Raw genomic sequence first — 142,738 nt, forward strand, 5'->3', positions numbered from 1 at the left:
AGACTGATCACATGATGACGTGAAACTACTTGAATTTAAAAACTGGCAAAGTGATTGAGAACAATGATTTGACACGTTGGAGTCAAACATTTCTTTACAACATTAAAGAGACCAATCGGAAACGGAGACAGACTTTGGACTTTTGATTGGAGGAACTGTTTGGTCCCAGAATGCTCTCTGCCAACTCGTCAGCTGTTTGCTCTCAGCTGGAACACAAAAACAAACAATATGACAAAGTTCACAAATATTGCTGTAAATATGGTAAAAAGTGACGTTAAATTACTCACACCACCTTTTTTAACTGTTAGGAGCTAAATTTGTACACATGGGCTGTCAGTTTAACGCGTTAATTAGATTAATTAATTACACTGCAAATTAACGCGTTATAAAAATTAACGCAATTAATTCTGAGGTTCTGAGTGGCAATTCAATGCGCGAGCCTTTTAAATTTGGCCCATTGAATGACCCGTAGGCTACTTGGCAGTGGCATGTCAAGGTAGCAATTGCACCGAGGAACTTGTCCGTACGTGTTCATCACTTCACAACTGCGTCGGGAGTGAGGCGAGCACATCGTTGCGAGGGTCTTTGAATGACAAGTTTATTTATAAAAAAGAACGAAGACGGGACTATCAACAAGAATGCGGTGATTTGTAGCTTTTGTAAAAAAGAATTCTATCACCGAAGCTGCTCCAGCTTGACTTATCATTTAAACGCTAAACACGTCGGTACAAGTTCCACGGTTAGTTAGTTAACCCTCTGAGACCCATTGTGACGTATTCACTACAAATAATCATGTTTTCTTTAGAGCGTCATAACTCCGTAATGGTTTGCGCTAGAAACATGCGGGGGATTTCCTCTTAAACTTGAGAAACGGGGCTAACCAATGGTACCCTGCTTGTCCATGCGAGCGATTTATTTCTGACAACAAAACGAATGCGTAAAGTTGTAAAGATGTGACTAGATGTCTCCTCATTTCCGCGGCGCATTTCTTCGTTTTGTTTATGTATATCGATCATTATTTTTATCCGCCATCTTGCTAGTGACGTATAGAGTCACGTTTATGCATCGGACATTCTTATTGGCTCCGGTAGCAGCTTTTACAGCCAATCGGAAAGCCTGATTTACGCTTGGCCGTGAGTCGTTGGCTGTGTTCGAAATGCCGTACTAACGTACTGCCTACTACATACTCAACGTGTATGTACTGCATACTGCCTACTAAATGAACGTTTGAGTATGCTGTTACCCTCAGACTGTTCACACTGAAGTATACACATCTCATACTACATTTTTTTTGTTTTTTTTACTTTATTGACATCTCGTCCTCATCTTCTCTCACGTAACCGAATCGATTACGTTAGCGGTTCTAGCTCCCTTTTAATGGAAATTACTTATTAATGATTATTATTACAGTTAATTAAATATTTCTAAATATTTTTGAAGTCAAATTACAACTGTCAAATGTTTTCTACAGTTTAATATATATGCGCGCTCCCACACTTTCCCTCTTTCTTCCTCTTGCCGGAGTATGTGCTTTCATTCGCCATCGATCGCGACTATTAAGCAGCTTTTATCGATCATTAATCGTTCATAGATCGTATTATAGGCCTACCTCTGACCACGGAACACCAGCAGCTTCACTGCGGAGACGACGGAGGAGATCTGCCCGTCGGAGGAGCTACATTATTCACATACATGGAATTTGGATTTCCCTCTGAAGTAATATGACTTATCTGGTTTAAATACGCTCCTTTATTATTTGATTATCAATAGATGTGCATATGCATGCATGAACAAATATAGGCTACATGTAGGTCGATATAAGTGGTTTTAATAATATCATGTATGAGTTTGGTGTGATAAAAATAAACAAGTACAAGCAAGTGGGATATTAGTGAATAATTTATTAGACAAATGTAACCGAGGCGTGGCAAGGAGTTTAACTGAATTGTCGACAACGCCACCTTGATGATGTTCTTAATCAAGGACCACTAAGTGTATTCTTAGCAATAAATGAACAACCGGGTTCCCCAAATGCATAGGTTCGCCAATGAGACGGAGACGTGAATTTCCCTCAAAACAATAATATTTATTTAACAATGCAGGCGGGATAAACAATATAAAACGGGTGTTCTCCACGGAGGTAGATGGCAAGCGGCGACAAACCGCTGACAGGTAGGAAGCTAGTCCGTTAGGCTACTCACCAAGTGTGCACCCCGGCCTATAAAACACACACACACACAAACAGCAACAATAAGAACGGCTCAGAAACGGGTGGTATGATGGCCCCTTAAACTTAGCCCCCTTGTAGCGGGCTGGATGCCCCACTCAGCCCTCCCAGACTCCGGAGGCACCACAAGTTGTTAACAACAAAAATAACACAGGTTAGTGTTTTGAGGGAAATAAAGAAAACAAACCAAAATGAACAAACGTACCAGAAAGGGAAATCAAATGAAAATGACCCAAACAAAGCAGCAGTGGCGAGATCTAGGGGAAGGGATATTGAACAAATGCTTAGCCTCATAAGTAGTCTGAACACTCAAACAACACTTAAAACCTGGCGATATTACGCCTACCTTGAGTCCCCACCGCCGTACCCCTTACCGCTCCTCTCGCCACACGTCACCCTAAATAACAACACTGTTGGTTATTTCAACAGGAAATAATAAAAACAAGAAATGAATCGCAACAAAAGCAAAGATGGTATTATGCATCAGAAAACTAGTGACCTGGTCTCCCCAGCACTGAAACGAGCCCCAATCCGGCACGGCTACCCAGCTTAGCGCTCGGTAGGTGCACAGACTCCTAAATAGCCGCAACCCCACTGCTACCCCGGAAGCAACATTGAAATCCGGGACCGCCCACATTCCCTACGGTGGCCCCCAAAGGGTATAACTTTGACCGGCTACACAAATAATCCATGTTATATATACAGGTTGCAATACGTGTATGATAAGAAGGAATAAGTAGTTTATCAACAAATGAATAGGAAAGCATTCAGAATAAATGTAATATCTGATGTTTTCTGTTACAGGTGCCAGAGGGACGTACTGCAGGTCAATCCTCCTGATGGGCCTCTACTTCGGGAAGGGGATTTAAGGAAGGACTTCTGTCTTTCAAGGCATTCCACGGAGAACCTCGTCCACTGCTTACTAACAAAAACAGATGGGTTCCATGTCCATAGTTCCACGGTGGTGATGGGGGTGACAGTGACGAAGCCGAGCCACTCCAGCAGTCCTGGGACATCCTCAGAGTCTCCAGCAGGCCTGGGACATCCTCAGAGACTCCAGCAGTCCTGGGACATCCTCAGAGGCTCGCAGCTGCAGTGTCTGCTCCAAATGTCCAAATATCTGAATATATATATATGATTGTTGACTCATGTCAGAAAAGTGTTACAGTTCATTGATGATTTCTTGCTGTTCAACAGAACGTTTCAGGTAGACATCTCAGGAGAGCAGGACATCTCCCATCTATATACGCTGGTGTTCAACCTTATATCATTGAGTAGCTAAATATGCAACAGTGGTACTTAAGCCCTGCATATGATAATTATAACATTTAATACCACATTTTTTAAGTGAAGCCTCTCGGAGCAGCATTCCTCCTGCCGGTGAACGTCTCCTCATCGTTCCCTCCACCGGATGAGGCGCTCGGTGTCTGCATCCGTCCCTTTAACGAACGGTGCACCACGTTATTTACCGCCGTTAGTAAATATATAACCACGTTTTCACATAAGCACCATTTCTTAGTTAACGTCGGTAAAAACGGCACATTTGCCACTTTGGTTACACTCGCTAACCTCTGTGGTAAATTACCGTCTGTAGGCTAGCCGGCTGGCAGGACCTTCGATTCGTAACGTTAACGTACAATTCCAACAACAATAAAGTAACGTTCATTATCAATACGATTTAAAAGTCAGCTGGAAACATAAAAATTATGTTACAGTATACTTACATGTGTACGCGGTTTGTGTCGGGCTGTCGCCAGAATCACCGCAATTGTCCGCCATTATCCAAAACTTTTCAGAAGTCAGACGAGCCGCAATGCATTTTGGGGAAGTTGAGTAGATTTAGCAAGGTCCGCTGTATACTCAGAAATTCTTGCCAATGCAGTATACATCCGGGCATTTCTCGCGTACACAAATCCACATACTATTGTATGTGATCGCACTACGTACTCAAATTTACGTCACAATTGAGTACAGGTAGGACGTTAGTATGGCATTTCGAACACAGCCGTTGTTTTTGCCCAAACAGAGACTCCCCTTTTCCACCAACGCGAACCTAGTTCAAGAACCAGGCCAGTGCCCGTGCTGGTTCTCAGTTGGTTCAACTTGCGAACCGTCCGAGAACCTGTTTGCGTTTCCACCGGCTAGAGAGCCCAGAGAGCCACGTCATTACGTCACTGTATACGTCTGAGGTTTCCCCGCAGCGCTAATTTCAAGCATAGCAGACATGTCTCTGGGCAATACAATAACAATAAAATACACAAAATACTAAAAACCTTTTTTTTTTTTAAAGTGTAGAACAGTGTGTGATCAATAGATCGGAGTGTTTGATGTTTAGTCATCTGCAGGTTGGTCCTCCGTTCAATATCGCCGATATCCGACAGCTCTACAAACACAAACCAGAGAACAGCGGTTTAATCACAAATGTGTCCACGTTGCTGTGAAGACAGATGTTAAGTCACGTTGGTAGTTGGTAACATTTAGTGAGCCAACGGCAGTCAGAAAGTGGCATGCTAACGTTGTTGTTAGCAATATCACGCTAGCTGGCTAGCGAGCCGGTCAGCTTACATTACCCGAGGAAGCATAGCCACTAGTTGCTGCTGTTACGGACGTAATCACTAGCTTGGTAAACTAAACAGAAATGTGTCGTTGGTTTGCAACGAGGTGAAACATTTTAAAAGTGAAACTTACCGGGAACAGTAACGTTAGAAAACTCTGCAGCGGCGTATTTTCCCCCGTTGCCTCGAGCGTTATACACATATTTAGGGCAGGGAGAGGAAAGGACCATTGCTGGCAAAAAAAATGCCCATGGACACTACTCAAAAGAATATCCATATTTCATAGACAAAAGCAGCTAGAAGCTTCAAATAACTTCTAGAACAATCCAAACAAGTCTGCTAAACTTTCTCTGTTGAGCTTTTATTTTGTTATAATGGTTTGCAGTGCTTTTTTTAATAAAATGTGTAACATTTAAGGTGCGTTTTTATTTATTTTTAATTTATGGGCTAAAATCCCCTATTATAGTGTATATAAGTATTTATTGAGTGATACACACAGTTAGCTGAGGTTGTGCTGATTCTGGGGATGTGTATAACTTGATGATACTCTAAAAAATGAAAATTTTATAGGAAATACACAAAAGTATGACGAGACGGAAAGTTCTCTATGTGGGTCTCAGAGGGTAGATGTCTGTTGTCAGATCCTCTAACGTTAGCTTGGGGTGAGTTTTTGATTTGAGGAGTTGATACTGTAACCCCAGATCCTCTTTTGGGTTTGATAATTGGTTTGCTGGGATGTGCTTGGCCATTTTCTTTCAAATTTCATTTATGAAACACACTTCAATAATAAAAATGTGGATTTCAAATCTTCTCTTCTTAGTGTATTCAATTGATTAGTCATGCAATACAATTTTGTAATGTCTTAGAATTAGAATTCTTTATTTGGGTACCTTTAGCAGATATGAGATTAAAATGCGATGAATTAGATTATTTTTTTTAATCGCCTGACAGCCCTAGTAATAACCTGTCCATGTAATCTGTGTGTGTGTGTGTGTGTGTGTGTGTGTGTGTGTTTTACAGTTGTGAGAAGCAACTTCAACTCCAGTAAGGCCTGGATTAACTAGGCCTCCTCCATCACCATTGTCAACCATATTTATATATACAATCTGCTTATACAAAAAGAAAGAAAGAAGTATGAGTACATCCCAGACAGTACATCCAGCGTGAAAATGTAATAAATTCCCAATAATGTAATCAGGTATGACATTATCAGTAAAAATGTTATTGCAATATCAGTCCTGATATTGCATTACATTATTGGTGAAGTTATTCGATTATTGGATTTTATCACATTTTCGATTGAGTTAAGTGCAAATTGTCTTACATTTTCAGGCGTTATTACATTTTCAGGAAATTATTACATTATAGGGTGCTACATAGGTTAATTCTGTATTTAATCAAATAAATCACACAAGAGAAACTGACAACCATATCAATTTAATTACAAAATAAATATTTAAATGAAATAAAAAATACTAACACAGTCAAAAATTTTTACTTTGTACATTTTCATAGAGATTTTCTTTGTGAAGTACATGAAAAAAACATACAAAAAAGACATCATTTTACATAGCTACTTCAATTGATCCCTTCCTTTCTGCAGTGTTTCCAAAAGCAGACTAAGGAAGACACCTGTGGTTGTGTGGTGTGGGCTTATGGGAGTCTTCTGTCACCAGGGTGGACACAAGCGGGTGCTGTTTAATGCCACAAAGAACAGAAATGCTTTTATTTCTGTGACCAATCACAGTGAAACAAGAAAACAATCATTCAAATGAGTACTGTTTAAGTGTATTGGATACTGTAGTATTGATCCGCACATTCCTACTAGGCTTGCCATGTCCATTCTGCAGTCTATGACACACTTCCTGGTGTGAATTCAAATTAATGTGATCCAACTGTCCAAAACAATAGAGAAAGATGGATGGATTTCAAAGAACAATATAGATTTTTCTTCTGTGGACATGTCTTCAGTTGCAGTGGCGTGTCCAGACATTTTTGATAGGGGTGGCACCAGTGGGGCACTGACATATGCAGGGGTGGCATGAAGTGTGAGCAGGATCGCCTGCGCAGACATATACACTCACGTATGCACACCCACACCCAGGTGTCGGCATAGCATTAATTTACCATTTTTGTATCCACAACCCATATCTACTTCACTTGCAAGCAAGAACAGACCTACTAGTCACAACATTCAGGAAAAGGCAACATACAAATGTGATTGAAAACTACCATACTTTATTCTAACTTCAACAGTACATACAAAAAAGACAATGCACTTTCTGAAGACTCTGGGCAAAATATGAACTTAACAAAACTGTGCAAAACTTAACATGTGCAACAATAAAGTGCCAACAAAATAAAGTGCTTAATATTCTGACCTCTTTTCATACTGTAATAGTCCCATAATGCACGACATTCTTATATATTGTACAATAGATAATTGTGCATACACATGAATGATATTGATGTTACACGGGTCTAACATAACAATGTTACGCAGTACAGAATAGCTAAATGTTAGCTTTAGCATCGTTGACAGTCAAAACAGTGTTTGCTAATGAGATGAGATGATGACAGCCTTGTGCCAATTACAATAAAAAGAAATAAAACAAGACAGGATAAACGTTTAGCTTATTATCGTTACAGCTTTTAACTACAGGCACAGTAAGTGTAGTGAAATGTAGGTTTCTCACATCTTTCTCGACGACGCTCCAGAAACGTGTTGCTTCCATAGCAGTTTGTTTCACGTGTAGGTTTGCTCAAACTTCTTCTTCTTCGGGACTTTTTTTTGCAGGCTACATACTACTTTAGCGCATCTCTGCTGCCTCTCAGGTTTGAGAAGGAACTGCAACTCTAAACAAGCTTCCAGTTTACATTCAGTGCCGTGAATATTGGGGTGGCACTTGGGGTGGCCAATCAGATTTCAGGGGTGGCCCGTGCCACCCTAGGCCACTCCCTGAACACGCCACTGTTCAGTTGATAGAATTTTCTGGTCAATATGGTTCTTCTTTAAGTGTGAATGGACAGTAAAACCCTTCAAACTCATGGTCACATGGCGCTAGAGCGAGAGAAGTGATTGGTTGTGACTGACAGCAGTCCTAGTCTAATCGTACTTGTATAGTCGAGCAAAAGAAATACTTCAGCGCAGAGCAGTTTCTGCTCCCATGAACACTAGAGGGAGACATTTCATTGTTGCATGTCCACAGCAGCTGCATACTTGGATCGAGGCTTCTTAGACGATATTCGAACAAAATAAAAGATGACAAACTTTTTAAAGGTTGCTTGTCCAAATATATTTAGTTGTATCAATAAATATAGATTTTAAACAAGTGTAACCACCTTTAAATACCAAACAAATGACCAAATTACAAGAACTGATACAGTAATAACTAGTAGAAAAGAGAACGCGTTGGTCTGTTTGGTTCTACATTGCACTGGCTCCCAGGGATGTCCTTTGTGTCAGGTGTGTAACAGCACACACTTCCGGTTAATGCTTGTCATTAAAAATGCTCTGCCCGTCAGTAGGAGGGCACGTCAGCAAAAACAACCCAGTTGTTTGAGTCTCTGGCTGCAGACCCGGAGGATACTCTTGATGCTGTCACTGGGTTGGAAATAAATAGCTTGCCACACTGCAACTGGGTATTGGGTTGCCACTGCAGTTACCTGCTTGGGTTCTGGCAGCTGGATAACACAAGAAAGAATAATGGATCTTTAGAGCTGCTGCTAGTTGGAGGGTGTATGAATATCTATCACGTAAGATTGCGCCATCACCTGTCACATTCTTTCGTCTTTTGCCTCTCCTTTCTCTTCTTTCCTCTTCCTTTTGGTTATTTCGGATGGAATATTATTATTATTTCCCATTATCTAAAAATGGATGCTATACTGTAGCAACTTCTCCATGTTCTTACCTTTCAACCTTCATGATAGGTTCTCTGGCTCTGAGGAACAAATCAATACATTAGAAAGAACATCCAGGTGCAATATCATTTGATAGTCATTGTAAGTATCTGTCAACCCTGTCTCCTAGAAATAACATTTTAGTCCTGCTAATTTGTTTTACCGAATATGTTTTGTGGGAAATGGGTAATTTGGCAGAGACATTTATTTATTATTTCCTCATTATGTTGATGAAACAAAATGTCACTCAGATGGAATTACTTTGCTGTTGTAAATTTGTCGCGTAAAAATATAACTTCTCAGTTCATATTTGCATACTTGAATATTTCATGTCACAAATTATGACTTGTTTTCTTACCTACATTCACATGTCTTATGCTCCACAAATGTCATCTCAACATATTCTTGACCTGGCTCTGATGGCCTGATTTTCAACAGCTGAGGAGTGAAACCAGTTAAGGTTACCAAAAGGAGCCGATACAGTGCGTACAGTAATGGAATCGCTCAGATTTAACGAGGAAATTCATATTGCACGGTGTCCTTGTCTTACCTGCATGGTGACATTTGTGCTGCGGGTGGGGTGGCACTCCAGGTTCTCGTCGCCACAGCAGCCTGCACACCTCACCAGCGGCACACAGGCACATAGAATAAAGGTTTCACAAATCAGAGACTGTGGCCGCGTTCAGACTGCCAGCAGAAATCCGATTTTTAGCCCATCCAGATTGGAACCGGATGACTCTTTTGAAGTCTGAACAGTCCCAAGTCACATGAAATCCGATTTTTGCGAAACGGATCGAAACCACCTCCAGGAGGTAGTTTCAGATCGCATTTGGACAGATGCGTCTCAGTCTGAACAGCTCCAAACACTCAGATCGGATTTGACTGTCCGTGAGGTCACTCTACGCGACGCCAGACCTGACCCAATGCGCCAAACCACCCGCCTGTTTCAAGTTGTGGAGCTACGTTACCGGTATGGAGCAGTCAAAAGAGGCCGAAAACATCAGCTTTAAGGACAATATACTCATGTGAGCTGCCTCCATCTTGTTTGTTGTTTTTCTCGTCGCTATTACATGACGTCACACAATACACGCCTCCGCTCCAACGTCGTTGCTACAGCAACCAGTCAGATGGGTCACTTGATGTGGCCCAGTCTGAACAGAGCCAAATGAGATTTGGACACTTGCTAAAACAGTGTGGACAGTCAGCCCTAAAAATCGGATATGAGAAGGAATCAGATTCGAATCGGATTTGCCTGCAGTCTGAACGCGGCCTGTGTTTTTATGAATCTTCAGGATCTGTACATTAATCCAGTCCAGATATGAGAGGTCTAGGCACACTGGTTTTTGATCTGGACCTGGTCTAATGAGGTCTTGGTATAAAACAAAAACGGCAAAATCTCCCCTTCAGCATTTTCACGAACAAAATAAAAGTTTTACAGATACAATAGTAGGTGTCAGGCAAAGCTGATGTCTTACCTAAAATGTCTAAAAGGTTTTCACATCAAGAAGTGTGACAAAAAAGAGTCAATCAGTGGACAAACAGTCGCACTGCACAATGAGTTAATTTCCCCTTAACTTTCCCCTTAAGTGCCGAAATCGGAGGCTGGCGAACTGGAAGCCAACTTCAGCGTCGTTTTGAGTTCAGGGTATGTAATGGCACAATACAGAATACAAGTAAGGACTGCAATTGAGCTTGAAAAAGTGGAAGGATACAGTCAACTTGTAGCCATAACATACTTGTGCATTATTTATACTCCATACGTTTTTATTTCACAAGTAACTAATTGATCGCTCTACTGTACATCAAGGGCCAGAAAATCGGAAACACCAGTTAGCCTACATATAAATACAAAAGCCCTCCTGTAAATACTTCCCTCCTTAAATATGCATCACCGCAACTTCACTTACACATGTCTAGAAATAGGATATTGACATTCAAGATCAAAATACTTGCTTAAAAGTGTATCCATTCATTGATTTGAGATCGGCGTTTAAGGGGACTGTCAACCCCACACAGCCAGTCTGTTTAGAGCTGCTGTAAGACATGCTTTTTCTGTCACTTTTAAAGATCAAAATACATCAATACTAATAATAAACAGCACAAGCTGTCTGTTTAGAACTTCCTCATGCAGCTAACGTCAATATTGTTGTTTTTCTACGCACGCAAATACGTCAACGCTTGCTGTTAAAGGCGGATAACTTGCTGGTAATTTTCCATACACTGAGGTAACTTTAATTCGTTTAACGACATTGTAGTATGTGGATTGCTAGAGTGGTTGTTGTCTGTATCCACGGTTTCACCGTTTACTGCCCTGCCCCTGCGATGCTAGCCCAGTTAGCTAGGTAACACTAACATTGCCTACCGTCGCTAGCTTGGCAACGAGCTCAATTACGACACTGTCGATACGCTTTTTGGCTAAAAGTATTATTTTGCAAACCTTACCTATATGCCATTTGCTTGGAAACAAACTCCGTTTATAGTGGCATCCAAAATTAGCTGTAGTGTGTTTTTCCTATAGCTGTCCGTTATTCAGTAGGGGCAAGCGCAAATCGTGGCAGCGGCAGCTATCCGTGGCACTCCCGGTGGCACCGCGAGGTGCCACGGCAGCTGTCGCTGTTTGGTGGCATCTTCAGGTGGCATCTTCAGGTGCCACCGACAGCATGTCGGCATTTACCGACATGCCACGGCAACTACAGCTTTTTGAAGCAGCTGCCACAGGATGAAGTGGCTGTGGGATATTTTTTAATAAAAAAAATAATGATGATAAAAATGTAACCGTAAATTCTTGGCACATAAGAATGTAGCATTTTCAGAGCACTAAATATTTATTGAAGAATGCCAAAATCAGGGGGGGGTATAGTCTCCACCCCCCCCCCCCCCCCCCCCCCCCCCCACCCCTTCTGCCACTCACCTTCCACGGCATTTACCGACCGCTACAGCTGTTTGAGGCAGTTGCCACTCACCTGCTGCAGAACGCAGAAATGAATTTACTGTCAGTCAAACTATGTCAAATCTGCCTGTATTTGTCTTCAAGACACTGACACTGCTTTCATATATGAAATATATGTTTCACATGATTAATCTCCAGTGTGTGTGTGTGTGTATGGGGTCAGTTCAGTCTCATTAATAATGAAGGCACAGAGAAGGATTCACAAATGTATTTTCTGATTTATATGACTCTCTTCACACAAAGACTTTTCTTTGTCAGCGTACAGCCTACTTACCACTTTAAATTATGTTTTTATATTTATTTGATTTGCTCCCATAAGAGACATCATAAGAGTTAAAGGGACGAGAGAGAGAGCGACGACATGATTTAAAAGACGGCCGAAGGGCGGATTTGAACCGGGGCCGCTGCAAGAAACTTCGTAACATGGGGCGGTAACTCCACCACTAAGCTATCAGCCAAATGAAAGTGACCATGTAATCAGTCAGATTTTGTAGTGTCCTTATGATGGGGCAGTCATATTATACTACTAATACTATTAATACGACTTCCGCATTCACACAGTCGGCGAGTTTTTGCCAGCTGTCCTTCCTGCATTTGGCAGATGAAACTGTTGCCTTTTGCCTGCATTATATGTTTAACTTCTTCGTATTTCTGTATGATTATGGTTCGCTCCTCGTACGTGAAATACGCCGCTTTGCCGCCGTAGACTGATCCATGTATGTGATTGGTCAAATGCTGCAAACGCCGCCTCTTTCATGTGCATGCGCTCATAGCTGGACAGATAAACCCTGGGTTGAGTTAACGAGTTGATAACCAGCTTTGTGTGACCGCTTATCTCCGATTGCCTTTGTTAGGGTAACTTAAGCTGGATCTATGAAAGATACCCTGGGTATGTTGAACTCGCTTCGTAGTTCAGGCCCCTGGAGAGTCTCAAAAATCCACAAATAAATACAGACCAGTTCACGAACAAATGCAAACAAGTTCACAAATGAAAAGCGTCTTGTAAATTCAAGTTTAACAGTTTGTATATAAATGTAACAACATACAAATACATTTTTGATGAAAATTGCAATTTTTTTTTATTCATATATTTATGGATTTCTATTACATTTATTTAAAACGAAATGTATATGTCAGCAGAAAGTCATTTATATATAAATCACAAATACATTTGTGAATCCTTCTCTGTGCATTCATTATTAATGAGACTGAACTGACCCCATAGTGTGTGTGTGAGAGAGAGAGCGAGAGAGAGAGAGAGAGAGAGAGAGAGAGAAAAAAGATACATCTGACGTTCGTGTTGTTTAATCAGACGTTCCGTTTGTCGTGTAAAACATAACGGAGGACACGAAAAACCCATTCTAATGTTCGTTTTTAATGAATCATTTCACTGTACGACTCCAGTAAACTTGGACCCAAAGTCCTCATTCTCTCCGTGGTCTCTCCGCTTCGCTGTCTGCTTTTCCAGCGCGTCATCCAGCCCGCTGTTCCCCCACAAACACGCAGCAGAGACGGCAGAGACACACGGAGCACTGAGGGGGGGCGAGGCGGCCAAATGTCCGTTCAGAACAAAGTTCATAGTCTGCAGCATGCTCCACGTTATCACAAGTTATTAGTGGTATTATATTCATTACCAAAGCATTGGCTCATTAATTATCAAACTTCCCGGACAATAGAAATGATTAAGAGAGCGAAGCTGGGAAGTGACCATGGCGGTGACTCAGCCATGAAACCTGCAGCCACAGTAACACATTCGTGGAGGCTAGCTAGCTAGCTAATGCTAACTAGCTAAGATAGTGTCGGTCCACCGAGCGAAAAAACAAGTAAGAAGTAAACACAAATATTACGTCCCAGTATGAAAAATAAACCGAAGGATTTTTCTTTAAGCTACTACACCTAATATCAATCGAAAACATCATTTATGATATGTTTTAAACTCACCTCCTGCCGCTGTAGTTAGCTGAGCGGGAAAAAGTCCTCTCTTTGAAGAACCGCATTACGTTGAGTCGCTCCGCCTCGGCCGTTGTCGGGTAAATCAACTGCTTTGTGAACAGAATGTTACCTTCAGTGTCTGAGAAACAGGGTGAAATAATACTTGAACATGGATTATGTGTTGGATGAACTACAGGAGATGCTGGACAGATACAGAAAAGCATGCTGGGTCTAATGTCATCAGTATATTTGGTGGGTAATTGGAGCCACGTTGTTATTTTCCATTCTTTTTGAATGGAGTTCTGCTGGTACAGACACCTGCTACATAAAGACGGCGTGGCTCACCTGTTGGTGTCGGGGCCATTCTTGGCGATGATCATCTTCAGCTTGCCCAGCCCGCCTACGGGCGCTCGGTCGGTGCCGGTGGTGAACTGCAGGAAGAGGCGCTCCTGGTCCTCCCTGAACGAGTGCAACGTCTCCCAGAACTCCCTGCGAGTCATCAAACGGACATCCCAACAGTCTGAGTCTCTGAGGAGCGACTTGTAGACGTTCCGTGTGTTTAACCCATACATGCTGCACCGACAAAAACACGTCCTTACTTGATGATTGGAGAATCTCTGTTGTAACCTCCATTGTACTCCGTGGTTTCTTCCAGGGCGAGGAAGTCCAGGTTCTGTTTTCTTCACCCAACATTCAAAAAAGACATCAATCAGCTACTCCACTTGTGTAACATGAGCTAAACGGCCTGGTGGTCCTGAAGAAGACCTGCTCCAGTAGGCTGCATCAGAGGGAGCCAGTCTTCCTAACGCCATGGCAACAATAAGACCTCCGAGTCCTGTGGACCGTACGGCGAGAGCTCAAGAGGGTTTGTCTCACCTTTCGGTTTTCATTGGTCACTGGAATCTTGTCCCCGTTTTCCCTTCAATCATACATGACTTACGACATCACTTCCTGCTATTCTTCATTCCCATTTCAATACTGCTGCATCACATTTCAACAGAAACCTATGAATGCAATGTGCAAATCACATTTGGCATTCAATAGCTGTTCAATAGATTTACATTACTGAGCTAAATGTGTCCAATGGACGGATCATAAGAAGGCCATCGTCGACACATATGAGGCAAACTACAGTCACAACTTACACACAGAGATAAGATTATCTTTAACTCAACACATGGACTCGTACTAAACCTTTACATACAAGCTGTCGAGGAAAATCCCCAAATAAACCACAACACAAGAAGCTTTCTATGACTAGATTTGCACTAAATCCAACATCCAACAGCTTCCATTTTGGCTCCACGGTTTCTCTTTCCCCCGTGCTTATGGATGACGGATGATCTCTTCACCACGGCCATAGTTGCTTCGTGCTTTCGTCTCTTGCCTCGGCCGACTCCGAGCTCGGTGTCTGGCAGATACGAGAGAAGCGAGGATGAGAGGAGGACAGAAGCCGAGGGGAACAAACTAGAGGGCTGCACGGGCCTGGAAATTAAGCCCGTACCCGGCCCGAGCCCGAGACTCTCAAACCCGACCCGAACCGAGCCCGAATTAATAGATTAAAAACCAGGCCCGACCCGACCCGTTACCCGAAATGTTATTATGCAAAATGCGTCAAGCGGCTCGGAAGTGAGATGCCTCGGTAGAGAGGGAGGGAGGGAGAGAGAGAGAGAGAGAGAGAGAGAGAGAGAGCTGTGTGTGTGTGTGTGTGTGTGTGTGTGTGTGGCGGGCACTCGATCAGGCGTTGACAGGAGGGCGGTCAGTGGTAGCTGTCTAAACTGGCTAGGTCGACCCAAACGCCCGCATCCACCTCGTTCGATGTGCCGCACTAGCGAGGAGGTACCGGTCTTCTTGCTGTCATATTTCAAAATCATGTTACACTCCTTGCACTGAACATTGCCCGTGTATTCGTCAGTTAGACTTACGATCATTTCAAAGTGTTTCCACACACCAGCCTTTCCAGCTTCGTTTATGATTTTTTTAAGCTCTCCTTTAGCTAGTTTTTGTTTTAATTCTTCCATCTTGTCTTCCTCTGATCATCTCCAGCAGTCAGACAGTGCACTTTTACCGCTAGCTTAATTCGCGCCCAAAAATGTTTTGGATTCAAGGCACTCAAATTAAACAAACTATTTATTTATTTCTCATTTAATATTTTATTTCTTTCTTTCTTTTTTTACAACAAAAGACAGACGTGAAAAAAACTAATGTGTAAAAAAAAAAAAAAAACTGTAGTTCGTCCGACCCGACCCGAGCCCGAAGTAATTAATTAAAAACCAGACCCGACCCGGCCCGTTACCCGCTCGGGCTCGGGCTACCCGCGGGCTCGGGTCGGGTAGCCATGCTCTAGAACAAACACAACGAGGAGAACCAACACAGTCATGGAGGTTGCAGAGGAGGAGAGTGGAAAAGAAACCAGGACAGAAGAGCACAAATGGATCTTCTTCCAGGATGAGATGATTGATTCACCGTTCATCTCCTCTGATTGAACAACGGGTGACATCATGCTGACAATTGATTAGAGAATAATGCAAACACTTGGTTGGATTTAGAAGATTCTTGTTGTGTTTGTGAGACTAATCTCTAAGGTTCAATAAAACACATGAATTCAATATTAGTTTGGATCAAAGAGGTCTTTAACTCTACATATTTACTGGCAATGTTTTTGGAACGCCCTCTAGTGGACAAGACGTAACACAACCATGATAATGGCACTGGCAATGGATTTAAAAATGCAAATACTGAACCAAATATGGAAATACATTTGAAGAGGATTAAAGAGACACATTGACAGCTCCACTACATATAGGTGCATTATTTATTAGATGGGATTTTAATACACTTTATATTCACCATCAGTGACAACAAACACAGTGCCTTACTGTTGTGTATCTTTAACTTGTTCCATGTAATGTCAAACATTGGCAAGCAGATGTCACCATATTTAACTGGATCCAAACACTGAACGTTTCTGTCCTGGTAACAATAACTTTATTTGTTTTGGAAACATCAACGCCTGCGGGGCCCCCCCTTCCCCCCTCTATTTATGTAAAATGGTTCAGTCCACTGGATCAGCTGCAGGTAGCGCCGGTGGTGTCACACAGCGCCACAGCGGGCAAAGCGGAGACGGCGGTATGCCTCAAAAATCAGGCAGCCAAAAAAGAAAGGAAAAGAAATTAAGAGAGGAGAAGGAGTTGAAGGGCAGTATTTCCCAAAAAAAGGTGGGTTTGTTAGTTGTGGTGTGGTGTTATGGAATATTAACTTTGTCCCTGTCTGTGGTCTATAAGCTAGCTCACCTTTCTCTGGATTTTTACATTTTACTGCTATATTAGTTAAATAATGAGCCCAGTCAAACATTTATCAAGCTGTTCTTATTCAATAGTTGATCTCCCCTCTGTCAAAATGATGCCTCATTCTGAACAGAGTCAAGTGCACCAGCAGCTGCAGCAGCAGCAGCTGTCTGTCTCTGTAAAATAGCATAAAAAAATGTAGCCGCTGTGTTGGGGGGCCCTGTAAAGATTCTTTTCATGGGGCCCAAAATCCCTAGCGGCACCCCTGCGTGCTGCCACCGGCTTCAGACACCATGTTGTCTTCTCCATATTCAGTCCGGTGAAACGTTGGGGAAAACACTCCGCTACACATTCCGGACAACAAACTACGGCCTGGAGCCACCGTTTCCCGCACGGACGTTTGGCCTCGCCCACTTCCGCCTAGGCTCACCCTGCTGCGCTGTGATTGGCCAGTGGGCCTCCGTGGTGTTTGGGTGGAGTCGTTTAGTTCCACTCCTTTAACGGCTATTTGTGTAGCTAGCTAGCGTCGAAACAAAGGCCCAATCCCGACGTCCCCCCTCACAGACACAAAGGGATAGTTCAGAATTTTGGACATAAGACCTATTTTCCAACTCAGCCGGTGTGTTTGAGATGTCTGGAGACGTTTTCAAGAAATTTCATTAAGTTCTTCTAGTTGCTGAGTTCGCTTGTGCTAGCGCAAGTCAATCGTTCTAGTTAGCATGGCATTAAAAACACTCATACCGACTCCACACTGCACCCGAGGCAAATCCATTGTAACGGCAGACTATCGATGTACATATCTGTGTTGATAGAATGTTTGAAATAAAACCAACCTTGCATTTTTAAGGATTTTTGTCTCAGCAGCAGCAGCAGTGTGTCATACTTCCTAGTAGGCTATGGCAGCGGCGGACTGATATCACCTAGCACTTAAAAGTTAAAGGTTCTATAATAGTTTGTTTACCTGCTGTCATTGCTACAGAGGCAGAGTAGCCTGCAATGCTGGTTTCTTCAATCTTACAGAAATGGCCACTTTTGGAGAATATACTGAAACTTTTGAAAAGTTTTTTCCCACCCAAACCCAACCGTACCTGTACGAGCCTGAATATACAGAGGAAGAATTGCGCGAGAGGGATGCTCAAAGGGCTAAATCGAGGGAAGGGAGGAGAATCATCTTGAGATACCTAGTATCAACTGGATTCATTAAAAGAATGTAGAAGAGGAGGAACGGGAGAAGTAAAGTCCAGCAGATGGCGGTAAATGCAACACTAAGGATGCCGACTGCCACTAAACACCAAAGAAGAAGAAGATGCTCAAAGGGCAGAACGTGAACGAGCGTCTGTGGAGACCGAGATAGCCCCAGCTGGAGCTGAGAACCGGGACCGAACAAACGGAGACTGGTGGTCCCAGGAGGGAATCCCCCGTAACGTGTCTGAGGGTTTACGGTTCTCCGGACGGAGCAGAGGTTCAGGTTCGCGGTGCGTAACTGTGGCTTCGCGTGGCCGTGGGCTGCCCGGTGTTTGAGTGAGCTCCGAGGGCTTTTCAGACAGCCTTGGGGGCTTAAGGGCCGACAAATCGGTGGTGTTCAGGTGTGTATTTACCGGCTGGATTCAGAGCAGCGTCTTAAGGCGGGCCCACACCGGACCGAAAATCGGCGTCTTTGACAGAGTCGGCGTCTGTGACATGAGTCTGCTTGGTGTGGTCGCTCGAATTGGCCCACGTCGGCGTTCATTTCAGCCGATTCAAATGTGTAATCCGCCATTCGAGTTGGTCATTCTTTTACCATTCTGATTGGTGGAGGCTAGCAGCTTGACTAGCGAAGCCCGGAAGTGACGATGGTAAACATACCAGATAACCAGTGGAATCGAAGAAGGTGGTCTAGAGAGGACTGCCTACTTCCGGTTTTCGTGTTTTTTGGCCCACAATACAGATTAGCGCCGCCTGTTGTTTTGGAGACATTACATCTCGGCAAGCGCGGAACGTATGGCGTCGGCTGTAGTTCCGTAGGTGTGAACCGCCCATGTCGTTGTTCGAGTCGGCCATGTTAAGTAGCCCGACTTCATTTACAGACGCGAATCGGGCAGTCGGTCCGGTGTGGACTCACTTTAAAGGCGGGTCCACACCGGAAGAACTGTTTACCATCGTCACTTCCGGGCTTCACTGATTCGCTAGTCAAGCTGCTAGCCTCCACCAATCAGAATGGTAAAAGAATGACCGACTCGAATGGCGGATTATAAATTTGAATCGGCTGAAATGAACGCCGACGTGGGCCGATTCGAGCGACCACACCAAGTAGACTCATGTCACGGACGCCGACTCTCTCAAAGACGCCGATTTTCGGTCCGGTGTGGACTCGCCTTTAGAGTTTTGAGTCCGACGGAGCAAAGTAAAATGCTGCTGCTGAGAAACTAGTCCCTCAAAAAATGGATGATTCATGCGATGCAAGGTTTCAAATATTATTCTATCAACACAGATATGTACATCGATAGTCTGCCGTTACAATTGATTTGCCAAACAATATGACAAAGTTCACAAATATTGCTGTAAATATGGTAAAAAGTGACTTTAAAATACTCACCACTTTTTTACCTGTTAAGAGCTAAATGTGGCAACATGTAGCCGTTCATTTCATAGTGTGTCACATGAAAAAAACAGACAGATACATCACATGATGTAATATATATGTATTTATTTTCATTTGCACAAAGATTCCAGAGGAGCAGTTGTTGGATGTGAGGATTCCTCCATGTTGGACTTCACCACTAAGAGCCCTGTTCCATGTTATTCTTGTACTATGGGGAGCTTTGCTCCGTTCTATTGACTGGAACACTGTTGATGATGTGAGCCTTACCGTTACACTGAGCCTGCTAGCACTGCTAGTTCACTGGACCATAGATTACCATCCGCATGAACACCTGGGTGATTCATGCATCTGGTTTTAAGTCCAAACACTGGGACTACTATCACTGCCACGCACCAGCATTTTCCAAACACAAACAGTCCTTGAGCTCTTGCGTTGACTTCATGATAGAATTGTGAATAAATGGTGAACGGCACGTCGTAGTCTGTCTTCTCTTTAGTCTGTCTTCACAAATCTCAAACAAACACGCTGAACAGATCTCAGGCTCCTCCAACAAAGCTCCTTAAATGTGTCCAAAACTAAATCACAGCACTTCAAAACCACAACGTACCACATGAAATAGTCTAGAAATCAAATATAGGCAGAAAATGGAACATAGAAACATGAAATGAGAGATTTGTGGTCGATTGTAATTCCAAAACAAATATACAAAGTCAAGATTTCAATGTTCTTCTTCAACTGCATCGACCTGCTGCATATGTTTCTTATGTTTATTCAGATTGTTTGCTTAGTTATGACCATGTTTCTCATCAAAATCTGTTCAGTACAAAAATGAGCAAACTCCCTGAGACAGATGCTTAATCATTATTCTATATACAGACTTTTATTTTGAAATTTACCTTGGATTTACTGATCATCCCATGGCCTCATATTTATTAGTTTTTTGGTATTTTTGTTTCATTTCGCTTTTTGCTTTCTCTTCTCATCATATAAAACATCGTCATGAATAAAAAGTCACGATAAACAACAACATTCCTTAAACTAACTCAAATGAGCTCAAAACTTATGAAAAATAGCAAAATCAAGTACAATTGTTATGAAATGAGCAAAATGATTAATAAGAGTAAAATCCTGAAATACAAAATCAAATACTTGTTTATAAAGTACAACATTAAGTCAACACTTTAAGTATAAAATGAAGCAAAATTCTTACGAAATATAAACATTGGTTCATCACAAAAATAAGCTGTTCATTGGGATTCTCATCAGCTAAATGTGTCCTGCTGCCAAAATCAACTCAACAACAACAATGAGCAATGTGAACCACAGGGAGGCGCTGACGTGAAGTTATGACATGTGACTAACGGATGAAGTCGGTGTGAAAACAGTCTCTGGGACCTCCAACAGGACTCTGCAGTCCTGGTGCTGGGAGATTTCAACCAAGTCTCCATGAAGAAACCTGTTACCATAGCAACAACAAGCCTCGCTTCAACAAGGAAGTAAGGCGCCTATGCAGTGAGACAAATGCTGCATTTCAATGTGGCGACAAAGACCAATACAAACTCCTTAAATAGCAACTTCAAAAGGCAGCTCAAACAGCTGAAGCCACTTCTAGAGTCACACCTGAAAACAAGCTCCAAGTCCATGACTTTAAGGGGGTTTGGCAGGGCCAGCACACAATCACTAACTACAAGACCAAGCATCATGTGAGCCCCCCTGTGAGAGGCTGAAGGATTTCTAATAATAATAATAACACATTCAATTTATATCACGCTTTTCTGAACCCAAAGATGCTTTACAGACAAGAGATAAACAGACCATCAGACAAAACAATGAAAGAAAGAAGATGGGTTTGGAGGCGGGACTGGAATATGGTGAGGGACTCAGAATCACCGATGGTTTGGGGAAGGGAGTCCCAGAGCCTGGGAGCTGCCCTGAAGAAGGCTCTGGCCCCGAAGCTGCGGAGGTTGGATTTGTGGATGGAGAGGAGACCGGCTGATGTGGATCTGAGGGCCCGTGAGGGTTGGTAGGAGGGGATGAGCAGTGGTGTAGTGGAGGGTATACGCAGCTATACGGGGTATACCCACCTCTTTTTCTGGCAGTTTGCAGTATACCCGCCTATCAGCCAGAAAGCCATTGGACTATATAGGAGAGTATACACACTTCCTCCTCTGTAACCTCCCATCTACCTAGCAGTACACCCACCTCATCAGCTACCACTACACCACTGGGGATGAGTTCAGGGAGATGAGGGGGGGCCAGATGGTGGAGTGCCTTCTAGGTGAGGACCAGGATTTTGGAGGGGATTTGGAGGTGCTACTCTGCTCCCCGAGCTCCTTCCTGTTCAGTCGGCCCTCCTTCAGCTGCACCAACGCCCAGGTTGTAGTAATCTGGCTCCACATCCTCCCGTCTGCCCGGCTTCTGCCCCCTGCTGGCCTGGAGAGACGTGACGGCACACAGACATGTGACTTCCTGCATTGCTCCTCTCTCCAGGTCAGTGAACACAGACTGAGTCAGTGCTCTCAACAACAGACATGTGTCAGTACCTTACAGCGGAAGTAAAGGCCAACGTTCACCAACAGCAGAAGCAGCGGCACGGTGACCACTCTGATGATGACAGGTCTCAGATCTGATGACCAAACACATGGACAGTCATCACATGACTCATCATGACTCCAACAGCTGCCATTCAACACAAACTAGGGACCTTGTTTGCTGTCACCATTTATAGACCTGGTGTCACTTTGTTCACTAGATCAGGGCTGGATTCCAGAAAGCAGGTTTAGTTAAACTCTGAGTTTGTTAAGCCTGAGAAGAGGGACACTCTGGGTCCTCTGTTCCACAAAGACAGTGAACTTAAACTTCCACCTAATAGATATGGAAGCACATTGATTGGAGCAGCCTGACGTCGGGACACGATGTTCAGAATCAGAATCAGAAAGGAGTTTATTGCCGAGCATGGGCAGACTGGCAATCTGGCATCAGATTAAAACCATATGTCTTAGGCTGCCTGTTTGCACAATATTCTTCTGCTTCATTTTCAGCTGCAGCCACATTCTTTTTGTGTCTGTGGGATTAAACCTAAATCTAAAAGAATATTATTACATTTCACTTCTTTCAGTCATGCTAATCAGGAATTGAACAGTCAGCTTACCTACGACAGTGACAGACAGCAGACGGCTCTCAGAGGAGAAGTTATGAGAAAGAACATGGACGTGATAAACACAGCTGTAGCGTCCCTGGTGGGCGGGCTCTGCAGCAGGAAACAGGAAGTGGGCAGTGTGATTGACAGCTGGCTGGGTGTAGTTGTGTGCTGAGTTGGAGGAGGTGAAGGTGAGCTGGAAGGAGCCTCCTGGGTACTGTGGCTGGACGGAGCAGAAGACGATGAAGGTGGAGCCCCTGAACGACTGAAACCCCTGCTGCTTGGCCTCGGAGACCCCGTCCATGGAGGAGGACACGGAGATGTTTGGCTGCAGCAGCAGGTCTGTAAAGACAGAGAGATGATGAACGGTCACATGAGGCTCGTTGGAGATGAACTGCTCCTCGCCTGGAAAGTAGATGAGATCAGGTGGCAGCAGCAGGAGGCGGAGCCTAAAAGCTGCCGTCAAGTTCAACACTTTCCAGCAGCCTTCATAGACGTCACAGGAAGTCATAGAAACAGTTACATCCTGTTAGATGCTACCTGTAGTTTGTGAACACGTTCAGATTGATATATTTTTTAAGAATTCATTTGGATTTATTCATATTTGTTCATAAATATCTGGAAATGTGTGTATGTTGCATTTTATTCTCTCCTTTCCTCTTTTGATGTCTGCCTCATAAAGCATGATGTAACTACTTGTTTTGATAAGTGCTATAAATAACCTTTATTATTGTTGTTATAATTATGGTTACTATTGTTATTATCAAACACAAAAGATATATTTGAAAACTTTTATTGCACAACATGAGACTTAAAGCCCACGATCTAGCGTTAAATATTAGAATGAGATCAAGATACACTGTGGAAACAGGAAGTGATGTCACAGGTCTGACAGACAGACAGACAGGTGTGTCCTGCCAGGTGAAGCTCAGCAGTCTATGGAGGGTCTGAAGCTTCCAGAAACCAGCCCACTTCTCTACATTCTAGGACGTCCTTGTCCTGGAGAACTTTACAGTTCAGTCCAGTGGAAACCACTGACTGTCACTGGGACAGAGGAAGGAACATACTGGGAACACTGCTGTCATAGATGATGTCATAGATGATGTCACTGAGGGGCTTACCTGAGCAGGTGAGATTCAGGATGAAAGAAGAGGAATCTGATCTGATGGAAAAAAGAATCCTGGAAATTGTGGCTGCACACCCAACTGTGAAAAATATCATCCTGCACATTGGATTTAATGACATTGAAAAACAACAATCAAGAGAGTTGAGAGAGGACTTCAACAAACTCTTTGAAACAGTCAGCTCTGTGAATGCTGAGGTTTTCATCAGTGGCCCTCTGCCCCCGACCGGGAGAGGAGCGGAGACATTCAGTAGACTGTTTTGGCTCAACAAATGGCTCTCAACTGCATCTGTTGCTCGCCGAATGCATTTTATTGACAATTTCCGCTTTTTCTGGGACCGCAGGCATCTTTTTAAGACAAACGGACTTTGCCTAAATAAGCTAGGGGCAAAGCTATTCATCACCAACATGTCTTACTGCCTGTGTCATCCATCTGTCGCCAAGGACAAGACACGAGAGGAACCAACAAAGAGGGAAGACAAAACACAGACTATCAGAAACGTCGAAGAGGGACTGAATGTGGATCCCTACCCCCCCCCCCCCCCCCCCCAAATCCCAATTCAGGTCTTCGTCATTCTCCCTCCCTCCAATAAACCTTTCTGTCCCCCCCTCCCCCTTGGAATTCCAGGAGCTACCCCCACCTACCCCCTGCCCTACTCAGACCCCCTCTCCCAAGACTGCAACTAAGTCACCAAAACCCAAGACCCCCTCTTCCAAGGCTGCAACTAAGTCACTAAAACCCAAGACCCCCTCTTCCAAGGCTGCAACTAAGTCACTAAAACCCAAGACCCCCTCTTCCAAGGCTGCAACTAAGTCACTAAAACCCAAGACCCCCTCTTCCAAGGCTGCAACTAAGTCACTAAAACCCAAGACCCCCTCTTCCAAGACTGCAACTAAGTCACTCAAATCCAGGATCCCCTCTTCCAAGACTCTTCCCGTATGGCCACCTTTTCCCTTATGGCCACCCCCTCCCCACCCTGACAGCAGCCCTGAATATTACTGAGACAGAAAAGGGTTCAGCAGTAGACCGCATTATCAGCTGGACCCAAGGTCGCCTACATCAAAACATGGCACCTTCTGCATTCCTGTTGTGACTACTAAGAGAGTAAACATTGGGAAACTTGTACACACACCTAACCTAAACAATCCCATGCCTGTCAATAACACCATCAGGATGGGTCTGCTAAATGTTAGGTCTCTTAATAACAAATCATTTTAGTCAATGATTTTATTACCACTTCTGAACTTGATTTTATGTTTTTAACTGAAACATGGCTAGAACAAAATAACAGTGCAAGCATTCTGATCAAGACAGCACCCCCCAACTATAATTTTATTGATGTTTGTAGATCTGGGAAAAGAGGTGGAGGGGTTGCTGCTATATTTAAAAATACATTTCAGGGGAAACAGATGTCACTTGGTGTTTTTCCATCATTCGAATATCTTTGTGCTGTGCTGAAATGCTCTCCCAGAGTTCTCCTGTTAATTATTTACAGGCCACCTAAATATTCATCACATTTTTTCGATGATTTTACTGAATTATTGTCTAGCATCTCCACTGATTTCGACTGCCTAGTTATAACCGGTGACTTTAATTTTCATATTGATGATTTGAATGACAAGGGTGCAAAATAACTTTTTAATATTCTAGACACATTTGACCTGTGAAAGAGGCTACTCATTGTAAGGGACACACCCTGGACCTGATTATCACAAAAGGTCTCCATGTTTCTGATGTTTTTGTGACTGATCCTTCATTGTCTGATCACTTCTGTGTTTTTTTAAATATTTTTTTCATTCCTGACACACAAACAGAATCAAATAAGGTCAAAAAGCGGTACATCAATGAACATGCCAATGTACTCTTTAAAAATGCCATCTCCTCGTTACCACCTCTAAACCCATGTCATGCTGATGATCTTGTAAACATCTTTAATTCCAAAATTCTGAAAGTCATAGATGTCATTGCACCTGCTACGGTTAAAACAATTTCTGGTAAGCAAAAGGCACCCTGGAGAAAAGCTGCTGTTGTGACAGCCCAGAGAAGAGAGTGCAGGAAGGCTGAACGAATCTGGCGGAGTACTAAACTTCATATTCACCATGACATCTATAAAGAGAGCCTCCGGGCCTACAATTTAGTCTTAAAAAGTGAGAGAAACATACTTCTCCAATATCATAAACAACAACACTAATAAGGCGAAAACCCTATTTGCAACTGTTGACAGACTGACCAACCCCCCAACACAAATACCAGCTAAACTCCATTCCACGCAGAAATGCAATGAGTTTGCATTCTTTTATACTAATAAAATTGAAGGCATCATATGCGCCATCAATATCTCAAACAAAAAAGTTGGATCACCACCCTGTTCAGGCAAAAGTAACACAGCAATCATGGCAAGCTTTAATGCCATAGACTCTAAAACTCTAGTGGAAACAGTGACAAACCTAAAATCATCCACCTGCTGCCTTGATGCTTTACCTCCCAACTTTTTTAAGAATGTTTTTGACTGCCTATCAATAGTCGTATTGCAAATAGTTAATAACTCCATTCAATCAGGCAATTTCCCAAAGGCCTTCAAAAAACTGCAGTCATTAAACCTCTTCTAAAAAAGCGGAGCCTAGATGCCTCTATTATCAACAACCACAGACCAATTTCAAATCTACCCTTCATGAGTAAAATAATTGAGAAAGTTGTCCTCCAACAACTTAATCACTTCCTGGCTTCAACTGGCTGCCACAACAACTTCCAGTCAGGATTTCAACCTTTTCATAGCACCGAGACGGCCCTTATTAAAGTTGTAAATGACATCCGTCTTAACACAGACTCTGGCAAAACTTCAATAGTAATGCTATTAGACCTCAGTGCTGCATTTGACACTGTCGACCACTCAATACTCTTGGACAGGTTGGAAAACTGGGTGGGGCTCTCAGGCACAGTCTTAAGCTGGTTCAAGTCATATCTACAAGATAGGAACTATTTTGTTTCCATTGGCGACTTTGTATCAGAACCTACCAATGTAACGTGTGGAGTCCCCCAAGGTTCAATCTTGGGGCCGACTTTATTCAACATCTACATGCTCCCACTAGGACAAATCATGCAAAATAATAACATTGACCACCATTGCTATGCCGATGACACCCAAATCTATGTAGCACTATCGCCCCATAGATCTTCTGTGCCAGTGCATTGAGCAAGTCAAAGACTGGATGTGCCAAAACTTCCTACAACTAAATGAGGACAAAACTGAGATAATTGTTTTTGGTGCTAAAAAAGAAAGGTTTAAAGTAATTCAACACCTTCACTCTCTGTTCCTGAAAACCTCAAACAAAGCCAGAAATCTTGGGGTTATTATGGATTCTGATTTACATTTCGACAGTCACGTTAAATCAGTAACAAAATCAGCCTACTATCACCTAAAAAATGTAGCAAGACTTAGAGGGCTCATGTCAGCTCAAGACTTAGAAAAACTTGTACATGCCTTTATTACTAGTAGGCTAGACTACCGTAATGGTCTCCTTGCAGGAGTTCTTACAAAGACCGAAAAATGTGAGCACATTACACCAATTCTAAAATCCTTACATTGGCTCCCTGTATGTCAGAGGATTGATTTCAAAATCCTCCTGCTCACATATAAATCACTACATGGTCTAGGACCGAAGTATATCACTGATATGCTCCCACTACATAAGCCTTCTAGACCACTAAGATCTTCTGAGACCAGTGCTTGAATTGGGCCGGTACTCACCAGTACGCAGTACCGGGACTTCTGATTTTTACCCATCTGCGTACCGTTACTTCTTACAGCGTACCGCCACCTCATGACGCATCTAGGTACGCATATTGTAGTTCTTTTATCATGTTGTCGATACCTACACCTATACCTATAATAAGCTATGCAGTTGATGAATCTGTCTTCATTTTAGATCGACAAGATTCAGTTTAAAAGATTTTCGAGAGCAAGAGGGAGGCTGCGGCGCACTGTCTCTCCACACTTGCCGTCAGTCGAATGCATTTCAGGGCATACCGTAAATCCTCTAATATAGCCTCAGCCAAAATCTTCGCGACGCGAACCTGACAATCTATTATCATAATCTATTTATGTACAGGGAGCAGAAATGGAAAAATAAAACCGATCACCCTCTCTGGATGGAGAGGACTAGACAGAGGAATTCAAGAGTGAGTATCTATGTTGTGATATCTTTATTCCAAAACACACACACTCTCTCTCTCTCTCTCTCTCTGGGATTAGGGCAAGCAAGTTGAGAGACACAGCAAACAAGCAAGCAGAAAGCAAGTAGCTACAATAAAACCACACATAGTTGCCATCTCACTGTACATTGTATCCATTTAGATAAACAATATTTTCCTGTACAAAAATATGAACAAAATCAATTTGAAGATACGGATTGAAGTTTTTATTTATTTATTATTTTTATCAACTAGTATATGGTTTATCTAAGCAACTAGTATAGGGTTTATCTAGGTAAACCAGGCAAAAACACATGGTATCCACTACGGAAAACCTCGGTTCAGGACTTCGGTTCAGAAACTCATTCTATCTTCCCGAACCTCGGTTCATCCCCGCCCCGACCGCACACGTGTGTCAGGTCACTCAGGTTAGTTTCATTTCTGCAAGATGGCTAATAAACCTGAGCTAGCGGATCCCCCGTGTTTACACAGCTTCTTCTTTGTTGGTGTTTAATAGCAGTCCGCGTATACCTGGCTGTTTCCGTGACGCGAGTTTCACGCGAGAGTATGAAAAGGTTTCGCTTAATTTTTTTTTTCATGAATGCTTATATTATCAGGTCGACAAGCATTTATAAAAAATCGGTGAAACTTTTTCATACGCTGGCGTGAAACTCGCGTCACAGAAACAGCTGGGTAAACGCCGACTGCCATTAAACAACAACGAAGAAGAAGCTGTGTAAACACGGTGCCGTCTACGCAAACAGCGTAGCTTTAGCAGTAGAAGCTATCAGGCAAGTGTTCTTTTTAAAGGAACTCCTGATGTACTTACAAACTTTAAAATGCCTCGTTTTGTGAGTACAGACCCTATGTGTACTACTGCAGAAGTTTGGTAACATTCCATGCATTATTAGGGACATTTACAAGATATACTGTAAGTAAGTGCTGCTGTAACGAAATAAACAAACAAATAAATAAATAAATAAAGTACCATAGCGCTATTACGAAGCCGTTCGGCTGATCGCCCTATCTTGACCACTGCTGACCATCGCTAAAAATGCTTCCGAGGGGGTGTTTGGCTGGAGGTCTTGGTGGAATTTACCTAGGGTCCATTTCACTCCGGACCTACACTTTAAGAGAAGTGCTTTTTATTTATTTTTGTTATACCTCAGACTGGTGTAGGAAGTTTTTCATTTTTACTTTATTTAGACAATGTAGACTGGTCTTAAGACAAATGTTTATTTTTTGTGATTAAAAGAAGTGTTTTAAAAAAAAAAGTTTTTGTTGTGGACTTGTTTAAAGAGAAGTGTTATACTTGTTAATATAACTAATGTTCATGTTCTTGATATATCCTTTAATAAAATCCAGACATTTTTTCTGGAAGTTTTCCAAAAGGTTTTTCAGTATGTTTTTAAAAACCGAGGTTTGAACCGAACCGTGAGTCAAAAACCGAAGTCGAACCGAATCGTGGTTTTGGTGAACCGTTACACCCCTAGTATCCATGAGAGCCACAAGCGCGTGTGCTGTGCAGTTGCTGCTGATTTAGAGTACTGGCACCTTTTTTATTCCAATTCAAGCACTGTCTGAGACCAATCTGTTAGTGATTCCCAGAGTAAACAACAATCACGGGAGAGCATCATTTAGTTACTATGCAACAAATGGCTGGAATAAACTTCCTGAAGATGTTAGACTTGCCCCAACTCTGACCACTTTTAAAACTAGACTGAAAAGTTTTATGTTCACCATAGCTTTCTGCTAAATCTTTTAATGTCTGCACTGTTTTTAATTATTGCAAATATGTTTTTATTCTCCTTTCTTTCTGTAATGCATTTTTAAATTTGCCTTTATTTTCTTTTAATTCTTCTATTTTTTTTTCTTCACTTTGTTGTATGATGTGAAGCACTTTGAGTCTGCCTTGTGTATGAAATGTGCTATACAAATAAAGTCGCCTTGCCTTGCTGTAAATTGTGTCAGTTCGAAAAATGTGAGTGCAGGTACTTTTCTTTGAAATGAAGAGAGGCAGAAAGCCTGGCCCCAAGACAATTAATTAATTAATTAAAAAGCCCCAAAATATGCCTTCAGACAGGACTGGTTGAAGCAATTTCCCTGGCTGATGTATGATGAAGAAAGGGACTCAATGCACTGCATTTATTGTCGGGAGTGCGGTCAGAATATGGCCGGTAATAGTGCGTCTCTACGAAGGACTGCGTTACTGTCTACTGCAGCATTTTGCATAAAGGGAGGCCGGTCAACATGTTAATTGGACATGTCGGGTGGAGCATGGACACGCACAGTGTTTGAAGGCCCACATTACAGCATGAGAGATCATGAATAGGAAATTGTATGGTAGCCTATTCCTAATATTATTATTAAAAATGAATAGCCTAAGTAAAAATATAAATATATATAATATATATAAAGTAGGCTAGGCTAAGGTCACATAAACAGTTTTCCATTTGCAATCTATAGGCTAGTGACCTGTATGATCTGTTTATTCTTGAGGAATTTATGCTTCATGTAGTGATATGCATCAGTGTGCAGATTGGCTGGAGAAAACGGGTGCTCTGGGTGCTGATGGTGCTGCAGTTAACCTAGGCCATCAGGGGGTGTCATTATGTAAAAGGAGAGCGATGAAAAGGTGACCGTTTGGCATTAAAGGCGACGATGAAAAATGTGGGTGCACCTAAATTTTGTGCTGGTGCACCTAAAAAAAAAAGTTAGGCGCACCAGTGCAACCAATGCATGGAGTTAGTCTGGAGCCCTGTAAGGAGGTGTTCAGGGTGAAGGACTCCACGTGGGGGTGGAGATACTGACGAGCCACCGACTGAGCTGCTCAGAGTTGTGGCCACTTTTGGTGCCTGCTATGGTGGCAACCAAAGAACCTGCTGGTGGAAACCAGCGGCTCAGAAAGCTGTGGAGCTGAAGAAGGAGTCCTTTCAGGCTGCTTGGTGGTCGGCCCAGAGGACTCCTGAAGCAGCACACGTGGAGGTTTCTCTCATACAGATATCTGGGTGCATTCAGCAGATATGTTGAATATGTTGAATTACCAACAGCTGACAGCTTTCTAGATAAGTAAGAATGAAGAAAGTAAAACAACCACATTGCATGCATCTTTGTCATGACGTCATCGCTTCTAGAGCTCCGTCCATATCTTTGTTTCATTTCACGGAGCGCTGCCGTGCCGTTATTTCTGCGTGCGCTGCTGTCGCTGTTTCTGTGGCGAGATTTCCTAGTGTTAAAAACACGTTTCTAAAAAAACATATACTCATTTCATTACATACATGTTTACATTCCAATAGTACTGATTTGTTTACTATTCAAATTATATTCGGTTCCCGAAGTTCGTTCCAACAGCCCTAAAACATTATAGTAGTTTTAATTATAATATCAAGCGCAGTGTTAGTTCTGGCAGGCCATGACGTCAAGCTCTAAATCAGCAGTAACAGCGTAGCTGTCAAAACCGAGGAGATCAGCTGACGGCTCAGCTGACTCCCCGTGCTCACTTCCTATTGGGAAATTGCATTCAGAGCGCACTATTTAAACTGCTCTAGCCTGACCTCCCACGTTGCTTACTCTGCCGGCGTTGTCAAGACGAGCTCCCGTTGGAAGAGAATTCGCTATTCGCGTTCGTACTCACCCTGCTGCTCCTGATGTCGTCGCTCTCCATCCATGATGAAGACCCGCGGCAAAATGACGGTATGGAGCCCCAGCAAAACCCCGAAACAGAGGAAGCCGACGAATCTACGACGATGAGAGGGCTCCATCTCTCCGTCGAAGCTCTCGCCAAGCAGGCAACGATAACGCCACAGATGTCCCATTGCTCGATGACTGGCCGATTCCAAGCCGCTGGAGTTTCTGTTTGCCAACGATGTTACCGCTCCGGTCGGACCGTCACACCAGGAACTGTTAGCTTTATTTTAAATTTCGCTGGGTCTCAACCTCCACCCGCCGATCAGCTCCTGTCTCCGCTCCTCGGAAAGCTTCAGCAAACGCAAACACAGCTCCCGGAACTCAGCATTTGCTCCGACTCCAGCTGCTGCCCCACCGGCCAAAAGAGCTAGAGCCCCGACTTCAGCAGTCGCCTCTGCAGCTCCGGCAAATGACGCCATCATGGCAGCGCTGTCTTCCACCCAGTCATCCATTTCCAGCATGAATTCCAGGATCCAAAGCTTAGAGGCCGCTACCGCTTCACCTTCCAGCACTTCTTCTTCTTCTGCTTCTTCTTCTGTGGATTTTTTTGGCAGCCGGCATCCAATGTGTTGCATTGCTGCCACCTTCAGGTTAATTACGCCATACCCTCAAACTCTTTCCATCAGACCAGTGTCTGATAAATATTTTAACAAACACCACCTTCCCCTCCCACTCGATCCCAAGTTTAATATGCCTTTAACCGACAAATCTTCCAGTCACAACTCTCTCATTTTCTCCAGTAACTCCTTCTTTTCACTGCTGTATTTCCTACATTAAATCAGAGCATGTGGCACTGTCTCAGGTCTCTCTTGACATTCTTCACACAGTCCATTTTGATGTTTTTCCAGCTCTTCTCTCCAGGCCGCCGTGTTTACATCCCGGGAACCTGCCGCTTCCTCCTCGACGCCGAAGACGTCACTCCGACACCCCCCGACGGCGTCTCTATCCCGCGCAGAACTCTGGGAAGTGCAGTCCCAACCTCCACCGGCGTCCCATTCTACCCTTCCGCTGCTGCCATCTCTGGCAACCTGAGAAGCCAGATCCCCGCAGTCGCAGGTAATGATGTCAATCTAGTCAAATCCTGCTGCGCTCTGATTTCAGTAGGTGATTTCGACCCGATGTACCTAACGCATTGTATGTGGGTTGAAGCGATGCATGATGGCTAGAATTTGTTTTTGCTTAGCAGCCGACTACAAATACGTCACAGGGTCACAACCATATCACGTGACCTAAAACATCACGGTAACAGTTTTCAAGAGCCGCTTCTCGCAGCGCTACGCAACGGTTTTTATTGGTTAAAAGTTCAATGACGTGTATTCAGGTCCGCACTCGGCGGCCACCTTGTGGTGAAATGCTTTGCCTTCATTTCGGTTGCTAATCTCATGGCTTGATTATGTGAGGTCCGGTTAATTCAAACATAGGATGATAATACAAATACACTGAAGAAGAAAGAAGAAGAAGAAAAAAAAAAACACACACATGTCGCCTTGCGTGTGCGTGTTCATGTGTGTGTATATATGTGTATATATAGCCTATATAGCCTATCGCTTGAGTCACGTTGACTCTGCTGTCAGACTTGACGGCGTTCGGCTACATTTTCTTTAGAGCCCGCCCCCTCAGACACCTGCAGCTCTCGTCGGCGTGATAAGTCAAGTCAAGCCAAGACCATCCTGAACAAGCCTAATAATAAGCGTGTGGTAGATTGTGGTGATGTGGTCGTGATGTTAAAAGATAGCCTAATGATCCTAGACCTGGAAAGACTCTGACACTAGCAGGATTCTCCGTTGTATGGCGTATACAGAGATGTAATCTGCAAAGTCTATCCATCCCGTCCAGCCGAACTGGATCTTTCCATCATTGCCGATCTTGCCATGTCATATGGGGGAACTCTGTTCTATGAATACCACAAATCATTCTCTGCCAGGGCTGCCATGTTCATTCAGAGGTTAACCAAAGACTGGACTGGTCTGTGGTCGACCTGGCTCTAATCAGCAGGCACTGCACTGGCCGCTAAGCTTTCTTGCGCCATTCGCAGTTCTTTCTCACACCATGCAAGCTGTGTCCCAAACCCGTGGCTATAGCCTAGTCCATCCGCCGGCAGGCCCAAAAGCCGATGAGGATAAGGTGACATCTTTTGGACTCCAATGTTCCAAATCCATAAAAAACGTATGCAACTGTAACTATATTCATGCTTGCAGCTATTGCGTGGACAGGCATCCAAAATCAGTGAGTCCCAGACAAACTCGCCTCGTGAGGAAGGAAAAGAGATAATAAAACATCCGTTAAATAATTGTAAGCTGCAAAAAAAAAAAAAAAATGAAGCAGCTGATACTTTATCAACAAAGGGTGCTCCCCATACCATTAATCAACAGATTTATAAGACGCCTTACTTGGGCATTCTTGCTGGGGATCTTCATCATCTAGCAGCTCACATTGCAGGCCGCATGTGCTTTTTGGTTCACTGTTTTGAGTCCCGCAAATGCAGCCGTCCTCCATCAAAGGCCTCCTCGCAGGTGTCCAGTTCCACCTGTGCTGCTCGGATCCATCCGCCAACAGCTTGCTAGAGAATCCATCCATTAAGCTATCGGATCAATGAGGCCGATCCAGCATTCCGATCCAGCCATTTCATTTTTATTCACATCCTACGCAGCTATACAGTGACAGCGATCTAGTCGCTTCAATTCTGTTTGCTATGCTGGTTATGTCATCACGCAGAGTACGCTGGCAGCCAGTGATGAGTACACAGAGCAACACGGAGCAAGCACTGGTTCATTAAGCCTTTGTCCGTCGGGTTTCAGGCAGCTACTACATTAAATATTACATTTTAAAATATCTGTTTACAGTGCACTTTACATGGTACAAGTGTTATTTATTTCTTTTTGCTGCTAATGTACACTTTATTCGTTAATAAATAATATTAAGTACATTTATATCTGTGGCAATGCCACATGATCGAAACTGGATTGGTGCATCTCTAGTCTCTAAGGTGTGGAGAATTCACCACACGCTCACGATCTTCAACCCCTCCCAAGACCTCACCATAGGCCATGTAACTCTCCACAGTCATTACCTTTGTGTTCCTGAAACATTCCAAAACTGATAGAGACAGAAGCAGAATATCTGTTCCCAAACTAACTCAGATTTTTGTCCATTGTCTTCCATGGCCCGCTATCTGGGAGCCGTGCTCCAGCCAGCCCACAGGAGCCGCTGCTCATCACGGAGGGAGGAGAACCCCTGTCACGAGCCTGGTTCACCTCTTGCCTCCGCCTCCTCTGCAAATTCTGCGGCCTCCCTCCACAACGCTGCATGGCTCATTCGTTCCACTTTGGGGCAGCAACTACAGCAGCAATGTGTCCAACCTAAAAGCCATGGGCACATGGTCCTCACCTGCTTATGAACGTTATCTGCGCCATCCTAGATGCTCAAGCCATGAGCCGAATATTGGAAGTACATAAGTATAATCAAAATATTATTATTCACCAAGCTGAGGGGTAACTGATCGGCCTATCTCCTATTTAAATAGGCTACATTTATTTTTAACTCAGATAGCCTCCTGACATCTCTTGTAGGGGTGTAACGGTTCACCAAAACCACGATTCGGTTCGACTTCGGTTTTTGAATCACGGTTCGGTTCAAACCTCGGTTTTTAAAAACATACCGAAAAACCTTTTGGAAAACTTCCAGAAAAAATGTCTGGATTTTATTAAAGGATATATCAAGAACATGAACATTAGTTATATTAACAAGTTTAACACTTCTCTTTAAACAAGTCCACAACAAAAACTTTTTTTTTTTAAACACTTCTATTAATCTCTTAAGGAATACAAAAAATAAACATTTGTCTTAAGACCAGTCTACATTGTCTAAATAAAGTAAAAATGAAAAACTTCTTACACCAGTCTGAGGTATAACAAAAATAAATAAAAAGCACTTCTCTTAAAGTGTCGGTCCGGAGTGAAATGGACCCTCGGTAATTTCCACCAAGACCTCCAGCCAAACACCCCCTCGGAAGCATTTTTAACGATGGTCAACAGTGGTCAAGATAGGACGATCAGCCGAACGGCTTCGTAATAGCGCTATGGTACTTACAGAATATCGCGTAAATGTCCCCACTAATAATGCATGGAATGTTACCAAACGTCTGCAGTAGTACACATAGGGTCTGTACTCACAAAACGAGGCATTTTAAAGTTTGTAAGTACACCAGGAGTTTATTTAAAAAGAACACTTGCCTGATAGCTTCTACTGCTAAAGCTACGCTGTTTGCGGAGACGGCACCGTGTTTACACAGCTTTTTCTTCGTTGGTGTTTCATGGCAGTCGGCGTTTACCCAGCGTAAACACCAACGAAGAAGAAGCTGTGTAAACACGGGGGATCCGCTAGCTCAGGTTTATTAGCCATCTTGCAGAAATGAAACTAACCTGAGTGACCTGCCACACGTGTGTGGTCGGGGCGGGGATGAACCGAGGTTCGGGAAGATAGAATGAGTTTCTGAACCGAAGTCCTCTGAACCGAGGTTTTCCGTTTCGGTTCAGAACCGTTACACCCCTAATCTCTTGTAGCAAGAGGGTCAGGGAATTGCCGGTGTGGTCGTTTTGGGGGCCTTTTCTTTGCTGCTGTGCTCCCGGCCTGGCTGTGCCTGCTGCCACGGACTACTTCTTGATACATGCTTCTGTTAATTCAACCACTACTGTTAATGCTACTACTACTATACTACCAACACCAAATGCAGTTGGAACCCAAGGGCCTGGGCTGCACGAGATTTCTGCCTAAAAGCCTATTAAGGCAGTTTTTTCTCGCCACTGTCGCTGTAAAGCTTGCCCCTGGGTGATGTTGGGACTTTGAAATTGTGGTGACTCTTGAAATTTTGAGCGTATTCTTGTCCTGCTCAATAATATGTGTCCGGAGATGACCTCTGTTGTTTGACAATATAAAACTGAATTGAATTGAATTTATCATGTAAGGTGACCTGGGGTGTTTGAAAGGCGCCAACAAATAAATTGTTATTATTATTATTATTAATATATTATGCCCTTCATGATAACTCATGAAGGGCAGGAAGGTGCTCTTCCTGCCTCAGGCTTTCCACGCAAGCGTGTGGAAGAGCAGATAGGATACGTCTGTCTCCTCTTTATTCATCAGGCTGAGGGGCAACGGATCTGCTAATCTCCTACCTAAATACAGGCTACATTTATTTTAACTCAGAAGGCCCCCTGACATCTCTTGTAGCAAGAGGGTCAGGGAAATTGCCGGTGTGGTCGTTTTGGGGGTTTTTCTTTGCTGCTACGCTCCCTGCTTATGCCGTTCATGATGGCTCATGAAGGGCACGCAAGCGCGTGGAAGAGCAGGGAGTCCCAGAACAGTACCATACCGCCAAATGAAACTTGTGCAAATAAATAAAGGTTCTTTTTGACAAAGTGGTCCTGACTGAATCCTTGTTATTCAGAGACCATGAACATGTGCATAAAAATGCAAATGTGTGTGCAATCATTTATGGACTTTAACCGTGTCTGAAGTCAGCGCGTCTGTCGATCCACTCGCCGCTATTTAAGTTTCACTTTCAGTTGTGAATCAGTTCATTTCTCAATGTTTCTAACGTCAGATTGTGTTTGGAGCTGCTCATCACATGGATTCTTGTGGGTCATTTGATGAAAAAACTCAGAAAAAAACTTATCATAAACATCTTCGACATGACTATCAATCACTGTGTGTGTGTGTGTGTGTGAGTGTGTGTGTGTGTGTGAGTGTCAGCCCCGCCCCTCTGATAGAGAGGAGAGACGCTGGATGAAGCGTTGTCCGTTAATTACACTAAAACACAGTAGAGACTCTCAATGTGCTTTTTTTCTTTTCTTTCGACAAACGCTTATAATGTTATATATATATATATATATATATATATATACATATATACAGTATATATTAGAGAAAACAAAGACTTTTATAAATTCAATGAAATTCCGCATTTTACAGTTGATTACATTTCATTGTCAAAATATGTGATTCTGTCATAGGGCCCTACTCGGAACGCCCCAGTTTGAAAACCACAGTCATAGATGATGTCACAGATGATGTCACTGAGGGGCTTACCTGAGCAGGTGAGATTCAGGATGGAGGAAAAGGAGACTGATGTTGCACACTCCTTCAGAGTGGATCCAGAATGAACACAGGCAGACCTGATCCTCCACACAGGTCTTCTTGAGGACTCCTTTCTCCGTCCTACAGACACAGCAGAGCCACAGTCCAGCTCTCTACAGGCAACAGCTGCTTCCTTCAGGGTCCAGTCATAGTCATACACTGGTCTCCAGTCTCCCTGATGTCTCACCTCCAGTGTTCCAGCACAGCGACTGGCTCCTCCCACCAACCTGACAGGCTCTGAACAGAAAGAAGAGAGTCGTCAGTCAAAGAGCAAAGTGAGTTTGATGAGAACAGAAATGAACCAGATCAAAGCTGCAGCTCCTCTTCTACCTGAGCAGGTGAGTCCAACAGCTTTGCCAGGTGAGCAGGTGTTTCTATCTGAGCCTGAGCTTCTACAGTCCAGGAGAGCAGACTCATGGCCTCCACACTGGAACTCTTTGGTCCACGTTGGAGCACCCACGTCTCCATAGAGCGCCCCCTGGAGGACTGAAGGAGCCCCACAGCCAAGCTCCCTGCAGACCACCTCTGCATCCTGCTGGTCAAAGTCAGCTTCACACACCGAGGACCACCACTGGTTGGACTGGTTGGACTTCACCTCCAGTCTGCCTGAGCACAGAGTCCCATTCAGCAGCCTGACAGAGTCTGGAGAGATGATAGAAGATCAAATAGAGAGAGAGAAATGACATATGTTGGCATAATTTCACATAGAGTGGAGTGAGACTATTGGCGTTTCAGAGTGTGATCTCCTTCACAATAAATTATCTTTGGTGGAACGTCAAGATAACGGCATCGTCGTCTTCTTCACTTTTCAATGATACTAGTGTGGAGAAAAATGTAAATACATAAGTTAATCACACATGTTTTAAATTACTACACATAGACTCAGATGTTCAGGCTAGTGGCAGACTACTGTGAGGGTTAGAAACTGAGTCTCACACACACACACTCACAGGCACAGGCGAGAGAGCAGCGGGGGTAGGGGTCGAACAATATACATAGGACACATTCCTTAGCGGAATCCGCACAGGGGGGGAGTATATGATATATGTGCATCTCGACAACATACACACACATACATAGATGTCAGCACCCGGAGGGATGGACCGTATGAGCCAGTGTGGGTGGAGATACCCAGCGCTCCAACCAGGCCGCGGCATGCTAAAATTACGCTCCGCCTGCATCTATAGAATGAGCCAATCAGACTCATGTGGAGTCTCAATGAAATAAGCTGCGCACTCTGTGTAAGCGCCTTTTGAGTGAGTTCAACCCTATGTTGGGCTGACTATTAGGTCCGTGCACGTATAACTGCCGGAATATGCTTTCCAGATATTTGTGCTAATAAAGCGCTGTTATTGATATAACCCATAGACTCTCCTCGTATATTCAAGCTAACTGTTTTTTTTTCACAACAAATCTGGTAGCAGAGGATGGTTGGGAGAAAAGCTTGAGGAGGAAAGAATTTTAACGACTACCTCCTGTCTTGCAGAAGGAGGGGGGCTTCCTGAAAGAAAGTGGAGGCCAGAAGGATTCATCCTCTCTCGGCAAAGTTGATCACTGAGCGCTCAACCGAAAAGGTAAGCAGAAACCTATTTAATTGAATTCTGCATATTGAAAACTATAAATTAGGTGATCAACAACTACCGAGTGTGAGTATGAATACTTTAGACAAAATTTAACTAAAGGATAAAATGTTAAAAGAATAGAAGGAAAGCATATTCTGCAAATGTGATAAAAATAAACCTGCCATAGTGTGTACACATGTGTGACTGAACCTAACAGAAAACACGAGATGAAGGACGAATAGAAGGGCTTTTATGTGTACAGTATCGTGAAGTAGCGGACCCACTACACTCCGTGAAGCATGAGAATTCTTGCACATAATTAAGTCACTCTATTAACGAACATAGCGTGTTTTGGGTTAACCAACAGACTGCATAAATAGTACTTTGTAATTTGGAAACCATACAATTCCTTCGGGACCGCGTTGTCGAGTACAGAAGCGTAGGCAGTGGTTGTAATACAATAGAAATTTATAGTAATTTGGAAACGATACAATTCCTCCGGGACCGCGCTGTCCAGTAGAGAAGCGTAGGCAGTGGTTGTAATACAATAGAAATTTATAGTAATTTGGAAACGATACAATTCCTCCGGGACCGCGCTGTCGAGTACAGAAACGTAGGCAGTGGTTGTAATACAATAGAAATTTATAGTAATTTGGAAACGATACAATTCCTACGGGACCGCGCTGTCGAGTAGAGAAGCGTAGGCAGTGGTTGTAATACAATAGAAATTTAGACATGGCATGGAGTTTTATGATATAGACATAGAAGAGTTCAGAGAGGTAGATAACAAAGAAGAAGAGGGAGTAGCCGACACCCTGTTGCACGCTCTAGGAGGTGACACTCTCCACTCAGCAGCAACAGCAGAAACACACACACCAACGATAACAGAAGTGAGTAGACAGATACTAGAACTAGAAAAGCTCATTAAGACGAGTCTGTTAAATAAATCTAGTGGGATTGGGGCTGGTCTGGGTAACGTTAGGAGCGATTCTTTTGATTATATTGAGGGATTGAACGAGGGGGAAATGGAAGACTTCGTAGAGACCTTGAAGGCTAGAGTTATGACTGAGGATAGAAGTAAAAAGGGAGATGGGAAGATAGTTAAATCAGTAGCGAAAAGGTGGGAGATAAAGAGATGGATCACCAAGGACGGGCTGCCATCAAGAGAAGCTATGAATATGATGGTGAATGATGTCAAACAAAGATTAGAGAGAGCTCGACAGAACATGGAGGCTGAAAAGGACAAGCGATCAGTTTTCAAACCACTCAAAAAGATGTTTGAAGAACAAGAAGAAGAGACAAGAGTAACAAATCTAATGCTAAAAGACCTCTTCCAGCAGAGAAGAATGGAGAGGGGAGACAAACATGAAGAGACACAGGAGGGGGGAGGAGGCATATATCCAGCCCTACCAGAGAAGTTGACAGCTGGGCCTCTGGAAACGACATCTCCCCCAACAGCCCCACCTCCCTACACCCACCAAGGCTCATTAATGCCTGCACAGACCACAGACACAGCAGTACAAGCACCAGTACTAACATTGTCCGGCGTGGAAGTCCACGTACAAGACCAAGATAGAGAGGAAATGAAGAGAGAAATGGAAAGACTGCGACAGCGACTAACACTACTGGAGCCCACTGGAGGATCAAGAAGTCAAAGCGGCTCGACCTGGTCAGAAAGTGAACCAGAAGGACCCCTCACAAAAAATCCCTCGAAGCCACCTAGTGGTAGAAACCATATCGACCCAAGGAAGGAGGGGTCAACCAGAGTAAAGTCACCTGCCAGCAGTATTGGCGGCCAGATAAAGGAAGAGGAACAGGGAGCGGCTGGAGGATACAATCCTAGATCAACGGCATGTGGATACGATCGGGACTTCATGAGAGAAAACGAGGACCACTTTGGCCTCCCCACAGGAGGGGTAGACATATCTCAATTGACTGATCTAAGCAACATGGCCGCTCCAAGTCCAAAAACCCCGCCAAGGAGCCCAAGCCCCACCAGAGAACAAACAGAGGATGAGCGTGTGGACAAAGCGATTGCAGACCTAAGAGCCAGACTGCATCTGCCAGCAGAAAAGACACACCTTCACATGAAGGGCACGTTCTATGGGGAAACCACCAGGATTCCACGACCACCCGCGGGGGCACCCTCCCCAGTAGGAATGCGGCTAAGGTCAGGAGTGGTGCTGCCTCCACAATCTGCCAGCTCCAGGAGAGACAGATGTTACAACACACCAGGGCCCCTAATGAGTCCGTTGGAGGAAACCTTGGGAACGGAGCTTCTTCTCCCATTGAGACCGGTACCAGGAGGAGGAGGACACGTCCAATATACACCGTTCACATTCGGCGATATGGACACGCTGAACTCCAGGCTGCCCAACCTCCACTCAGGGTCCACACCGTGGATGGAGGCGTTCCTGACGCAGACCGCTGGGAACGTCATGGCACTGGGAGACATGAGGGCAATCCTGGGAAGAGCCACAGACACAATCACAGCAAATACCATATTGGAACAATGTGGACAACCGGACACGGCTCCATCAACAGTTCCATTTGGGGCATTTGCCACCATCTTCTGGACGATACTGAGACAGCATTACCCAACCCCAGTGGATCGATCAGTGGTGGACACACTGAAGAATGAAGAGGGTGAATCCCCGGACAGTTATATGTGACGAGCAAAGAGAGAATGGCAAAAAGCTTTCGGAGAACCACACAACAGCACCGAGACCACACTCTCCCTGTGGAGGGCAACAGTGATCAAAGGTTTGCCAGAAGGGGCAAGAAAAAACCTGGAAAATGTAGTAGGTTTGACAGAAATGGATGGCCCCATGTGGTGCTCACAGATACGACATTACCTGACAAAACACCAGAAAGGAGAGCAAGGACAGAAAGATGAGATACAAGGACTAAAAAAGAAGATCTTGAAGAAACAACTAGCAGAATTGGAAGAAAGAGAGAAGGCAAGAAAGGCGAAACAAATGCCGGCTGTGACGCCTCCCACACCGGAAGCACCAGCCACCCAGTAGTACCAACAACCACAGCAGCCATGGCCCCCTCAGGTGCAGCAGCAAGGCTATCAAAGGGGAGGAGGATTCCGAGGGGGAAGGGGTCGCACTCAAGGGCCCGCCTTCTATTGCTAAAACTGCGGCAGACCTGGACATTATGCGAGAAATTGCCGGTTAGAAGTTCAACAACCAGGAAACTATGCAGGGCCACCACAAGGAAGAGGAGGACCTGGTCCCTAAAGGGGAAGAGGAAGAGGGGGACCGCCACCGTACGGGCCACAACCCATCCCACCGTACGGGCCACAACCCATCCCACCGTACGGGCCACAACCCATCCCACCGTACGGGCCGACGGGCCACAACCCATCCCACCGTACGGGCCACAACCCATCCCACCGTACGGGCCACAACCCACCCCACCGACATCGGGGCCTGAGCTGCCCCAGCATCAGGCATATACTGGGGACTGGTACCAGGGACCAGGGAGCCAGTATCAAGGCCCTTACTGACACGCCCCTCCATCAGGACAAGAAGCGGTGCACTTCAGACTAACCACAGAGCCTCTCCTGACACTCAATGTTAATGGGCGGCCACACACCATGCTGGCTGATTCCGGAGCCACCTATTCTTGTCTAACAACACCGCAACAACCTTCGAATGTAACCCAATCGGTGGTGGGCGTGACGGGTTTACCACAAATCCAGTATTTTTCAGAACCACTCTCGGTGGAATATCAGGGACACCAAATCTCACATTCCTTCTTGTTGGCACCAAAGTGCCCGGTAAATCTTTTGGGAAGAGACCTAATGTGCAAAATGAGACTAACAATTTATATGAACAATGACGGAGTACATGTAACAACCAGCCCGCCACCATCGACACCCGAAAACCCAGTGAGACTCATGATACTTGCACCTGAAGCATATGAACCCCTCATGGCGGATCAAGAGGTGTTTTGCCTACGCCTCCTGGAAAATGGCCCAAGGACCCCACAAATACAGTACCAATTCAACCTTTTGAAGTCACGCATATTCGCCCTGCACCCATACAAAACGCCGCTGGATCACGTACACTGCACCATGGATGTGGAGTCAGATCCCGATAGCCCCTATACCGAAGACTGGGACGAAAACATGGCTCATCTACACCCTCCCATTGTATGCAGCCATATCTACTGCGGGAGAGAGGGAGTCGCGGCCAGGGTGCTTCTGGATTCGTGGCTACTGCCTTGGTATCGGCTGGGCCCCTCAGCTGCTCCACATGTAACCCTGGCCGTAGGATTCGGACAGGAATCACGGAGCCTGGGACCCATGGTCAGGAGGGCAACCACCCTCACATGGGAACAAACAGCACAACCCGATCTGCTGAAGGCTAAAGAAGAAAATATGTGGTGCTTCACGGGCCCCCATACCACGGATGTCTCCCTCCCAGAACACATACCACTGCCAAGACAACATGGACTCCCATGTACGGACCACCCAGGAGCCGCAGCGGTTTTGAATGCGGTGAACTCATGATTTTGGACTACAACCCCCCATGACGTAGGAGCCCTGGAAACACAACCAGTAATTGTCACCCTGAAAGACCCAGATGCACCTCCTATTTATCGACGGCAGTATCCTCTAACCCAAGATCAAATGAAGGGAATTGCCCCCACGATACAGGGCCTTCTGGACGTCGGGGTAATATACGAGTGCCACTCCCCATGGAATACTCCCATATTACCGGTACAGAAAGCAGGGGGAAAGGGCTGGAGAATGGTACAAGACTTCCGCCCTAAAAATGATGTAACGACTCCAGATGTTCATCCAGTACCAGACCCACACGTAGCACTCACGAGTTTAAGCCCAGCATTTCGATACTTCACTGTCATAGATTTGGCAAACGCTTTCTTCAGTGTTCCACTGGCACAACCATCACAAGCCATGTTTGCTTTCACGTTTGGGGGCAAACAGTACACCTACAATCGGTTGCCACAGGGGTTCAGGGACTCTCCAGGTCTCTTTAATCAGGTACTAAAAGCACACCTACTAGAACTCCAATGGCCACCAGGGGTTGTGCTCATCCAATATGTAGATGATCTTCTTTTGGCAGCAGAAACATCTACCCTCTGCCTGGAGGCCACTGCCCTACTGTTCTCAGTTCTGCACAAAAAGGGCTACAAAGTCAAGAGAGAAAAAGTGCAGCTATGCAGAGAAGAAGTCCTATTCCTAGGCCGACAAATCTCGGCATCAGGATTGGGAGTATCTACGGCCCACAGGGAATCAATCCTACACCATCCAAAGCCCACCACGGTGGCAGACATGCTGTCATTTCTGGGACTAACGGGCTACAGCCGATCCCACATACCTGATTACTCCAATCGGACACAACCTTTGCGGACAATGATCAAAGAGGTAGGGGCTCGAAACCTCACAGAACGACTACCCTGGACTTCTGAAGCTGAACAAGCATTCACTGACATGAAACAAGTACTCTCCCAAGCTGCTGCACTCACCTCACCGGACTACACAGAAGTGTTCCATTTGGATGTTTCTGAACAAAATGCATTTTTAAATGCTGTTTTGTATCAGAAAAAAGGGGGAGAGAGGAATGTGTTGATATACTACTCTTCAAAACTCGACGCAGTGGAAACCGGACAGTCAACGTGCGCCAGATATGTTGCAGCGGTAGCAAAAGCTCTCCAAAAAACAGCACATGTAGTGATGTGTCACCCATTACAGGTCCACACTGAACATGGAGTTGCAGTGTTTTTGGCAAGTAAGGAGTTTACTTTCAGCATGGCCAGAAAAACCAAGATTCAAAGAGAATGCACCAGGCCACATACTGTATAACCTTTGTCGCAGCCGAAAGGAACATGGCTGGAAACTTTGGGAAAGGAACCCCACATTCATGTGAAGAACTTGCGGTCAAGGAAAGTAAGCTCAGACAAGACCTGAAAAATGACATAGATCCCAGAGCAGAACTCTGGCTCTACACTGACGGATGCTGCTACAGAGGAGAAAACGGACTGAACCAGGCATCATATGCAGTGGTTCAGCAACACCCCAATGGAAGACATGAGACGCTCAAGCAGAAGTAATACCACAACCTGCCTCAGCGCAAATGGCAGAAGTCAAGGCGCTCACCGAAGCCTTGAAACTGGCCAAAGGAAAGACGGTGAACATCTTTACAGATTCTGCTTACGCACATGGGGCGGCACAAGTAGATGCACCTATGTGGCAACGGAGGGGATTTGTAACATCCAGCAACGCCCCAATCAAACACCAAAGAGAAATACAAGAGCTGGTGGAAGCAATCACCCTACCAAGAGGAGTATCCATAATGAAGTGCAAAGGTCATGAGAAAACAGGCACCAGGATCAGTCAAGGAAACGAAGCTGCAGATCAGGCGGCCAAAAAGGCAGGAGGATATCAGCCAAAGCAAATGGTACTCAGGCTGACGCCCCCCCAACCTAAGCTCACGGAAGAAGACCTAAAAAAGATACAAGAACAAGCAGGCCCGTACGAATGGTCGACATGGACACAAAAGGGGGCCACAAAGAAAGAAGGTCTCTGGAGATCACATGATGGAAGGATAGTGGCACCAGCAAAACTAGTAGCGACCCTCCTAAAAGAAGCCCATGGACCAACCCATGAAGGACAAAGACAGACACTGTTGAACATTTCAGCACTCTGGTGGCACCCACACCTAGACAGCATGGTAAAACTATACTGCGAAGAATGCGACGTGTGTGGAAACCACAACCCAAGAAAACCATTCAAAACGCCCATGGGATCCTACCCCGTACCTCTCGCACCATTCCAAGATATTAGTATAGATTATACAGATATGGGACAGGAGAACGTAGTACAGGGAAAGAGGTACATCTTGGTAATGGTAGACAGATTTTCAAGATGGGTAGAAGCAATCCCCACAAATAGAGAAGACGGGAAGACAGTAATAAAGTGGTTGCAAACAGAGCTAATACCCAGATACGGGGTACCGAAACGTATCAGATCAGACAACGGGACACATTTTAACAATCAGATGCTGAGTGAAGTGGAGGCATTCCTGGGGATTGCACACAGTTATGGTTCGGTCTACCATCCACAGTCCCAGGGACTGGTGGAACGCGCGAATCAAACGTTGAAGGCTAAAATAGCCAAGGTATGTGCGGGCAGTAAGATGACATGGTTGGAGGCCCTCCCTTTGGCTCTCATGGCCATGAGAACCTCAAAAGGGGGAGGCACGCACCTGTCGCCCCATGAGTTGTTGACGGGAAGGCCAATGCCTGGCCCGCCACGTGATGGAGGACATATACCTCCTTTAGATGTGTGTCAGATAGAGAAATCCGACTACATGAGAGAACTAATATCTCTTGTCTCAGCCCTCTCAATACAGGTGCAGAAGGCACAGGAGAAGGATCCCGAAGAGCAGGGGACGATAGTCAAAGTAGGAGACTGGGTCAGGGTCAAGGTTCACAAAAGAAAGTGGACAGACCCCAGGTGGACTGGTCCGTACGAAGTGAAGGAGGTTACTTCACACTCGGTCCAGGTCAAGGGAAAAGCAGGAGATCCCTGGCACCACCTGACACATTGTGCCCCAGCATCACCACCTACTCGCTCACTCCAGGAAGTGAGAACAGATTTGGCCCAAAATGACGACTCAGAGGAGTTTTAGGAGACTCTCCGGAGATCCGTCTGTTGCACCGGAGGAAAGACGGAGGTGGAGATATGCAGACTATCTCACATGGGGGAAAACGATGTGCACCGTGATCATGGGTGCAACCGGGGTGGTGGTAATACTCCTTCTACTAGGACTCGAACTAATAAACAAAGAGCGAGACAATTCCACCAACATTTACCTAACCCGTCCCAAAAGGGAACAAACGAAAACTTTCCAGATCCCCGAAGTCGCATGCGGTGCTAAAATAGTCTTAAATTATACTGCCGGGGATACCACAATGTTCACATTCGACCTGTGCTCCGTGATAGACTGCGGGGAATCCCAAGCAAGTTGGCGGGGCTACGATGTCTATCTGTGTCATAGCCCACGAATAGTGGAGAGCTGCAAGGACACTGGGAATGCTTTCCAACATGGGTTTGGGTACTCGATGGTTTCACAGCCATTTTGTCCCATGTGGTATCTAGTAACAAAGTTCACTGGGACCTAGTCCGGTTTTACCCGATTCCCACACAGCGAGTTTTGGGACCATATTTCGTTCCAAAGAGATTTCAGTCCAACCGGAAATCCGCTCACTCTCTCTATCAATAACATTAAGGCAAGCTCCACGGGAAAAAATCGCATATGGTTCGCATTAGGAGTAGACGTCACCGGAAAAGACCAGATACGAGGAATACAAGTAAACATATACCCGCCCAAATACGCCCCCACTAGTAAAGGTAGTTCGACGAATACGACCACAGCTAATTCCACTGCCCTAAAGCCGCCCACTACCAGTCCGATAGTGATGACCCAGGATTACACAGAATTAACTCCTTTAGACGTCGTAAAAATGGCTACAGGCTTCGGAGAAAGTAACATTTGGTTAAGGTGGATTACGGATAATGCTAAGCGCCAGAACATGACGGGATGTGTAGCATGCGCGGCTGCGCGTCCTGCCATGTTCGTCGAACCTGCCCCCTTATATCCAGACAAAGACAAAGTAGGTTATGAATGTATGATGAACTTGACCAGAAAAGCCACACCCTCAGGATGTCAATCCCTGGCATCAGTCTTCCCACCCATTGATAATAAAACTAAGGCCGGCTATTTTACCGCCATAAAAGGAAAAGAACCCAGGTATCAGTGTTTCAATTTCACCAGCAGCAAACCAAAAGTTAATGTGGGAAACATACCCTCAGATTGGTGTAATAGGACGACATCTGGGGATGTTATAGGACCATGGGCCCGAGCGGGACTGTTTTACTATTGTGGAGGGTTGCGTCTCTATTCTCGAGTAGAGGCCGACTCCACCACAGGCACCTGCGCCATGGTCAGACTAGGGATGCCCCTTACGTTAATAGGCAGTCGAGTGATAAAAAACCCCTCTGGACCTAACGCCCTCGTCCGGCGAAGAAGAAAACATATACTGGTTAAGAGGGACACAACCTTACAAGACCCATTTGGAGGGACCACATACGTGGACGCCATAGGCATCCCTCTGGGCGTACCAGACGAGTATAAATTGGCCAATCAAGTAGGGGCAGGGTTCGAATCGATCTTTCTCTGGATACTCCCCAATAAAAACGTAGACCGCATTAACTATATCCACTATAATCTTTTGCGCCTCGCTAATGCCACTAGGGATGCAGTGGAAGGGCTGGCGGAGCAGCTCGCACCCACATCGATCATCGCTATGCAAAATAGAATGGCTCTAGACATGCTCCTAGCTGAAAAAGGGGGTGTCTGTGCCATGTTCGGAAAACTTTGCTGTACCATAATCCCCAATAACACGGCCCCAGATGGCTCAGTCACTCGAGCATTAGAAAACCTAAAAGCACTCTCCAAAGAAATGCACGAAGCATCAGGGGTCGATGACCCGTTCACCAAATGGATGGAAGTAGTGTTTGGAAAATGGAAAGCGGTAATAATATCTTTAGCAGCCTCAATAGCCATCTTCCTGGCCATACTAGTCACCTGTGGGTGCTGCTGCATTCCATGTCTGAGAAACATGGTTTCCAGGTTAGTGCAAACTGCACTGACTAAAGAAAAAGACCCACCAAAATATATGATGCCCCTACTAGCTAATGAGGAACTTGAGGATGGGAGTCTGGACATGGAAGACGAGGAAGGAAAAGAGTACCTTTAAGTAAAATGTTCACACCTAGTTGGTGTGAAAAGGGGGATTTGTGGAGAAAAATGTAAATACATAAGTTAATCACACATGTTTTAAATTACTACACATAGACTCAGATGTTCAGGCTAGTGGAAAACTACTGTGAGGGTTAGAAACTGAGTCTCACACACACACACTCACAGGCACAGGCGAGAGAGCAGCGGGGGTAGGGGTCGAACAATATACATAGGACACATTCCTTAGCGGAATCCGCACAGGGGGGGAGTATATGATATATGTGCATCTCGACAACATACACACACATACATAGAAGTCAGCACCCGGAGGGATGGACCGTATGAGCCAGTGTGGGTGGAGATACCCAGCGCTCCAACCAGGCCGCGGCATGCTAAAATTACGCTCCGCCTGCATCTATAGAATGAGCCAATCAGACTCATGTGGAGTCTCAATGAAATAAGCTGCGCACTCTGTGTAAGCGCCTTTTGAGTGAGTTCAACCCTATGTTGGGCTGACTATTAGGTCCGTGCACGTATAACTGCCGGAATATGCTTTCCTGATATTTGTGCTAATAAAGCGCTGTTATTGATATAACCCATAGACTCTCCTCGTATATTCAAGCTAACTGTTTTTATTTTCACAACACTAGATTTGAGGTAAGTCTCATTATCTGCCAACGATATAATACACTGTTTAATGTTAAATTAAGTTTAAGTGTGTCGTGATTCCTTTTTCCAAACGTTACCCTTTCCAACAAGTTTATAATGGAAAGCTGGTCAGCTAGTTAGCACGTCAGCTAACGTGACTGAATTGTGTAATAACGTTAGCCTATAACCAACGTCAGTTCAGATGTCATTATGAAGAAGGAGCGCTGACCCAGCAGATAATATCTGGACACTTCTTTTCCAGAATGAGAGCTCAAAGAGGAAGATCCAAACGAAGAATAATACAGTATTTATCAGTTCTGCGCTTTACACCGACGCAAAAGGCGGAACTAATAATACGCCCCGGGTTGAATGTGCCCCTCTGACAAAACCTCTGGCCCCAGCCAGGCCCCCTCAGTAAAATTGGTCTAGAACCTCCACTGCTCAGCCCCCTCAAGCCAGCCCCGCACTCCGCGGCATCGACAGCATCCCTGCCTCAGTCTTTAATAAAGAACATTAATTGTGAATTTGGTGTCGACAGCCCTCTTTTCTCTGAAATTGGTCACGTAGCGCCTTCTCGTAACCCCGGAGGCGCAACAACATGTTTCCTGGAGGCTGGATTGTTCTGAATAAAACTAGAAAAAATTATGTAAAAAAACTGAGAGCAGAACGGCAGAATCAAATGGTGAAAACAATAATACGCCACAGCGTAAGGTGAGTTATGAATTTCTAGCCATTCTGCCGGCTGGAAATCTAAAATCCCACTCGTTGGGCGTGTTATGGAAGCGTTGTGATTTGAGACGAAACAGCCGATCAGAATTGAGCTTCTCCAAGACTCTGATTGGTTGCTATTGTGGCACATTTGTAACGCTGTGCCAAGTTGAGCGAGCGTATAGACAAAGTTGAGTACGCACAGAAGGGACAGATTCTAGCAGCTTTAGGTTGGGAGAGGATTTTGATTTCTTAGGAGAAAATTACAGTTTTTCCTACCAATCACATATCTAAACAATATTCTCCGACATTTTCAACATTTCATATCGCGGACATAATCCAGATTCTTTGCAGAGCTCTTTAGGTTTTTGCGAACGGGAGTTTTCTGAAAAAGGACATTTCTTTGTTGAAATAACCGCTTATATCCATCCATCCATCCATTTTCTACCGCTTATCCTGTATTTAGGGTCACGGGAGGACTGGAGCCGATCCCAGCTGTCATTGGGCGAAGGCACCGCTTATATTTACTGTTTAATATGTGAAATATGATTTAAATCAAGGGCTGCACGGTGGTGTAGTGGGTAAAACTGTCGCCTCACAGCGAGAGGATCCCGGGTTCGATTCCTGGGTCGGCCCTGGGTTCCTTCTGTGTGGAGTTTGCATGTTCTCTCTGTGTACGCGTGGGTTCTCTCCGGGTTCTCCGGCTTCCTCCCACAGTCCAAAGACATGCAGGATGGGGGTAGGTGAATTGATAACTAGGTGTGAATGTGAGTGTGAATGGTTATTTGTCTCTATATGTCGGCCCTGTGATAGACTGGCGACCTGTCCAGGTGAACTCTGCCTTCGCCCAATGATAGCTGGGATCAGCTCCAGCCCCCCCGTGACCATGAATACAGGTTAAGCGGTAGACGATGGATGGATGGATGATTAAAATCATATGACTTAGTCTCCGTATTTGTGCAATATTCTTATGCTTAATTTTCGGCTGCAGCCACTTTCTTTTTGTGCCTTGGGGGATTACACCGATATGAAAATGATTATTTGCTCACTGCGCTACTTTGTGAACCACGGGAGTTGAACCTATGTCGCCTGCACCGTAGGCAGCGTTGTTAACTGTTACACCAGTGTCACGCTGCGGGACTGTAAGTAAAGACTTATCACCTTTAGATCAATCGACTGTTTCATTCATTTATACACATTAAGTCAGGCAGTGATTATCTGCAACGCCAACTGTCTCTATTTTGATGCAGTTACCTTGCTCCGCTTTCTAAGGATGACCTCGTTTTTTACATAAAAATATCCCTAACTCTCTCCCGGTTGCCATGGTGATTCGTAGTATCGGAGCTCCATTGATGATGGCTTTGTAGAGTCGGCAGGCACGCGCGTAACTCAGACTTTACATCCTCAGAGTTGACTGAACTAATTCAGAACAGCTGTTCTGGAACCGAAAACTCAGAGTTGGTCTGCTCAGAGTTCAGGGTTCGGTTCAGAGTTGGTGGAGCCTGCTTTCTGGAACGGGCCCCTGGACGGTGCCGCTAGAAAGGAATGTTTCCAGTTTAGTTTTAAAGGACAACAGCATCGAGGCTCTCCCACCATGATGTCGGGGAATAATCAGACGGCCTGTTCTAGACCACCTGTTGGTACCTCACAAGCCTGTCAGAGAGATATTGGGGTCCCAGACCATAAGGGTCTTAAAAACACCATTAACATTAACAAATCAATTCTAAAATGGACTGGAAGCCAGTGAAATGACCTGAGCACAGCTGTTATATGGTCTTACTTCCTGTTTGTAGTTCTCTACTGAAAGGAGTTTGGTAAGACTTTAGATGGAAATGAGGGACGAGAGATGAAAGGTCACATTTACCCTCCGTTCAACAAGATGGACCCACAAAACAGGAAGTGATGTCACAGGTCTGACAGACAGACAGGTGTGTCCTGCCAGGTGAAGCTCAGCTGTCTATGGAGGGTCTGAAGCTTCCAGAAACCAGCCCACTTCTCTACATTCTAGGACGTCATTGTCCTGGAGAACTTTACAGTTCAGTCCAGTGGAAACCACTGACTGTCACTGGGACAGAGGAAGGAACATACTGGGAACCTTGCTGTCATAGATGATGTCATAGATGATGTCACTGAGGGGCTTACCTGAGCAGGTGAAATTCAGGATGGAGGAAGAGGAGAATGATCTTGCACACTCCCTCAGAGTGGATCCAGAATGAACACAGTCAGACCTGATCCACCACACAGGTATGTCTGAGGACTCCTCTCTCCATCCTACAGAAACAGCAGAGCCACACTCCATCTCTCTACAGACAACAGCTGCTTCCTTCAGGGTCCAGACATAGCCATCCACTGGTCTCCAGTCTCCCTGATGTCTAAACTCCAGTGTTCCAGCACAGCGACTGGCTCCTCCCACCAACCTGACATCATCAGACTCTGAACAGAAAAAAGAGAGTCGTCAGTCAAAGAGCAAAGTGAGTTTGATGAGAACAGAAATGAACCAGATCAAAGCTGCAGCTCCTCTTCTACCTGAGCAGGTGAGTCCAACAGCTTTGCCAGGTGAGCAGGTGTTTCTATCTGAGCCTGAGCTTCTACAGTCCAGGAGAGCAGACTCATGGCCTCCACACTGGAACTCTTTGGTCCACGTTGGAGCCCCCACGTCTCCATAGAGCGCCCCCTGGAGGACTGAAGGAGCCCCACAGCCAAGCTCCCTACAGACCACCTCTGCATCCTGCTGGTCAAAGTCAGCTTCACACACTGAGGACCACCACTGGTTGGACTGGTTGGACTTCACCTCCAGTCTGCCTGAGCACAGACTAGTCCCATTCAGCAGCCTGACAGAGTCTGGAGAGATGATAGAAGATCAAATAGAGAGAGAGAAAAGACACCAGACACCAGAGAAAAAGATGTCATGAAACTATTCAGTGATTCAAACTGGACTCAAAACAATTCCACCATCAGTTCATCATTTACAGTTTTTCTTAATTGCTTTGCCACAATTCTCAAAAGATAATGAATATTTTCTAAACAACATGTGTAAACCTCCAAACCACTGGCCACTGCTTCACAACAGATTATCTTTTCTCATTCTTTTAAACAAATTGCAAATATTTAAGCACATATATGCAAATGAGTACAATTATCTACAATTTTCACAATTAATGATTGAACATATCTTGCTGATCAAAACTGATTATGTTGCTTCTCAGTTGAATAGTTGTTCTCTTCAAAACATGTATGAATTCTTTCATGGTGTGAGTCATCACATGTACAATAGTCCATTCAACTGTCTAAATGTGTCAGCATATATACCATGAATATCATTATGTACTATGGAGTATTTTCTAACGTCCACTAAACTGGTAAATTGTCTGTCAGGAGAAACTTGAACTTCACTAACCAATGAGGAGTTTGTCCCATCTTACATCAACCAATCACACGTCATCTCCAGTCAGCTGACAAGTGCTATTCATGAGTACGGCTGTTACCAAACATATTTATAGAGCTGGACTACAACAGAATAACCACAATGTCTGAACATGGAGGAACCTGCTCAGGTTGAGGAATTTATGCTGCCACAAAGCAAGCATTTGCTGCGTTTGGGCATCAGTGTGCAGATTGGCTGGAGAAAACGGGTGCTCTGGGTGCTGATGGTGCTGCAGTTAACCTAGGCCATAAGGGGGCGTCACTATGTAAAAGGAGAGCGATGAAAAGGTGATCTTTTGGTGTTAAAGGCGACGCAATGAAAAGTGTGGGTGCACCTGAATTTTGTGCTGGTGCACCTAAAAAAAAAAGTTAGGCGCACCAGTGCAACCAATGCATGAAGTTAGTCTGGAGCCCTGTAAGGAGGTGTTCAGGGTGAAGGACTCCACGTGGGGGTGGAGATACTGACGAGCCCCCGACTGAGCTGCTCAGAGTTGTGGCCACTTTTGGTGCCTGCTATGGTGGCAACTAGTGTTGTAGTACTCGAGATCGGTCTTGGTCTCGAGACCATTTTTTTAGGTTCTTGGTCTCGTCTTGGTATCGACGGCATTTTTACTCGGTCTTGTCTCGGTCTCGGACCGGGCGGCCTCGGGTTTTTTGAACGAGACCGGTCGAGACCATTGCTGATAGGCTTTTTGTCCATGCTTTACTGATAAGAGTGAAAAAGGACCTTCTCAAAACAGCTAATCATAACTTAAAATCATTGGTAGTGTAACGATTTCCCCCAGCTGCAGCTGCAACCTGCCTGGTGTCAGTGTGAGAGAGTGACACACCCCCTGCGCACAGAGTGTTGTTTTTTTTTTCCTGCGCACGTGGAGACGACGCCTCTTTTAAAGTCTGTCCGAAATCATTCCCTACTCCCTACTCCCTATATAGGGTAGTTCTATGGAGGGCACTATATAGTGGACTCAAAGGCAAAATGAAAAAACACTTTCGGACACTACTCGGGGGATTTCTTTCGGCGCCGTTGATGACGTTGGCCTGACGCATAATTAATACATGTCAGATTCCGCTCACGCAGAGAAATTACCAGGATAATTATTTTTCAATACATATTCGTTGCGAAAATTTACAAAACCAAAAGAACGAGTCCTCCAGCAATAAGGGGATTCCGTGGCCGTCTCATTTCTTGAGAAAAAAATAATTTTCAATAATGTGACGATCACTACATCGTCCTCACTGCTATTTCTTATTTTCAACGATCCCGATCGGGTCCAGGTTGCAGCACTACCGGCACCCCACATCTCCGCGATCCACCAGACCTGAACAGGCTGCAGTCCGTCCCCGATCCCAAACTCCTCGGCGATCGCTCGCCACAATCTGTCCCTCATCTCCGCATCTTTATAGTTTTCAGACTGTCATACGGCGCTTTGGTTTGAGTGACGGTTTTTGACGGACGAAGACCCCGCCGCCGCCTCTCGTCGGCCAGCCACCGCAGCCTGTCGCCGGCCACTGCAGCTTATCGCCGGCCGGCCGGCCGCCACGGCCCCCGCCGCCTGTCGCCGGCTAATGCAGCTTATCGCCAGCCGGCCGCCACGGCCACCGCCAACTGTCGCCGCCAACCGCCGCCTATCACCGGCCGCCGCGGCCACCACCGCCGCCGGCCAGCGCCAACTGTCGCCGGCCCCTGCAGCCTGTCACCGGGCGCCGGTGAGACACTCGATTTGGTTCCCCCTTGGAATTCCTGTTCCCCCTCGAAATGCAATGTTATCTGACTCCGCCCACAGGACCAACCCAAAACAAGTGGATCTACAGAAAGCCAAGTGGTACAAAAAGTTTGACGAGTTGCGTAAGAGATTGCGTGCGAAAACGCAATTTTTATTGTTTCTATTATTGTTTATTCTGTTCTTTAAATATACTATTACTTATGTTATGAGTCATTGTATTTAATGTAATATAGTTAATTGCTTTTGTAATATGTCAGATCTGAGTATACGCCTGGGATCTGTTGACTTGTAAATAATAAAAAAATAATTAAAAAAATAAAAATAAATACCATGGGCGCAACGTGTATAAATTCACGTTGGAAGGTTGTACATGAGCTGGGAAACGACGATTGAATGAATTTCAAGTTCATGGTGAAGAGTCGACAATGGACCGAAAACTGTACAATGAGATTCTCAATTACAAAAAAAACGGATCCTATCCCATAGCGATATCGAAGGAGCAGAAATATGTTATTCGTAGACGGTCCGCCCGTTTTCTGCTTGATGGTAAGCCATTGTAACGCTATGCCTACCTAATAATTCCCTGATCTCTAACTCGATTGCTTATCAGAGTAAATTAAGTGTTTATTGTATTCTACTGACAACAACCTTGTTTCAATAGGTGATACAATGTATTACGTATCATGCAAAAACGACATGGAGGTCCGTAAGAAAGTAGTGGTTGGGGAGGAGGAGGCCAACAAAATCTTTCTGGATTTCCATGATAGTGCCCATGGAGGCCACTGTGGAACCCAGAAGACCAAATATGCAGTCACCGCCAGGTTTTATTGGCCTGGAATGGGGGTTGACTTGGATAAATGGGTAAATGGAATTATTTAATCGTACTGTATAGTAGATTGAGCTCATCCATATATTTTCTTGCTTCCTAGACTTTATTTCCCATGTCTACTTTTGAACCACCAGGTTTCACAGTGTGCTAAATGCCAATACAGTAGGCTCTCCATCAAAAAGGAGCCAGATTATATTCCAATTCATGTATGTACTAAGCCTTTCATTTCACTGAATACTTTCAAACAACATCCATGCTTTGTGATAACAATGATATATATTTGGGGATTTTCAGGTTGACCACCCACTTGAGTTGGTCGGCATGGACTTGGTGGGAAAACTGACTAAAACCCAAGATGGCAACATGTACATGTGTGTCATGGTGGACTACTACACCAAATGGGCAGAAGTCTACGCCATACCCAACAAAAGGGCACAGGTGGTCTCGCAGTGCATAATGAAATTCTTTTATAAGTTTGGCGCACCGCAACGCATCCTCACCGATCAGGGCAGTGAGTTTGTGAATGAGGTTAGTCAATTTTGGCTTGGTGTATAAACCAGCACTGCTCTTCATGGTCAGAAAGCTGTATGTACCTACTACTCTATGCAATACAAAACACATCTGTGGTTAAATTGTACTCTTCATGTTTTTCAACAGCTCAACTCAAACATCTGCACATTTTTAAATGTGGAGAGGAGTCTGTGCGCTCCGTACCATCCACAGACAAATGGTCTTGTGGAAAAGTTGAATGGAACAATTCAGAGGTGAAGCTGTAATTAGGAAATGACTCAAAATAGATTGCAGAAGAGCTATTAGCTTGTCAACAATATTGGTGTCATTTAAAAAAACATGATGACTGATGACAATTATTTCCTTCTGTCTATACAGAGCATTATGCAAACTTGTGGGTGAAAAGCCAGACACATGGGACCTATACTTGGATGCCGTGATGTTTGGCCTCAGAACGAAGCCACACTTCACCATCAGGTTCTCTCCTTTCTTTATGATGTTTGGTATGGAGGCACGGTACCCATGCGAAGTAGCAGAGGATTTCACGGTATGGCATGTTGTCTCACTTGTGTCAGGTAATTTCAGCATTCCAATTCCATTCTTAATCTTTGTTTATTTTTCTATTGGAAAGGTGGACAGCTCAGTGGAAGATGTTGTGGCGAACAAAGCCGTATCTGCAGGCATAGCGTTAAAGGAAACATTTGATGCCATGGTTCGAAACAGCGTTGTGAAAAAACAGGAAAAAAGGCAGAAAATTCCTTTCAAGTCTGCTTTTACTGTGGGCCAGAGGGTCCTGCAGAAAAACATTAGAACGCAGCAGCGGAAAGGGGGAAAACTGGAGCGTACCTGGCTTGGACCATATCGCATCACTAAAATAGATGGGAAAAGTGCAGACCTCGTAGATGATAACGGCAATCAACACGCCAAAATCAACACCGACCATCTGAAACAATTCATTGATCCTGCACCGCGCATACCTCATCGAATTCAGAAAACATCCCCAGAAGAACCCCCAATGAAAAAAACATTTATTGTCAGTCCCACTATCCCCTCAGTCACCCATTCACCTTTACCGACACCGCTTGACCTCTCAAATAAACCCGCCTACCACTCACCACCTGCTCCATCCTCACCCAAATCACCAATTAATCTAACAGTTCACGCACCATCTGCACCTTCACCGTCTCAGGCCGCTTGTACACTGGACCCAGTAATCCCATACGATCTTGTGCGCAGCCGTAAGTGATACATACCCAACAATGGCCTTTATTTAAAAACTCTTTATTGTTGTTTGTTAATTGTGCTCTGTGTTACAGGTATCATGGATGCCTGGAATGGCAATAAAAGCCAAGTGCTACTGGCAAAGGTTGGGCCCTACAAGGTCTTTTACCAAGACATCTTCCAGCTGGGCCCTGGCCAGGAATTGGAGTCCGAGGTACATATTCCTGAATTCCAAAGGCATTATGGCTTCACCTGCAAAGTTTTAATCATTTTTAATGTTGATGTAGGTAATCAATTCGTATCTTAAAATAATGGTGAGGCAGCATGCAGAAAAAAAAGCCTACCACCTGGACACTTTCGCCATGACATCCATGTGGCAGAAAAAAAATCTCAAACTGAAAGTGTGCTGAAACATGATAATGGTGTTGGTGGTGGTGGTGTTCTCGGCTCTGAGATTGAAAGAAGAGGGTTTATTTGTTCAGTGCTGCAAGTGCAAGCCACCAGTTATCATATAGTTGATGTTGAGGGTTGTTTGGGTGAAAAGGTGGGCTTAATGATGGGTTTAAAGGCTATAATTAACCTACACTCATTATTTGTGATGCTTTTCTCAGCTGGATGCCTCTGCCTATGAGACAATTCTAGGCATTGTGAATGATTGCCACCATTGGTTTCTTGTTGTAAGTATGTGACAAAGAAGGGAGTTCCCAGGACTTTTCCTAAATTAAAATGTAAAAAGGCCTACATACTTTTACAATCCTATTACCATATATATTTTCCCAGGCCATGTATCCATCCAAAAAGAAAACTATTTTACTGGACTCTCTAGGAGAGTCACCAGTGAAGATAAAAAGGTGTTTGGAGACAACGAGGTAGCCTATATTTTCCTACAGCAGTGATATTTGGTTTTTACTAGTTCACTAGTAACAACTTAACAAACTTTTCTTTAGAGCCCTGATGAGAAGAATGGCCGTGAACGTGTCTCACTGGACGTGTGACACTCTGAAACACCCACTCCAGCAGGACACAATATCTTGTGGGGTGTTTGCTTTGAAAGTATGCTATATTACATGGCAAATGATATCGCAGGTGTAAACGCTATATCACGCATTATGGGACCTGTGAATTATGGGCTCATTCTCACACTTTCAGTTTGCAGAACACCTCATCGATGCTACAACATCCATCAATTTCCCCCCGTCCTCTGTGAATAATCTAAGGATGGAAATAGCCACCACCATCCTCACTCAATCTGGTAAGCACTTCAAATCTTTTAATCAATGCCCTTTCCTTATAGGAGTAGGCACACAGGTCAGGATTTCAACCTGTGTCAGTGTGTTAGTCGCGAGTCCTACCGCTCCACCAAGTGGCTTGAATAGGGATAATGGTGTAACCTGACCCTATTAGACTTTGCTTCCCGTGTCTGTCAAATTCTTTACAAAAGTTATCTTAATTCGTAGATGACTTGAGTGACCTGTGTCATTTTTGTGGGGAGGCAGAGACCTTTAATGATATGGAAAACCTGACTTGGGTAAGTAGCATTATACTATAGGATTGGCGTGCAGCCCTTATTAACCAGCACATATTTATAAGCCAGCCTAATTCTACCTTTATTTATTTGCAGATTGCTTGTGATAGGTGCGAACGATGGTTCCACACTGCAGACTGTCCTCCTCGAGAAAACGACCACATAGGTCGTGTGTCAAGCACCGAATTACGACCATATGTTACGTTTCAAAATAGCGCGCCCTCTAGCCCCCCCCACACGTCGACCTAAACCTACCCCGATTCCACGACATCTTCCCCCCACACCCTCCCCACCCCCCCCTAACCCCCCCCACCCCCACCCCCACCCCCCCCCCCCCGCGCGCCCCCGCGCGCCCCCCGCGCTACCCCCCCCCCCGCGCGCCCCCCGTCAATCACCCCCCCCCCCGCGCGCCCCCGCGCGCCCCCCCGCGCAACCCCCCCCCCCCCCTAAACCCCCATCCCGCGCGCCCCCCGCGCTACCCCCCCCCCCCCGCGCCCCCGCGCGCCCCCCGCGCTAACCCCCCCCCCCCCCGCGCGTGCATCATCGGCAGAGACCCCCCCCACACGTCGACCTAACCCTAACCTTAACCACTACTATCGTTGCGGAAGAATCTCCGCAATACGCTCCAGGAGGTCGTATTCGAGTGCATGGACCAACGACAACTGTGGTCGTATGAGTTGGAGGGCTTGTTGCACACTGAGTGTGTGGGAAAGCCGTCCATGGAAGGCATATTTGAATGCCAGGCATGCCTTCAGGGAAAATAATGCGTTAAGCGTTAACGCAATCTTTATTTTTTTTATACAAAGAGCGAATTAACTCGCCTTCTCATTTATTATTATTTTTTTACAAAGAGCGAATTAACTCGCCTTCTCATTTATTATTATTTTTATACAAAGAGCGAATTAACTCGGTATTGCCCACAGAATGTCAACATTCATATCAGAAATCATTTGTTTGTTAACTACACTTGTAACTGTTTGTTTACAATTGTACTAATTAACTGCCTGTTTACAATTCCCAAATCTGTTGTGTTCCGTAAGTTTCATATTCAATCAACAAACAAAGTCAACAAAATGAAATGAAAACTCCCTGAAGATCACTTGGCCAAGATTTTGGTTATTAGGTACATTTTGTATGACTGATAACGTGTCATTCAATTTTAATCTTTTAACTTCAATTGGAGTTGATTTAAAACAGAATTTTGAAAGTGTTATTAATTGCGAGTTAACTATGAGTTAACACGATATGCGATTAAAACTGCCCTAATAAATACATCATTGATGGAAACTGTTTCCCCTATTATTGTCCTTTAATCTTATTCCTTTGTCAAATGACCAACCAATGGCTGGTCAAGCAAATACCTTTACATTTTTTTTGCTTTAATGTAATAAGTAACATAACAGTAGCCTACACAATATAGGCCTAGTTGTTTTGTGACGCTAAAATCAACGCAGCACATTACAGCCGCACAGCCTGGTGTGAGGTTTGTCCTATTTCGCTTTCCGTACATCCAGCTGTTTTCACGTTGCGGTTTTTTCCGTAAATACGTACGGTAACACAGCAACTACGCACGGATCGTCAGTAAATCGGCGTAAAGGGGAACAGGAACTGGGGGGGAACCAAATCGGGTGTCTCACCGGCCGGCCGCCGCTCGCCCAAAGTCATATATAAATAATTAATATATATCGCGTTTTTTTTAAAGTAAATAAAGGAAAACATCACACTTTGGCCGTTTGTGTCGTCTTGATCTGCTCTGCAATACATATATTAAATATTAACATTTATTATTGTACGATTATTCATATTTCCTCCGCTTTTTCCTGCTCTCTCTCCTCTCGTCCCTTCGCGATTTGTCTTTCAGCGCAATGCATTATGGTAAAATTTGCTCGGCTAGTGACCATCGGCTGTACACTACTTTTCATGATGCATTGTGGGAAACTTTGAGTGCAGTAGGGAATAGTAATGCTCACTACACATTCGGACACCCCTACAAAATGGCGAACTCCCTATATAGTGCACTTTATAGGGAGTAGGGAGTGATTTCGGACACAGCCTATGACTTGAGATTTATTTCATTCATTGTGTTGCTATGAAAACAACAGCACAAAGATTGTTTTTGTTGTTGCATTTATTTAAGAGCAAACTTAAATTAAATTTATTTAAAAAAAACTCCCATTTTGTTGTTTTTCCTTTGATATATATGGTCTTGGTCTTGTCTCGGTCTCGACCTCTAAAAGTCTTGGTCTTGTCTCGGTCTCGGTACTCTCTGGTCTCGGTAATGTCTTGGTCTCGGTTGATGCGGTCTTGACTACAACACTAGACTGGCAACCAAAGAACCTGCTGGTGGAAACCAGCGGCTCAGAAATCTGTGGAGCTGAAGAAGGAGTCCTTTCAGGCTGCTTGGTGGTCGGCCCAGAGGACTCCTGAAGCAGCACACGTGGAGGTTTCTCTCATACAGATATCTTGGTGCATTCAGCAGATATGTTGAATATGTTGAATTACCAACAGCTGACAGCTTTCTAGATAAGTAAGAATGAAGAAAGTAAAACAACCAAATTGCATGCATCTTTGTCATGACGTCATCGCTTCTAGAGCTCCGTCCATATCTTTGTTTCATTTCACGGAGCGCTGCCACGCCGTTATTTCTGCGTGAGCTGCTGTCGCTGTTTCTGTGGTGAGATTGTGATTCAGAAAACTTTACTGTTCATCAGACTTCATGTGTCAAAAGCATCCGTTTATGTGGGCAGGCCAAGACGAGGAGGACGAGATTCCCTAGTGTTAAAAACACGTTTCTAAAAAAACATATACTCATTTCATTACATACATGTATACATTCCAATAGTACTGATTTGTTTATTATTCTAATTATATTCGGTTCCAGAAGTTCGTTCCAACAGCCCTAAAACATTCTAGTAGTTTTATTATAATTCCTTGTTATTCAGAGACCATGAACACGTGCATAAATATGCAAATGTGTGTGCAATCATTTATGGACTTTCACCGTGTCTGAAGTCAGCGCGTCTGTCGATCCACTCGCCGCTATTTAAGTTTCACTATCAGTTGTGAATCAGGTCATTTCTCAGTGTTTCTAACGTCAGATTGTGTGTGGAGCTGCTCATCACATGGATTCTTGTGGGTCATTTGATGACAAAACTCAGAAAAAACTTATCATAAACATCTTCGACATGACTATCAATCACTGTGTGTGTGTGTGTGTGTGTGAGTGTGTGTGAGTGTGTGTGTGTGTGTGTGTGTGTGTGTGTGAGTGTCAGCCCCGCCCCTCTGACACAGAGGAGAGACGCTGGATGAAGCGTTGTCTGTTAATTACACTAAAACACAGTAGAGACTCTCAACGTGTTTTTTCTCATTTCTTTCGACCAACACTTATAATATAATATATATATATATATATATATATATTAGAGAAAACCAAGACTTTTATAAATTCAATGAAATTCCGCATTTTACAGGTGATTGCATTTTCATTGTCAAAATATGTGATTCCATCATAGGGCCCTACTCGGCATGCCCCAGTTTGAAAACCACAGTCATAGATGATGTCATAGATGATGTCACTGAGGGGCTTACCTGAGCAGGTGAGATTCAGGATGTAGGAAGAGGAGACTGATGTTGCACACTCCCTCAGAGTGGATCCAGAATGAACACAGTCAGACCTGATCCTCCACACAGATCTTCTTGAGGACTCCTCTCTCCGTCCTACAGAAACAGCAGAGCCACAGTCCAGCTCTCTACAGACAACAGCTGCTTCCTTCAGGGTCCAGTCAAAGCCAACCACTGGTCTCCAGTCTCCCTGTCTCACCTCCAGTGTTCCAGCACAGCGACTGGCTCCTCCCACCAACCTGACAGGCTCTGAACAGAAAGAAGAGAGTCGTCAGTCAAAGAGCAAAGTGAGTTTGATAAGAACAGAAATGAACCAGATCAAAGCTGCAGCTCCTCTTCTACCTGAGCAGGTGAGTCCAACAGCTTTGCCAGGTGAGCAGGTGTTTCGATCTGAGCCTGAGCTTCTACAGTCCAGGAGAGCAGACTCATGGCCTCCACACTGGAACTCTTTGGTCCACGTTGGAGCCCCCACGTCTCCATAGAGCGCCCCCTGGAGGACTGAAGGAGCCCCACAGCCAAGCTCCCTACAGACCACCTCTGCATCCTGCTGGTCAAAGTCAGCTTCACACACTGAGGACCACCACTGGTTGGACTGGTTGGACTTCACCTCCAGTCTGCCTGAGCACAGACTAGTCCCATTCAGCAGCCTGACAGAGTCTGGAGAGATGATAGAAGATCAAATAGAGAGAGAGAAAAGACACCAGACACCAGAGAAAAAGATGTCATGAAACTATTCAGTGATTCAAACTGGACTCAAAACAATTCCACCATCAGTTCATCATTTACAGTTTTTCTCAATTGCTTTGCCACAATTCTCAAAAGATAATGAATATTTTCTAAACAACATGTGTAAACCTCCAAACCACTGGCCACTGCTTCACAACAGATTATCATTTCTCATTCTTTTAAATAATTTGCAAATATTTTAGCACATATATGCAAATGAGTACAATTATCTACAATTTTCACAATTAATGATTGAACATATCTTGCTGAATATGTTGTCTATCAGTTGAACAGTTGTTCTCTTCAAAACGTGTATGAATTCTTTCATGGTTCACAGTTGTTTTACATGAATAAAAATACAGGAACCGTTTCCATGGAAACGTGAGTGCAGTGTGTAATACTGTAAAAGAAACTTGTACTGATGAAATCAGCATGTGGATAGTATTCAGTTTAGTGTTCAGTTCACTGGACAAACAGAACATTCTAGTAGAGGAAACATTCAGGGTCAACTAAAGAAATAGGACAAACCTGAAATGTGGATATAAACAGGCAAGTGCAGGGGGGGAGGGTGCTGGAGCACCTGCCCCTTTGCCCCTTGATGCCCAAAGTGCCCTTTTGTCAAAGTGATTTTTCCCCCCAAAGAGTGTGTGTGTGTCTGTGTGGCCCAAAATAATAATAAATAAAACAAAATAATAATTTAGATCTACCTGGTCGGTCGTGCCCTCACTCTGCCGTCACTGCCCTGACGTGCCCAGACATGCCCTGCTGCTGAACGCTAAGCTGATGGAGACGCCACTGCTCGTCTCAGTAAGTCTCGTCAGTAAACAACCGGTCCGGTGAGCAGGTTTTGCAGTGGTATTCGTTTTTGTACGGTCTATTCTTGCAAGATGACTGACGAAGTGAAGTGAGCAATGAGCATCCTCTGTGTCGTCCAACTCTGCATACACACCTCTCACAAGTTATAGCCATTAACCACACAGCGTGCTGTGGGGGAAAGTACCGGTATGTCAGACTTTTTTTTTTTTTTAGTTTGTGTACGTTTCTCTTGTCACGGGCAAAGTGCATTAGAGAGTTATTTTACGGTGTTGTGATTCCATGCTACATTCTTTATGAATATGGGTTTCTACCATTCAACCGGTTATATTGCAAGCTATGTTTCTGAATGGTGTTTCAAATTCGTGCTCCATGTGCCCCCTTTTAACTTGGAGCACCTGCCCCTCCAAAGGTCTCTGCACGACCCTGGATATAAGGAACATTTCCAGGCTCCACTGCCGTCCTGAAAAACATCTAAACATTCTGATCTCCATTGTTTCCATGAGGTAAAAGGAACTTTTCATTTGGAGGGCAGAGACTTTTTATATGAGACACTAACTTTGTTTTGAAGCACGACTTCAATGTTTTGAGTGAGTTCTGACCTTTTGCAGGTGAGTTATGGTGTTGTGTTGGAACATGGACGCTATTTAGACTAATCAGGTTTTGGGAATATTAACAAAGTTTCAAAAACTGAGCCAAATAAATTGAAATAAACTGTAACACCAGAACATGTTTAGAACACCACAGCCTGCAGCAGTGACACACAGCAACATTACTGATGATGTCATAGATGATGTCACTGAGGGGCTTACCTGAGCAGGTGAGATTCAGGATGTAGGAAGAGGAGACTGATGTTGCACACTCCCTCAGAGTGGATCCAGAATGAACACAGTCAGACCAGATCCACCACACAGGTCTGTCTGAGGACTCCTCTCTCCATCCTACAGAAACAGCAGAGCCACAGTCCAGCTCTCTACAGACCACAGCTGCTTCCTTCAGGGTCCAGCCATCGCCATCCACTGGTCTCCAGTCTCCCTGATGTCTCACCTCCAGTGTTCCAGCACAGCGACTGGCTCCTCCCACCAACCTGACACCATCAGGCTCTGAACAGAAAGAAGAGAGTCGTCAGTGAAAGAAGTGAAGATTCTGCTTTCTTTCTCTTTCATTTCTCTATTTACCTGTTGAGTTGTGATTTCCTTCAACCTGGAGTCCTGGAGAAACACAAACATATATATTGTTTTCATTCAATGAAATAAAATCAACAAACATGTTTTCAAATGATGTTGAAGAGAGCGAATATCTGGTCGATGTGACCACTGCTCTTTGAAAATCCTGTTTGTGTCCACTCCTGCATCCATCCTTCTGAGGACAAGCAGATGATAGAGGGAGACAGGAGAGAGACAGACAGCAGATGATGGAGGGAGACAGGAGAGACAGACAGCAGATGATGGAGGGAGACAGGAGAGAGACAGACAGCAGATGATGGAGGGAGACAGGAGACAGACAGACAGCAGATGATGGATGAGGGAGACAGGAGAGAGACAGACAGCAGATGATGGAGGGAGACAAGAGAGACAGACAGCAGATGATGGAGGGAGACAGGAGACAGACAGACAGCAGATGATGGATGAGGGAGACAGGAGAGAGACAGACAGCAGATGATGGAGGGAGACAGGAGAGAGACAGACAGCAGGTGATGGAGGGAGACAAGAGAGACAGACAGCAGATTATGGAGGGAGACAAGAGAGAGACAGACAGCAGGTGATGGAGGGAGACAAGAGAGAGACAGACAGCAGATGATGGAGGGAGACAAGAGAGACAGACAGCAGATGATGGAGGGAGACAGGAGAGAGACAGACAGCAGATGATGGAGAGAGACAAGAAAAGTTAACCATATCCACCTTTCATATGATGCAAACATAATGTGGGTGATATGAAGGTAAGATGATTGCACAAGAGATTGACACTGATATGTACGACGGCGTATTAGGGCCACTGTCGAGAAGAAAAGAAGAAAAAAAACAGAGCTGAGAGAGGTGGGCAATATTCTGAGATTAAACGTCACAAATTTGCTAGTTTTAAAGTGGCAAATTTGCTAGTTTATTACGATGCTAACAACCGGCATGTATGCGAGCTAACTTCCCATGAATGTAGCTTTTATCTTTCTAATTAATCCATCCCGGTGTCAATGCTTTGCTAAGGTCCTTAGGGTGATGGCTCTTGATGGTTAGTGTTGGTTAATTTTATATGGGCCAAATTGTCATCTTACGGTATCTGTGTTTGTTGATCGGGTGGTTTGGCTAAGCTAGCGGTCATAGAGGAAGTAATCACGTAGCTTGACCCGGATGTTTGCCGTTGCTTTGACAACAAGTGAAAGCTACCGCTAGCTTAGGCAAACTACCGGCTCAATAAACACAAATAAAGTGACAATTTGGCCCACATAAAATTAACAAACAATAACCATCAACAGCCATTACCTTAAGGGCCTTAGCAAAGCGTCACACGTTGGGATGAATTAATTAGGCAAGGCAAGGCAAGGCAACTTTATTTGTATAGCACATTTCATACACAAGGCAGACTCAAAGTGCTTCACATCATACAACAAAGTGAAAAAAAATAGAAGAATTAAAAGAAAATAAAGGCAAATTTAAAAATGCATTACAGAAAGAAAGGAGAATAAAAACATATTTGCAATAATTAAAAACAGTGCAGACATTAAAAGATTTAGCAGAAAGCTATGGTGAACATAAAAGTTTTCAGTCTAGTTTTAAAAGTGGTCAGAGTTGGGGCAAGTCTAACATCTTCAGGAAGTTTATTCCAGCCATTTGTTGCATAGTGACTAAATGATGCTCTCCCGTGATTGTTGTTTACTCTGGGAATCACTAACAGATTGGTCTCAGAAGATCTTAGTGGTCTAGAAGGCTTATGTATTGGGAGCATATCAGTGATATACTTCGGTCCTAGACCATGTAGTGATTTATATGTGAGCAGGAGGATTTTGAAATCGATCCTCTGACATACAGGGAGCCAATGTAAGGATTTAAGAATTGGTGTAATGTGCTCACATTTTTTGGTCTTTGTAAGAACTCTCGCAGCAGCGTTCTGAACAAGCTGTAGCTGCCTGACAGTTTTTTTCGGAAGACCTGCAAGGAGACCATTACAGTAGTCTAGCCTACTAGTAATAAAGGCATGTACAAGTTTTTCTAAGTCTTGAGCTGACATGAGCCCTCTAAGTCTTGCTACATTTTTTAGGTGATAGTAGGCTGATTTTGTTACTGATTTAACGTGACTGTCGAAATGTAAATCAGAATCCATAATAACCCCAAGATTTCTGGCTTTGTTTGAGGTTTTCAGGGACAGAGAGTGAAGGTGTTGAATTACTTTAAACCTTTCTTTTTTAGCACCAAAAACAATTATCTCAGTTTTGTCCTCATTTAGTTGTAGGAAGTTTTGGCACATCCAGTCTTTGACTTGCTCAATGCACTGGCACAGAAGATCTATGGAGCGATAGTCGTTTGGTGATAGTGCTACATAGATTTGGGTGTCATCGGCATAGCAATGGTGGTCAATGTTATTATTTTTGCATGATTTGTCCTAGTGGGAGCATGTAGATGTTGAATAAAGTTGGCCCCAAGATTGAACCTTGGGGGACTCCACATGTTACATTGGTAGGTTCTGATACAAAGTCGCCAATGGAAACAAAATAGTTCCTATCTTGTAGATATGACTTGAACCAGCTTAAGACTGTGCCTGAGAGCCCCACCCAGTTTTCCAACCTGTCCAAGAGTATTGAGTGGTCGACAGTGTCAAATGCAGCACTGAGGTCTAATAGCATTAATATTGAAGTTTTGCCAGAGTCTGTGTTAAGACGGATGTCATTTACAACTTTAATAAGGGTCGTCTCGGTGCTATGAAAAGGTCGAAATCCTGACTGGAAGTTGTTGTGGCAGCCAGTTGAAGCCAGGAAGTGATTTAGTTGTTGGAGGACAACTTTCTCAATTATTTTACTCATGAAGGGTAGATTTGAAATTGGTCTGTAGTTGTTGATAATAGAGGCATCTAGGCTCCGCTTTTTTAGAAGAGGTTTAATGACTGCAGTTTTGAAGGGCTTTGGGAAATTGCCTGATTGAATGGAGTTATTAACTATTTGCAATACGTCTATTGATAGGCAGTCAAAAACATTCTTAAAAAAGTTGGTAGGTAAAGCATCAAGGCAGCAGGTGGATGATTTTAAATTTGTCACCGTTTCCACTAGAGTTTTGGAGTCTATGGCATTAAAGCTTGCCATGATTGCTGTGTTACTTTTGCCTGAACAGGGTGGTGATCCAACTTTTTTGTTTGAGATATTGATGGCGCGTCTGATGCCTTCAATTTTATTAGTATAAAAGAATGCAAACTCATTGCATTTCTGCGTGGAATGGAGTTTAGCTGGTATTTGTGTTGGGGGGGTTGGTCAGTCTGTCAACAGTTGCAAATAAGGTTTTCGCCTTATTAGTGTTGCTGTTTATGATATTGGAGAAGTATGTTTCTCTCGCACTTTTTAAGACTAAATTGTAGGCCCGGAGGCTTTCTTTATAGATGTCATGGTGAATATGAAGTTTAGTTCTCCGCCAGATTCGTTCAGCCTTCCTGCACTCTCTTCTCTGGGCTGTCACAACAGCAGCTTTTCTCCAGGGTGCCTTTTGCTTACCAGAAATTGTTTTAACCGTAGCAGGTGCAATGACATCCATGACATTCAGAATTTTGGAATTAAAGATGTTTACAAGATCATCAGCATGACATGGGTTTAGAGGTGGTAACGAGGAGATGGCATTTTTAAAGAGTACATTGGCATGTTCATTGATGTACCGCTTTTTGACCTTATTTGATTCTGTTTGTGTGTCAGGAATGAAAGAAATATTAAAGAAAACACAGAAATGATCAGACAATGAAGGATCAGTCACAAAAACATCAGAAACATGGAGACCTTTTGTGATAATCAGGTCCAGGGTGTGTCCTTTACAATGAGTAGCCTCTTTCACATGTTGAGAAAGGTCAAATGTGTCTAAAATATTAAAAAGTTATTTTGCACCCTTGTCATTCAAATCATCAATATGAAAATTAAAGTCACCGGTTATAACTAGGCAGTCAAAATCAGTGGAGATGCTAGACAATAATTCAGTAAAATCATCGAAAAAATGTGATGAATATTTAGGTGGCCTGTAAATAATTAACAGGAGAACCCTGGGAGAGCATTTCAACACAGCACATAGGTATTCGAATGATGGAAAAACACCAAGTGACATCTGTTTCCCCTGAAATGTATTTTTAAATATAGCAGCAACCCCTCCACCTCTTTTCCCAGATCTACAAACATCAATAAAATTATAGTTGGGGGGTGCTGTCTCGATCAGAATGCTTGCACTGTTATTTTGTTCTAGCCATGTTTCAGTTAAAAACATAAAATCAAGTTTAGAAGTGGTAATAAAATCATTGACTAAAAATGATTTGTTATTAAGAGACCTAACATTTAGCAGACCCATCCTGATGGTGTTACTGACAGGCTTTGAGGTTGACTTTGATTTCGAGAGAATGGGAATGAGATTGTTTAGGTTAGCAGTGTGTTCAAGTTTCCCAATGTTTACTCTCTTAGTAGTCACAACAGGAATGCAGAAGGTGCCATGTTTTGATGTAGGCAACCTTGGGTCCAGCTGATAATGCGGTCTACTGCTGAACCCTTTTCTGTCTCAGTAATATTCAGAAAGATAAAAGCAACATTCGGAAGCGAAGTTAGCTAGCATAAATGCAGGTTGTTAGCATCGTAATGCACTAGCAAATTTGCCACTTTAAAACTAGCAAATTTGTGACTTTTAATCTCAGAATATTGCCCACCTCTCTCGGCTCCGTTTTTTTTTTTTTTTTTTTTTCGACAGTGGCTCTAATACGCCGTCGTAGATATGTGCTTTTGTTTATTCTTTTTAAAGAAATGGCAGAGACTCAGAAAACCAATCCAGTGTGGCAGCATTTCAGCGAGACGACTCCTGCACCACTGGCTGACACTTTTTCAGCACTTTACTTGTTCTACCTCACCTGTTGTTAATATTTGTTAAATACTGTTCTACTTGTTCTTGTTCTAACTCACCTTTTTTAAGTTCAATAAATGATTCTTTTAAAATCTAGACTCGTAACATTTGTTATCAGTTTAATTTTTAACATGTAAATTGAGGGAGCAAAAGTAGTATCGGCTCCAAATATCGGCTCAAGAAAATTGGCAGGCCGTATCGGTCATCGGCCAAGACTGATGAACAGAAAATCGGTATCGGCATCGGCCCTAAAAAATCCATATCGGTCGATCCCTAGTCAATATTGTTGATAATTGTTTCTCTGTTCATCATTTTCTCAGTGTGATTTGGAGAAAATGGGCCTGCAGCCATATAAACTACATTAACTAGTACAATAACATTTAATCTCAAATTTTTCCGAGACATGGAAATATCCAAATCACATGTCATTACTAACCCTTTGCAATAATCAATCATTACTTTTGAAAATCTTCATGGAAAATTAGGTGAAAAGTGTGTTTTATGGTCACAAAGGTGACCGGTGGGATAATGTCTATGTTAGCATATTTCTCCTTCACAAAATGTAAAACTCTGTTTCTGGCAGCATCTCCATCATCGCCACTAAAATCAAGGGTCGACAATACAAATGGCCCGGACGTACATTTAAAACCGTCCGGGCCACCAGAACGCTCCAAGCACTGGCCCGATAGAGTAGTTCAGACGCGAAGCGCCAGGATCCTACGCGGCCGTCTCGCGCCGTGCAGCGATCATTTCGGCATCTGTTCTATTTCGTGTGCGAACCGCGAGCGATCACATCAATTCTGGTATGAAGTCACACAAAGAAACACGAGACAAGCAACGGATTGCGCGCAACTTTCTTGGGCACACTGCTTCGTGGTGCTTTGGCGGCCGGTGTGAACCCGGTCGCTCGCTCACTGCTGCTGACTGTTGACACGGAGTTTCTGTTCCCGACATCAGTAATGTTTCTAAAACCCCCAGTACCCGGCCAAACGCCGGGCAGAAACAAAAAGAAAAGAAAGGCACCAGAGGAGTTGAGAGAGAATGACAGGAATTATGAAAAGAAAAGGGCAAGAAAGTTCCAGCCTCAGTGGTGAGACCACTGGAGCTGCTGGGATATGACGAGGACAAGAATGAGGTGTATTGTGAACTATGCAGGGCAATGCCCGCCTTTGCAGACAAGTAAGTTAGAGAAAAGTTAAAGTTTATGAACAGAAGTGTATGATAACGCATGCTGTGTAACTACGGAGGCTTGAAACAACAGATCTGTAAGCACTGTCCCATTTGTGACACACTGTAGATCGGCGTTTGAATTATTATTATATTACTATTAATAACTTGGAATTATTATGAAACAATTATTTTAATAATCTAATGATAAACACTTGCTTTATAGAAATTATAGTAGCTAGTTTTTTTATATTTATCATGAATACAGGCAGGAGATGTGAGTTGTGAGGCGATGCAGAGAAGGCTGTTCTGAGCTGGTGGCAGTCAGGGCCCAGAAGCAGACGAGACTGCCTGGGCATCAGGAGGGTGGGGGGGCAAAAATCAACCAACTGAGGAGGAGATGGAGGAAGAACTGATTGTGTTTGAGTAATGCAGCATTGTTTGCACTTTTGATTTGAATATTTGCACATTTTGACCTCAGTATTAAAGTAAATGTTGTTAAATCAAATTGTTCTTTTTCGTTATTATGGGGATCGATTCCTGGGCCAGTGGTTACAATGGTGGGGCCAGTGATCTTCAAAAGCCCCAAAGGAGGGCCAGTGGCAAATTTCCCTTGTCTACCCCTGAAAATACTTCATCACATGCTAGTGTGACTATTTTACATATCAAAAGTCCTCATACATCACCGATATGAATACAGAAAGCAAACTCAAAACATCTCCTTTATTGTAACATTGTGACTTTTGTAAAATGTATTGAAACCTTCATGTTCTAACTTTGTTCTAACATTTTATCTTGTACTTTAGTTCAATATTACTTTAGTGCATTCATTGTAACATTGTAATATTTAATCTGTAGACCAGTCACATGATTCATTTACAATATAGGGGTTATTCAGGATAGAGGTATTCTGCATTCAAGAAGAGGAAAGCATCAAACTAAACTTTGATATATACATGTATATATTTATGTGTGTGTGTGTGTGTGTGTGTGTGTGTGTGTGTGTGTGTGCGTGTGTGTGTGTGTGTGTGTGTGTGTGTGTGTGTGTGTGTGTCTCCCCCTCATAGTCCATATCTGACCCATCACTATCACCATCACTGAGGACAGCATCTTTCTCATGTTGAGGGCTAGCTGTAATATTGCATGCCTTGTGTGGGCGGGCCCCTCGGTCCAACATATGCAGCATGTTAGTGTGTGTAAGTTCAACTAGAAGACAGAAGAGAAAGTTAGGTAGAACAACAACTCTGTATGTGTACAAGTTGAAGAATGCCCTGTCTTCTCATGATAGGATTACTTGTTCATGTCCTTAACACAATCATGTCTGATCACTAATGTCACTTATTAATCATCTAGTTTCTTTGATCGTCTGTTATACTTCTCTATGAGTCGTATCTTCCCATCTTTTTTTTCTTATTTAATTAATGACATGTTTCTGTTTGTGTCCGTGTGTTTCTGTTCAATGTTTTGTCTAAATTGTGTTTTCATTGTATTCATGTTGTTCGGGACCCCCTGGAAAACGAGATGGTACATCCCAAGGGCTTATTCCTAATAAAGAACTCCAAACAAGTACATGTACATCTAGATACTGTACATTGTGTTATCCCACTGGTCACAACATGTTTCTTCATTCTGTGACTTCAGTGAACAGAGTTGAGTGATTGTAAATACATATATCAATACTAAACATCTTAAAGATTATGTGAACCAGAAATATTAGTCTTATCTTCATATTAACATACTTTACTAAGCTTGTTTTGTCGGAGCTTTCATGCAGCCATCCTCCTCTACAGGTGCAACCAGGAAGTAATCAGCTCTGGTCATGTGACATTTACACTAAACATGCAACACTGCACATATGTCATTGAGAGGTTTTATTACTTCAATACTTTCTGGAAATGGATCGATACAATATTCAGTAATGTTTTTAGGACCTGTTAACTGAAAATGTTTTCATGGTCACTATAGTGACCGATGGGATTAAATTTAAAGTGCACAGCTTAACCAATGTTAATGTTATTTAATTTACCTGACAATGTTCCTCTCTCAGCCTGAACCATCATAATATCAAATAAAAAGGATACAAATTATGATCTCTGGCTCCATTTTAATCAGATAAGTTAGTTATGTCTTCTTTGTTCTTTAGGGTCAACAGCAGCTGGTTGCTAAGCAACGGGAGCGGCAAAGTGTGAGGGCGGGAACAGCTGGTGACTCAAACAGGAAGTCCTCTGTAGATCAGACCGTCTCGGCCTTCACGTTCTACGTCAGCTGTGTTCTCTGAAGGATGAGTCGCTGAATTTAGACACAACTATTGTGTTTCCTGTGACCCCTCCACAATAAAAGTTTATCTAGTTGAGGTGTTTTAATGTGAAGTAGCAGCATTTAAATGCAGCTCTGACACAGAGTGAACAGGAAACAGTGAGGATGACCAATCAGATGGACTTACACACAGTAACACTGATCACATGCTGCATCGTTTGTCACAAGTCTGAATATATGGCGGACTAACAACACCAACCGCTGCACAGAGAGATGCTTACTGAATATACATACAGTGATTGTAGAAATAATACATGGAACCACTTCAAGACATTCATTTCACAAATACTTATTTACAACAATGATAACTGCAGCTTAGAAAAACATAAGTAGACACTGGCTGCAGCCCAACCCTCCCACAGTAGAAGAATGGACAGATATGATTAATGATAGATACTGAATGGGAAGAAAATCACCTTTTCACTTCATATACAAATGGATAAATCCACAAAAATATGGTCAAAATGGGTTTCCTTCATGAAAAGACAGACGGATCTAAGGGAAGTAACGGATTAAATATGAAAGTGTCCTCAGCTAATTGAACGGTCATTTTAAAAGCTGATAGACAATCTCCCTACAAAGGTGTTTTCTCTTTTCATGTATTATTTTCCCACACACCCCTGCTCTATTTCACTTGTTCTAATGTTGGGAAAAACCTGATTCTTATCCCCTCCTCTCCAATGTTTTATTTTTATAGTTATATATAATTATCCATGTACATGTGTACACAATCTGTGTCCATTTATAAAAATGACTATATTATTGGTTTCACAGTCGTTGGTAAAAAGCATGTAATTTGAACTCCAGCTGTAATTCAGTCTGTCATCCGCTAGAGGGAGCTAGAGGGCCATCAATCCGACCGTCCGAATACACGGAAGTACATCTCTCATGTGAAGAGATGCACAAAGATGCTCCTGAAGTACAAAGCTGAAATCTAAAAACTGCAGTTTAAGAGCAGCAGAGAACTTTACAGATGATAACATGTTTGAGAAATATAATTTAAAAATGTTATGGAATGTAAGGGCAGAGAAGAAAATACAAAGAGATATGTTTGCACTGAAATAATATATGACTCAGTAATGTTTGTTTCTGTGTGAAGTTCACAACATTTTTCTTATGAAAATATTAATGTTAAAAATGTTGGCCCACTAGGGAGCCTTGTCTGGGTCATGTGTTCTTGAGAGCCAAATCATCTGTATTTTTTTTAAATTGGTATAATAAACTTTGATTGCTAGTATATATGTTGTTGTATTTATTAAATGAGTGAGCTATAGTAGGCCAATGAAGTGACAAGGTTATAATGGTGGAAGTGTATGGTGATATATCTGGCCCTCGGGTCGTGAGGTGAACATTTGTGTGTCCCTCCCTTTCATCAAAGCTGCCCTCCCTGTTCTGGATGAACTGCTTTTTACTTCCCTGTGATCAAAAGCAAGGAAAACATGATTGATGTATGAAATACTCTGAAAAAACAAACAAACAAGAAATAATAAATGACTGGAATAGAATGAAAACCTCTGATTGGATGAAAACCCCGGGGAGTGGAGCCTGGCGGTGTTGATGTATGTGAGCAGTTTACTTCCGTGTAGGGCTGTCAAAATTACTCTAAAATGACGTTCAAATATTCCCTTTAAAAAAACACATATATTCAAACATATTCAAATTTCTGGTTGTGCATTAGGCACATCAATAACAGGACAAATTAATACAACGAGACATAACTACTTGTATTGGTAATTTATTTAAGTTTAAACATATTCAACAACATATTACCTACAAAAATAAGGAAATGAACTGATGGACAAGCAGACCTCTCTCTCTCTCTCTCTCCCTCTCTCCCTCCCTCCCTCCACATATCGGTTTAAATGAACGACAACAATAAACAAATGCTGATCAAGAGTTTAGAGTAATTTAAGTTTGTGATTCTTGTCCTAAATATGTCAGGCTTCATTCAGTGGTTGAAACTAATATTATTAACATTAATTGAAGTTTTACAGTAAAGAACAGACATTCCCTGACCTCAGGCGCACGCCCACCCACAAAGCAGACAGTCAGACCACTGTCGTTTTTTTTTACATATGATTCGAATATTTATATATATAATATAATTTTCACATTCAAAATTCTGTTTTTAACAACTATTCGAATATATATTCAAATTTAACCCTACTTCCCTGTGATCAAAAGCAAGGAAAACATGATTGATGTATGTAATACATATTAAAAAAGAAATAATAAATGACTGAAATGGAATGAAAACCTCTGATTGGATGAAAACCCCGTGGAGTGGAGCCTGGCGGTGTTGATGTATGTGAGCAGTTTGTTCTCATTTAAAGATCCAACACAAATAATATCACATCATCTTTAAAGCAGAGTCCTACCTGAGCTCCACAGCAACAGCACCAGCACCAACAGGGGGTCCATGATGTGCAGGTAGACCGTCTGTCTGCCCGCCTGTCTGTCTCTGCTCTGATAAAGACCTGTGCTGTCCTCAATGTAGATCTGTGTACATGAAGAGGTGGAGCTTTACTCTTTACTTAAAAACATTTCTCAGAACTGCATTTCTGGGAAACCAAAAAACTTTTATCAGACAAGAATCTACCTACTGAGGACATTACATGACTGTTACTATGACAACCAGGAAACCACTTAGATGTTCCTGTGAGATTAATGCTGTCAGTGTGGTCTTATTATTTCCGCTCGATGTTTCAACATCAAGTCTTTCAGAGGAGACTGTTGATGGATCTATTGAATGTTTTAGTAATCAATCTATAAGTCTATGAGTCTATGAGTCTATAAAACACCAGTAAACGGTATAAAATGTGCAGCCCAGTCTGTCAGAATCCGAGGTGAAGTCTTTAAATGTCAGCAACATGAACAGCTTCATGAACACAATTCAATAACATTCATGAATATAGGCCAGAGATCTTCAACATGGGGTCCGGGACCCATAGGGGGTCCACAGATTTCCAGCAGGGGGTCCCCAACATTATTTGATCCCAAACCTTTTTTCTTACAAAATGTAAAATATGTTCAAAAATACACATGAACATTAATAGAACATCTAATAAGCAAATATAAATGTTAATTGTTGTGTAATGTGAAATTGTGATGTAGAAAAGCAAATATAGATTTACAATCATTCTGTAAATATACACTGCTCAAAAAAATAAAGGGAACACTAAAACAACATAATGTAACTGCAAGTCAATCATATTTCTGAGATATCAGCCTGTCCAATTAGGAAGCAGCACTGATTGGGAATCAATTTCACCTGCTGTTGTGTAAATGGAACAGCCCACAGGTGGAAACGAGTGGCAATTAGCAAGACATCCCTATAAAGGAATGGTTCTGCAGGTGGTGACCACAGACCATTTCTCTGTTCTCGGCCTTTCTGGCAGATTTTTTCTTTTTTGAATTTTGCCAGTGTTTGCACCACTAGAGGTAGCATGAGGCGGTTTCTCCAACCCACAAAAGTAACCCAGTTAGTGCAACTCATCCATGATGGCACATCAATGCACCCTGTGGCAAAAAGGTTTGCTGTGTCCCCCAGCACAGTGTCAAGAGCATGGAGGAGATTCCAGGAGACAGGCCAGTACACCAGGAGACAGGCCAGTACACCAGGAGACGTGGAGGGGGCCGAAGAATGTCAACAACCCAACAGCAGGACCGATATCTGCTCCTTTGTGCACGGAGGAACAGGAGGAGCACTACCTACTGATGACATATTACATGACTGTTACTATGACAACCAGGAAACCACTCAGATGTTCCTATGAGATAAATGCTGTCAGTGTGGTCTTATTATTTCCGCTCGATGTTTCAACAACAAGTCTTTCAGAGGAGACTGGATTACAGTTTATATTAACTGTTGATGGATCTATTGAATGTTTTAGTAATCAATCATTGAGTCTATAAAACACCAGTAAACGGTATAAAATGTGCAGCCCAGTCTGTCAGAATCCGAGGTGAAGTCTTTAAATGTCTTGTTTTGTCCGACCAACAGTCCAAAAGCCAAAGAGATTCAGTGGATGTGGATCTCTGCAGGAAGCTCCGAGATGTCCATTCCTGTTGGATTCCTTCTAACTTCTGGATTCAAACATCGTCCCTCAAACTCGTAGCAGGAAAATGATGATGAGAAACGGTGCAGGATGATATTTGAGTGTTTCAGTGTGTCGTCTCCTTGTTGACTGCAGTCTGTGTGTAAATGCTGCTGTAACTGACTGTGTCTCAGTCAGTTCACTGACATCATGTTTCAGTCTGACTTTGACTTTCATTCGTCCTTCATAAAGCAGCACGATGTTTTCAGCTCTGCTGCTTTCTTTATTCAGAACACCTCATATTTTATTGCTCTGGAGGCTCATTTTATTCTGAACCTGTAAATCTGTTTGTGTTGTTTTAGCTGCATTCGGCCTCCAGAGGGGTTCCACCTTTGTCACGGCCTCCTGCACCGCTTTAATCTGGCGCTCAAATACTCTAGAAAACAACTTTGACAGGTACGGTGGCTGAGGAGGAACATACAGGGTGAACTTTACAATAGTGATCCAGCGCTTTATCAATACATTACAACCAGAATCAAAGAGAGGGAGTGAGGGGGGCTCACAGTCTGGTTATGGGACCAGCTGGTCATAAACTGATGCACGGTGAACCTTTGCTGAACAACATGAACAGCTTCATGAACACAATTCAATAACATTCAAGAATATAGGCCAGAGATCTTCAACATGGGGTCCTGGACCCATAGGGGGTCCACGGATTTCCAGCAGGGGGTCCCCAACATTATTTGATCCCAAACCTTTTTTCTTACAAAATGTAAAATATGTTCAAAAATACACATTAACATTAATACAACATCTAATAAGCAAATATAAATGTTAATTGTTGTGTAAATGTGAAATTGTGATGTAGAAATGCCAATATAGATTTACAATCATTCTGTAAATATACACTGCTCAAAAAAATAAAGGGAACACTAAAACAACATAATGTAACTGATAGTCAATCATATTGTATCTGAGATATCAGCCTGTCCAATTAGGAAGCAGCACTGATTGGGAATCAATTTCACCTGCTGTTGTGTAAATGGAACAGCCCACAGGTGGAAACGAGTGGCAATTAGCAAGACATCCCTATAAAGGAATGGTTCTGCAGGTGGTGACCACAGACCATTTCTCTGTTCTCGGCCTTTCGGGCAGATTTTTTTCTTTTTTGAATTTTGCCAGTGTTTGCACCACTAGAGGTAGCATGAGGCGGTTTCTCCAACCCACAGAAGTTGCCCAGTTAGTGCAACTCATCCATGATGGCACATCAATGCACACTATAAGAAGGTTTGCTGTGTCCCCCAGCACATTGTCAAGAGCATGGAGGAGATTCCAGGAGACAGGCCAGTACACCAGGAGACAGGCCAGTACACCAGGAGACGTGGAGGGGGCCGAAGAATGTCAACAACCCAACAGCAGGACCGATATCTGCTCCTTTGTGCACGGAGGAACAGGAGGAGCACTGCCAGAGCCCTACAAAATGACCTCAGCAGGCCACTGATGTTCAAGTTTCAACTCAAACGGTCCCAAATCGACTCCATGAGGGTGGTTTGAGGGCCCGACGTCTACAAATAGGCCCTGTGCTTAAAACCCAACACCGTGCAATACCATTGGCATTTGCTAGAGATCACAGAGATTGGCAGATTTGCCATTGGCGCCCTGTGCTCTTCATGGATGAGAGCAGGATCACCCTGAGCACATGTGACCGACATGACAGGGTCTGGCGACGCCGCGGAGAACGTTCTGCTGCTGTAACATCCTCCAGCATGACCCGTTTCTCGTAGGCCTAGTGATGGTCTGGGGAGGCATTTCTTTGGAAGTGTTGTGTAAATGTGAAATTGTGATGTAGAAATGCCAACATAGATTTACAATATGTTCTGTAAATATATATTTCTGTCAACAATTATTATTTTAATGGCTAAGCATTGCATACATACATCATTACAAAGTACCTGTATACATGGCACTATAGGCTGCACTACACATTATTATTGGCCCGGCTTAATAAGGAACATGATTAATATGATATGTAATAGGGGGCCCTCCACCGTGTCACTATCAGCCAAGGGGCCCTTGGCCTGGAAAACGTTGAAGACCTCTGATATGAATGAATGTAAAAATATGGTCACACTGTTTAAATAATGACAGTAGGCTACTTCACTGGATGGAAACTTGGAATGAGCAGTGGGATAACCAGAATGAACACATTAGTTTCCCAACAAAGTGACTGAGATACAGATAAGACTGATAGATCCTGGATCTTAGCCCGGTCTGGAGCAGGCTAGCTCCACAGGATACATCTCCATGGTGACCGATGCCATGACATGAGACATACTTTCATGGAACTGGATCAAGGCTAACTAACCTAACCCCGGACTCTGAACCTGACCCCGGACTCTGAACCTGACCTACGAGTCACCATGGCAACCAGGAGAGTTAGAGATATTACTTTTGTGTTTATGGAGAAAACAAGCTCATCCTTAGAAAGCGGAGCAACACAGCTGCAGCAACGGAGCAATAGTTGGTCTCAGAAGCAAATGTAGACCGAATTAAATAGTCATTTGATTTCAAAGTGAATAACATTTTCTTTTTAGGTCCACAGCGCAGTACAGCGGCGTAACGGTAAGCAACGCTGACTAATACAAACCCGACTGAGGTTCAGTTCCTGTTGGTCATGGCTGAAAGTTGTGGAAATAAAAAGAAGAGTTTTGATTTAGGTTTAATCCCACAGACACAAAAAGAATGTGGCTGCAGCTGAAAATGAAGCATAAGAATATTGTGCAGCCTAAGACATGTTTTTAATCATATTTCACATATTAAACAGAGTTAATATCAGTGGCTATTTCTACTTCCAACAGAACGCTGCTTCAACACACAGAAATGTCCTTAAACATTTCAGAAAACTCCCGTTTGCAAAAAAACCTAAGAGCTCTGCAAAGAATCTGGTCTGAGATTACGATATGAAATAAAGAAATGGAAGGCCGGAGAATATTGTTCAGATGTGTGATGGATGGTGAGGTAAAACTGAAGAGTTCTACTAAGTAATCAACATCCTCTCCAGACGCGAGGCTGCTAGAATCACTTGTGCTTCCATATCGATGGTTGACGAGGAAAGGACTCTGCAAGTTTCCACAGCTGGTTCAGGATCAGCAAAATGGAGGAGACAGATTGGGAGAAACTCAGTTTGTTGAAGAAAACCTGCCAGCGAGCAGGTTAGCTTCACAGAGTCAGTTACCATGGTAACAGTTTACTGATAAGGAATCGTCAGCCTGTTAAAGCCTGAACGTATTAAGTGTATGTTGCAATAACAGCTGAGTGGAAGGAGAGGCGGTTTGAGGGGGAAGGGGGTGGAGCTGCTGATACAGCTGATAACGACACACACGTGCACGCGCTAGTGCTCGAGACGGCAGAGTGTGTGCAATCAGGCAGTAAGCATCGACACACAGGCACGTGTACTCTCAAGTGTACTTGCATGAAATCTGGCTGTTTTAGTCAAAATGATGCTTAAGTATATTTTCTATATACAAATCCCTGTTCAGGACCAACCTTCAATTTTGTAAATTCCAGGTTTATTCCCATGAACTCCTGATAATTCCCATGGAAAGTTTCCAACTGAAACTTGCATTAAGCAGCCCTGTGACGTCACTGCTCCTCTCCTGTCAGCCTCTCTGCTGCTGTGAAGACACACAGCGGTGGTAGGGAGGACGGGCTGGTTGTCTCAACCTCAGAGTAACAACAAGTTCACCTGTTTCCAGACGCTTGACGTTAAATTATGACTCAACTGTTTTACCTTCAAACTGATGTTCGTGTTGTTTAATCCGACGTTCCGTTTGTCGTGTAAAACATAACGGAGGACACGAAAAACCCATTCTAACGTTTTTAATGAATCATTTCACTGTACGACTTCAGTAAACCTGAACCCAAAGTCCGTCTCATTCTCTCCGTGGTCTCTCCGCTTCGCTGTCCGCTCTTCCAGCGCGTCATCCAGCCCGCTGTTCCCCCACAAACACGCAGCAGAGACGGCAGAGACACACGGAGCAGTGAGGGGGGGCGACGCGGCCAAATGTCCGTTCAGAACAGAGTTTTGAGTTCATAGTCTGCAGCATGCTCCACACAAGTAATTAGTGGAATTATATTCATTACCAAAGCATTGGTTCATTAATTATCAAACTTCCTAGACAATAGAATGATTAAGAGAGCGAAGCTGGGAAGTGACCATGGCGGTGACTCAGCCGTGAAACCCGCAGCCACAGTAACACTTTAGTGGAGGCTAGCTAGCTAATGCTAACTAGCTACAATAGTGTCGGTCCTCGAGCGAAAAAACAATTAGTAAACACGAATATTACGTCCCCAAAAATAAACCGAAGGATTTTACTTTACGTTACTACACCTAATATTAATGGAAAACATAATTTATGACATCATTTAAACTCACCTCCTGCCGCTGTAGTTAGCTGAGCGGGAAAAAGTCCTCTCTTTGAAGAACCGCGTCACGCGCCTCGGCCGTTGTCGGGTAAATAGGCTCCCTCCGCCGGTGGCAGTAGTCCTTTCTTCTTTAGTGTATTTCACTTTTCAAAGTTTTTATATTTTGTTTGGAATTTGAATATAAGACGTATATATAGTTTGTCATAGTAGGAAATGCCCATACTACAACCTTGCCATGGTTTAGAGAAGACCATTGATGCTCGTTGCCATTTAGTCCCTGTGGGTTCAGGTCTGTGCCACGGTCAAGTCTTGAAGTGCGCGAGGGCTCGCTTGCAGACATTTTGAGCCCACTTTTGATGCTGACTTTACCTGAAGGAAATTACCCACAGACAAAGTGCATGGAATATTACATTTATACAGATATATTAACATTAAAGATTTAAGGAGCATAAAACACTTGAAAGCATAGGAATGTCATCATAAAGTAAAACTAGTAAATCAATGATTTGACAATGACGTCTGGTCTGGGATGATAAGATCCTGGAAGACGTTCAGATCAGGCTGTAAAATATGTGAAATAAAAACCAACACTTTTAGAACATCAAAATAAAGCGACATGCGGAGTGATGTCCTATTTGTATTTCTACCATTTCAAGCCCTCACAGCCTCTCACACTCACCACATTTGACAGTATTTGACGACGGACTGCCGTTACGTCGGTCATAAATCAGACGGGTGTGTAGAGGTGGATAAACAGGTGGAATGAGACGCACACATATTTGTTTCTTTATTGTATGTTTAGGGGGTGAAGGAAAGGTAATGGTACATGCCAACTTCATTTCATTTCATTTCATTTTGATTTATTTCATTCATGGTTCTCACATAGTTGCACATATACATAGTGTACACATTTTCACCATGAATGAAAAGGAGCAGGATGAAGAAAAAACGTATAATACCTGCCCCTCTCTGTTGTTACAAATTTAAATGGCTTACGTCAACACCAATATTATTCTCTGTTTCAAAATTTTAAAGATAATGAAACATAGCAATGACAAAAACAAACAAACAAACAAACAAACAAACAAACAAAATAACGGTAAACACCACTCGTCTATCTATCTTTTTCTTTTTTTCCCTTCTTTTTCTCTTTCTCCTTCTTCTTTTTTGTAAATACTTATCTTTTCTTTTTTAAACATTTTCTTAAACTGAGACATACTTGTACAACATTTCAATTCCTTGCTTTGTGAATGCCATACTTTTACACCTGCAACAGAAATACACATTTGTTTTAAGCTCAACCTTGCAAATTTATATTTAAAGTCAAGCTTCAGTCTGTTGTCCCCTTCCTGCAGTTTAAACAAGTTTTGTAATTGTTCTGGTAATGATCTGTTCTTTGCTTTAAACATTATTTTTAGGGTCTGTAATTCTATTATATCAACCATTTTCAACAAACCTGCAGAAATGAATAATCTATTTGAGGGATCTCTATTACCTGCCATGTGGATTACTCTTACTGCTCTTTTTTGTAGCAGAATCAGAGGAGTGATGTTACTTACATAAGTATTGCCCCACACCTCCACACAATAATTAAAATATGGCAAAATAAATGTACAATACAGAATTCTTAGTGTGTTAGTGTCCAAGACAAACTTAACCTTATTCAAAATATAGATACTCTTTGCCACCTTGGCTTTTACATATGCTATGTGGTTTTTCCATGACAACTTGTCGTGCAGGATAACACCCAAAAACCTAAATACAGACACTCTTTCAACACTCTCTCCTGCAAATGAAAGTTCAATTTCATCCTTTTTTCGATTTGTAAAAACCATAAATTTTGTTTTTTTCAAATTTAACAAAAGCTTGTTTTCATCAAACCATCTTTTAAGTTTAACCATTTCATTAGTAATGTTTTCTGCAATAATACCCAAATCATCCCCAGAACAAAAAAAATTAGTATCATCAGCAAACAAAACAAACTGTAGAATCTTTGAAACATCACAAATATCATTAATATATAAAATAAAAAGTTTAGGTCCCAAAACGGATCCTTGTGGGACTCCACATACTGTCCTCATACATTCTGATTTGTAACCCCCTAGCTGAACATATTGTTTTCTATTTTGTAAATAACTACTTAACCAGTCCAAGGCAATTCCTCTCACACCATAATTATGTAATTTAGAAATTAAAATTTCATGATTTATTGTATCGAACGCCTTTTTTAAATCAATAAAAACCCCAACTGTATATTTTTTGTTATCTAATGCCGTTGTTATTTCTTCCGTTATTTTCATTAGTGCCATTGCTGTAGATCGGTTGGTTCGAAACCCATACTGACTCTCACTCAGCAAGTGATTCTTTTCAAGAAATATGTCTAACTTCTGAACAAACAGTTTTTCAAGCACTTTTGAAAATTGTGAGAGCATTGACACTGGTCTATAGTTATTAAATTCATGTCTGTCGTCTGACTTAAATAAAGGAATAACCTTTGCCGTTTTCATCCTCTCTGGAAAAACACCTGTACTTAAAGAAAGATTAAATATGTAACTTAAAGGTTTAATTATACAATCAATAGTTTTTTTCACTATACACATGTCTATCCCATCACTGTCTGTTGATGTCTTACTCTTTATTTTGTTTATGATCGATATTATTTAATTCTCACTCACCCCACCTAGGTACATTGACTGTAGCACCTTGCTTCCCATTTTTTCTTTTCCCACGAATTGTTGATTTTGTGTTGAGATTGTGTTAGCTAAATTTGGCCCAATATTTACAAAAAAAAGAGTTAAATTCATTGGCAACTTGATTCATGTCTTTAATTTCTCGATTCTCATTAATAAAATAATTTGGCATAGCTGTTGGAGCTGTTTTGTTCCTCATTACCTCATTCAGGATCCTCCATGTTCCTTTCAAATTATCTTTATTTTCTTTTAGTATTTTATTATAATACTCCCTTTTGGCCTGCCTCATTATTGTTGTTAACTTATTTTTATACCTCTTATACTTATTTACAGCATTGTTTGTTCTAAATTTAATAAAGTCTCTATACAGTGTGTTTTTCTTTTTACAAGCATTTTGTAAGCCTTTGGTAATCCAAGGTTTTTTGTTGTTACTACCTTTGTGCTTAAGTTGAATTATCGGACAATGTTTATCGTAATGTGTTATGAAACATTTAAAAAAAGAATCATATGCATCGTTTACTCCCTCTGTCATTCCATTCCTCATTTAACAAATCATTTCTAAACTTAAGTATTGCTTCCTCTGTTCTTACCCTTGCATATCTATAACAGTTTTCCTTTACCTTACTCTTTATGTGACAATCATATATTACAAATACTGGTAAATGTTTGCTGATGTCATTTATTACTAACCCACAAGTGATATTATTCTCCGTGATATTCAGAAATATATTGTCAATCAGAGTAGCACTAGATGATGTAATTCTACTAGGCTTTGTGATTAGGGGGTGGAAACCTCTACTGAATAGAGTGTCCAAAAAATCTGATGTTGCTTTATGTTTTGCTGCACAGAGTAGATCAATGTTCACATCTCCACAGATCATGTATGTCTTGTTTTCATTAATTCTACTTATTATCTCTTCTAGACTATCTACAAACGTTTCTACATTTGACCCTGGGGTTCTGTATACACAAGTAACCACAATGTTTCTGCTCTTTTCTAACTCAATTTCCACAGTTATACATTCCATTAGATTTTCTTTAACAATTGTCATATTTTGAATTACTCTGCACCTCAAGTCTCTGTCAACAAAAAAAAAGCCACTCCCCCTCCGATCTTATTTTCTCTATTTATGTAGTGTAACTCATAGCCATCAAGATGAAACTCAGTGCCTCTCTCTTTCTTTATCCATGTCTCTGATAATGCAATCACCTTAAATTTTCCTTTTAATTTATTCAGATACTCTTTAATTTTAGTAAAGTTTGCATATTCTTGAATTAAAATGAATTAACGAAAATGTATTGTCCATTACAATTTTAGCATTGAGCTCATCATCTGAATAATATTTACAAGTGTCAATGATATTATTAAACACGTGACTCTCCGGGTCTACCTGATATTCAAAATCATACACTTTGCAGTCAGATCCCATAAATGTTCGATTCTCTAAGAACTCTGTCATTTAAGACGAGGGAACTGAATACAGCAAAAAAACAACAACAAACAACAAAATTTCATGGTGACTGTTTTTACACAGGGAATCCCCAGTCCACTGTCCTTGTCTTTATTTTGTCTATCAGTCCATACCTTTTTCATAAAGTCACTTTCTGGTGTCTCCTCTTCGACTCCTCTTCGTTTTCCCTCGCGCCTCCTCTTCTTCGTCGCCGTCTTCATGCTTTTTGATAGCATCCAATAATGTCTTTACCCCAGACAGCATTTCTTTTGCCGGGTTTGCTCTCCTGCTGGGCGCAGTCTCCCACCCGGAAGCCTTCAGCATGGACTCCAAGTCGGGCTCTCTGGGCGTCATCTCCATGGCAACTCCATAGTCGCGGAGCCCCTCTGCTGCGTGTCGGGGGTCGCGAAACACTCTCACTTTTCCTCCAGCCTCTGTTATCTTCAGCCTTGCTGGAAAAAGCACGCGCGCCTTTATCCCTCTCTCCTTCAGTTGCTTTCTGACATCCCTGTACTTTGCTCTCTCCTGGAATACTTTGTTAGTGAAATCTTCGTCAAAGTAGATGCGGGTGTTATCTTCCAGTTTAATCTCTTTCTTTGCCCAGGCGGCACTGAGCACCCTCTGCCTCGTATTGTAGCTTTGAAAACGCACTAGAATGGACCTGGGTTTGTTGATATTGTGCTGAATCAGCTGTCCAGAGCGGTGCGCTCTTTCAATGGGTATTTCCCCCTCAATTTTCAGCGTGTGGCGTAACACTTTTTCCACAAACCCAATCATGTCGCTTCCCTCTAACTTTTCAGGTACTGCATAGATTCTCAGATTCTTTCTTCGCGATCGGCCCTCAGAATCTTCACATCTTTCCATCAAATCTTTCTGAACACGTAGAGTATGAATCAGTACCTTCGACAACATGATTTCCTGGTCCTCCTTCGCCGCAATCCTGGACTCCGCTTCTTCCATCCTACTATCCAGCTCTTTGATTTTTTTCTTTATCTCGCTTATGTCCTTCTTCACCACTTCGAAATTGCGAGTTGTTTCGTGGCGGAACTCTCTGATTTCTCTCAGAATTTGAGTAAATCCTTCCACGTTTTCCTCCTCAGACGCCGAGTCGGTCGTTTGGCAGTCTTTGTATGTTTGTTTGCTTCTTAGGCATCCTTATTCCTCAGATTTAATGCTGCTTTATATGCTCGTCGAAATATTGATATTATTGGAGCTCAGCCAATATTTTGTAATTGTTTGTTCTCAATTACAATTGTTTGCTCTCTGAGGATCTTCATGAGCACGGTGTCTCGGCAGCCATCTTTTCCCTAATTAGGGAAAGGAGGTGCTGGGGGGATTTAAGCAGGTCATTTGGGGGAAGATGGTGTTGAGTGAGGATGTGTGGGAAACCTGTTGTGTTGAAGGTAGTGATGGTGAGATGAAGCCTCATGAAACATCAAAGCCTCTCAGCCAGATGAACCACCCAAAGCTTCAAATAAGTACGCTAGGGACCCCTAGTGGTGAATGAAATAATGAAGAAAGTCAAAGAGTTTCCAGTCAACCTAACATGAGATGTTTGCTTCATGTGCCGATCCAACATCAAATCATTTGAGAATTAAAGTCATCTTGGTGATACATGTGTGTGAGTGTGCCTTTCATAAATAGTGCTGAACTCAAGGTAGAAAATAAGTCATTCGGTAAAATTCAAACCTGGATTTGAACCATCAACACTTTGATAATGTGTCTTATTCGTTAGCCACTACACCACCATTGTCTATTTGTAGCATGAGATAATAGTAATACTTATAATAATGATGTATAATAATAATAATCATTTGGCGCTGGCATTCCTCTCTGCTTGCTGGCTGGTGTTCAGAGGGGTTACCTGGGGTTGCAAGTGTTGCTGCTGTCGGTAAGATAGAGCTCAGTCTGCTGCTCATGATATATACATTCAGTTAGAATATATGTGCTTCCTGACCTCAGCGTGGACCTCTGGAGCCAGGCATGAGCTTTCTGAACCAAGACTTCTTCTTCTTGGGGCTCTGGCTCTGAAGGTGGTCCAGCTGGGACCTCAAGGAGCTCTCGGTGGTCTCCCACTGCTCCTCCTTCTCCTGGAGAGTCTGCTTGAAGCTCTCCGTGGCCTTTGATCCAACCTGTTCCATGTGACATAGCGTATTCTATTGTTGCTATTGGATACCAGTTTGAATTGTTTAACCGGTTCAAACAATATTTTAAAAAAATATACAAGTACACTTTAAAAACGGATAAAATAAAGCAATAAAATATACAATTGTATCATTTGGAAATTAATCAACATGACAAATGCAAGGACAAGGCATTCATCAACATTTAACATTTACATACTCGTTACACTGCCACCTATAGGTTCAGCATGGTTGTGACGGCACTAAAGGCGATGCGTTCAAAGTCAAAGTCTCTGGTTTTCCCAAATAACCTACTCTGTCTTTAAGTACCAAGTATTTTAATTCTACATATAGTGTTAATATAATACATTGCTAATGCTAATCGCTAACATTATGTCACTATTAGAGAACTTAACCGTAATGGTAACAATAGCCAACATGCTAGCAGTTAGCTCACTAGCTAGCTACCTTAAATGGGTAAAACTGAGCTTAATGCTTCATTTACGCTACAGATTTCACGATGTTCCCAGAATTAGCATGTTGTGCGACATCATGCGACAGAGTAAATTCAGCAGACCAGATGGAAGATTCCGGGCTCCGTGGACTCAAATCAGGATCACGAGTCGATACGAGTTGGAAAAAGCTGTCATCTTTATTTCGCATGTTTTCACAACACTGAATACGTGTAGACCTTCATCAGTTTCAATCTTTTAGAATGCAACCGTCGGGAGTCGAACCCATGGATGAAAACGCCTTTCCTTGCCAGGATGGGGTTGACCTTTTGACCTTCTCTAGAGCTCTGTGACATGTCCAAGTGAGCAGCATGTTCGGCATTACAAAACGGAGGTACAAAGTCATGTTAAAAGAGACCCGGGCTCACTAACGGCTGAAAGTAATCCTCCAGCATCACTTTGCCCAGGTCCGTCTGTAACCATGACGACGGGAAAATGAAGAGCGACGGAACAGAAAGAACGGCTCAGGTTTGTGGCGCGCCGTCGGGACCCCGCTGTGGTCTTAGCGAAAAACAAAACCACATAGTTAGGTTGAGACAACAAAGCCACAGATAGGTTTAGATAACTAAACTACATTGGTAAGTTTAGATAACTTAAACTTTAACTACTGTTGGGTAGTTCTTTAATAAGGTGATCACATTCATAGATCATTTCATAGATCATATACTTATATATCCTGAATTTTGTACAGCAATACAACAGATACATGTCTTTATTCCTATTTTGCTTTTTACATCAATTATAACTTTTAACGTGGCTAAAAAAAAATCATCTATTAAACCAAAAATGAGAATGTGACAAATAAGTAATGAATCAGTTTGTGGTTATTGTGCTTGGTTGAAGAAAAAAACTGAATCTCGACGGCGTGTGTCGTGTGTGTAGCCCACAGAAATCGTTTATTGCTGGTATAATTATTTTCTATACAAAAAGCACATCTCGTTTCTTAATGTAACACATGAAGGCATTATAAAAATGTGATTTACAAAACGTTACACAAACTACATTAGGTATCTCATCTGGTGTGGGTGTGGGTTAGATTTTCAGTGAATATACAGGGGTTGAAATGGTCTAAGGCAAGTAAAGGATTTGCACAAGGCATAAGGTGAGTCAGGAATATCTCATTTCTCGTATTTATAAAATGCTCTTTTATGCCCAGATGTCCCTTCGTTTCATATTGCTCTCTCTCTGTATCACAGCTTCCATATAAGAAGAGTAGGATGGACTGGAGGTGTCTGAAGAGTGGAGGTCTTTGTGTCTGTGCTTGACGTAGAGCTGCATCACCTGTACTCAGCTGTAGTGTTTATTGTATTTACTGCTAATGTCCTCAGAGTCGCTGAAGTCGCTGAGGGAGCACAGGCTGCTCTTCAGGGTGCTTCCTGTTCCGGCTTCGGTCAGACCTGCCGGGCACAACACAGCAGGGTTACAGCACCAAGTGTTGCCGCGGTAACCGGCATCCCTGTCAGTACCCAAATGCGCCATGTTTTTGTTTCAATATACAGCCCATGAAATAAAGAAGACAAGCCTGACATAATTCATCAACATGAATTATTAAGAGTTAGACAAAGTGCTGGTACTTGTATTTCAGTACTTGCTGATACAGAGTACCGATAGGAGGATTTAATACTACCATTACAGTAACAAAAAAAAAATCAGATAATTAAGTTATGACTGGGGCTGACCTGATTTGGCTCCCTTTCCTGTGGAGGTTCCCCAGACACTGGTGCTGGGGGAGTCCAGGCTCTTCCTCATTGGTCCAGAGCCCGGGGCTGGTTTGGACACTTCCTGTCTGTCCTCTAAGGAGGACACCATCCACTCATTGCTCTCCTCTAGATCTGTGCACTGTCACCACAGAAACGTCATTCATACACGGCCAACACGGCTTTTCCACCACATCACAATGACACTACTTGTGAAGCTCACCGTGAGTTCCTGGACCTCGTCCTGCCTCTCTGGAAACACGCTGATGCCCCCTGCTGGTTTCTTTATTGCTCTCTCTGCAAACTGCTTCTCCATTTTTCGAGCCAGGTCACTGATTTTGTTCTCTAAAAGAATTCATAAAATACATTCTCATTAATGCAAGTGGACATTTCTAAATACTATCCTTGATTTCTCAGGTTTTCAGAGTTTTGTTTACCATGAATGAAAAACTAAACTAAAAAACCTGGACTCAGAACAGAACACTTGCCTTTGCCAGAGTTCCTCTTATCCACGTTGCCGTTCTGGTCTTTGTAACTCTGGAGACATTTTGGGTCAATCTCCAGAAGCTCACTGAGCTCCGACCACTCGTCCTCCTCGTCGCTGCCCATCTTCGTCACCGCGGTCTTGGTCCCACCACCGAGCGACCCCCTGGCCAGCTGGGGGCTGGAGGAGTGTCTGGCTGGAGCCAGCCTGGCTTTGCTTGGTCTGATTTGGACCTGGTTTAGTCTCGACTGTGGCGATTTACCCCTCTGGTGTTTTGGGGGTTTTTCCTCCTCAATATCCGTGTCCTCTTCTTCCGACTCCTCATCTGAACTGAAAGGAGGGGTCCTCGAGAATCACAGAAACCGTTTTTAACACATCGTTCAACTTCAACCTACAGAAAGCATGTTATTTTATCCAGTTTCTCTTTACTTGGATGTGAAGGTCCTCAGAGCGGACTTGACGTTGGGCGTAGAGGTCTTGGGTTGGACGGCGGTCCTGATCCTGGGTGCCGGCTGGGGCGTCTTGGCCTGTTTGACTGCAGGTCCAGACATCACCTGGGTGGCTCTGGACGGCAGGCTGCTGGATCGAGGGCGGATCTGCAACACTGCACGCAGACAGAAACACTATTAGAGGCTCAGACACAGACTGTGTGTCAGAGCTTATGTTAGTTTATGTGGCAGCAAACGAGCTTTCCCAGATTAGACCGATAGTGATGTGTGCACACAGTCAAAACCAATTACAAGCCGCTAATGCATGGATGACAAGCTAGTCGTACAAAGTAGTACAGTGTGGTTCCTAGAACTTAGGGGAGATGATCTCACGTGCTAAGAGGCTTTTTGATGACTCGCCTTGAACCGATTGCCTGGATCTGGACTGAGACTCGGGAGCAGGGTCGCTGCCTCTCCTCTCGCCGCCCAGCTTCTGCTCCACAGTGCTGGCTATCTCCTCCCGGTGGCGCCAGTATTCAGGCATCGCCTTGGCGACGCTCTCCCGCTTTGAATGCACCTTGGCCAGGATGGAAGTGAGCACTCTGTCCTTCAGACCGCTCTGATCCTGAGAGGAGGGTCGAGGGAAGTTCTGCTTATGATGGGCATTCTTCATCTGAACAAGTTCAACGGAGGCAACAAACGGCTGCAGGTACTTACAGGTTTGACTCCCAGGCTCTCCAGCTTCTCCATAACAGCCTGCTCCAGATCCGGCCGCATCTCTTTCTTGATGTTGGGGTTCCTTTTCAGAGCACTGCTGGTCAGCCTCGGCTTCTTCTCTGGCACGGGCTCGGCCTTCTTCTCCGCTGGCCGCCTCTCAGAGAAGCTGCTCGAGTCTACAAAAGAGGTCTCCTTTAATCTGGACCATCAGGCTACGGTTACAGGCGGCAAATAGGGGGAAACGATACGCATGCATTTGTCAACTTTCACAGCAAGCTCGATGCCAAAGGCAAGGTCGGGTTAATGGATGTGGCTGCAGCGGGGCAGGCAAAAGAGGAGAACGTCTACAAGTTAGTTGATTTGCAGCAAACAAGGCAACCAGATGACGGATGGATGGAATGATCGGCAACGTCGACGAATGTCAGACAAGGAGCTCCCTTTCTGAAAAGTGGATCGTTTGGATTGTTTGTAGTGGGGATGTATGAGGGTCCACTGTAGCAGAGGGAGTACCTTATACATCCCAGCACAACAAAACACAACCCGTCCCTTTAAGGAAAAAGGCTGCCCACAACAGACTGATGCATCCATGCAGACATCATGCAGTCGGTCGGCTCCGGTGGTTTCGTTGCCTGTTTTACCTTTCTCCTCTTCTGACAGCTCCTGTATAGGATCCAGCTTAGGAGCACAGACTGGCTCCTCTAATTGGACAGCACATGAGGTCAAAGGGCGTTGATAAAAGTCAGGTCAAATGTTTTTTTTAAAGGGGGGCTGTCTATGTAAATCCTTCATGCATGGAAGCGCATGCTCAGCCTCTCTGGGAGTGACAGTTTCTTATTTCCTGATAAGACGACAGCCACTCACTTACCGAGCACAACTCTCTTTGGTTTAGGCTCCGGAGCTGGTGCACTGACGATGACTGGAAGACAGAGAAGACATGCATGCGTTGAGATCGTACATGACGTTTCCTTCAATAAAACAAAAAGGAACTGAAATGGTCTCCATACCTGGTACTTCCACTAGTTTGGTGGGTGGATTTGAGGAAATATTCCGCATCTGGAAGTTGGGAAAAGGAGCATTTATGATTGGTGGTTTTGTCAGTGCCATCTGCTTTAATGACTAGTAATAATTGTAATCAAAAGTAATAATAAGTAATAATCAACTTTTTTATTAAAACAATGCAAGTTTGTGAACTCTGGCTGCTCAGCTGTTAGCGAGTAATGGGAAACTGTGGTGCCATTCCAGGAAAAGTATCCGTTTCCTGTGCACTATGGTTCCTGTCAAATATACAGTATCATCATGTCTCAATACAACACAATCTGAGGCCAAATACAGGATATCCTGAACAAGGGCTGACCCCCCGCCTCACTTCCTGGCTGTGCGAGTGTAAGTGTTATAACCTGCTCTCTCTGGGCCTTGATGGTGCGCTCCTTCTCCTGCAGCCTCCTGCCCATCTCCTGCTGCAGCCGCCGGCCGCTCTCCTGCTGCTCCGCCACGGACGACTGCATCCTGCTCAGCTCGTTCAGCAACTGGGAGGCGACGTTTCACGGCTTCAAATTACACGTAAACGACATAATAATGATGAGGTTTGATAAGAACACATACCTGGTTCTTTTCAGACTCGTGTTGGCCCTTTATTTCCTGCAGCCTGGATTCCCACTTTTGATCCTAGAGGAGAATATTTGTGTCCTCAAAAGGATTTTCATTCTCTTATGTAATTATGGAAAGAACATCTGGCCTCGACACTGACCTGTTTCTTCAGTTGGTGTTCCAGCTTCTGCATGGCTTGGATCTGCATCTCTTTGTAGTTGTCCAGATCTCTCTCTGGCTGCGAGTGAACAGGGACGGACGATTTCTCAAGCTTGGTGGTCTGATTCTGATTTGCTTCCTATGAATAAAAATAGTAAAAAAAAAAGGTATGGATGAAATATATGCTGGAGAACCAAAATGGATCATCCAAGTATTCTTTTCGTACATTGAGAGCCTGAATGTTCCGGGTGTAAAGATACTCCATCTCTCTACGCATGCCGTCCCTGCTGTCTTCTATCTTTCTGTCCATGCGCGCCATCTCCTCCGCCTTAAAGCGCTCCAATTCTCTCAGCAGGTCTTTTTGCAGGGACTGCTTCTCTTTTTCCTGGAATCACGACGGAAATCAAACGAGCAGGAACCAGAAGTTTGGCATTTTTGCTTTAAAAGTAGACGTTTTTCCTACCTGAGCTGTTTTGGCTTGCAGGTCCTGTTGCTGCTGAACAATCTGCTCCTTCAGACCGCTGATCTCCGATTTGAGGCTGTCGATCTGAGATTTCTTCTCACTGACTGGCCGAAACTCTGGAAGGACGTAGAAGAACAAAGAAAACAAGATGTTTGTGTAACAACACAATGTGAGGAAGCGTATCATATTTCAGCTGCAAATACATCTTCACAAGACATCCTTAAATGATTTAATGCGCGACGTACCGGTCTCGTACTCATCAGGGTGCCGCCGCTGGATGTGATTCTGGAGGAATGAGGAATTGAGGAAGGACTTTACACAATGTGGACACTAAAAGAAAAACACAAAATACAGGTATCAATATATCACCTTGTGCGTTTTCTTTTACAAAGAAAGCAAAGCTCAAGCCATATTTTTGGATATTCAATTCAAATCAAGGTTGTGCAGGGCTCCAGAATAACTTTATGCATTGGTTGCACTGGTGAGCCTAACTTTTTTTTTTAGGTGCACCCACATTTTTCATCGCGTCGCCTTTAACACCAAAAGGTCACCTTTTCATCGCTCTCCTTTTACATAATGACGCCCCCTTATGGCCTAGGTTAACTGCAGCACCATCAGCACCCAGAGCACCCGTTTTCTCCAGCCAATCTGCACACTGATGCCCAAACGCAGCAAATGCTTGCTTTGTGGCAGCATAAATTCCTCAAGAATAAAAAGATCATACAGGTCACTAGCCTATAGATTGCAAATGGAAAACTGTTTATGTGATCTTAGCCTAGCCTACTTATGTTTTTACTTAGGCTATTCATTTTTAATAATATTAGGAATAGGCTACTATACAATTTCCTATTCATGATCTCTCATGCTGTAATGTGGGCCTTCAAACACTGTGCGTGTCCATGCTCCACCCGACATGTCCAATTAACATGTTGACCGGCCTCCCTTTATGCAAAATGCAGTGGTAGACAATAACGCACTCCTTCGTAGAGACGTCTGTGTCGCCGTCGGTCATGAATGACGTGTACGTGGCGTTTCCAACCTCCGCAACTGTCTTGTTCTTTAGTGTTGGCATCTTTTTCATCAGAATAATTTCGGACTTAGATTTAGTGAACGGCAACTCCTCCTTTGCAATATTGTATACGACTTTGACTTTGATAATCATTTCAGATTCCTCAGCGGACGTGATCGATACAGCCTGACGCTGAAATGCAGCTGGGAGAGCTTTATTAACACACTTATCACGGCATGTAGTATGCTTTTTGGACATATTGCGCTTTTTCAACGTCTCGATGTGAAATGTTGTTGACTCTTCCACAAACGCACTATTACCGGCCATATTCTGACCGCACTCCCGACAATAAATGCAGTGCATTGAGTCCCTTTCTTCATCGTACATCAGCCAGGGAAATTGCTTCAACCAGTCCTGTCTGAAGGCATATTTTGGGGCTTTTTAATTAATTAATTAATTGTCTTGGGGCCAGGCTTTCTGCCTCTCTTCATTTTCGAAGAAAATTGAAGCGCTCAGGAGAACCTGCTCAGCTCGCTCACATTTCTCGAACTGACACAATTTACAGCAGTGAAAAGGACCACAGCCAATCAGAGGCAAGGACCCGCCCGAGCTCTGTCTCTTATTGGTTTAGACCACGATGCCATCAGGAGAACACAAAGAGATGCTGTGCTTACAATTTCATAAAAATCACTCATAAAAATGTTGGTCGCATTTGCAACCAAAATGGTCGCACTCTGGAGCCCTGTATTGTATCTGAGATATCAGCCTGTCCAATTAGGAAGCAGCACTGATTGGGAATCAATTTCACCTGCTGTTGTGTAAATGGAACAGCCCACAGGTGGAAACGAGTGGCAATTAGCAAGACATCCCTATAAAGGAATGGTTCTGCAGGTGGTGACCACAGACCATTTCTCTGTTCTCGGCCTTTCTGGCAGATTTTTTTCTTTTTTGAATTTTGCCAGTGTTTGCACCACTAGAGGTAGCATGAGGCGGTTTCTCCAACCCACAGAAGTTGCCCAGTTAGTGCAACTCATCCATGATGGCACATCAATGCACACTGTGGCAAGAAGGTTTGCTGTGTCCCCCAGCACAGTGTCAAGAGCATGGAGGAGATTCCAGGAGACAGGCCAGTACACCAGGAGACGTGGAGGGGCTGAAGAATGTCAACAACCCAACAGCAGGACCGATAGCTGCTCCTTTGTGCACCAAGGAACAGGAGGAGCACTGCCAGAGCCCTACAAAATGACCTCCAGCAGGCCACTGATGTTCAAGTTTTCAACTCAAACGGTCCCAAATCGACTCCATGAGGGTGGTTTGAGGGCCCGACGTCCACAAATAGGGCCTGTGCTTAAAACCCAACACCGTGCAATGCCATTGGCATTTGCTAGAGATCACAGAGATTGGCAGATTGGCCATTGGCGCCCTGTGCTCTTCATGGATGAGAGCAGGTTCACCCTGAGCACATGTGACCGACATGACAGGGTCTGGCGACGCCGCGGAGAACGTTCTGCTGCTGCAACATCCTCCAGCATGACCGGTTTCACGGTGGCCTAGTGATGGTCTGGGGAGGCATTTCTTTGGAAGGTCACACAGCCCTCCATGTGCTTGCTGGAGGTACCCTGACTGCCATTAGGTACCGGGATGAGATCCTCAGACCCATTGCGAGACCATATGCTGGTGCAGTGGGCCCTAGGTTCCTTCTAATGCATGACAATGCTAGGCCTCATGTGGCTGGAGTGTGTCAGCAGTTCCTGCATGATGAAGGCATTGATGTTATGGACTGGCCTGCCTGTTCCCCAGACCTGAATCCTATTGAGCACATCTGGGACATCATGTCTCATTCCAGACCTGTGCTGTCCTCAGATCTGCGTACAGGAAGAGGTGGAGCTTTACTCTTTACTTAGAGACATTTCTCAGAACTGCATTTGTGGGAAACCAAAAAAAATTTAATCAGACAAGAATGATGACTGATGACATTTACATGACTGTTACTATGACAACCAGGAAACCACTTAGATGTTCCTATCAGATTAATGCTGTCAGTGTGGTCTTATTATTTCCGCAGACAAACATGGCCGGCAGCAAAGGGACTTTTTCAGATCCCTCCAGGTACGTCATCATTTCAACCAGACCAGCAGACTTAACAGCAGAATGTGAGGTTTAGAAAATCCTAAAAATCTGCCTTCGGTTGAATAACAAATAAGTCCACCTGTAGAAGGAACAGCAGTCTCTTCTAGGATAAACATGGTAACACCTTGTACATAAAAGAACATATTTTGGGACTTTTCATGCATAGAAAAAGTGGGAAAGAGTTTTATGTAAGGATGTTGAAAGACTTTTATACACTGTGAAATACAGTTTGTTTCAAATCAAATTAAAATTAAAAAATATATTTTTGTGTTCAAATTTGTTTTGGTTTGAACTCGACATTCCGAATTCCAATGAGTACAACTTGACTGGCCACAGTCACTTAGTGAGGTCACAACACTCAGAGTTCCACATCTTGAGAAGAGATTAAAGCAGACATTTGGACACAGATCAGATACCTGGACACAGATCAGATACCTGGACACATCACATATCTGCTATTACTACGTTCAACCACTACTGTTCGAGAGTCATGACTTCTATATTGTGGAAGACAACCAGCGCTGTTCAGTGTCCGTCCTCCAGGAGACAACTGAGTGAGTAGTGTAGCTGCCATCAACGACAGTTGAATAAATAGGTTAAATAAATAAGTTAATACATATTTGAATCAATCAATAAATACACAAGTTAATACGCATACATAGTAATACATTCACAAGTTAATAGGCTACATACACATGAATAGTAAGACATAAGAACAATTTAATGTCAAACTGCCTTTATTTTGTTTTATTTGTTTTCTTTGAAGTTACAAGTCTTACGGGCTTGAAGAGAGTCATAACTCACGTAGGAACCAAAGTTCTGAAGTGACAGACGGGGGCGGGTTTACTGAAGGGACTGTTGTTGTTTGGACCGCGTTCGCGGTACGGAGATACCTCAGTGCGCAGAGAGCGCTATTGCAAGAACATTGTATTCCGCAAGTGTATTTTGTGGAGTACATTGAAGCGAGGATTTATGTTTTTATGAAGAACTGAAGACCTCTTTTTTATTTCTCTCAAGTAAAGCGGCCAATGAGGTACCGTTGCTATCTTGCTACTAAATGTTGATAGACGTTAAAGCTAACGTGACATCATGTAGCCTTAAGGATACTGTTTACGCTACGTATATGGTGTCGATAAGAAAGTAATTGTTTGTTTCTGTATTTCTGTTTCTGTATGTCTAGTTCTCACGGCACACCTTTGCACATTCGTGTGAATAAATGCCAGTAAATATAAAGGAACGACTTGGTTTCGTGATTTCAACTTGAGGGGAGTAACAAGTAGTGAGGACAAAGTCCTGGGAAAACTGTCGTCTCTTACTTGAAAATCTCAACCTTATTTCACGGGAAGGCGTACAAATAGCTGGACATTTTAAGGACACTCATGAAAACACATTTTAAGCTTTTAATGTGTCATTTTGCATCATGGTTGGTCTTCACTTGCAGCATGTAGACTAACTGGAAGGTGCTTCAGTCTGCAGTCTGCAGTAAATAACAACAATAATAATAATAATAGATTTTCTTTGTAGTGTACTTTTCATTCAATGAATAAAAATGAAGCATAGTACATCAGAATGAAGGTGCAATTTAGCAGTCAAAGGACTTTTTTAAAGTCCCAGTCGTAGTGTACTTTAAAAAACACTTTAAAAAAGTCCCGAGTTTGATTGAATGAAAAGTACACGACAAAGAAATTCTATTATTATAATTGTTATTTTTTAAACTGCAGACTGAAGCACACACAGAGTCCCTCTTCCCACGGGTCGTACCACTATCACAGGGGGGAGGCGGAGGGAAGTAGCAGCAATCTTCCAATTCCTCGGTTAAAAACAGAAACGAGGAGGTCCAAAACAACCAAGGAAAAGAAAACACCGGTGGAAAAGGAGGAAAAAAAGAGAGTTTGCGACGGTGCCCGTGATAAAACCAGAGTCAACATCGGACCCGCGTTTCAACGGTGGCGTGATCTAAGGGATTTCAAAGGGCACTAGGCGAATTCGACTTGATGTAGCCGCCTGCAGCGCGCTACCTAACGTGATGTATTGTGGGTTGAAAGCGATGCATGATGGCTAGAATTGTGTCCGACTTAGCAGCCGACTGCAAAGACGTCACAGACGACCATATCACGTGACCCAAAACATCGCGGGAACAAGTTTTTAAGAGCCGCTTCTTGCGGCGCTTGGCAGCGCGGTGAACGGTGGCTGCAACCGGCTTGTCCACACCTCCGCTACATCGGAATGGTTCTCATTGGTTAAAAGTTCAATGACGTGTGTTCAGGTCTGCACTCGGCGGCCACCTTGTGGTGAAATGATAGTTTTTATTTTGGTCGCAATGATCTCATGGCTTGATCTTAAGTTCCGTGCATTGTGTTGTGAGTCGGCCTATTATATGTGAGGTCTGGTTAATACAAACATAGAATGATAATACAAATATACTGGAAAAAAGAATGCCTTCCACATGTCGCCTTGCGTGTGTGTATGTATATATATATATAGGCTATATATATATATATATATATATATATATATATAAAACATATCCTCTTTGGTTTGCTGCTGTGTTCTATCGCTTGAGCACCATAGTCACGTTGACTTAGTTGTCCGACTTGACGGCGTTTGGCTGCCGTCTCTTTTAGAGCCCGCCCCCTCAGACACCTGCAGCTCTCGTCGGCGTGATAAGTCAAGTCAAGCCAAGCCAAGACCATCCCGAACAAGCCTACTGAGTCGAGGGGGAGGGGCTCGGTGGTCGTGGGGGAGGAGCCTGAGAGTTGTAAACATTCAAATCTGACAGAGTGCCCTCGATCCGTCGGACTTGCCGACTGGGACTTTAATAAAAGACAAACTATCTGTGATCACTCATTTCAAATGTTCATGTATTTTTAGGCTTTTAATGTGTCATTTTGCATCATGGTTGGTCTTCACTTGCAGCATGTTGACTAACTGATGCTGGTTCTTCCATTAGTCTCTCACACAGGCGATCATATAGTAGATAGTAGATAGCAAACTAAGCCATGTGTCTGTTGTTGCAGGACGCCACACTGAGCCCATCACCAATGCAGTTAGAGAGGAGATTCTTGAAAGGGCCAGCAAGAGGAGCAGGACAAGTCCACGTCCCTCCGAGGGCTGCAGCCTCACATTTAGTGGGCCTTCATCAAGTGGCAGTTCTGGTTCATCGTACACCTGCTCATCTGACAGCTCAGGTGAGATGAGACGGATCATTCTAATTCTTCGCTCAGCTTGAATTTGATCTCCGTGGTCTTGAACGTGGTTTCGGACTTCATTGAAATTAAGCCAGCATCATCCATGCTGATCTTCAGATTGGGTTCGGCCATATTGCCCATTTGCCGGGTGGTGAAGCTCACACCGATTGCCTTCATGAAGTCATCGAAGTTCTCGCTGTCCCCATGTTGTCCCCCACTCTTTGAAACAGGAGACGTGAGACTGAGAGGTGGACAGCGTCAATGTTCATGCATGTTATTTTTATTTTATGTGGTGCTCCAAAAATAAATCATTGTATATTATAACAATACAAATCTATAATTATCTTCCTCCTGCTTCATTCCTTCATTAAAACTTGACAGTGTCAGAAGTCAGGATTCTGACCTGAGTTTGACTTCTGACTCTGCAGCTGAATTGCTGCATTAGTTTCTGCCATATTCTAAAGGAAAAGTCTAATTAGCATTTTGCTGAGGGTTTCTGTGTGACGCTAACTTCTGGGGTTCATCCCTGCAGCTGTATCATGAAGCATTTGCAGCACAGCGCCACCTCCTGGAGTCTTGAGAGACGTAAATTCATGCTCATTTTTATTGTGCTTGTATTGGTCTATAAACAGGCAATATCATCTACAGTTTACTTTTCTTAAGAAATATCATTTTTATTTAGTTTCACGCTTTTTATTTTTCAGAACAAATTTAACAGAATGCATAAACATCCGAGCTGATTCCCAAATAGTGGACGACATTATTTTAACATTAGATATTTGGATCATATTAAGTATTCAATACATTTGCTACCTGTAAGCAAACTCTGAGGCATGGTACCGGTACCACATTCTGGAGACTGGAGGGGAATCAGCGACACAGATGGAGCTGTGGTGAACTGAAGTCAGATTGTAGGAAGTAAACGTGAGAAGAACTATTATCATTTTGATGACTCTCACACGTTTAATTACACTCCATATCATACGTTAGATCCGTGTTATCATGATGAACTCCAGCAGTGTTTTTGATGCTTTTACTGAGTGATATTTTTTTCATAAACACCTTCTTTTAAAATCCAACTCGTATTTTAAATCAAAATAATTTGAAATATTGAATCAGCGCTGTCACCGCAGGAGGAGGAGGAGGAGGAGACGGCCCGACTGCATGTAATATAGGATACAATAAATACCCTCCATTAGATCACTGCAGAACACAGCAGGAATAACTACATGTTCTCCTTATTTACTGTGCATATGTCATCAACACACATACATACAGCCATTAAGCCATCGTATACTTGTTACACTGTATCTTCCTTTTTAAACCACCAGAGCGCAGAGGAAATGCGCTGTAATGAGTGCCACGCTCGTCCGCGCTCAGTCGTGTAGCGTGGAGAGCGCAACTTTACCAAACTTCATGAGGCAGACTCTACCACCCGGCAAAGGTGGTAGAGTCCCCAGCATGATGACCCCAAGCCACGGACTGCGGTCACGCCAGCCGCCGATTGAAAAAGCCCCGTCAAGCCAGCCGCCGCTGAGTAGGCTATCAGTTGCGCATCTATTACTGCACTTACGGTACGGGTGCCCGACGTGGCCAAAATGGATAGGAAAGCAGTTTTTATACCCGTTGCAACGGTTAAACATGAGAAAAATGATAGGTTTGCTAATATTTTCAATGTATTCTAGTTGTTAATGATACTGAATATTATTTTAGCAAATATCAAGCCATTTTACTGTATGATTTTATCATAAATTGACTTACAATTCTTCCTTAAGAGGTTTGCTAATATTTACAATGGATTCTTGTTCAGAGTGATCCTGACTATCATTATAAAAATATCAAGACATTTTACTGCATGGTTTTTATACTAAATTCAATTCATAATAATCCCAGTATCAAAGTGCATCATGGCGAATGGATAATTTCCTGATTTTCAGAAATGAATTAAACGTCATTATTTTTTATTTAAGATACGAGTTGGATTTTATTCCTTAAGAGGTTTGTTAATATTTTCAATGGATTCTTGTTGAGAGTAACCCTGAATGTTATTATAGAAAATATCAAGACATTCTACTGTATGGTTTTATAATAAATTCAACAAATTTAATTTGTGTCAAATCTCAGTGTCATATTTAAATTTGACACTGGGATTTTATGAATTGAATTTATTATAAAACCATACAGTAAAATTACTTGATATTTTCTATAATAATAGTCAGGGTTACTCTCAACAAGAATTAATTGAAAATATTAATTTTAGCATCACCACTTATTACTGCTTAATATTATATTTATAAATGATAGATACCACTCAAAGTGGTCCAAGACTGATCACATGATGACGTGAAACTACTTGAATTTAAAAACTGGCAAAGTGATTGAGAACAATGAGTTGACACGTTGGAGTCAAACATTTCTTTACAACATTAAAGAGACCAATCGGAAACGGAGACAGACTTTGGACTTTCGATTGGAGGAACTGTTTGGTCCCAGAATGCTCTCTGCCAACTCGTCAGCTGTTTGCTCTCAGCTGGAACACAAAAACAAACAATATGACAAAGTTCACTAATATTGCTGTAAATATGGTAAAAAGTGACTTTAAAATACTCACCACTTTTTTAACCGTTAGGAGCTAAATGTGTCAACATGTAGCCGTTCATTTCAGAGTGTGTCACGTGAAAAAACAGACAGATACATCACATGATGTAATATATATGTATTTATTTTCATTGGCACAAAGATTCCAGAGGAGCAGTCGTTGGATGTGAGGATTCCTCCATGTTGGACTTCACCACTAAGAGCCCTGTTCCATGTTATTCTTGTACTATGGGGAGCTTTGCTCCGTTCTATTGACTGGAACACTGTTGATGATGTGAGCCTTACCGTTACACTGAGCCTGCTAGCACTGCTAGTTCACTGGACCATAGATTACCATCCGCATGAACACCTGGGTGATTCATGCATCTGGTTTTAAGTCCAAACACTGGGACTACTATCACTGCCATGCACCAGCATTTTCCAAACACAAACAGTCCTTGAGCTCTTGCTTTGACTTCATGATAGAATTGTGAATAAATAGTGAACGGCACGTCGTAGTCTGTCTTCTCTTTAGTCTGTCTTCACAAATCTCAAACAAACCAACACGCTGAACAGATCTCAGGCTCCTCCAACAAAACTCCTTAAAAAATAAATCACAGCACTTCAAAACCACAATGTACCACATGAAATAGTCTAGAAATCAAATATAGGCAGAAAATGGAACATGGAAACATGAAATGAGAGCTTTGTGGTCGATTGTAATTCCTAAACAAATATACAAAGTCAAGATTTCAATGTTCTACTTCAACTGCATCGACCTGCTGCATATGTTTCTTATGTTTATTCAGATTGTTTGCTTAGTTTTGACCATATTTCTCATCAAAATCTGTTCAGTACAAAAATGGGCAAACTCCCTGAGACAAATGCTTCATCATTATTCTATATACAGACTTTTTTAAATTTACTTGGATTTACTGATCATCCCATGGCCTCATATTTGTTAGTTTTTTGGTATTTTTGTTTCATTTTGCTTTTTGGTTTCTCTTCTCATCATATAAAACATCGTCATGAATAAAAAGTCACGATAAACAACAACATTCCTTAAACTAAGTCAAATGAGCTCAAAACTTATGAAAAATAGCAAAATCAAGTACAATTGTTATAAAATGAGCAAAAATGATTAAGAGTAAAATCCTGAAATACAAAATCAAATTCTTGTTTATAAAGTACAACATTAAGTCAACACTTTATGTACAAAATGAAGCAAAATTCTTATGAAATATGAATTTTGGTTCATCACAAAAATAAGCTGTTCATTGGGATTCTCTTCAGTTAAATGTGTCCTGCTGCCCAAATCGACTTCACAACAACAATGAGCCATGTGAACCACAAGGGGGCACTGATGTGAAGTCATGATATGTGACTAACAGATGAAGTCAGTGTGAAAACAGTCTCTGGGACCTCCAACAGGACTCTGCAGTCCTGGTGCTGGGACATTTCAACCACGTCTCCATGAAGAAACCTGTTACCATAGCAACAACAAGCCTCGCTTCAACAAGGAAGTAAGGCGCCTATGCAGTGAGACAAATGCTGCATTTCAATGTGGCGACAAAGACCAATACAAACTCCTTAAATAGCAACTTCAAAAGGCAGCTCAAACAGCTGAAGCCACTTCTAGAGTCACACCTGAAAACAAGCTCCAAGTCCATGACTTTAAGGGGGTTTGGCAGGGCCGGCACACAATCACTAACTACAAGACCAAGCATCATGTGAGCCCCCCTTCCTGAGAGGCTGAAGGATTTCTAATAATAATAATAACACATTCAATTTATATCATGCTTTTCTGAACCCAAAGACGCTTTACAGACAAGAGATAAACAGACCATCAGACAAAACAATGACAGAAAGAAGAGAGGTTGGATTTGTGGATGGAGAGGAGACCGGCTGATGTGGATCTGAGGGCCCGCGAGGGTTGGTAGGGGGGGATGAGGTCAGGGAGATGAGGGGGGGCCAGATGTTGGAGTGCCTTCTAGGTGAGGACCAGGATTTTGGAGGGGGGCCGAGTACAGATCCCTGGGGAACACCCTGTGTGACTGTGGCTGAGGAAGAGGTGTGGTTATGGAGGGAAATAAAGTGGGATCTGTTGGAGCCAGCTGAGTGCGGTACCTTCCATACCGAGGTCTTGGAGCCTGGAGAGCAGAATGTTATGGCTCACGGTATCGAAGGCTACGCTCAGATCGAGGAGGGTGAGGATATTGAGGGAACCTGTGTCAGTAGAGGTGAGGAGGTCATTGAGGACTTTGACGAGGGCTGTTACAGTGCTGTGGAGGGGGCGAACACCAGACTGGAGGGGCTCAAACAGGTTATTAATGTGGAGATGGGATTGTAATTGTGTCATTTCTACTGTAGATTGGAGTCCAGTGAAGCTCAGACCAGCTCTCTCAGTCTCCCCACCCTAGGTTGGCTGGTCCACCCTTTTCAATCTCAGAGCATGACTTCAGAAGGCTGCTCCACCATCAAAACATCAGGAAAGCGGCAGGGTGCTTACCAGGGTGAAGTAGAACAGCTGGTGAGGTGGTGCCAAGACAACAACCTCATCATCAATACATCTACAAGCAAAGAGCTGATGGTTGACCTCAGAAAGAAGGCAGCCCAACACCTCCCCCTCTCCATCTATGGCCATCTTGTTGAGAGGGTCTCCTCCTTCTGCTTCTTAGGTCCCACCATACACCAGCCCCTCTCATGAGACCTGAACATCAGTGTCATTGTCAGCAAAGTCCAGCAGAGACTCCACTTTCTCCATCAGCTGAGGATATTTGGGGTTAGCAACAGAGAGAAAGTAGTGCACAGAACCTCCGAGGTCATTGGCTGCAGTCTGCTTACCATCGCCTCACACTATGACACCAGAATCATCAGGAAGGCTAGAAACATCCCCACTGACCCCTCCCACCCAGCACATCACCTGTTCACTCTTTTACCATCAGGGAAGAGGTACAGAAGCATCACCAGCAGATCCTCATGCTTCAGAGATAGCACCTAGCTCCAAACCCCCCACTTCAACATGGACATCTTTTCATGTCCAGAGTAATAACAATATAGTAGAAATGTGATGAGTCATATTTCCAGAGGAACATGCGTATGAACATGAGCTGGTGTCGGTGTGTTAGAAACCCATGTGGATGTGAGAGGAGCTCCTTGGAGGTGCTACTCTGCTCCCCGAGCTCCTTCCTGTTCAGTCGGCCCGCCTTCAGCTGCACCAACGCCCAGGTTGTAGTAATCCGGCTCCACGTCCTCCCGTCTGCCCGGCTTCTGCCCCCTGCTGGCCTGGAGAGACGTGACAGCACACAGACATGTGACTTCCTGCATGGCTCCTCTCTCCAGGTCAATGAACACAGACTGAGTCAGTGCTCTCAACAACAGACATGTGTCAGTACCTTACAGTAGAAGTAAAGGCCGACCTGCGCCGACAGCAGAATCAGCGGCACAGTGACCAATCTGATGATGACAGGTCTCAGATCTGATGATCAAACACATGGACAGTCATCACATGACTCATCATGACTCCAACAGCTGCCATTCAACACAAACTAGGGACCTGGCATTCTGTCCTCCAGTCCATTGTTTGCTGTCACCATTTACAGACCTGGTTTCACTTTGTTCACTAGATCAGGGCTGGATTCCAGAAAGCAGGTTTAGTTCAAACTCTGAGTTTGTTAAGCCTGAGAAGAGGGACACTCTGGGTCCTCTGTTCCACAAAGACAGTGAACCTAAACTTCCACCTAATAGATATGGAAGCACATTGATTGGAGCAGCCTGACGTCGGGACACGATGTTCAGAATCAGAATCAGAAAGGAGTTTATTGCCGAGCATGGGCAGACTGGCAATCTGGCATCAGATTAAAACCATATGTCTTAGGCTGCCTGTTTGCACAATATTCTTCTGCTTCATTTTCAGCTGCAGCCACATTCTTTTTGTGTCTGTGGGATTAAACCTAAATCTAAAAGAATATTATTACATTTCACTTCTTCCAGTCATGCTAATCAGGAATTGAACAGTCAGCTTACCTACGACAGTGACAGAGAGCAGACGGCTCTCAGAGGAGAAGTTATGAGAAAGAACATGGACGTGATAAACACAGCTGTAGCGTCCCTGGTGGGCGGGCTCTGCAGCAGGAAACAGGAAGTGGGCAGTGTGATTGACAGCTGGCTGGGTGTAGTTGTGTGCTGAGTTGGAGGAGGTGAAGGTGAGCTGGAAGGAGCCTCCTGGGTACTGTGGCTGGACGGAGCAGAAGACGATGAAGGTGGAGCGCCTGAACGCCTGAAACCCCTGCTGCTGGGCCTCGGAGACCCCGTCCATGGAGGAGGACATGGAGATGTTTGGCTGCAGCAGCAGGTCTGTAAAGACAGAGAGATGATGAACGGTCACATGAGGCTCGTTGGAGATGAACTGCTCCTCGCCTGGAAAGTAGACGAGATCAGGCGGCAGCAGCAGGAGGCGGAGCCTAAAAGCTGCCGTCCAGTCCAACACTTTCCAGCAGCCTTCATAGACGTCACAGGAAGTCATAGAAACAGTTACATCCTGTTAGATGCTACCTGTAGTTTGTGACCACGTTCAGATTGATATATTTTTAAGAATTTATTTGGATTCATTCATATTTGTTCATAAATATCTGGAAATGTGTGTATGTTGCATTTTATTCTCTCCTTTCCTCTTTTGATGTCTGCCTCATAAAGCATGATGTAACTACTTGTTTTGATAAGTGCTATAAATAACCTTTATTATTTTCGTTATAATTATGGTTATTATTATTATCAAACACAAAAGATATGTTTGAAAACTTTTATTGCACAACATGAGACTTATAGCCCATAATCTAGCGTTAAATATTAGAATGAGATCAAGATACACTGTGGAAACAGGAAGTGATGTCACAAGTCTGCCAGGTGAAGCTCAGCAGTCTATGGAGGGTCTGAAGCTTCCAGAAACCAGCCCACTTCTCTACATTCTAGGACGTCATTGTCCTGGAGAACTTTACAGTTCAGTCCAGTGGAAACCACTGACTGTCACTGGGACAGAGGAAGGAACATACTGGGAACACTGCTGTCATAGATGATGTCATAGATGATGTCACTGAGGGTCTTACCTGAGCAGGTGAGATCCAGGATGTAGGAAGACAAGAATGATGTTGCACACTCCCTCAGAGTGGATCCAGAATGAACACAGTCAGACCTGATCCACCACACAGGTCTTCTTGAGGACTCCTCTCTCCGTCCTACAGAAACAGCAGAGCCACAGTCCAGCTCTCTACAGGCAACAGCTGCTTCCTTCAGGGTCCAGACATAGTAATAGCCAAACACTGGTCTCCAGTCTCCCTGTCTCACCTCCAGTGTTCCAGCACAGCGACTGGCTCCTCCCACCAACCTGACATCATCAGGCTCTGAACAGAAAGAAGAGAGTCGTCAGTCAAAGAGCAAAGTGAGTTTGATGAGAACAGAAATGAACCAGATCAAAGCTGCAGCTCCTCTTCTACCTGAGCAGGTGAGTCCAACAGCTTTGCCAGGTGAGCAGGTGTTTCTATCTGAGCCTGAGCTTCTACAGTCCAGGAGAGCAGACTCATGGCCTCCACACTGGAACTCTTTGGTCCACGTTGGAGCCCCCACGTCTCCATAGAGCGCCCCCTGGAGGACTGAAGGAGCCCCACAGCCAAGCTCCCTACAGACCACCTCTGCATCCTGCTGGTCAAAGTCAGCTTCACACACTGAGGACCACCACTGGTTGGACTGGTTGGACTTCACCTCCAGTCTGCCTGAGCACAGACTAGTCCCATTCAGCAGCCTGACAGAGTCTGGAGAGATGATAGAAGATCAAATAGAGAGAGAGAAAAGACACCAGACACCAGAGAAAAAGATGTCATGAAACTATTCAGTGATTCAAACTGGACTCAAAACAATTCCACCATCAGTTCATCATGAACACCAGAACACATGGTTACAACACCACAGCCTGCAGCCATGTTCCATCACATTCCCGTGTCCTCGTGGCTTAAGGGTGAAGCTGATGTGGTCTCTGTCCCACTGTGACACCGAGGTCCACAAGCAGACAACACAACACTTCACTAACTGTGGATGCTCCACGTAATAAGGCAGGGAGACACCAACTGTGCCACGTTAACACCATATCAGCCGTGTGACAAAGAAATGTGTTGCACTCTCTTCACACAGCACTGCTGTTGCAGAATAGTGGGGACGTCCATGTTCTCCCTCATGGTCCTCATGCAGCCGCTAACCTGTGATGATCACATTAGAGCTGCACAGTTTGATGTGTGCACGAGGGCGGAAGTTTGCATCGGGACGATAAGGACAAGTCACAACCAAAGTTTGGGAAAGACAGACTTGTTCCAACCAATATTTTGATGTTTTAATATAACAGAATGTTATTTTACATAATGCATTGAATAGAGGGGGGGGGGGGGGGGGTCGTTGGCATAATTTCACATAGACTGGAGTGAGACTATTGGCGTTTCAGAGTGTGATCTCCTTCACAATAAAATATCTTTGGTGGAACGTCAAGATAACGGCATCGTCGTCTTCTTCACTTTTCAATGATACTGGCTTTGAGGTAAGTCTCGTTATCTGCCAACGATATAATACGCTGTTTAATGTTAAATGAAGTTTAAGTGTGTCCTGATTCCTTTTTCCTAACCTTTCCTTTTCCAACAAGTTTATAATGGAAAGCTGGTCAGCTAGTTAGCACGTCAGCTAACGTGACTGAATTGTGTATTAACGTTAGCCTACAATCAACGTCAGTTCAGAGGTCATGATGAAGAAGGAGCGCTGACCCAGCAGATAATATCTGGACTAGGGACTGGACTATCGGCTGACCGATACTATCGGCCGATTTTTACATTTTTTGAGCGTATCGGTGTCGGCCGATGCGGACTGCTGTTTTGGCTGATCGTTTTTCCCGGAGCGGGACGTTTCCATTCATTGTCTATGTAAGAAGCCCTGTAATGCCATCGCGGCGAGTTTCGAGAGACGGCGCCTCCCGCAAGCTTTTTTTTTAAACTGAGCATTGTCGATCTAAAATAAATACAGATTCAGCAACTGCATAGCTTATTTCTCGCCTAAAATGTTTTCAGAAACACGTTTCGGTGAACTATTTTCGTAAAATAAAGTAAGATTGGGAAGGTTGGGTGCATGGTGTGTTTGTGTGCGCATGCGTGGGACACACGTCTCGCAGCCATATATGAGCTGACTGAAGGAGAGCGTTACCTTTGAGAGAATGTTTATATACTTTGTTGAATATGTATCCATGTTAACGTTGTGCAGTTTAGAACAGAAACAGTCTGTTGTTTAATGTGCATCTGACATCAAGTTACTTTCCTCTGCTACTTAATGTTCTGAGGTTGCTGGCAGCTTTTCTTTTTTTTTTTGCATTTTCGTTCAGACCTATTATTATTAGTGTGTTGTCTCTGCATACTAGGTGTTGCCTAGTAGCCGAAGACATGCTCATTTTATTTTGTGTAGAAAAAAAACATGGCAGTCTTAAATTACAAATAGAGCATTTTATTTTGATGGCTTTCAGGTTTATTGTTTTCGTAAATTATTAAAATGTGTTGACAAAAGTCATTTAGTGATCTGATTATATCTGTTTCATAATATGTCAGCAAGCAATGCATCAAGACTGTGTTGTAGATGTGGAAGCCTTTCCCCTTGTAAAGTTAACCATATCCACCTTTCATATGATGCAAACATAATGTAGGTGATATTAATGTAAGATGATTGCACAAGAGATTGACACTGATATGTGCTTTTGTTGATTCTTTTTAAAGAAATGGCAGAGACTCAGAAAACCAATCCAGTGTGGCAGCATTTCAGCGAGACGACTCCTGCAGCACTGGCTGACACTCTTTCAGCACTTTACTTGTTCTACCTCACCTGCTGTTAATATTTGTTCAATATTGTTCTACTTGTTCTTGTTCTACCTCACCTTTTTTAAGTTCAATACATATTCCATCTTAAATTGACACTTGTAATATTTGTTATCAGTGTCATTTTTAACATGCAAATTGAGGGAGCAAAAGTAATATTGGCTCCAAATATCGGCTCAAGAAAATTGGCAGGCCGTATCGGTCATCGGCCAAGACTGATGATCAGAAAATCGGTATCGGCATCGGCCCTAAAAAATCCATATCGGTCGATCCTTAATCTGGACAGTTCTTTTCCAGAATGAGAGCTCAAAGAGGAAGACGCTATCTATGTAGCACAGCTAGCGTCAGGGCTGAGGTGCAGATGGAGCTGGGCCTGGCTAAAGGTTCAGGTCAAGAAATTAATTAGAGCCACCCCATGTCTCATAATTACTGACGATATTTTCTTTGAGCACAGGGTGTCTGTAGGTCCTTGCATAAAAGCACCAGATGTGTTAAATGATTCATGTGAATCAAATTCTTTACAAAGTAGGAGTAAAAATACATGAAAAGAAGCAACCAACTAGTTAGAATATATAAGACAAGTCAATAAAAAGATAAAGGATAAATAAAGGATAGTAAAAGCAACAGGTGACATTTAGGTTAAAACCAATAAAAAGAAAGAACACAATGAAAGTAATAATCCAGACCTTCAACCAGACTCCTGGGGCTCGTTCCAGAAAGCAGGTTTTCCTGAAACTCTGAGTTTGTTAACCCTGAGAAGAGGGAAACTCTGAGTTTTCCGTTCCAGAAAGAGAGTGAACTCAACCTTTAGGTCAGTTACCATAGTAACCAACTCTGTGAACCTAACCTGCTCGCTGGCAGGTTTGCTTCAACAAACCCTGAGTTTCTCCTACATGTCTGCCTTTTTCCGAAATCTGAACCAACTGAAAACAATGTCCGTCCTTTCCTCGTCAACCATCGATATGGAAATAAAAGTGATTCTAGCAGCTTTACGTCGGGAGAGGATTTTGATTACTTAGAAGGAAATTACCGTTTCTCCTACCGATCACATATCTAAACAATATTCTCCGACATTTTCAACATTTCATATCACGGACATAATCCAGATTCTTTGCTGAGCTCTAGATTTTTTGCGAACGGGAGTTTTCTGAAAAAGGACATTTCTTTGTTGAAATAGCTGCTTATATTTACTGTTTAATATGTGAAATATGATTAAAATCATATGCCTTAGTCTACATATTTGTGCAATATTCTTATGCTTAATTTTCAGCTGCAGCCACTTTCTTTTTGTGCCTGGGGGGATTACACCGATATGAAAATTAATATTTGTTCACTGCGTTACTTTGTGAACCTCTGTCGCCTGAACCGTAGGCAGCGTTGCTAACTGTTACACCAGTGTCACGCTGTGGGACTGTAAGTAAAGACTTATCACCTTTAGATCAATCGACTGTTTCATTCATTTATACACATTAAGTCAGGCAGTGATTATCTGCCACGCCAACTGTCTCTATTTTGATGCAGTTACGTTGCTCCGCTTTCTAAGGATGACCTCGTTTTCTACAGAAACACTCAGTAATATCTCTTACTCTCTCCCGGTTGCCATGGTGAATCGTAGTATCGGAGCTCCATTGATGATGGCTTTATAGAGTCGGCAGGCACGCGTGTAACTCAGAGTTTACATCCTCAGAGTTGACTGAACTAATTCAGAACAGCTGTTCTGGAACAGAAAACTCAGAGTTGGTCGACTCAGAGTTCAGGGTTCGGTTCAGAGTTGGTTGAGCCTGCTTTCTGGAACTGGACCCTGGACGGTGCCGCTAGAAAGGAATGTTTCCAGTTTAGTTTTAAAGGACAACAGCATCAGGGCTCACCCACCATGATGAAAAGCTAAAGGCACTTTCACCAGTTTTCCTGGGGAGCCGGGGAATAACCAGACGGCCTGTTCTAGACCACCTGAGAGGTCTGGCTGCTTGGTACCTCACAAGCCTGTCAGAGAGATATTGGGGTCCCAGACCATGTAGGGTCTTAAAAACCCCATTAACATGAACAAATCAATTCTAAAATGGACTGGAAGCCAGTGAAATGACCTGAGCACAGCTGTTATATGGTCCTACTTCCTGTTTGTAGTTCTCTACTGGAAGGAGTTTGGTAAGACTTTAGATGGAAATGAGGGACGAGAGATGAAAGGTCACATTTACCCTCCGTTCAACAAGATGGACCCTCAAAACAGGAAGTGATGTCACAGGTCTGACAGACAGACAGACAGACAGACAGACAGACAGACATACAGACAGACAGACAGACAGACAGGTGTGTCCTGCCAGGTGAAGCTCAGCAGTCTATGGAGGGTCTGAAGCTTCCAGAAACCAGCCCACTTCTCTACATTCTAGGACGTCATTGTCCTGGAGAACTTTACAGTTCAGTCCAGTGGAAACCACTGACTGTCACTGGGACAGAGGAAGGAACATACTGGGAACACTGCTGTCATAGATGATGTCATAGATGATGTCACTGAGGGGCTTACCTGAGCAGGTGAGATTCAGGATGGAGGAAGAGGAGAATGATGATGCACACTCCCTCAGAGTGGATCCAGAATGAACACAGTCAGACCTGATCCCCCACACAGGTCTTCTTGAGGACTCCTCTCTCTCTCCTACAGAAACAGCAGAGCCACAGTCCAGCTCTCTACAGACAACAGCTGCTTCCTTCAGGGTCCAGTAATAGTCATCCACTGGTCTCCAGTCTCCCTGTCTCATCTCCAGTGTTCCAGCACAGCGACTGGCTCCTCCCACCAACCTGACATCATCAGGCTCTGAACAGAAAGAAGAGAGTCGTCAGTCAAAGAGCAAAGTGAGTTTGATGAGAACAGAAATGAACCAGATCAAAGCTGCAGCTCCTCTTCTACCTGAGCAGGTGAGTCCAACAGCTTTGCCAGGTGAGCAGGTGTTTCTATCTGAGCCTGAGCTTCTACAGTCCAGGAGAGCAGACTCATGGCCTCCACACTGGAACTCTTTGGTCCACGTTGGAGCCCCCACGTCTCCATAGAGCGCCCCCTGGAGGACTGAAGGAGCCCCACAGCCAAGCTCCCTACAGACCACCTCTGCATCCTGCTGGTCAAAGTCAGCTTCACACACTGAGGACCACCACTGGTTGGACTGGTTGGACTTCACCTCCAGTCTGCCTGAGCACAGACTAGTCCCATTCAGCAGCCTGACAGAGTCTGGAGAGATGATAGAAGATCAAATAGAGAGAGAGAAAAGACACCAGACACCAGAGAAAAAGATGTCATGAAACTATTCAGTGATTCAAACTGGACTCAAAACAATTCCACCATCAGTTCATCATTTACAGTTTTTCTCAATTGCTTTGCCACAATTCTCAAAAGATAATGAATATTTTCTAAACAACATGTGTAAACCTCCAAACCACTGGCCACTGCTTCACAACAGATTATCATTTCTCATTCTTTTAAATAATTTGCAAATATTTTAGCACATATATGCAAATGAGAACAATTATCTACAATTTGCACAATTAATGATTGAACATATCTTGCTGATCAAAACTGATTATGTTGCTTCTCAGTTGAATAGTTGTTCTCTTTAAAACATGTATGAATTCTTTCATGGTGTGAGTCATCACATGTACAATAGTCCGTTCAACTGTCTAAATGTGTCAGCATATATACTAGGGGTGTCAACGTTTAATGCTAATGCTAATGCTAATCCCATGAAATCAAAGCCATTGTAAGTGGTTGCGCATGGATCCCGTGCTGTTACTATAAGCCAACTTTGCCTGGCATGAATTACACTCAACTGTTGTACATATAATACTACACACACATGGCTTGATGTTGTTTTGAAGGAGCGCCGTCTGCATATATTTCTAGTCAACACTCGACCTGCATCAGCGCATGTGAATACGAGCGGATCTGTGCGAGCAGGCAGCGCGAGCGCAGCAGATTTTGGACGGAGACACACAGCCGCATTTTGATTATAAAGTACCGGTCCGGTCCGGTTCCGCTCACACCACGAGTCTGAAGAGTGCAACAGCTTATCAAAATACAGTGTCAACTTTCCGAGTTTTCAAAGTAGAAAGCGACATCGTGGTGGTTCAACGAGGCGGACGGTCATCAGAACAACATCAAGAACGTACACGAAGAAGAACGTAGCGGGGGCGCGCGGTGAGGATTGTTGTGGCCGCACGCCTCAAGGAGCAAGTCTCCACTGTGCTGCGTGGAGATGAGAGAGGGCAGCTCATATCAGACACTATACGGCCAGCATTTTTAATGTTTTTTTTCACTAAACGGGCCAGTAAATATCCCTTCGCGGGCCGGATACTATAGCCGTATATATTGGTGAGAAATAAACGAGGAGGAGGGGAAATGACGTGTAAACGGTTATAGATTTTTCTAAACGGTTACGATTTATTATTGTATCGTTGACACCCCTAATATATACCATGAATATCATCAGTGGTGGACAGTAACGGAGTATATTTACTTAAGTACTGTACTTAAGTACATATCCAGAGGATTTTGTACTTTACTTGAGTATTAGATTTCTTTGGTACTTATTACTCTTACTTGAATACATTTCCAAGACAAATACTTTTACTTTTCAAGGGCGTAGAATTGGGTGGTGACGCTAGGGACACGTCCCTCCCAATATTCAGCCGCTACTGTGTAGTCACTATCAATACAACCGCTGTCCGTAGTGTTTAGTCAATGATTATGGCACACAAAGGGTTAAGTCGGTCTCTGCTAGAAGTCCCGCCTCTAACCTAAATACCGCTCCCTGATTGGCTGCCGGTTTTTCGCTAACTTACATGTGATTGGCTGTCCCCACTGTCACTCCTTCTGCTTGTTAAAACTACCTGCAACCTGCTAGTTGGACCGGACGAGAGGCAGTGCATGTTATCTGCAGGTTGTCAACATGTTCGGCATTTGTTCTTCCTGGGTCACGTCAGCTAGATGGATTTTAATATCAGTGGTGTCATTTACATTTGTGTGTCTGTTTGCGTGCGTGTACGTGTGTGTGTGTGTGTACATGTGTACGTGCGTGTGTGTGTGCTGTCCAGGATTTGAAGGATGTCAAAGAAAAGAAAAGTGTATAAGAGACTTCTTTAGGAGTCAAAGTGTAAGTTATTTCAGGGTGTATAGGTAGAGGCTCAACAGATATTGAATAAAAGAGAATATTTAATGCCAAAGAGATACACTTTTTAAAAGTTATTTTTTCATTCTTATTTTTCATGTATTTGTGTAGAAGAGAGCAACGGTTTAAAAACAGAAATAAAGAACATTTGTGGTGGAAATACAATAAAACCTCAGATTCTAGATGATCATGTGATTTTATAATTATCAAATATAATTAATTCATATTAAGTAATCTTAATATTTAGTAAAAGCCTTTTTTGCTCAGGCAATAACTGTACCATCAAGCTCTATGATCATTGTATCCCTAATGTATCTGTTCATGTCATGCATCAACACATTGTGTAAGGTGACAGACTGCAGAGAGGCTGGAGGAGGTAGAGAAGGAGAGGCTGGAGGAGGAGGAGAAGGAGAGGCTGGAGGAGGTAGAGGCAGGAGAAGCTGGAGGAGATAGAGGAGGAGAGGCTGGAGGAGGAGGAGAAGGAGAGGCTGGAGAAGGTAGAGGAAGAGAGGCTGGAGGAGATAGAGGAGGAGAAGCTGGAGGAGGAGGAGAAGCTGGAGGAGGAGGAGAAGGAGAGGCTGGAGGAGATAGAGGAGGAGAGGCTGGAGGAGGAGGAGAAGGAGAGGCTGGAGAAGGTAGAGGAAGAGAGGCTGGAGGAGATAGAGGAGGAGAAGCTGGAGGAGGAGAAGCTGGAGGAGATGAAGGAAGAGAGGCAGGAGAAGGTAGAGAAGGAGAGGCTGGAGGAGATAGAGGAGGAGAAGCTGGAGCAGATAGAGGGGAGGCCAGAGAAGGTAGAGGAAGAGAGGCAGGAGGAGAAGGAGAGGCTGGAGGAGATAGAGGAGGAGAAGCTGGAGGAGATGAAGGAAGAGAGGCAGGAGGAGATAGAGGAGGAGAGGCTGGAGGAGATGGAGGAGGAGAGGCTGGAGGAGATGGAGGAGGAGAGACCAGAGAAGGTAGAGGAAGAGAGGCTGGAGGAGATAGAGGAGGAGAAGCTGGAGGAGATGAAGGAAGAGAGGCAGGAGGAGGTAGAGAAGGAGAAGCTGGATGAGATGGAGGAGAGGCCAGAGAAGGTAGAGGAAGAGAGGCAGGAGGAGAAGGAGAGGCTGGAGGAGATAGAGGAGGAGAAGCTGGAGGAGATGAAGGAAGAGAGGCAGGAGGAGGTAAAGAAGGAGAGGCTGGAGGAGATAGAGGAGGAGAAGCTGGAGGAGATGGAGGAGGAGAGGCCAGAGAAGGTAGAGGAAGAGAGGCAGGAGGAGAAGGAGAGGCTGGAGGAGATAGAGGAGGAGAAGCTGGAGGAGATGGAGGAGGTAGAGGAAGAGAGGCAGGAGGAGAAGGAGAGGCTGGAGGAGATAGAGGAGGAGAAGCTGGAGGAGATGGAGGAGGAGAGGCCAGAGAAGGTAGAGGAAGAGAGGCAGGAGGAGAAGGAGAGGCTGGAGGAGATAGAGGAGGAGAAGCTGGAGGAGATGGAGGAGGTAGGGGAAGAGAGGCAGGAGGAGAAGGAGAGGCTGGAGGAGATGGAGGAGGTAGAGGAAGAGAGGCAGGAGGAGAAGGAGAGGCTGGAGGAGATGGAGGAGGTAGAGGAAGAGAGGCAGGAGGAGAAGGAGAGGCTGAAGGAGATGGAGGAGGAGAAGCTGGAGGAGGTAGAGAAGGAGAGGCTGAAGGAGATGAAGGAAGAGACTTGACAATAGTGATCTGACAGAAATCTGCCAGCAGTTCATTTCTGTTACAGACCGGCGTGGGCATGTGTTTGGCTCTTTCAAATAGAAACAACCAGTGGACACTAATCTGCTTGTATTTAAGTATTAGTGACAAACACATTTACATTTCATTTATATTTATTTACAATGTTGTATTGTATTTATGTATTTCCAATGTTGTTGATGGACAGTAGGCTATGTTAATTGACAGTATGATGCACAGTAGCACTACAGCCCTGAAGCCCTGCACTAAAGAGTAAAGATGAGAACTCTTTGAAGTTGCCTACTTGTCTTTCATTAGTTGCTTTAACCTATAACATCTTCATGACGTGAAATTATGATTGCTCGAGTTAATTTCTAGAAAGGCTGAAAAGTACTCGTTACTTTCAGGTCTGCTCTTTTTTTTCTTTCTTTCTTTTTGTTTTAAATACTATTGAACACAAGCTGTGTTTGTCAAAGAAGGAAACCTATCACAGTGCACGCTCTCCACTGGGATCTACGTAAAAGCAGAAATACGTAATCCCTCCCCATAAGGATACCGCCAAAGTAGCCACGCTCTCCACTGTGTTTGTCAACACAAAACCGCGACAATGACTGAGTCTCAGACTGAGTGTGATAATGATCCGGAGGAACTTTCAGAACATCCTTGGCCTTATCTGGACTCCATGTTTGAGTTTTACAGAGTAAAAAACATGGACACAGACAAACAGTCATATATTTTCCAATGTGTGTTGTGTTTGCCGAAGGAAAACTACATCTCTGCTTTCAACAACTCCACGTCCAACTTAAAGAAACACGTTGACGTAAGTTAACCAGACTTTCACCGTGTGTTTTTCCTATTTGTCTCGGTCAATGTCATCGTGTTGTGAGAATGTGAGTGTGTGTTGATCACAAAAACTACATTTTGTAGGAAGTGGCACTGTGTGTGTGTGTGTGTGTGTGTGTGTGTGTGTGTGTGTGTGTGTGTGTGTGTGTGTGTGTGTGTGTGTGTGTTGTGGTTTGAAACGGAGACAGACAAGACAGACATGGGGAGACAGAGTTTGTTGTGCTCCTATATTGTCCTTCCTGTAAAGACAAGTGACCTCAACATTGAGTTATTGAAAGCAGAGATGTCGTTTTTTGTAAAACAGTGATTCTCAACCAGTGGTGTGGGGACAACATTGGTCTTTGAGGGGGTTCCAGTTCCCAATGATAGAGAGTTCGTTGGACGGTGCAGGTTCATCTGGTTACAATTTCAATGATTGTTAATAAACATCTGCATCTGCAACATCTGCTGTAGTCCTGTGATCCCATTCATTTTATTTGAAATGTACTCTTACTCTTACTTTTATTTAAAGTAAATTTAATAGCATGTACTTTTGGATACTTAAGTACCTTTTAAAAGCAAGTACTTTTTTACTCTTACTCGAGTACCATGTCGACTGAGCTACTTTTACTTGTAACGGAGTAAATGTTGACCAGTAGTATTTGTACTCTTACTCAAGTCAGACCTGCAAACTCCTCAGAGGAAAAAAGGTGACAGTGTCACGGGGGGATTTTTTTTTTTGATGGTACTATGCAAATGACACTAGTCTGAGCGTGACTTAACAAAACTCAGCATACTTTCTCAAAAATCATTGTCATTGAGGGATTTGCGCGGTAGCCAGGCGACCGTCTCATCCAATGGCGAGGTCAGTTGGCGCTGTGTGCTTCAAGATTCCGATTGGCTCAGAGAAATGTCAATTATAAGAAAGATTCTGAAGCAAGTGCTGAGATTCCGATTGGCCCAGAGAAATGTCAATTATTATTGTTCAATAACGAAAAACCATGCAAAAGTGCATTCAACCTTTCTCCGTGAACAAAAACTACAGCTCCCATGATGCCCCGCGGCAAACCAGGAAGTGCAGCCCCCACGTCTGTGATTCACTCATCAAAACTAAACAAACAAGTATGAATAAACACGGATGGAACAACAACGTTATAAATCCAAATATTATCTTTATGTGCCACAGCTTCACCATTTCATTAACTTGAAGCGTACAACATGAAAGCACACAAGAAAACAAGAACTTAAGAGAGCTTACCAAGTGGCTGCATACCTGGTTGAAAGTCAGTACAAAGAAAATACTCTTGCGCTTCCTTTTCACGGAGTAAACACCGGTCACATGGACCCACATTCACCCATCTCTTAAAGAGGAACTAGGCTACACCATTGGGCTGCTGAACCTCGAACGGTTCTCAATGAATATTACTTGCGGCATTTTAGCTCTGGATTAACATACACAAAAATAAAAAATAAACTACACAAATGACATAACTGCACAGAAAACACAACAATAAGAATGATCCAATAATTGTTCGCAATTCTGGACCCCCCCCCCCCCAAAAGAAAACTCTCCGGTTCTACACGATCCACGTGAATGACCAAATTGACCAAGAAAACGGCGATTGTCGCCGAAGTTTGCAGCTCTGTCAAGTACTGGGGTCGTGTACTATGTCCATCTCTGAATATCATTATGTACTATGGAGTATTTTCTAACGTCCACTAAACTGGTAAAATGTCTGTCAGGTGAAACTTGAACTTCACTAACCAATGAGGAGTTTGTCCCATCTTACATCAACCAATCACACGTCATCTCCAGTCAGCTGACAGGTGCAGTGTTTCCCCTACCATTGTACAGGCCTGGCGGCACGCCAGGCCAAGGAGACCTGCCGCCAGGCCAAAAAAAAAAATCAATATACCAAAAATAAATTATTGATTTATGAATGAATTGATAGGTGGCTACCTATCAATTCATTCATAAATCAATAATCATTTACATTAGGAGCGCCTCCGCGCAGCACAGCAGACTTGCTCCGCAAGACGCGCGGCCGCAACAATCCTCGCCGCGCGCTCCCGCTACGTTCTTCTTCGTGTACTTTACATGCTTGATGTTGTTCTGATGCCGTTCCGCCTCGTTAAACCACCACGATGTCGCTTTCTACTTTGAAAACACGGAACGTTGACACTGTATTTTGATAAGCTGTTGCACTCTTCAGACTCGTGGTGTGAGCGGAACCGGTCCATAGGGTCCATAATATTTATTTTATTACATTACATTATTATTTATTTTTACATAATAAAAATGCCGCTGTGTGTCTCCGTCCAAAACCCGCTGCGCTCGCGCTGTCTGCTCGCACAGATCCGCTCGTGCGCACATGCGCTGATGCAGGTCGAGTGTTGTCGAGAAATATAAGCAGAGACGGCGCTCCTTAAAAACAACATCACGCCATGTGTGTGTAGTATTAGGACGTGATGACGTATGTACAACCGGCCAAAGCCCGTTTGCCCCCCCTCCCCGGGGGGGGAGGATTGTTTTTGATAAGATGTGGAACTTTGAGTTAACTGCTGTTGAGTAAACCTATAACTTATATTTTACTTGATAAAATAAGACAATATATGCACTCATATGTCGTTGTAGTGTTTTACACTATCTGTAGCTATTAATGTGATGCTCATCATTTTCCAGCCATATTTTTCTGGACCCTGATCATTTCCATCAACCGGCACCTCAATAAGAAACTCTCTCCTTGTGATCTTGAATACACTCTGGTTGAACAAAAATGTTGAATGCAAATATAATAATTGCAGAATTGCAGACTGCTTGCTGTGCCACCTGACTTAATCCAACTGCACCAATACACCATCCCACGCGTCTCGTCTGTTTAGGGTTTTTTCGTTGGGTACCACCGGGCCTGAAAAAAATTCTAGGGGAAACACTGAGGTGCTATTCATGAGTACGGCTGTTACCAAACATATTTATAGAGCTGGACTACAACAGAATAACCACAATGTCTGAACATGGAGGAACCTGCTCAGGTACATCATGAACAGGGCAACTGTAACCGTTTCCATGGAAACGTGAGTGCAGTGTGTAATACTGTAAAAGAAACTTGTACTGATGAAATCAGCATGTGGATAGTATTCAGTTTAGTGTTCAGTTCACTGGACAAACAGAACATTCTAGTAGAGGAAACATTCAGGGTCAACTAAAGAAATAGGACAAACCTGAAATGTGGATATAAGGAACATTTCCAGGCTCCACTGCCGTCCTGAAAAACATCTCAACATTCTGACCACCATTGTTTCCATGAGGTCAAAGGAACTTTTCATTTGGAGGGCAGAGACTTTTTATATGAGACACTAACTTTGTTTTGAAGCACGACTTCAATGTTTTGAGTGAGTTCTGACCTTTTGCAGGTGAGTTATGGTGTTGTGTTGGAACATGGAAGCTATTTAGACAAATCAGGTTCTGAGAATATTAACAAAGTTTCAAGAGATGAGCCAAAGAAATTGATATAAACTGTAACACCAGAACATGTTTAGAACACCACAGCCTGCAGCAGTGACACACAGCAACATTACTGATGATGTCATAGATGATGTCACTGAGGGGCTTACCTGAGCAGATGAGATTCAGGATGGAGGAAGAGGAGACTGATGTTGCACACTCCCTCAGAGTGGATCCAGAATTAACACAGCCAGACCTGATCCTCCACACAGGTCTGTATGAGGACTCCTTTCTCAGTCCTACAGAAACAGCAGAGCCACAGTCCAGCTCTCTACAGACAACAGCTGCTTCCTTCAGGGTCCAGTAATAGTCATCCACTGGTCTCCAGTCTCCCTGATGTCTCACCTCCAGTGTTCCAGCACAGCGACTGGCTCCTCCCACCAACCTGACAGGCTCTGAACAGAAAGAAGAGAGTCGTCAGTCAAAGAGCAAAGTAAGTTTGATGAGAACAGAAATGAACCAGATCAAAGCTGCAGCTCCTCTTCTACCTGAGCAGGTGAGTCCAACAGCTTTGCCAGGTGAGCAGGTGTTTCTATCTGAGCCTGAGCTTCTACAGTCCAGGAGAGCAGACTCATGGCCTCCACACTGGAACTCTTTGGTCCACGTTGGAGCCCCCACGTCTCCATAGAGCGCCCCCTGGAGGACTGAAGGAGCCCCACAGCCAAGCTCCCTACAGACCACCTCTGCATCCTGCTGGTCAAAGTCAGCTTCACACACTGAGGACCACCACTGGTTGGACTGGTTGGACTTCACCTCCAGTCTGCCTGAGCACAGACTAGTCCCATTCAGCAGCCTGACAGAGTCTGGAGAGATGATAGAAGATCAAATAGAGAGAGAGAAAAGACACCAGACACCAGAGAAAAAGATGTCATGAAACTATTCAGTGATTCAAACTGGACTCAAAACAATTCCACCATCAGTTCATCATGAACAGTTTTTCTCAATTGCTTTGCCACAATTCTCAAAAGATAATGAATATTTTCTAAACAACATGTGTAAACCTCCAAACCACTGGCCACTGCTTCACAACAGATTATCATTTCTCATTCTTTTAAGTAAATTGCAAATGTTTTAGCACATATATGCAAATGAGTACAATTATCTACTATTTGCACAATTAATGCTTGAACATATCTTGCTGATCAAAACTGATTATGTTGCTTCTCAGTTGAATAGTTGTTCTCTTCAAAACATGTATGAATTCTTTCATGGTGTGAGTCATCACATGTACAATAGTCCGTTCAACTGTCTAAATGTGTCAGCATATATACCATGAATATCATTATGTACTATGGAGTATTTTCTAACGTCCACTAAACTGGTAAATTGTCTGTCAGGAGAAACTTGAACTTCACTAACCAATGAGGAGTTTGTCCCATCTTACATCAACCAATCACACGTCATCTCCAGTCAGCTGACAGGTGCTATTCATGAGTACGGCTGTTACCAAACATATTTATAGAGCTGGACTACAACAGAATAACCACAATGTCTGAACATGGAGGAACCTGCTCAGGTACATCATGAACAGGGCAACTGTAACCGTTTCCATGGAAACGTGAGTGCAGTGTGTAATACTGTAAAAGAAACTTGTACTGATGAAATCAGCATGTGGATAGTATTCAGTTTAGTGTTCAGTTCACTGGACAAACAGAACATTCTAGTAGAGGAAACATTCAGGGTCAACTAAAGAAATAGGACAAACCTGAAATGTGGATATAAGGAACATTTCCAGGCTCCACTGCCGTCCCGAAAAACATCTAAACATTCTGACCACCATTGTTTCCATGAGGTCAAAGGGACTTTTCATTTGGAGGGCAGAGACTTTTTATATGAGACACTAACTTTGTTTTGAAGCACGACTTCAATGTTTTGAGTGAGTTCTGACCTTTTGCAGGTGAGTTATGGTGTTGTGTTGGAACATGGAAGCTATTTAGACAAATCAGGTTCTGAGAATATTAACAAAGTTTCAAGAGATGAGCCAAAGAAATTGAAATAAACTGTAACACCAGAACATGTTTAGAACACCACAGCCTGCAGCAGTGTTACATCACATTTACATGAATACACTCTAACAACTGTTATCCATTGTTCAACACTTTCAATATGTTTTCAAGCAGAAACACATCATCATCTGCAGATCCTCTATTCTGTTCCTTCTGCTCAGAGACTCCACAAACGTTGCTCTCCACACAGAGAAGTTACAGCTTTGGATTCTCTCTTATCTTCCTGAGAATAAAGCTGTGTTTAGAAACGTGGTCTAAACCAATAAGAGACAGAGCTCGGGCGGGTCCTTGCCTCTGATTGGCTGTGGTCCTTTTCACTGCTGTAAATTGTGTCAGTTCGAAAAATGTGAGCGAGCTGAGCCGGTACTTTTCTTTGAAAATGAAGAGAGGCAGAAAGCCTGGCCCCAAGACAATTAATTAATTAATTAAAAAGCCCCAAAATATGCCTTCAGACAGGACTGGTTGAAGCAATTTCCCTGGCTGATGTACGATGAAGAAAGGGACTCAATGCACTGCATTTATTGTCGGGAGTGCGGTCAGAATATGGCCGGTAATAGTGCGTTTGTGGAAGAGTCTCTATGAAGGAGTGCGTTATTGTCTACTGAAGCATTTTGCATAAAGGGAGGCCTGGTCAACATGTTAATTGGACATGTCGGGTGGAGCATGGACACGCACAGTGTTTGAAGGCCCACATTACAGCATGAGAGATCATGAATAGGACATTGTATAGTAGCCTATTCCTAATATTATTAAAAATGAATAGCCTAAGTAAAAATATAAGTAGGCTAGGCTAAGATCACATAAACAGTTTTCCATTTGCAATCTATAGGCTAGTGACCTGTAGGATCTTTTTATTCTTGAGGAATTTATGCTGCCATAAAGCAAGCATTTGCTGCGTTTGGGCATCAGTGTGCAGATTGGCTGGAGAAAACGGGTGCTCTGGGTGCTGATGGTGCTGCAGTTAACCTAGGCCATAAGGGGGCGTCATTATGTAAAAGGAGAGCGATGAAAAGGTGACCGTTTGGTGTTAAAGGCGACGCGATGAAAAATGTGGGTGCACCTGAATTTTGTGCTGGTGCACCTAAAAAAAAAAGTTAGGCTCACCAGTGCAACCAATGCATAAAGTTAGTCTGGAGCCCTGTAAGGAGGTGTTCAGGGTGAAGGACTCCACGTGGGGGTGGAGATACTGACGAGCCCCGACTGAGCTGCTCAGAGTTGTGGCCACTTTTGGTGCCTGCTATGGTGGCAACCAAAGAACCTGCTGGTGGAAACCAGCGGCTCAGAAAGCTGTGGAGCTGAAGAAGGAGTCCTTTCAGGCTGCTTGGTGGTCGGCCCAGAGGACTCCTGAAGCAGCACACGTGGAGGTTTCTCTCATACAGATATCTTGGTGCATTCAGCAGATATGTTGAATATGTTGAATTACCAACAGCTGACAGCTTTCTAGATAAGTAAGAATGAAGAAAGTAAAACAACCACATTGCATGCATCTTTGTCATGACGTCATCGCTTCTAGAGCTCCGTCCATATCTTTGTTTCATTTCACGGAGCGCTGTGTGTGTGTGCGTCAGCCCCGCCCCTCTGACAGAGAGGAGAGACGCTGGATGAAGCGGTGTTGTTAGACAGTAGAGACTCTCAACGTTTACAATGATAATAATATATATATATATATATATTAGAGAAAACAAATACTTTTAAATACTTTTATAAATTCAATGAAATTCCGCATTTTACAGTTGATTACATTTTCATTGTCCAAATATGTGATTCTGTCATAGGGCCCTACTCGGCACGCCCCAGTTTGAAAACCACAGTGTGACGGAGGGAGGAGATTCCTCCCAGTCCTGGTGCTGCCTGCTCATCAGGCTGAATGGCTGGCACCTGGCAAGGTGTGGGTGTGGCCACTAGGCCTGAGCAGAAGTACTCTGCTCAGGCTACGCAGTCTCTCTCTGCCTTTGGTCTGGTTTGGATCTCGCACATGGTATGGGGACTGTTTGGGGCCTGGTGTTCTGTGTAATGGATTATTTTGGGTCAATTATAGGTTTTTGCATCCACGCACCCATACATACACATTCAGCCACCTCACTTACAGACACGCATCCATTAAAACACTATCGATTACTGATTCCTTTTCTTTTTGAGTTGTTTAATACATTTCTTTGTTTAAAAAGTATATGTCGAGTGTGGTCTCCACCTTTTTTGTCTGGTTCCCTGATTAAGGAACGTGACAACAGTCATAGATGATGTCATAGATGATGTCATAGATGATGTCACTGAGGGACTTACCTGAGCAGGTGAGATTCAGGATGGAGTAAGAGGAATCTGATGCTGCACACTCCCTCAGAGTGGCTCTAGAATGAACACAGCCAGACCTGATCCCCCACACAGGTCTTCTTGAGGACTCCTTTCTCAGTCCTACAGAAACAGCAGAGCCACAGTCCAGCTCTCTACAGGCAACAGCTGCTTTCTTCAGGGTCCAGTCATTGCCAAACACTGGTCTCCAGTCTCCCTGTCTCACCTCCAGTGTTCCAGCACAGCGACTGGCTCCTCCCACCAACCTGACATCATCAGGCTCTGAACAGAAAGAAGAGAGTCGTCAGTCAAAGAGCAAAGTGAGTTTGATGAGAACAGAAATGAACCAGATCAAAGCTGCAGCTCCTCTTCTACCTGAGCAGGTGAGTCCAACAGCTTTGCCAGGTGAGCAGGTGTTTCTATCTGAGCCTGAGCTTCTACAGTCCAGGAGAGCAGACTCATGGCCTCCACACTGGAACTCTTTGGTCCACGTTGGAGCCCCCACGTCTCCATAGAGCGCCCCCTGGAGGACTGAAGGAGCCCCACAGCCAAGCTCCCTACAGACCACCTCTGCATCCTGCTGGTCAAAGTCAGCTTCACACACTGAGGACCACCACTGGTTGGACTGGTTGGACTTCACCTCCAGTCTGCCTGAGCACAGACTAGTCCCATTCAGCAGCCTGACAGAGTCTGGAGAGATGATAGAAGATCAAATAGAGAGAGAGAAAAGACACCAGACACCAGAGAAAAAGATGTCATGAAACTATTCAGTGATTCAAACTGGACTCAAAACAATTCCACCATCAGTTCATCATTTACAGTTTTTCTCAATTGCTTTGCCACAATTCTCAAAAGATAATGAATATTTTCTAAACAACATGTGTAAACCTCCAAACCACTGGCCACTGCTTCACAACAGATTATCATTTCTCATTCTTTTAAATAATTTGCAAATATGTTAGCACATATATGCAAATGAGAACAATTATCTACTATTTGCACAATTAATGATTGAACATATCTTGCTGATCAAAACTGATTATGTTGCTTCTCAGTTGAATAGTTGTTCTCTTCAAAACGTGTATGAATTCTTTCATGGTGTGAGTCATCACATGTACAATAGTCCGTTCAACTGTCTAAATGTGTCAGCATATATACTAGGGGTGTCAACGTTTAATGCTAATGCTAATGCTAATCCCATGAAATCAAAGCCATTGTAAGTGGTTGCGCATGGATCCCGTGCTGTTACTATAAGCCAACTTTGCCTGGCATGAATTACACTCAACTGTTGTACATATAATACTACACACACATGGCTTGATGTTGTTTTGAAGGAGCGCCGTCTGCATATATTTCTAGTCAACACTCGACCTGCATCAGCGCATGTGAATACGAGCGGATCTGTGCGAGCAGGCAGCGCGAGCGCAGCAGATTTTGGACGGAGACACACAGCCGCATTTTGATTATAAAGTACCGGTCCGGTCCGGTTCCGCTCACACCACGAGTCTGAAGAGTGCAACAGCTTATCAAAATACAGTGTCAACTTTCCGAGTTTTCAAAGTAGAAAGCGACATCGTGGTGGTTCAACGAGGCGGACGGTCATCAGAACAACATCAAGAACGTACACGAAGAAGAACGTAGCGGGGGCGCGCGGTGAGGGTTGTTGTGGCCGCGCGCCTCAAGGAGCAAGTCTCCACTGTGCTGCGCGGAGATGAGAGAGGGCAGCTCATATCAGACACTATACGGCCAGCATTTTTAATGTTTTTTTTCACTAAACGGGCCAGTAAATATCCCTTCGCGGGCCGGATACTATAGCCGTATATATTGGTGAGAAATAAACGAGGAGGAGGGGAAATGACGTGTAAACGGTTATTGATTTTTCTAAACGGTTACGATTTATTATTGTATCGTTGACACCCCTAATATATACCATGAATATCATCAGTGGTGGACAGTAACGGAGTATATTTACTTAAGTACTGTACTTAAGTACATATCCAGAGGATTTTGTACTTTACTTGAGTATTAGATTTCTTTGGTACTTATTACTCTTACTTGAATACATTTCCAAGACAAATACTTTTACTTTTCAAGGGCGTAGACTTGGGTAGTGACGCTAGGGACACGTCCCTCCCAATATTCAGCCGCTACTGTGTAGTCACTATCAATACAACCGCTGTCCGTAGTGTTTAGTCAATGATTATGGCACACAAAGGGTTAAGTCGGTCTCTGCTAGAAGTCCCGCCTCTAACCTAAATACCGCTCCCTGATTGGCTGCCGGTTTTTCGCTAACTTACATGTGATTGGCTGTCCCCACTGTCACTCCTTCTGCTTGTTAAAACTACCTGCAACCTGCTAGTTGGACCGGACGAGAGGCAGTGCATGTTATCTGCAGGTTGTCAACATGTTCGGCATTTGTTCTTCCTGGGTCACGTCAGCTAGATGGATTTTAATATCAGTGGTGTCATTTACATTTGTGTTTGTGTCTGTTTGCGTTCGTGTACGTGTGTGTGTGTGTGTGTACATGTGTACGTGCGTGTGTGTGTGCTGTCCAGGATTTGAAGGATGTCAAAGAAAAGAAAAGTGTATAAGAGACTTCTTTAGGAGTCAAAGTGTAAGTTATTTCAGGGTGTATAGGTAGAGGCTCAACAATACAGATATTGAATAAAAGAGAATATTTAATGCCAAAGAGATACACTTTTTAAAAGTTATTTTTTCATTCTTATTTTTCATGTATTTGTGTAGAAGAGAGCAACGGTTTAAAAACAGAAATAAAGAACATTTGTGGTGGAAATACAATAAAACCTCAGATTCTAGATGATCATGTGATTTTATAATTATCAAATATAATTAATTCATATGAAGTAATCTTAATATTTAGTAAAAGCCTTTTTTGCTCAGGCAATAACTGTACCATCAAGCTCTATGATCATTGTATCCCTAATGTATCTGTTCATGTCATGCATCAACACATTGTGTAAGGTGACAGACTGCAGAGAGGCTGGAGGAGGTAAGGAGAGGCTGGAGGAGGAGGAGAAGGAGAGGCTGGAGGAGGTAGAGGCAGGAGAAGCTGGAGGAGATAGAGAAGGAGAGGCTGGAGGAGATAGAGGAGGAGAAGGAGAGGCTGGAGAAGGTAGAGGAAGAGAGGCTGGAGGAGATAGAGGAGGAGAAGCTGGAGGAGGAGAAGCTGGAGGAGGAGGAGAAGCTGGAGGAGGAGGAGAAGGAGAGGCTGGAGGAGATAGAGGAGGAGAGGCTGGAGGAGGAGGAGAAGGAGAGGCTGGAGAAGGTAGAGGAAGAGAGGCTGGAGGAGATAGAGGAGGAGAAGCTGGAGGAGGAGAAGCTGGAGGAGATGAAGGAAGAGAGGCAGGAGAAGGTAGAGAAGGAGAGGCTGGAGGAGATAGAGGAGGAGAAGCTGGAGCAGATAGAGGGGAGGCCAGAGAAGGTAGAGGAAGAGAGGCAGGAGGAGAAGGAGAGGCTGGAGGAGATAGAGGAGGAGAAGCTGGAGGAGATGAAGGAAGAGAGGCAGGAGGAGATAGAGGAGGGGAGGCTGGAGGAGATGGAGGAGGAGAGGCTGGAGGAGATGGAGGAGGAGAGACCAGAGAAGGTAGAGGAAGAGAGGCTGGAGGAGATAGAGGAGGAGAAGCTGGAGGAGATGAAGGAAGAGAGACAGGAGGAGGTAGAGAAGGAGAAGCTGGAGGAGATGGAGGAGGAGAAGCTGGATGAGATGGAGGAGAGGCCAGAGAAGGTAGAGGAAGAGAGGCAGGAGGAGAAGGAGAGGCTGGAGGAGATAGAGGAGGAGAAGCTGGAGGAGATGAAGGAAGAGAGGCAGGAGGAGGTAAAGAAGGAGAGGCTGGAGGAGATAGAGGAGGAGAAGCTGGAGGAGATGGAGGAGGAGAGGCCAGAGAAGGTAGAGGAAGAGAGGCAGGAGGAGAAGGAGAGGCTGGAGGAGATAGAGGAGGAGAAGCTGGAGGAGATGGAGGAGGTAGAGGAAGAGAGGCAGGAGGAGAAGGAGAGGCTGGAGGAGATAGAGGAGGAGAAGCTGGAGGAGATGGAGGAGGTAGAGGAAGAGAGGCAGGAGGAGAAGGAGAGGCTGGAGGAGATGGAGGAGGTAGAGGAAGAGAGGCAGGAGGAGAAGGAGAGGCTGGAGGAGATGGAGGAGGTAGAGGAAGAGAGGCAGGAGGAGAAGGAGAGGCTGGAGGAGATGGAGGAGTGTTGGGACCTAACCGTTAGGACTACACAACGCGGCCTACAGAAGCCTACACATGCGGCCAGGACAAAGGGACAAAGGGGATTAAAAACTACACCGCCATTTTAGTTTCACTTCTCACCCAGGTGAGGAATGTGACGTCACAACGGGCGCCCCAGGGGGTCCCCTGGAGCGGCCTGATCTTTATAAACCGAAGCCGCCCGGAGAACGCTCTCTTATTCACTCTTACTCCGACTCCTACTCTGGCCTCTTCCTACAACCGGCGCAACACCACGTTGCAACGGGAGGCGACCCCCTCCCGCAGCGCACCGCTGCAACAAGAGGAACCAAGCCGGTTCCTGCCGTCCAGCTACCAGACGCTGTCTGAAGTAAGCTGACTAAATCGCCAAGCCGCGATTATATCGCCGTCCGTGGAAGAAAGAAACACGGGCTGTTTTCTTTATTTGAGTTTGATCAACGAGAGGAAACCCGCTCCGCTCTCGTCTGGACGAAGCCGACTCATCACGTCCCCCGCTGACGCCGGGGACTCACGAACCACCGCCGTTACGGAACGCCGTCATCGTCTTACGCAACGATACCAGTAAGAGGCTATCAGTCTGGGCAGAGACACAAGTGATAGTGTAGGATATGCTTGTAATTCTTGTTAATGTGTTTTAAGTTCTGATCGCGGACCGCCGAGTCCGTTGGTTCATGTGCTGCTGTATTTGAATACTGATTGTGTACCACGCAGCTGGGTTGATTTCTGTAACAGTGTTTCCGACTAACCTCCGCCATATTCGCGAGCTCAGAAAGCCTCTACTATCAGTTAAAAGACCGGTCTCGCGGAATAAACGCCAGTTCATTCACGCGCGCCTGTGTGATAGCGGCACGCTTTCTGTCCCTCCGAATATCGCTGGCGCATCCTCTCTCTCTTTGTTTGTGCCCCGCTAACACACACACACCGCACACACGTGTCCTAAGCCAGCTGTTCCCGGCGGGCGCTAGGGACATAGCTACATCTGGTGGCTACATACGGCTATCTCTCTCTCTCTCTCTCTCTCTCTCTCTCTCTCTCTCTCTCTCTCTCTCTCTCTCTCTCTCTCTCTCTCTCTCTCGCTACTCCGTCAGACCTCAGTGGCTCCGCCCCTGACCGCTGCGAGGAATAGCTCCACCTCTCTCTCTCTCTCGCTACCCCATCGAACCTCAGTGGCTCCGCCCCTGAACGCTGCGAGGAATAGCTCCATCTGGTGGCCGCACATCAGCTATCTCTCCCTCTCTCTCTCGACACGCACGCACGCACGCACACACGCACACGCACGCACACACACACATACGCACACACACACTCCACGTGTGTCTCTCCTTCTGTTTAGCTTAGTTTTGTGTGTTAGGTAGTTAGGTAATAAGGCTTTGTTAATTGCAGTGTTATTGATTGTGATCATTATTACTGATTTTAATAAATCTTATTATGTTATAACTAGCGGTCTCTTGTGCTTGTTGTGTATATGTCACTGGATAACAGCAGGTTGTGAAGGCTAGTGCTTGAATTTCACGCCTTTTTAATTGTTCGATTGGTTTTGTACTCCTATGCCAATGATCACGATGATTGGCATGTGAGTATAAAACCTTCATATTGAGACTGAATACAGTTTTAGGTTATCTTTTCCCTGATCCCAGGGTGGTGCCCCGTTTATTCATGATTATATCATGATAATATATTAAATATAATTATTAATACCGATAATCATATTGATATTGATAGTTAACTGTTGATAACCAAATCTGCTCCTGCTACAACCCCAACATAAATGACGCCCCGTGTGAGGCCTTCTTAAACCAGCTTTATCCAGAGATTTATGCACAATAACCTGAGAATTATAGTAATAATAACAATAATAGGAATTGTTGTTATTGATATCATTGTTTAGAAATCGATGTTCAAGGATCGATTTGTTTGCTCCCTGTTACTATTTGCCAAGCAAATACAGTTGAGGGTTGCATATGCATGTTGTGATTAGCCATTTATTGTTTGACAACAATACTAACAAACACAGGGTTAGGGATACTAAGACGCGTTATAACACTGTTATTACTCACCAGAGGTGCTAGAGACACCTCATTGACAGTCCACAGGCTGTAGAAGAGTACTAACATCTCCATTGTAAGTCACAGGTCGACGCAGCTCACCTGTGCACCCACATCAGTATAACAACAAATACATTCTTTTTTCTTGCGATTAGCACCGAACAAGTAAAGCCACCGTATTCTCCCTTTACTAGAAGTAGAGCAGAGAATAGAGCCACAGAGTGTACCGACTCTGTGAACGTTGAAATTGTACCTTGCTATTTCCACCACGGGTTCTAGCTCGAGTTAAAATTTCAAAATAATTCCCTAACTGTTCCTGCCGTGCATTTCAGTTAGCGTGCCTTTGGCAAAGAATTAAGTAAGCAGCCTACAGTAAGTCTGAGTTGCTGTATAGAATCATTAGAGGGTGAAGCTGACCTCTCTAAAAGAGAATCGTCAGTCACCTTATCAGGTGATTTGCATAACCCCCCTCCTTTCTCTCCAGACACAATGGAGACCTTTTGTGAACAGTTCATCTCATCTGTGGCACAGAGCCTTCAGACAGGCTACTCTGAGTTTTTGCAGAAACTAAATCTCAGTGAGTGCCAAGAGGAGATCAACGTGTTACTGAACAGCAGATCTGATGAAGTAACATCATCCAAGGGTCCATTGTTAAAATGCTTGCTACTGACTTTCTACAAACAAACCTGTCTCTTGGTTCAGAGTAAATCTGCCCTAGAGAAAAAAGTGGTAGCACTAGAGGAGCAAAGTGCTTGTCACCTCCACGACGCTCAAGCAGCAGACATGAGAGCCATGCGTTATTTAGATGTCCTGCACACCACAGAGTCCCAGTTTTTGTCCTACAAGAACAGGTGGTCGAAGTCTAAACCAGAATGTCCTCCCTCAGCCGACTCGGCCAGTCAGTGTGATTCAGGCTTCTCCGACTCCCACTCTTTTTGTAGTGAAAATACGACTCCCCCGCCATGCAGAAGATGGGAGCAGTTACCAGCGGACACAAAGTCCTTAAGACAAACTCCACTGAGAGACAGCGGTAACGGCTACGCAGCTTCCCATTGCTCCGACACAGACAGCGAAGAAACCAGCAGTGGAACTTACACAAGTTCTCCTCCAAAATCTTCCTATCTTTGGAACAAACCCGTAATTTGCGACGCGCCTCCTCAACCTAGCTTAGTCTCGCCTTCACCAGAAAGGACGCCACAGCGCTTCCGCTTTGAAGAGCTTGAGAGCATGGCTAAAGATATTCAACATTTTGATCCCGACAACTCGAACCATAATATTGACGAATATTTGAGAGAGTTAGACAGACTCCTGATTGACCTCCCCCATGCCTCCTCACGGGAGAAGCTCAGACTAGTCGGGAAGACCACAACCAGACATGTCTGCAGTTTCATAGGAACACTTGCACCCAGAACCCAGGACCGATACCCCAGACTTTGTGCAGCACTCCGGAAGGAGTATAGCCGGGACTGGGATCCCGCCGCCGCTACGATCAGTGCCCTCGCCGTCGTACATGAGGGGCAGGAATCACCCACGGAGTACTATTGGCGCTTCAGGGCCGCCTATGCTCAGGGCCGTAACTCCCCAGGAGTGGAGGAAGAGCCTGCCTTCAAGGCCCTCTTCCTACATAACCTACACGAAAGTGTGCGCTACGATGCCACCATACACTTCAGGACACATCGACTCTCCATGCAAGAGATTCGTAATTAGGGCTGTTCGATTTTGCCTAAAAATAAAATCTCGATTTTGTTCTCTCAAAATGCGATTTTCGATTACGATTACGATTATTTTGTGAAATGACAAAAGGCAAAGAAATTATTTCAAATATGCTGCTTTTTTATTGAACATTTCCCCCATTGGGCTTTAAATGCAATTTGCTCTTATTAAACAAAAAATGAATGAATAAAGTGCAAAACTCTTTTTGTAAAATAAATAAAGTTTGAAAAAATATAAGAAAAAAATCAGCAAATCAGCACTTGCAAACATACAGTAAGTTATATTTCCAATTAAATAAAACAAGACATTTTCTAATTAAACTAAACTGGGTCTTTGCATGCTAAATAATAATGTAACCCATGAAGGAGGTAGAGGTGTGTGAAAAATCGATTTTACGAGTTTCACGTTTTAACATCGTTCTAAATACATAATCGCGATTACGATTTAAAATCGATTAATCGAACAGCCCTATTCGTAATTACGCACAGATGGCTTGGGAAACCCACTTAGCGCGCAAGCTTAAAAGCCAGCCCGCTAACTTCGACACATCTGCGTCCGAAACGTCTGCCGCCTTAAAGCATAGCCCTCGTAACAGCGCGAAAGGGGGTGAGCGGCCAGCACGCCCCAGGAATCAGACAAAACCAAGGAACGAGAGTAACTCCCAAACATCCGCCGCCTTAAAGCAGAGCCCCCATAACAGCGCAAAAGGGGGTGAGCAGCCAGCACGCCCCTGGAATCAGACAAACTCCCAAACTGACGAAGATAGGGATCCGTGCGACCCGATCGAGAAGCTGATAAAAACGATAGCGCTATGGCGTGACTCGACCCAACCATCACTAAACTCCCCCCAGAAGCCTGGTAAGAGACGGCGTGGGGATACTGAGCATCACCGACATGCCCACCAACTGCGTCGAGATGGGCATTCACACAGAAGTAGTAGGAAGCCCTACTCCGAAATTCTGTCCCAGTCACGTGAACCAGCAGTGTACAAACATGACAACTCAGATAATGACAGCGCCTCTGACATTTCCTCTGTTTCTGGCTACATGGAGCGTTACAGCCCTGAGCCACAACATAGTAAATATGGTTAACTTAAATCTTCTCCAGGAGTAAACCAAACGACCACTAACCCCTTCTCCTTTTCCTCACTCTCCTTTTCCTCCTTCGTTCCGTTTCATAGTTGGGGTGTGTCCTGTTTGAAACTACCTGAGTGTAATGACAATGTTGATGTTTGTGAAAATTGTGTCTTAGCAGATGTTTGATATAGGTTAGATGGTTAGAAATCTCTGCCCAGACCGTAGAAATCTCTGCCCAGACCTTGCCTCAATCTCTGCCCAGACAATGCCTTCATCAAGTTATGGACTTTAACCTGAATGACTGTTTAACCTTTTTTCCATGGAATATACAGACTGTTTGGACTCCCCCATGTTTCAAGGAATACATGGACGGTTCGGCCCTTATGTTGCTCCGAAGGTTGCGTCCCACACCTCAACCTTCAGACCAAAAGGGGGACTGTTGGGACCTAACCGTTAGGACTACACAACGCGGCCTACAGAAGCCTACACATGCGGCCAGGACAAAGGGACAAAGGGGATTAAAAACTACACCGCCATTTTAGTTTCACTTCTCACCCAGGTGAGGAATGTGACGTCACAACGGGCGCCCCAGGGGGTCCCCTGGAGCGGCCTGAGCTTTATAAACCGAAGCCGCCCGGAGAACGCTCTCTTATTCACTCTTACTCCGACTCCTACTCTGGCCTCTTCCTACAACCGGCGCAACACCACGTTGCAACGGGAGGCGACCCCCTCCCGCAGCGCACCGCTGCAACAAGAGGAACCAAGCCGGTTCCTGCCGTCCAGCTACCAGACGCTGTCTGAAGTAAGCTGACTAAATCGCCAAGCCGCGATTATATCGCCGTCCGTGGAAGAAAGAAACACGGGCTGTTTTCTTTATTTGAGTTTGATCAACGAGAGGAAACCCGCTCCGCTCTCGTCTGGACGAAGCCGACTCATCACGTCCCCCGCTGACGCCGGGGACTCACGAACCACCGCCGTTACGGAACGCCGTCATCGTCTTACGCAACGATACCAGTAAGAGGCTATCAGTCTGGGCAGAGACACAAGTGATAGTGTAGGATATGCTTGTAATTCTTGTTAATGTGTTTTAAGTTCTGATCGCGGACCGCCGAGTCCGTTGGTTCATGTGCTGCTGTATTTGAATACTGATTGTGTACCACGCAGCTGGGTTGATTTCTGTAACAGTGTTTTCGACTAACCTCCGCCATATTCGCGAGCTCAGAAAGCCTCTACTATCAGTTAAAAGACCAGTCTCGCGGAATAAACGCCAGTTCATTCACGCGCGCCCGTGTGATAGCGGCACGCTTTCTGTCCCTCCGAATATCGCTCGCGCATCCTCTCTCTCTTTGTTTGTGCCCCGCTAACACACACACACCGCACACACGTGTCCTAAGCCAGCTGTTCCCGGCGGGCGCTAGGGACATAGCTACATCTGGTGGCTACATACGGCTATCTCTCTCTCTCTCTCTCTCTCTCTCTCTCTCTCTCTCTCTCTCTCTCTCTCTCTCTCTCTCTCTCGCTACTCCGTCAGACCTCAGTGGCTCCGCCCCTGACCGCTGCGAGGAATAGCTCCACCTCTCTCTCTCTCTCGCTACCCCATCGAACCTCAGTGGCTCCGCCCCTGAACGCTGCGAGGAATAGCTCCATCTGGTGGCCGCACATCAGCTATCTCTCCCTCTCTCTCTCGACACGCACGCACGCACGCACACACGCACACGCACGCACACACACACATACGCACACACACACTCCACGTGTGTCTCTCCTTCTGTTTAGCTTAGTTTTGTGTGTTAGGTAGTTAGGTAATAAGGCTTTGTTAATTGCAGTGTTATTGATTGTGATCATTATTACTGATTTTAATAAATCTTATTATGTTATAACTAGCGGTCTCTTGTGCTTGTTGTGTATATGTCACTGGATAACAGCAGGTTGTGAAGGCTAGTGCTTGAATTTCACGCCTTTTTAATTGTTCGATTGGTTTTCTACTCCTATGCCAATGATCACGATGATTGGCATGTGAGTATAAAACCTTCATATTGAGACTGAATACAGTTTTAGGTTATCTTTTCCCTGATCCCAGGGTGGTGCCCCGTTTATTCATGATTATATCATGATAATATATTAAATATAATTATTAATACCGATAATCATATTGATATTGATAGTTAACTGTTGATAACCAAATCTGCTCCTGCTACAACCCCAACAGGAGGTAGAGGAAGAGAGGCAGGAGGAGAAGGAGAGGCTGAAGTAGATGGAGGAGGAGAAGCTGGAGGAGGTAGAGAAGGAGAGGCTGAAGGAGGAGGAGAAGGAGAGGCTGGAGGAGGTAGAGGCAGGAGAAGCTGGAGGAGATAGAGAAGGAGAGGCTGGAGGAGATAGAGGAGGAGAGGCTGGAGGAGGAGGAGAAGGAGAGGCTGGAGAAGGTAGAGGAAGAGAGGCTGGAGGAGATAGAGGAGGAGAAGCTGGAGGAGGAGAAGCTGGAGGAGGAGGAGAAGGAGAGGCTGGAGGAGATAGAGGAGGAGAGGCTGGAGGAGGAGGAGAAGGAGAGGCTGGAGAAGGTAGAGGAAGAGAGGCTGGAGGAGATAGAGGAGGAGAAGCTGGAGGAGGAGAAGCTGGAGGAGGAGGAGAAGGAGAGGCTGGAGGAGATAGAGGAGGAGAGGCTGGAGGAGGAGGAGAAGGAGAGGCTGGAGAAGGTAGAGGAAGAGAGGCTGGAGGAGATAGAGGAGGAGAAGCTGGAGCAGATAGAGGGGAGGCCAGAGAAGGTAGAGGAAGAGAGGCAGGAGGAGAAGGAGAGGCTGGAGGAGATAGAGGAGGAGAAGCTGGAGGAGATGAAGGAAGAGAGGCAGGAGGAGATGGAGGAGGAGAGACCAGAGAAGGTAGAGGAAGAGAGGCTGGAGGAGATAGAGGAGGAGAGGCTGGAGGAGATGGAGGAGGAGAGGCTGGAGGAGATGGAGGAGGAGAGACCAGAGAAGGTAGAGGAAGAGAGGCTGGAGGAGATAGAGGAGGAGAAGCTGGAGGAGATGAAGGAAGAGAGGCAGGAGGAGGTAGAGAAGGAGAAGCTGGATGAGATGGAGGAGAGGCCAGAGAAGGTAGAGGAAGAGAGGCAGGAGGAGAAGGAGAGGCTGGAGGAGATAGAGGAGGAGAAGCTGGAGGAGATGAAGGAAGAGAGGCAGGAGGAGGTAAAGAAGGAGAGGCTGGAGGAGATAGAGGAGGAGAAGCTGGAGGAGATGGAGGAGGAGAGGCCAGAGAAGGTAGAGGAAGAGAGGCAGGAGGAGAAGGAGAGGCTGGAGGAGATAGAGGAGGAAAAGCTGGAGGAGATGGAGGAGGTAGCGGAAGAGAGGCAGGAGGAGAAGGAGAGGCTGGAGGAGATAGAGGAGGAGAAGCTGGAGGAGATGGAGGAGGAGAGGCCAGAGAAGGTAGAGGAAGAGAGGCAGGAGGAGAAGGAGAGGCTGGAGGAGATAGAGGAGGAGAAGCTGGAGGAGATGGAGGAGGTAGAGGAAGAGAGGCAGGAGGAGAAGGAGAGGCTGGAGGAGATGGAGGAGGTAGAGGAAGAGAGGCAGGAGGAGAAGGAGAGGCTGGAGGAGATGGAGGAGGTAGAGGAAGAGAGGCAGGAGGAGAAGGAGAGGCTGGAGGAGATGGAGGAGGTAGAGGAAGAGAGGCAGGAGGAGAAGGAGAGGCTGAAGGAGATGGAGGAGGAGAAGCTGGAGGAGGTAGAGAAGGAGAGGCTGAAGGAGATGAAGGAAGAGACTTGACAATAGTGATCAGACAGAAATCTGCCAGCAGTTCATTTCTGTTACAGACCGGCGTGGGCATGTGTTTGGCTCTTTCAAATAGAAACAACCAGTGGACACTAATCTGCTTGTATTTAAGTATTAGTGACAAACACATTTACATTTCATTTATATTTATTTACAATGTTGTATTGTATTTATGTATTTCCAATGTTGTTGATGGACAGTAGGCTATGTTAATTGACAGTATGATGCACAGTAGCACTACAGCCCTGAAGCCCTGCACTAAAGAGTAAAGATGAGAACTCTTCGAAGTTGCCTACTTGTCTTTCATTAGTTGCTTTAACCTATAACATCTTCATGACGTGAAATTATGATTGCTCGAGTTAATTTCTAGAAAGGCTGAAAAGTACTCGTTACTTTCAGGTCTGCTCTTTTTTTTCTTTCTTTCTTTTTGTTTTAAATACTATTGAACACAAGCTGTGTTTGTCAAAGAAGGAAACCTATCACAGTGCACGCAAAGTTTCAAGAGATGAGCCAAAGAAATTGAAATAAACTGTAACACCAGAACATGTTTAGAACACCACAGCCTGCAGCAGTGACACACAGCAACATTACTGATGATGTCATAGATGATGTCACTGAGGGGCTTACCTGAGCAGGTGAGATTCAGGATGAAAGAAGAGGAACTTGATCCTGCACACTCCCTCAGAGTGGATCCAGAATGAACACAGTCAGACATGATCGCCCACACAGGTCTGTCTGAGGACTCCTCTCTCCGTCCTACAGAAACAGCAGAGCCACAGTCCAGCTCTCTACAGGCAACAGCTGCTTCCTTCAGGGTCCAGTCATAGTAATAGCCATCCACTGGTCTCCAGTCTCCCTGATGTCTCACCTCCAGTGTTCCAGCACAGCGACTGGCTCCTCCCACCAACCTGACATCATCAGGCTCTGAACAGAAAGAAGAGAGTCGTCAGTGAAAGAAGTGAAGATTCTGCTTTCTTTCTCTCTTGTTAATTTCTCTATTTACCTGTTGAGTTGTGATTTCCTTCAACCTGGAGTCCTGGAGAAACACAAACATAGATATTGTTTTCATTCAATGAAATAAAATCAACAAACATGTTTTCAAATGATGTTGAAGAGAGCGAATATCTGGTCGATGTGACCACTGCTCTTTGAAAATCCTGTTTGTGTCCACTCCTGCATCCATCCTTCTGAGGACAAGCAGATGATGGTGGGAGACAGGAGAGAGACAGACAGCAGATGATGGAGGGAGACAGGAGAGAGACAGACAGCAGACGATGGAGGGAGACAGGAGAGAGACAGACAGGAGATGATGGAGGGAGACAGGAGAGAGACAGACAGGAGATGATGGAGGGAGACAAAAGAGAGACAGATAGCAGATGATGGAGGGAGACAAGAGAGAGACAGACAGCAGATGATGGAGGGAGACAAGAGAGACAGACAGCAGGTGATGGAGGGAGACGGGAAAGAGACAGACAGCAGATGATGGAGGGAGACAAGAGAGACAGACAGCAGATGATGGAGGGAGACAAGAGAGAGACAGACAGCAGATGATGGAGGGAGACAGGAGAGAGACAGACAGCAGATGATGGAGGGAGACAAAAGAGAGACAGATAGCAGATGATGGAGGGAGACAAGAGAGAGACAGACAGCAGATGATGGAGGGAGACAGGAGAGAGACAGACAGCAGATGATAGAGGGAGACAGGAGAGAGACACACAGCAGATGATAGAGGGAGACAGGAGAGAGACAGACAGCAGATGATGGAGGGAGACAGGGGAGAGACAGACAGCAGATGATGGAGGGAGACAAAAGAGAGACAGATAGCAGATGATGGAGGGAGACAAGAGAGAGACAGACAGCAGATGATGGAGGGAGACAAGAGAGACAGACAGCAGATGATGGAGGGAGACAAAAGAGAGACAGATAGCAGATGATGGAGGGAGACAAGAGAGAGACAGACAGCAGATGATGGAGGGAGACAAGAGAGACAGACAGCAGGTGATGGAGGGAGACAGGAAAGAGACAGACAGCAGATGATGGAGGGAGACAAGAGAGACAGACAGCAGATGATGGAGGGAGACAAGAGAGACAGACAGCAGATGATGGAGGGAGACAAGAGAGAGACAGACAGCAGATGGTGGAGGGAGACAGGAGAGAGACAGACAGCAGATGATAGAGGGAGACAGGAGAGAGACACACAGCAGATGATAGAGGGAGACAGGAGAGAGACAGACAGCAGATGATGGAGGGAGACAGGAGAGAGACAGACAGCAGATGATGGAGGGAGACAAGAGAGACAGACAGCAGATGATGGAGGGAGACAGGAGAGAGACAGACAGCAGATGATAGAGGGAGACAGGAGAGAGACAGACAGCAGATGATAGAGGGAGACAGGAGAGAGACAGACAGCAGATGATGGAGGGAGACAAGAGAGACAGACAGCAGGTGATGGAGGGAGACAGGAAAGAGACAGACAGCAGATGATGGAGGGAGACAAGAGAGACAGACAGCAGATGATGGAGGGAGACAAGAGAGAGACAGACAGCAGATGATG

General features: G+C 44.0%; 2 protein-coding genes and 2 long non-coding RNA genes across 5 annotated transcripts; all 4 read right to left on the reverse strand.

Annotated features, from left to right (window-relative positions):
* Nucleotides 1-8,689: 8,689 nt before the first annotated feature.
* Nucleotides 8,690-9,374, reverse strand: LOC311009814. Its single transcript, XR_014596693.1, has 3 exons — nucleotides 9,233-9,374; nucleotides 9,041-9,120; nucleotides 8,690-8,723 (listed from the first exon to the last, which is right to left on the reverse strand). It is a non-coding gene; the product is annotated as an uncharacterized lncRNA (long non-coding RNA).
* Nucleotides 9,375-20,908: 11,534 nt separating this feature from the next.
* Nucleotides 20,909-115,329, reverse strand: LOC311009666 (scavenger receptor cysteine-rich type 1 protein M130-like). Its single transcript, XM_084003998.1, has 13 exons — nucleotides 114,817-115,329; nucleotides 114,436-114,723; nucleotides 109,515-109,829; nucleotides 65,613-65,903; nucleotides 63,604-63,918; nucleotides 63,229-63,510; nucleotides 52,935-53,249; nucleotides 52,551-52,841; nucleotides 38,039-38,350; nucleotides 37,661-37,945; nucleotides 22,584-22,913; nucleotides 21,976-22,058; nucleotides 20,909-21,865 (listed from the first exon to the last, which is right to left on the reverse strand). The coding sequence occupies exons 2-13, from the start codon at nucleotides 114,665-114,667 to the stop codon at nucleotides 21,746-21,748; spliced, it is 3,171 nt and encodes a 1,056-aa protein (XP_083860124.1). The 5' UTR covers nucleotides 114,668-114,723; nucleotides 114,817-115,329; the 3' UTR covers nucleotides 20,909-21,745.
* LOC311010005 (cilium assembly protein DZIP1-like) lies at nucleotides 90,599-101,464 on the reverse strand (the record flags this gene model as incomplete). Its single annotated transcript, XM_084004488.1, has 17 exons — nucleotides 90,599-90,980; nucleotides 91,263-91,422; nucleotides 91,504-91,625; nucleotides 91,769-92,109; nucleotides 92,194-92,368; nucleotides 92,613-92,817; nucleotides 92,910-93,085; nucleotides 93,548-93,607; nucleotides 93,775-93,825; nucleotides 93,914-93,962; nucleotides 94,307-94,435; nucleotides 94,512-94,574; nucleotides 94,657-94,794; nucleotides 94,882-95,040; nucleotides 95,119-95,234; nucleotides 95,364-95,448; nucleotides 101,381-101,464. The coding sequence occupies 17 exons, from the start codon at nucleotides 101,462-101,464 to the stop codon at nucleotides 90,871-90,873; spliced, it is 2,223 nt and encodes a 740-aa protein (XP_083860614.1). The 3' UTR covers nucleotides 90,599-90,870.
* Nucleotides 115,330-123,296: 7,967 nt separating the features above from the next.
* On the reverse strand, nucleotides 123,297-128,254 carry LOC311009677. 2 transcript variants are annotated; one of them, XR_014596673.1, is made up of 3 exons: nucleotides 127,742-128,254; nucleotides 127,633-127,648; nucleotides 123,316-123,456 (listed from the first exon to the last, which is right to left on the reverse strand). It is a non-coding gene; the product is annotated as an uncharacterized lncRNA (long non-coding RNA). The 2 variants fall into 2 exon arrangements; XR_014596672.1 differs by lacking the exons at nucleotides 127,633-127,648; nucleotides 127,742-128,254 and adding an exon at nucleotides 123,560-123,880 and having other exon boundaries at nucleotides 123,297-123,466.
* Nucleotides 128,255-142,738: the final 14,484 nt, after the last annotated feature.

This window comes from Eutrigla gurnardus (genome assembly GCF_963514095.1).
Source record: "Eutrigla gurnardus genome assembly, chromosome: 24".
Taxonomy (NCBI): Eukaryota; Metazoa; Chordata; class Actinopteri; order Perciformes; family Triglidae; genus Eutrigla; species Eutrigla gurnardus.

Excerpts from the sequence above, each read along its gene's own strand:
- LOC311009666 (XM_084003998.1), bottom strand. The coding sequence starts at position 114,667 with ATGAGACAGGGAGACTGGAGACCAGTGGATGACTATTACTGGACCCTG. Across the intron at positions 65,904-109,514 it reads TGTTGGACTCACCTGCTCAG|AGCCTGATGGTGTCAGGTTG; the intron begins GTAGAAGAGGAG and ends CTTTCTGTTCAG. Across the intron at positions 22,914-37,660 it reads CCTGAATCTCACCTGCTCAG|ACCTGCTGCTGCAGCCAAAC; the intron begins GTAAGCCCCTCA and ends CTGTCTTTACAG.